At 46.1% G+C, this 139,610-nt stretch overlaps 11 protein-coding genes across 21 annotated transcripts; 7 read left to right on the forward strand and 4 right to left on the reverse strand.

Annotated features, from left to right (window-relative positions):
• Positions 1-2,337: 2,337 nt before the first annotated feature.
• On the forward strand, positions 2,338-3,099 carry ly6d (lymphocyte antigen 6 family member D). Its single transcript, XM_037472207.2, has 3 exons — positions 2,338-2,537; positions 2,662-2,766; positions 2,873-3,099. Exons 1-3 carry the CDS (start codon positions 2,492-2,494, stop codon positions 2,953-2,955), a joined length of 234 nt encoding a protein of 77 aa, XP_037328104.2. The 5' UTR covers positions 2,338-2,491; the 3' UTR covers positions 2,956-3,099.
• Positions 3,100-5,439: 2,340 nt separating this feature from the next.
• Positions 5,440-17,495, forward strand: samsn1a (SAM domain, SH3 domain and nuclear localisation signals 1a). The gene is made up of 16 exons (XM_062561631.1): positions 5,440-5,479; positions 6,760-6,927; positions 7,218-7,264; positions 7,914-7,948; positions 8,234-8,311; positions 8,561-8,655; positions 9,141-9,264; positions 9,775-10,212; positions 11,739-12,082; positions 12,973-13,053; positions 13,472-13,600; positions 14,073-14,199; positions 14,291-14,442; positions 14,525-14,737; positions 14,822-14,966; positions 16,268-17,495. Exons 1-16 carry the CDS (start codon positions 5,456-5,458, stop codon positions 16,420-16,422), a joined length of 2,355 nt encoding a protein of 784 aa, XP_062417615.1. The 5' UTR covers positions 5,440-5,455; the 3' UTR covers positions 16,423-17,495.
• Positions 17,496-17,772: 277 nt separating this feature from the next.
• On the forward strand, positions 17,773-21,152 carry hspa13 (heat shock protein 70 family, member 13). The gene is made up of 5 exons (XM_037457090.2): positions 17,773-17,962; positions 18,062-18,402; positions 18,689-18,902; positions 19,037-19,204; positions 19,335-21,152. Exons 1-5 carry the CDS (start codon positions 17,938-17,940, stop codon positions 19,901-19,903), a joined length of 1,317 nt encoding a protein of 438 aa, XP_037312987.1. The 5' UTR covers positions 17,773-17,937; the 3' UTR covers positions 19,904-21,152.
• A 652-nt stretch (positions 21,153-21,804) lies between these two features.
• On the reverse strand, positions 21,805-48,860 carry gdpd5b (glycerophosphodiester phosphodiesterase domain containing 5b). Of its 5 annotated transcripts, XR_005115901.2 has the most exons (18): positions 48,690-48,859; positions 37,993-38,167; positions 32,582-32,685; positions 31,853-31,946; positions 31,663-31,722; positions 31,122-31,220; positions 30,579-30,672; positions 29,601-29,746; positions 28,494-28,576; positions 27,115-27,265; positions 26,510-26,731; positions 26,135-26,292; positions 25,884-26,031; positions 25,195-25,277; positions 24,715-24,729; positions 23,432-23,544; positions 22,936-23,208; positions 21,805-22,764 (listed from the first exon to the last, which is right to left on the reverse strand). XR_005115901.2 is itself a non-coding variant. In XM_037457062.2 (17 exons), exons 2-17 carry the CDS (start codon positions 38,107-38,109, stop codon positions 22,679-22,681), a joined length of 1,773 nt encoding a protein of 590 aa, XP_037312959.2. In that variant the 5' UTR covers positions 38,110-38,164; positions 48,690-48,859; the 3' UTR covers positions 21,806-22,678. The 5 variants fall into 5 exon arrangements, 3 of the variants coding, with proteins under 3 accessions (XP_037312959.2, XP_037312958.2, XP_037312961.2); XR_005115940.2 differs by lacking the exon at positions 24,715-24,729 and having other exon boundaries at positions 48,690-48,860; XM_037457062.2 differs by lacking the exon at positions 22,936-23,208 and having other exon boundaries at positions 21,806-22,764; positions 37,993-38,164.
• A 4,863-nt stretch (positions 48,861-53,723) lies between these two features.
• On the forward strand, positions 53,724-56,969 carry serpinh1b (serpin peptidase inhibitor, clade H (heat shock protein 47), member 1b). 2 transcript variants are annotated; one of them, XM_037477867.2, is made up of 8 exons: positions 53,739-53,813; positions 54,210-54,241; positions 54,796-54,945; positions 55,069-55,261; positions 55,383-55,653; positions 55,735-55,833; positions 55,939-56,171; positions 56,285-56,969. In XM_037477867.2, exons 3-8 carry the CDS (start codon positions 54,827-54,829, stop codon positions 56,585-56,587), a joined length of 1,218 nt encoding a protein of 405 aa, XP_037333764.2. In that variant the 5' UTR covers positions 53,739-53,813; positions 54,210-54,241; positions 54,796-54,826; the 3' UTR covers positions 56,588-56,969. The 2 variants fall into 2 exon arrangements, with proteins under 2 accessions (XP_037333780.2, XP_037333764.2); XM_037477883.2 differs by lacking the exon at positions 54,210-54,241 and having other exon boundaries at positions 53,724-53,813.
• Positions 56,970-58,906: 1,937 nt separating this feature from the next.
• Positions 58,907-65,654, reverse strand: gucy2f (guanylate cyclase 2F, retinal). The gene is made up of 18 exons (XM_037464920.2): positions 64,907-65,654; positions 63,961-64,262; positions 63,343-63,697; positions 63,162-63,246; positions 62,975-63,071; positions 62,679-62,804; positions 62,272-62,352; positions 61,975-62,151; positions 61,722-61,878; positions 61,428-61,577; positions 61,143-61,291; positions 60,892-61,055; positions 60,616-60,808; positions 60,335-60,509; positions 60,095-60,193; positions 59,902-59,996; positions 59,730-59,815; positions 58,907-59,112 (listed from the first exon to the last, which is right to left on the reverse strand). Exons 1-18 carry the CDS (start codon positions 65,643-65,645, stop codon positions 59,031-59,033), a joined length of 3,312 nt encoding a protein of 1,103 aa, XP_037320817.2. The 5' UTR covers positions 65,646-65,654; the 3' UTR covers positions 58,907-59,030.
• Positions 65,655-69,429: 3,775 nt separating this feature from the next.
• tsku (tsukushi small leucine rich proteoglycan homolog (Xenopus laevis)) lies at positions 69,430-74,478 on the forward strand. Of its 2 annotated transcripts, none has more exons than XM_037470846.2 (3): positions 69,430-69,726; positions 73,269-73,580; positions 73,712-74,478. In XM_037470846.2, exons 2-3 carry the CDS (start codon positions 73,275-73,277, stop codon positions 74,450-74,452), a joined length of 1,047 nt encoding a protein of 348 aa, XP_037326743.2. In that variant the 5' UTR covers positions 69,430-69,726; positions 73,269-73,274; the 3' UTR covers positions 74,453-74,478. The 2 variants fall into 2 exon arrangements, with proteins under 2 accessions (XP_037326743.2, XP_037326734.2); XM_037470837.2 differs by lacking the exon at positions 69,430-69,726 and adding an exon at positions 72,553-72,689.
• Positions 74,479-79,950: 5,472 nt separating this feature from the next.
• mmp13b (matrix metallopeptidase 13b) lies at positions 79,951-82,439 on the reverse strand. Its single transcript, XM_037465976.2, has 11 exons — positions 82,327-82,439; positions 82,124-82,234; positions 81,862-81,989; positions 81,616-81,764; positions 81,415-81,540; positions 81,175-81,330; positions 80,972-81,089; positions 80,696-80,829; positions 80,442-80,601; positions 80,241-80,344; positions 79,951-80,161 (listed from the first exon to the last, which is right to left on the reverse strand). Exons 1-11 carry the CDS (start codon positions 82,414-82,416, stop codon positions 80,061-80,063), a joined length of 1,377 nt encoding a protein of 458 aa, XP_037321873.2. The 5' UTR covers positions 82,417-82,439; the 3' UTR covers positions 79,951-80,060.
• A 3,431-nt stretch (positions 82,440-85,870) lies between these two features.
• On the forward strand, positions 85,871-89,570 carry LOC119216218 (matrix metalloproteinase-20-like). The gene is made up of 10 exons (XM_037468807.2): positions 85,871-86,005; positions 86,642-86,880; positions 87,332-87,480; positions 87,614-87,739; positions 87,843-88,001; positions 88,092-88,263; positions 88,338-88,471; positions 88,550-88,706; positions 89,191-89,294; positions 89,409-89,570. The coding sequence occupies exons 1-10, from the start codon at positions 85,871-85,873 to the stop codon at positions 89,507-89,509; spliced, it is 1,476 nt and encodes a 491-aa protein (XP_037324704.2). The 3' UTR covers positions 89,510-89,570.
• Positions 89,571-92,848: 3,278 nt separating this feature from the next.
• tbrg1 (transforming growth factor beta regulator 1) lies at positions 92,849-97,830 on the forward strand. Its single transcript, XM_037478499.2, has 15 exons — positions 92,849-93,085; positions 93,325-93,456; positions 93,760-93,817; positions 93,917-93,999; positions 94,110-94,146; positions 94,509-94,571; positions 95,129-95,365; positions 95,472-95,542; positions 95,663-95,898; positions 95,997-96,133; positions 96,307-96,453; positions 96,556-96,653; positions 96,773-96,883; positions 97,147-97,292; positions 97,448-97,830. The coding sequence occupies exons 2-15, from the start codon at positions 93,338-93,340 to the stop codon at positions 97,534-97,536; spliced, it is 1,632 nt and encodes a 543-aa protein (XP_037334396.2). The 5' UTR covers positions 92,849-93,085; positions 93,325-93,337; the 3' UTR covers positions 97,537-97,830.
• Positions 97,831-97,848: 18 nt separating this feature from the next.
• On the reverse strand, positions 97,849-104,783 carry siae (sialic acid acetylesterase). 5 transcript variants are annotated; one of them, XM_062561066.1, is made up of 10 exons: positions 102,484-104,178; positions 102,171-102,332; positions 101,610-101,764; positions 101,346-101,484; positions 101,047-101,212; positions 100,829-100,911; positions 100,603-100,736; positions 99,949-100,103; positions 99,467-99,653; positions 97,849-99,364 (listed from the first exon to the last, which is right to left on the reverse strand). In XM_062561066.1, exons 1-10 carry the CDS (start codon positions 102,773-102,775, stop codon positions 99,104-99,106), a joined length of 1,734 nt encoding a protein of 577 aa, XP_062417050.1. In that variant the 5' UTR covers positions 102,776-104,178; the 3' UTR covers positions 97,849-99,103. The 5 variants fall into 5 exon arrangements, with proteins under 5 accessions (XP_062417050.1, XP_037324727.2, XP_037324737.2 ...); XM_037468830.2 differs by having other exon boundaries at positions 97,850-99,364; positions 102,550-104,176; XM_037468840.2 differs by lacking the exon at positions 102,484-104,178 and adding an exon at positions 104,687-104,783 and having other exon boundaries at positions 97,851-99,364; positions 100,829-100,920.
• Positions 104,784-139,610: the final 34,827 nt, after the last annotated feature.

Here is a 139,610-nt window from a genome sequence, read left to right on the forward strand (position 1 = left end):
GGGGGGGGGGGGTCCAGTGCGGCCCATCGGATGAGTGTTAAAATGAATATAATAAAAAAACTAGGGCCGGGACTTTAACGCGTTAATCACAATTAATTAATTACAATGTGAATTAAGATGAATTAATTACACAAAAAATAACACATTAAACATTTTTTACGCATTTTTTGCACCGCGGAACGTTTCTCACTGGATGAGTTTCGGAAGACTGATTATACTGGAGCACCAACTAGCGTTCATGACTTCAGACAACAACAAACCACAGTGAACATGAACGAAGAAGCTGACGAGACCGTGTCGGTTGGCCCCGTGAATGGGAAATCTTATTATAATAAACACACGGATGGAAGCGTCGATAAGAGCGTGGTTGTGTGCAAGCTGAGCAACAAGGAATTCACATCGAGCCTCAAGTATCACCTCAACGCAAAACAATTAGCAGCTAGCGTGGACGTTACAAGGACCCACACCCAACCCACACTGCACCAGATGACTGGTTTAAGGACCAGGGTAACTAAGACCACGTCTGAAAAAATAACCAATGTTATGAATGTACTTGAAAGTATTGTTCTACTTAAAGAAACCTAGTTTACAGAAGGTCTACTTACCTATAGGCTACCGGAATTTCTGAAAGTACTATATTTCTAAATATGCTATTGCTACACTTGTCTCCTGGAATTGGTTGAACAAAAATAAAAATCCATGTGAAAAAAATTACTTTTCACTGTTCTCAGGTCAAATATTTATGCAATTAAAATGCGATTAATTTTGATTAGTTAATTACAAAGCCTCTAATTAATTAGATTAATATTTTTCATTGAGTCCCGGCCCTAAAAAAAACACTTACCGGAGCACAGGAATACATTTTTTTCCTTTGCATGATATTTACCAGGGGGGGGGGGGGGTCTTTAGGGCTGTCAACCCCGGGTGTTAGTGGGGTGGACGGTCTCGTCAGGGGGGGGAATTGAAGCCGAAATGGAGCCAAGTCCAGTAGATTTTTTCGCATTTGGGGACCGCCTTCTCATTCATTGATAAATATCATGCTTTATTCCTTGAGCCAAGTGTTTTTTTTCAAGCTGGAAAGTAGCACAGCACAGCCTAAGGAATGTATCTCATCTGTGGGCCTAGGTCGGGGGGCGTGAAATTTTAGTATCGCCTAGGGCAGCCAATGGCTCTGGCTGTGGCCAAAGATGTATAGCAAAGGTTTGCACAAAAATGCATATGAAAGGGTTAACAGTTCTACGTTTTACTGCTGTACTGCTCGCACAACATTTTAAGTATGAGGAGGATTGCTAAAATTCTTCTCTCATTTGTTCATTGAAATAGTGGCGGTTGTTTGAGGACTACAACATTTACTACGTACAATTTTTTCATGAAGTATCATTTTAAAAGTTCCTTCAAAGCTATCCAATTTAGGCAAGTTAATCAAGGAAGTACTATAATGTTCTTAGGTTATTGTCACGGTGTGGGTCTGCTTCATGTCTTATTTTGTAGTTTTCATGTCTCTTGTGTCCCTGGGTAACTTCACTTCCTGTCTTCCCCTGTGATTGTCTGCCGTGCCTGATCGTTTCCACCTGTGTTCAATCACCTGCACCTCCCTTGTGTATTTAAGTCCTGTGAGTCTCTTGTCTTGTGTGGCGTCATTACATGTCAACCGTTCATGTGTCAAGTAAGTCCGTGTTTTCAAGTCCAGGTTCCTGTTTTCGTCTGTTTTGTTTTTGCCTCCTTCCTCCCCTTTTGCTCGTTGGAGTGATTATGAGTTTGAGGTTTTGATTATTAAAGTTCTTTTATTTTTCATCAACTCCGCGACTGAGTCCTCCCTCCTTGCCCTCGACCTCGCGTCCCTGACAGTTATGCCGAATAGTATTGACCCATGAGGGTTCAAGTCGGCTCCACATTAACCATCATGTGCAGAGTAACACACTATCTCAATAGCCCCGTCTATCACACTACTTTATTGTCGGGTCTCAAGTTGCTAATCTGGGTGTGAACAATGTGCAGAGTTAAGTGACCGTCCCGCTGTATCAAAGGCGCTGTATCTAGTTACCTGGAGGGAACCTGCTTAGCCAGGTACACAATTAGTGTAATTTGGTAACTGTGTGAATATAATAAAAATATGTTAATAATGTTTGGGACTTTGTTCACGTAGTTATTTATAAACTAACCCATGTCCATGACCGAGTGGTTTTGCGGCCCTCGAGGGAAGCAGGTGTTTCGGTGTGGAATCACAGTGCTAACCACGGGCTCACCACGACGCTCTGCTGCATCCAAGTGTGTAATAACGTGACGTCGGTGGGGTCTGACAAAGAGGCCAAATGAGAACTTGCAACACAACACCTCGGTCACCACAAAGCGAATGAAAGAAATACTCCTTTTTTCCCGGCACTATGGAGAAGAGGAATGCACATTTGCCAGAATATCACACCCGAGGAAGTGCACGACCACCATATAAAAGACCTGTAGCAGGAGGTTCGTTCACATACTAGCTGACATCATGAAGGTCCTGCTCCCCACGCTGCTGCTGCTGTGCAGCGCTCAAGGTGAGCAAACCTTGGATTACGATCACATCCTATCTCTTAAGAAAAACAGAATTTTCATGCGGCCGTCTGATATGATCATTGGTGATGATGCATTCCCTCTCACTAATCCTCTTCTTCTCATCAGTGCTCACACTGAGGTGCTTCACCTGCAGAGACGGGAGTGACGGCATCTGCAAGGAGGCGACGGACTGCCCGACATCGTCCCACTTTTGCAAGACGTTCGAGAACGGTACGTCATCCTTGTTTGTTCATAATTTAGGGAGAAGCCTGAAATATTATTCAGGCCGAGGGACGGTTTAGACATTTTACAAAATATTGTTGTTGTTTTTCCATAGATACTCAATTTTCTCGAACTTGTGAGGACTTCTGTGTCGAGGGACAACACACGACCTGCTGCAAGAGCGACCTTTGCTTTTGAGTCACCGCTCTTAGTTCACTTTACTTTTCTACAGAATGAAAATATAGGGGGAAAGAACTGACTTCCATCTGAAGGAAGCTCCTTTGTTAGTTCATCTGTTTTCAATGTGACTTTCCTATCATTGAGTTCATTACTTTCGATTAAATCTCATCTGTTATTAAATCAGTCATTAAAAAGAATTAAAAAAAGATTCTCTCTGTTGATTCTATCAATTTGATTTATCCATCTTTTGGAACATGTTACAGATGTTAAAACTGTGTGTATGCTGTACAAAAACAGTTAATTAACAGTATTGTTATAAATATTTCACATAGGCTCGAGGTCGATAGTTTGTAGAGAAATAACTACTAGGAAGCGTATAAGAATATGCTGAGTAAAGAAACTCTTTAAGTGTGAAAAGTGGGCTGAGGTCGGAGGGAATGGTGGAGATGACTGTATTGATCACAAGCCCTTCTGTAGGTTTTCTGTGTTGTTCACATAAAACCAAGACATTGAGACCTGATCACAAGCAACATTATAATAACACAAGAAAGTACCCAAGCTGAATGAACGGCTTGATTCAAACAGCACAGTTAATTCCACTTACAATAAAAATAAATCATACCCTCTTTAAAATGTAGGTCATAAGGGTTAATACGTCCGCCTGTGCCTTCCTTACATTAGAGCGGATCAGATGTCAGAGTGGGATGATTGGCGGATTAATAGAGCTGTTTTCCTGTGCTGCAGGTTAATGCACACACTCTGGACGCAGATGATAATAAAAACACTGCATGGAAAAACTTTTCTTTCGTTGCAACGACTTTCCATCATTTAGAGGAATAATTTTTGACTTCTTGAGAAGCCAGCGTGTTGTACAAAGCCACACATAGAGCATGTGGGGGAAATACCCCTCTCACTGCTGCCCACACAGGAAAGAGTTATGGCTGCTGCAGAAGGTGAGAATTAGCAGGCGCCTGTCTGTCTATGTGATGACGGCGTGCTGTAGATATCGAAGTGCTTGCTGTCACTTCAGCTTTCCACTGCTGGGAGGGATTATTGCCTGTGGATGTAAATGATGATCCGAGAAACATTGAAAAATTGTCTCACAACTGCTTCCTTGGAGAAGATGATGGCGACTGATTGGAGTGCATCACCAGTCAGGGTTTAATTGCAAGCGAGGCGTCTGATCACAAGTGGTGGGGAGTACAATTCCTCTCTCATACTCTCGAGGTGTTGCACTACTTTTTATTACATGGCAATTCCAACATCTGCATGTACCTACATAGGTGTTCTATATATTTGATGAACCACTTGACATCTTCACTGATCAATTTAGAACAAACAAATGTTCTATATAATAGTTGCAACTGGTCCCACCAGATACAACTGTAACATACTGTTAAAACAGTAATGCACAAAATAACATTCTAGCAATGTCTTAAAATATAGTCACAGCCATCTGAGCCTTTTTTTGAGTTTCCTTTTTAAAAGAGGCTGCAGACATATTTTGTAAACAAAATATTAAATGTAGAATTTTTTTTAGTATTGGATATTTTTTTGTTAATCTATGTGATTGATGTGGCCGAGATTAATTCGCCAAAATATTTGATCGTAGTTAACGAACCTTTTTTTAACTTCTTCCGGAATTTGACCGGAAGTTGACCGCGGAACCGAAACGGCCGCCAGCTGCAGTCAGTGACATCGGAGAAAGCAAGGCGGTGGCTCAAGATGGGGAGAGATTTTTCCATTGGAAGTAAAACAAACAGAGACGCAACACACAGCGGAGAACTGTGCAGAAGAATTCCTCCCCGTGTCAAACTGAAGGAGGGTGAGTGACAAACGGACCACTTTAAGCACCGCTAGTCTAAGCTAGTGCTAGGCTAAGCTAGCTGCCAGAGTCACTAATTCAACATGTTGCACCCGGTGTAATTCTGCCTCCAAGATGTGTGTAGTTTTGTGTTTAAAATAACGTGAACAATTAGACAACAGAGTCTAAAATACACACTTTCTAAAGTGCGTCACGTCTTACAAGTAAAACGTAAAACAAACATTAACAACAACATTCTTTAATCGCGATTATTGCATTTCAAAATGTGCGATTAATTAGCTAATTTTTTATATCTATTGACAGCCCTAGTAATTTTTTACATTTTCCTTCTGGTGCTTTTACTTAACGAACATAGGAATTAAAGCGTATCTTGCTTATTCAGACCCTAAGTTTAGGTAAAAAAAAAAAAGAGCATGGATGCTGAACTAAGCTACAATGCTGGAAAAAAAGGAAAAGATTGAAAACAAACACTCGCTCTGTTGATCCACCACTGGTGGTCAACAGTGACTCCTGCAGCTGGGAGAGTAATGGTGGGCCATCTATTGGATTAGTGGAGGAATTTCACTGTGGTATTAATCTGAGAAGACAGCTGGCGACCCGGGCTCACGCTGAGCTGTTGTGTCTCTCGGTGGCTGGCTGTCACTCAGCACGCTGCCGGCCAGCCATCGGACGCAGCAGCAGCCAGCAGCCACCATGAACCTTTTCTGCTTCTCGCTGGTAAGAGACACGCTTTTGATTCACCCATGTTCTACCCAACGAGCTTTATTGGGCGAAAAGAGGACTTTCGCCCTCCTGATGCAAATTTATAAAAATAAATAATAAGACAAGTAAACAACAAACACAGCATTCTGTGTTAGCAGATGAAAGTGGGGAGGATGCGTCAAAGGTTGTGTTCCATCCGTACTGTAACCGCTCAAATAGTCGTATCAAACTTGTGTCAATATCCTTGTAAATAAATGAGGTTTTCATCAGATATACCGTGTGGAATAATGCATTAGGGCGCACATTCAGGACTCTGGAGGAGAAAGCAGAAATGATGTATTAACGAGTGAAGCGACCCGGGGTGAAAACAAGTGCGTGTTGGAAGCATGTGCACGCATGCACCATGTGTGCATGCGTGCACATGCTTCCAACACGCACTTGTCTTGCACTTGTCTTGCTGTCACGCTAGAAACGAGCACTAGTTAGTTAATGGGCTGTTCAATTATGGAGTGACGTTATTAAAAATGAATCACGTGTGATGATTTCTAGTCATTCCTGAGTTTTTGCAGGATACTGCAGTTCAACATATTACAGCAACCGATTAAAGCGAGGTAGTGTTAAAGCAGCTGCGATGAAGAAGAAATATAAACAATGCAAATGTTTGTGTTTTTATGAACGTGGTCAAACCTCACCTAACTTCACAAAGAGATTAGCATTACAAAATAAAAGGCCTTTCGTTGCCACTACAGTAAATATAATTCAAGCTGCAGACACGACGAGACGGATGAATTTACGCATTCCTAGAAGGAATGCAAACAAGCGGAGCCGCTTTTTAATCCACACTGAAATCTGCGCAGAGGAAAATTTCAATCCTCCGCTACATCGGTGGCTGATAAGCAAATTTAAAAGGAGCTTTGGAGCGGCATTATCCTTTCAGTAATATCAAATCCTCATAGCTCGACTTGTGATGCTCGGCCCCAGGTCACAATGAAAACAGATTTATGATTGCTTTGATCTTATTATTTCTTCAAGTTCTCTCAGTTTGACGTTCTACAAACAGGCTTTATTTTAACCTCCAACCATGTGGTCTATTACATTTAATTTCCTTACAAGTGACAAAAAACCCCTCCGTGTTATGTGCAAATTATGTGTCCTTCATCAGACGTATCAATCAGACCTAATCCAAAGATATGGATGAAATCCATCCATAAACCAGGCATGTGTTCACAGAGTTAAACCGTCTCACAGCTGCGTGTGTGTGTGTGTGCGTGTGTTTGCATGTGCATGTGCACCAGGAGGGGTCCATGGACAGCCTGTACGAGGCGGTGCAGAGCTCCGGGGACGGTCCACCGCCACCCATCCCCAGCCGCTCCTCCAGCCGCTCCGCGAGCCGCTCCTGCAGTCCGGCGGTGATGCTGGACGACCAAACCAACTGGCCCGGCTCCGGGAGATCTATTTCAATGGTGAGTGGGGTGGTGGGGGGGGGGGACGCGATGGGAGTCGTGTGAACGACCAGGACCAGATTGTATCGGGTCACTTCGCAGGGGAATTGGGACTTTTGGAATTCCAACCAGCAGATTGTAGCTGTAAAATAAAGCTGATTATTAAATGACAAACTGCCAGGTGGCAGATGCAGTTTCTGATTCAGGCGTTAGCACGAAATCGATTTAAAAGGGATGGGATAGTGTATATTTTGTTTGAATGTTTAAAAACATCTGACTGAAAATGAGATGTCCTCTTGTTTTTCTTTCAGGAGATGCCACAGATGCAGGGCACCAACTCCAATAAGAAGAAAAGAAGGTGAGCTGAGGCATGGTGAACATGGCACCAAACCACATCAGTTTCCACTCTAAATCTATTTGTTATATGCATTCGGTTGTATTCGAACAATGAGAGTATTTAAAAACCTTTTAATCTTTCTGTTGCTTTTGTTCGGATGTCCGTGCAAACTGCAGAGCAAATCTGACACGCAAGAGCTTTACCATGAAGTAATAATATTGCCTGAAAGGATCCCGGTTTATTGCCACTGGGGGGTTAATACTGTAAATCCTTCCTGAAGCAGAGCAGACGAGCTCTTGAGCAGTGCTCCTCTCCTCTTTCCTATCATTAGTTCATGTGGTCTGATGACATGCAATGCTGTGTCTTAAGAAAACACAATTACAAAAAAAAGAAAGGTGTTACATATTGTGTGAAATGTTGAGTTGGTTTATTGGCAGTGAAGCTGGGACTGTTGGGAAAGCAACAGGCAGATTATAGCTTTTGTAGTAAGCAGATTTACACCTGTACATCGTCAATATTTTCCTCTTTTGTTGGGTGAATGAAACCATCTTATGACGTCCGTGGGATTGTTGTGGTTTGTTGCCAAACTAAAAGGGCAGAAACACATCTTGTCAAACACCAATTAAAGGAAGCTATGCAATAACCTTTATTTGATTTGTTTTACTTTCAGAACACACATATCCAAATCTGCATCGGAAACACTGGGTGAGTACAAACTATGAATGATTTTGAGGATTGTGTACTTGAACATAATAACTATGACATATATTCACCTGCATTATAACCCTGAAGAAAGAAAACTGTGAAATAATGTACCTTTTTTTTCCCCAAGCTGATAAGAAAATACAGTTTTGTATTATGTAGATGAAAACCAACAACACACAACGATGTTTGCGACTTAGAAAACAATTTCATTTAGTGTGTCTGTCACCCCCCCCCCCCCTTCATTTTAAATCCTTAGTGTTTGTGATTTGTCTCCCTTCATGTTAGATAACCTCGGCTGTAATACGGCGGTTTGGCAGCCCGCCAAGAGCCGGGAAGATTTAGTCCACAACAATCACAGCGAAGGTAAATAGCAAATAAATGGGTTAAGCTCATAAATGTGGAGACGTTCATTTGGACTCTCAGCGTGACCCGAGAGGACAGGCGCTGGGTTTCCAACCAATTTTAACATCAAAATGGTCCCCTCAAAGGCTGACAAAGACGGTCCGAGGAATCGATGGATAAAACAGCTCATTGGGGGGGATATGTTTTATTTCTCTTGGTTTTTCCGGTGCTTTTACTAACCTGATATAATAACGTCGTGTGTCCCTGTAGAGACGAGGAAGACAAAACACAGAACAGAAACCAAAGAAGTGAAAGGAGCCCATCATTCTGGCACAAAGAAAAAGGAGAAACCGAACTCCAGCCAGGTACGAATAAAAAGCTGATTCACTCTTCATGGCTTCACTAATTAAAGCTATGTTACATTTAAGCATAACGTCTCCACAAATATATTATATATAGAATACTGCGTGGGTTACAAAGAATAAGTACATATATGACCACAGAGACGTGGTGTGTGTGTATATATATATATATATATATATTAGGGCCGGGACTCGATTAAAAATATTAATTTTTAATTAATTAGAGGCTTTGTAATTAATTAATCGAAATTAATCGCATTTTAATTGCATAAATATTTGACCTGAGAACAGTGAGAAGTCATTTTTTTCACATGGATTTTTATTTTTGTGCAATTAAGTGTAGCAATAGCATATTTAGAAATATAGTAATAGGCTAAATGAAAATGGCTTTTTGACTTGAGAACCAGAGAGGCCACCGGCACGGCTAGAAACCGGGATGGATGAGATGAATTTACAAATCAAAGTATTAATGTGTCACATGTTTTCAGTGTTTCCAAGGCAATAGCTCGGTGTCAGAGTCCAAACCTGCTGTGAAAAAACCCCAAAAGACCGGAAAGAAGACCGGCGGAAAGAGCGGTAAAGAAGGCTCGAAGAAAAGTCACAGCTCAACAGGTAGGACGGCTTTCAGCGACAGCGAAATCAAGGTCCCCCTTCGTCCACGATGAAACTGCCCTCAAGTGACCTCATTTTCTTCCGTATGACTCATTGTGACAAAATCATTACAATAGAGGAACGGGACTCAAAATGTGGCAATTCTCTAAATGCAAAACCTTTCCTCTCTGAAGAGTTCTGGAATTTTACTTCTGCTTTTGTGCGTCGCAACTCCTTTAGCGCAGGTGTTTCTAGTGGTTACAAGAGGTTACAAAGACAAAGGCCATCTTCATGTTCCCTCTCTTGTGGTCTCCTTCTTCCAGCAAAGCCTTTTTTCCAGTCGCTTCTGGGTCTAAAGAGGCATATTTCCCCGCACAATTTTCCGTCGCGTGACTTAATAAGTGTGTCATAAGTGTGTCGTAACGCCGTCTCAAGGTGGCGTTACGACAGCGGTGCACCCGACGCCGCCGCATGACTCGCGATTCAACACGCCACCGGTCATTCCACGCTCTCTTCTTTCTCCTCTCTCAGTGTCGCCTCCCCCGGGCGCCACGAGCCCGCCCACGGGACCCCCCTGCGCGGACGCGGCGCGCGCGCCCGACAGGAGGCCCTACCCGGGCAAGTCCTCCACCCTCCCCGCCCAAGAGAACGCCGGGGCGGGGCGGCGCGCGGACGCCGTCGCCCTCCCCGGCGGGGCGACGCCCACCCACGCCCACCGCCAGCGGTGGAGCAACCCGGGGGACGGCAGCCCCGCCTGGGGGGGCGCCCGGCACACCTGCCGCAGGCCGCTGACGGAGTACCGCGTCTACTCCCAGGACTTCCCCGAGCCCCCCGAGGGGGAGTGGGAAGGAAGACGCCGGCAGGCGGCGGACGGGAGCGACGCCTCGCCGCGGGGCTGTAGACCCCCTCGGATTCCCCCGAAGGTGTCGCGGTCCGTCACGGACGCCGACCTGTCGGAACCGAACGTGAGTGTCGAGCTGGAAGCCGTTAAGATGTGAGAATGCTCTGAAGCGCCGGCGGAGGAGCCGAGGCTGAATGCTGCATGTGGGATGTAGAATATTTCCACAGCTGTTTTGTGGCGGGGAGCTAAAGCCGCCGCATCCGTACACGCTCTCTCGCCAAAGCCACAAGACTCCATTAGAAGGAAAAAAACGTTAATCCCACAGATAACAGGGGGGGGGGGGGGGGTGCTTGATCGGTTTATTTGTTCATGTTTCCGGGGGGACTTTTGGGCTCGTCTTCGATGCGGCGAGTTCCACCGTCACGCGGCGCCAGTGACGCATATTAAAAGCAGCTTGACCCTCAAAAGGTTGACCCTTGACATGTCTGACAGCGTAAGACCTCTGCAGAGGACCCCCGCTGGGACGCGAAGCAGTTAAAGCCATGACTCGGGGGAGGTGGGGGGGGGGGGGGGGGGGGAAATGGTATAAGATGAAAAGGATCATCCGGTGAGGAGATTACGATGACCTTATGGATCTGTAGCACCGTCGATTCTAGGGGGTAAAATGTCATGAAACGTCTTTAAGGGTTTCGTTGATTGTGTAGGCTTTGACCTCCATCTTTAATCACCTGGTTCTACAAGTCCAACCTGTCTGCTCACTTCTAGATGGAACCTTTGGCCTGTAACACATGATCAGTTAAATATCTGAAGACATTTTAAAATTCTAAATGAGCCATACTTTTACAATTTATACGATTATGTGAATTTACCGCAAATATGATGCCATCCTCCCCTTAAAAACCCATTCTAAACACATCAAACCAATAATTCCGACATATTTCAGGTGACTTCATTTTAAACTCCTCAGCTGAACTGCAGCTTCTCCGCAGAGTCAGGAGCCCCCTGAATGAGTAGATTAGAAGCCGTAATCTGGATTCAAAAAGGAGGTCGATTGCAAGCAGTGGGATTATGGTTTTGTCTTTTCCCCTTTCTACAACTTGTTGAAATACCCCGCAATGTAAACGCAGCGGTGAAACCCCGACATGGCCACATCGGCCGCTCACATTCACAGATGGCGCAATGGTTCTGTGGTCAAAATCAAAATCCCACCGTGAAAGCGTCAAGGGGAGAAAAAAAGTAAGGGAATGTGTTCTAACATAACGAGTGCAGAGGTGAACCGGAAGGCGTTTCGACACCAGCGAGTTGCCACTTTCAGCCGTCCCTCTGTCCCGCATCAGCACTTCCCCAAAAGTATTCACCCTCGTGAAGAAATGACTGCATTAGAAGAGAGACTGCAGCATCATTTACCAAAACCAAGTTCCCCATTGCTATTAAAAGAAAAGAGGAAATGTCCGCCATTTTCTCATTTTTCTATGTTATAATTTAATCTATTAAATGGACAAAAACTTTACAGCTTTTACTGGAAAAGTTGTTAGTTTCTCACACCGTGACGCACTCTTAACTCACGTAAATGCCACACACACGGTAGCAGATAACAAGACGTCTCACATCTTGTGAAAAACACAAACACTGCAAATATAAAACCAAAACACAGTCATTCCTGGAAGTGACTGTTCTTCTTCTTTTTTTCTTTTTTTTTTTTCAAAACGCAAACTCAGGCCCGTGTATTTCTCCCTTTCTAAGCAACGCTGCCTCCGAGAGGCTCGGCGTCGATTGCCTCACATCCTGTGCGCTGTGAGGAAGTGGTCCGTCCAGGCCGTCGCACGGGCAGCCGCGAACTCAGTCGAGCACAGAGCGCCGCAGACAGCAGACGAGAGATCCCACAGTAACCTGAAAGGAAGAAAAAAAGAAAACAGGGGTCGGGGGGGGGGGGGGAACGCGATGTTACACAGGGCGGCCTCCAACGTGTCCGACAAAGCAAAGGGCAGCAAGCCGAAGGTACGTGCACTCGCGTCGCTTTGGACATGGTACCTTCACAAGGGAGTTGTGTCTCGATTTTAATCAAAACAAACAACAACAAAAATGTAAAAGTTGGAATTTTAAAAGTGTTTTGCAAATTACTTTGACGTAAACATTCGATTTTTTTTGCAGCTACACACAGTGAACTACATTTTTTTTTTAAGGGAAATCCTCATCATTGAAGGCAAACAGTAATTCATACAAACGCTGAGATGACAATAACGATGCATGAACGTTGCTGCGCTCGAGGAGGGAAGCGACGGCCTGTCGGACAACGAGCTGCAATAAACCAATCCACAGGGGGCCGTCTAGGAGTACGGAGCTCCCATCTATCCAGGGATTACCCATTTATTTAATTTAGGAGATGACGGGGCGCCAGGACAGATTATAATGACTTTTAGTTTTATTAAAATTGGGGGGGGGGGAAATAGGAAAGATTTAAAAGCTGAGGCAAGCGGGGAGAACGTATGGGCGGCGTCGTGGGGACTTTAAAGTGTTTTATCCACTCATTCTCGACATTGACAGGTTCAACACACGACCACATATTGTAGCAGCTCTCATTTCGGGAACACTCGAAACCGACTGATCATCGACACACCGACACATATACTGCCTTTAGTGATCAAATCGGTGGCTTTCCTAAATACACACTATCACTATCTAAGTGAAAGACAGAGGAAAACAGTGCAAAGCTTCACACGTCGTCGTTAAAATCCACCGGACGCCGCGGCCCCTTTGAGCTCGGGCGAGGACTCGCGAGTGGGCGCCTCCCTGTTGCGCAACGCCGGTAAACCTCGCTGCACAAAACGGGGTCAGTCGTCTCTGTGACACGCTTTTGTGTTTTTTGTTTTTTTTAATCCTCCCCACAGCGCTCCACCAGCTTCGGCAGGTTCGAGGGACTCAGAAACCACCCGACACAAGCGAGACCCGAGGAAAATGGAACAGCCGCGGTGCGTAGATTACATCTTGTTTTTAACACGCTAGAAAACAAAGAGTGAGAATGAGAGCAGGTAATTGTCAGCAAGCGCCCCAGGTGGAGAACACCTTGGATGGACACATTGAAGTAAAAGGATTTTCTCCTATTTCACAATACGATACTACGGTGTTATCGCTATACCTCCAAATTATGCGACATGCCGGGTCTTGCTTCAGCAGTTGCCAACATCTGCTCTGCATAATTTCATTTCATTATTCACATTGAAATCATTTTTATTGCAGCCAAATGTTTGTTTTGTTTTTGAGCTGTCATCAACAGTTTTAGTTTATAATGGAACAGAGTTTAGTTCGGGAAAGAAAATGAGTAAGAGGGAGAAATATGAGGTTTAACACCACTCCAGTATGTGTACTGAACCGGCTCTCTTCACACAGCCGACAGATGAAAACGAGACTTTGGACCTGAACAAATCGTCCGGACTCGGGAAGAAGATGAAGGCGATTTCACTGACCATGCGCAGAAAAATGGGCAAAAAACACGCCAAGTCTTTTTCTGAGGAGACTGTGAGTAGACCTGCAAAAATACACACACACACACACACACACACACACACACACACCAGGTGGAGGAGGTTAAGCGCTTTGATCATTTAAACTAATTTTTAATCCAGGAAGGTACAAATTAAAAAGTCATGACACCCTTCAACAATATGTGATCCATAAATGTATGAAAGTAACAAACAACACCTGTCACATGAAGTTTATACTTATGGGGGTTTTTTTTCTAAAGATTCTTATCGCTCATAAAACCACATCCTCAAATACAAAGCTGTTTCTGACATCATATCAATGACGCACTTCAAGAAGGCAGTTCTCTGATGATTAAACTCAACAAGAATGACAAGAAGATTTTTACTAACTTTCGCAACCTACGTCTCCACCTGAAGTGCTCCAGCTTCCTTAAAGTCTTTCATTTTTATTTAGATTTAATGATGTAAGTGAACCTCGACATTGAAAACTGCCCCTGTCCTCGCAGGGTGACGACACGGACAAAGACCCAGAGGCGGAGACGGAGAGCGGCGCTGCTGCTGCTGCTGCTGAGAAAACCCCCGCGAAGACCAGCAACTCCTCGGAAAGCCTCTGCAGTGGCCAGAGCTCCTCTAGTAAGCACCCACACGCAACACGCATTCACCGCATGAACAAATTCGAGTAAATTGTCGTGGCACATCCGTGACGCTGCGCCCGTCGGTTCAGGTGGTGTCACCAGCGAGTCCGCCGGCTCCGGCCAGAGAGACAGTCTGAGGCTGGAGGAGGACGGCTCCTATCAGGGACAGTTCTGCTGCAGGGCTCGGGTCCACACGGACTTCGTTCCCAGCCCGTACGACACGGACTCCCTCAAGCTCAAGGTCAGACGCGGCGACGTTGTCGTAAAAACTGTGTCACGAGGCACCAAATACCTTCTATTCATCCGCCGGAGTCGTTTCCCAGGTCGGCGACGTCATCAGCGTCATCAGCAAGCCGCCGATGGGCATCTGGACGGGCATGCTGAACAACAAAGTGGGCAACTTCAAGTTCATCTATGTCGACGTCGTGGCGGATAAAGAGGAGGAAGAGGAAGCTCCCAAGATCAGGCAACAGAAGCTGTGCAAAAAACCTCGGCCTAAAACCCTGCTGGAGTTACTGGAGCGCCTGAATCTGGAGGTGAGGGCGGGATCCCACTCGCTTCGATTCCAATCCGCTCCCAAGGCAAGAGATGAGAGTTAACGCGTGATTACCATGTTGCAGGAGTACGCCTCTGCCTTGCTGCTGAACGGCTACCAGACGGTGGAGGACCTGCTGCACCTGCAGGAGAAGCACCTGATCGAGCTGAACGTCAAAGACCCCGAGCACAGGCGCAAGCTCCTCGCCGCCGCCGAGTGCCGCTACACAGGTTAGCCACGACTTACGCTAAGTATTAGCCACGGCATTTAACCACGCATGGCTAATTACTGTTAAACAAACAGCCCCATTGTTCTTAAGTGGCTTATTTCAGCACTAATGACCGGCCCACCTGTCATGTGCCACTTTGTTTTGTTTTTTACCTGTCGAAGCAGTTTCACAAACCGGTTCATTTGATGTATAATTAATAATGTTAACACAATGGAGTGGGTGGATGAGCAATTAAAAGAATGAAAGGCTGGATGTGTGGGAGGAGCATCTATCTCACCATGTTATTGTTAATAACCAAGTTATCACATTCCCACAAACATTGTTAAGCCGAGTGAAAATGACTCACATTCTGTCACATTGTTTCGATTATCAGGATATAAAATATTGTTTTCTTAATTAAATATTTGAACCCAAAGCTCATCACCAATTAAATAAGTGCTAATGAAAGTGGAAAAAATGAACGAGCAAAAATCCCTTTAAACCAAAGGCAACGACAACGAAGCATGAACTGGAGCGCCAATCAGAAATGAACATTCAACAAAGCACTCCAACTTTAAAAAGCTTTTCTTTTTAGTGGTAGTAAAAAAAACAGACACCGAGGTAAAGACAGTAATACAATAAAGATCATTAATCCCGTTTCTGAGAAGTTCGCTTTTGTGGCTCCGAAGAGCAATCGATGGCGCGCGCTGATGCCTATCTGTGACTTCCTGTTACTCAGAAAGAAAGTGTCGATGGGGCAGAAGGTGTTCCTGTCGCTCTGCCAATGAAAACAATACCAGTTTCTAAAGAGGGAACAGAATCCACCGGCTAGTTGTGTTCGCAGTGCGCGTGTTTTATTGCAGGTGAAGTGCAAATAAAAAGGTCACTGCCAGTTTAAACAGATGGCGGGCAGCTGCAGCAGCGTGACCCCCCCCTCGCCCCTCCGCCAGTAATTTAATCAAACTAAACTCCATTAGGTTAGTGGTTTGCCGACCAGAGCGGGAGGATTAGTAGCTTCCATCAGTGGAGTAATATGTTCACTCTGTGGAAGTGGAAAAACAGAAGTGAGAGGAGAGGATGTTAAATTACAGTTTTCCACTGCTGTACTATTTCGATCATTTGGCCTCTAGGGCAACAAAACATCGCCTCCGGTTTCTCTGTTGTAATGAATCTTCATTTAAATGTGAAGGTTTTTGGATGTTTTTTTTTTGTTCCACTGACTGAAGCACTCGGCACTTGTTTTTCTTCTCCAACGTGGTTGAAAACAGAAGCTTGTAATATTGTGACCTTTTGATCTAATTCCATTTGGTTTGTGGGCCACAGGTGACGACGTCAGGGACGCCGAGGAGCTCCGATCCGCCCACGGCCTTCGGGAAGAAGACAGCGACTGTCCCAGAGACTCGGGCTGCTTCATTCCATCTGAATGTCCGGACAGCAAAGAGGACGCGGAGCAGCTGGCGGACGCCGTGGACTCTTAGAGCGAAGGACGCTCTGACCGACGGCGTGCAGTGTGGAGGGTTTTCTCCTCACTGGTGGTTTTAACGATTATCCCCTCCAAACAGCTATGGATTTATTACGCTTTTTAAGTTTGAATAATATGGATTCATGTCGTTATTCAAAATCTTTTTACCTCAAAATAACTTGCAAAAGCCCCCAAAACACAAGTGAATATGCAACTCAATGAACTTTTACTTGCAGAAGAAACCATTGAATTACTCCATGCAACCTGACAAATAATTGTTACTGGTAACAATTCAGATTCACAATCAAGACAAAAGGCTGATTAACTACCAAGCGTAGTATTAGAATGAAAATATTCATATTAAGCACATAGTTGTACTTCAGTAAGGAGGTTTGAGTATTGCTACTTCCAACATCCCCAGTAAGAGAAAGGGTGGAAAGTAAAGCAAGCCGCGGTTTGCACGCATCGCTGAACATTAACGTTTGAATCAATACGGCTAAAATACTGCTTGTGTCAAAGTGAAGAAGGGCCTGGTTATAGCGTTATTGGTGTATCAATGTAGCGTTACTTAGCCATGGTCTGTGTTACGTTAGCTATCCGCTAACCACACACACACACGCGCTTACTTCACTCAGTAGTTAATGATACTGATCAGGGTGTACTTTTACATCATTTTTTGCTGTTGAACTGTTTACTATTTTAATCATTTTATTGATTAAACGTTGTATTTATTGCATTGTAAGTCATATGCTTTTGTTCTCTATATAAAGCCTTTATTTATAACATCCGCATCATCAGATCCATTATCAATTATTCAACACGCAGTACAGACTTATTTTCTTTACTTTGAATTGTTATTGATGAAGGGATGATTTTCAAATGTAGTGTCCGGGTCCAAAAGCATATTCAAATCCTGCCTATAAAATGTATACTGTAATCACATGTTATTTTCTAAACGCGAGTGTTTGAGTGAACGAGAGAAACAATGTACGGACGCATGTAAAAGTTAAATTGTTTTCACAACTTTTGTAAATAAAATCAAAGAAATACAATTAAAACCCTGATTATTGAAAGTCATTATTCATTTAATCTAGCTTGATGAATACGCATATAATAATTGATTTTTGACAATCTTTATATGAACTTACTTAAATCGTGTTTTATGTGACGCATTTAATTTCAACGTTAACCTCTAGTTTCTACTTCCTGGCTCCACCTGATTGGTTAAGAAAACACACGTCACAAAACTGTCACACGTCCTTAAATCGCGCCAGCGTTGACGGGAAATGTAGTTTTCCGTTAGCATCGGCCGCCCTACACGTACCGTCCTTTGGAAATGCCATAAACTACATTACCCAGAACCACTGTCGGCGCAATTAAACGTTGACGTGTATTTCGACTGGAAAACTCCTCTTCGCAGCATCCAGTTGTAAAAGCCGACAGTTGGCTAATATTTAAACGCGTCTTGAACCACTCAAAGGACATTTTGTGATTTTATTTGATCGGCGGAAGAGTACGCGAGTCACTTACGATGTCCGGAGAAATTTCTATGATTGGTAAGTTAAATGACACTTGTTTTTCCCCGCGATAATCAAAGTGGTGACTGTTATGCTAACACGTGAGCTAACGCGTCTGGTCCACATCACCTTCCACAGGTTCCGTCATCCTGGCCCTGTTCCTGGCCGGGTACCTGGGCCAGCAGTACCTGCCGCCCCCCAAACCCAAAGTAATCGGCCTGGATCTGGGCACCACGTTCTGCTCCGTCGGGGTCTTCCATCCGGGCAGCGGGGAGGTGGAGGTGATCGCGGACGAGGAGGGCAGGAGGAGCATCCCCTCCGCCGTCTCCTTCACCGCCACCGCGGTGCTGGCCGGACACGAAGCCCTGGAGCTGGCCGACGACAACCCGCAGAACACCGTCTACGACGCCAAGAGGTTCATTGGGAAAATATTTGAGCCGGGGGTCCTGGAGCAGGAGAGTGCTCGGTACCCGTTTAAGGTAAGGCCGTGGCGCGGGGCTCGGTCCACCTGCGTGAGCTATAGGGAATGAGTGACGTCAGTGGTGGATCACGTGTCCCGGGTCACTTTAACACTGGTTTGAGTGTTGACATGTCCAACATGGTCTGACAGACATTCATTTAAAACAAGGAGTAGCATAAAGGAATTTTGAATTGATTAACACAACTTTATTGAATAAAATAAAAAAACATGTTACCTATGATTTGCTTTCCAGTTTGTATGATTTTATGTCTCCATCCTCACTCGTTCCTTTGCGCCACTTCCAGGTGATTAACAATAATGGAAGCGCAGAGTTTCTGCTCTCCACCAACCACACCTTCACCGTGAGCCCAGAGTTCATCGGCTCCAGGCTGCTGCTGAAGATGAGGAAGATGGCCGAGCGGCACCTCGACGCGCGCATCCAGAAAGCCGTCATCTCGGTGCCCGCGGAGTTCGACGAGCGGCAGAGGAACTTCACCGTCCGGGCCGCCAACCTTGCCGGTCAGTCCTCCGATTGTTCGCATGTGGTCGTGGTTCATTTGACAAATCGGGCAGGAGTACATGAAATGTACCAGCTACACACACACACACACACACACACTGCACACAAGGAGCATAACGGGCACGTCTTGCAGGCCTGGAGATCCTGCGTGTGATCAATGAGCCCACGGCCGCGGCCATGGCCTACGGCCTGCACAAGGTGGACGTGTCCAACGTTCTGGTGATCGACCTCGGGGGAGGGACCCTGGATGTTTCTCTGCTCAACAAACAGGGCGGGATGTTCTTCACCAGAGCCATGGCAGGTAATGTGTGTCCTTTTTGATTGGAGGATCATGTCCCATTTTAATTAGGCTCTCGACAATTTTAAATGATCAGTCTGTGGGTGGGGGATCAGTGGACTCGTCTTAAATGGACTGGGTTTTCTTTCGTTAGGGAATAACAAGCTGGGAGGTCAAGACTTCAGTCAGAGGCTGCTCCAGTACACCATCGAGCGAGCGCAACAGGAGTTCGGCGTGCCGCCCGCTCTCAAAGAGGACATCCACCGTCTCCGGCAGGCTGTGGAAGCCGCCAAGCTCAACCTCACCCTGCAAGCCAGCGCCACCGTCAGCGTGCCGCTGCGCCTCGGCGCCCCCGCCGGCTCCGAGGCCGCCGCCGCTCCGGTTCTCTTCCGGGCCGCGATCACCCGCCAGCTGTTTGAGGAGCTCAACGAGGACCTCTTCCAGAAGATCCTGGCCCCCGTGGAGACGGTGCTGGCCGAGGGCCGCCTGGAGAAAGCCGACGTGGACGAGATCGTTCTGGTCGGAGGGTCCACCAGGATCCCGCGCATCAGGAGGCTGATCAGCGAGTACTTCGGGAAGGACCCAAACACGTCGGTGGACCCCGACCTGGCCGTGGTCACCGGCGTGGCCTTGCAGGCCGGCATCATGGGGGGCTCGTGGCCTCTGCAAGTGAGCGCTATAGAAATCCCCAACAGACACCTGCTCAAGAGAAACTTCAGCTGATCTTTAGAAAGATTATTCGCTTTCTATTATTCCCGTCTGTTTCCTGCTGCTCTTTGTGTGCGGATAAAACATTCGCTGAAGTGAGAAAAACTGCCAACAAAAGACTCTGTGACCTTTTTGAAAGAAGACTTTTGAACATCTCATGTTTCCCTTTCTCGTTCATGAGAGGCAGAACAACACTTGATCCCGTTTTTAAAACTCCAGCATTCCTCTCGGACCGGTAACGGCTGCTGAAGGGTCAGTTTTCGCTTTTAACGTCCAAGCTGCTTTAGTTAAAAAGCCTTTTTCTTAGACCCAGCGGCATATTAAAGTAATGTGAAATGACGCCTGTGAGCTGATCCATTCAGCTGCAGTGAGGATGCTCATTCGTGGTCATAACTTGAATGCTGCTCAATTCAGGGAACAGACTTTCAGAATAGCCATCTTCATCTGTTTTTATTTATTTATTTAATCCTATTGTCGCCGTGTGTTTTGCAGGAATTTGATGTATTTTTACATCCTTCCATCACAGGTCGGCGTAAAGCGTCGTACCCGTAAGCTGCTGCTGCTTGAATCAAAGCGTCCAACGAGTTTGTCAGGCAGAAGTGCCCATAAAGAAACTCCAAACATTCCCTGCATTGATCCCAGGTCATTAAAAAAAAAAAGTATTGTGTGGAATCTTCAACTAAGAGATGATGGTGCACGGTGTAGAAAGCCTTCATGGTGTCACAGTACTGTTCAGCCTTCCATCTTCCCAGAAATCAGACTGCATTAAGCTGCACTTTGAGGACTTCCACTTGGCCAACTTTGTGTGCAATAATGTGCTTTTATTTAGATGGCAGAGAGTTATACTTACTGTGTGCTTACTGGTGCCTTGTTATTCAATATAAAAAAAAGTGTGTTAGTCACATTTATAGATATAAGGGTTGATTATTTATAATTTCGGTAAACTAGTTCATCTAGTATAAAAATTGATCTCCACTTTCTTTGAAAAACCCAGAACAGTCCAATAAAATGTTTCAAAGAACTCAAGTCATCTACCTTCAACTTCCTGTTTTTTTTCTTCTACAAATAAATACTTTAAGGTTTTGTACATTTTTGACCTGCATAGTCCAGAAACAGGTGGCGAGTCCACAGTACCTTTAAACAAAGAGGCGGTTGTTCGCTCAGACTCATGAATCAAACCATTAATAGATTTTTAATGTTTATTTCCGAGGCACAAGTCCCAAATAAAAACAAAGCAATACACTTCCTGACCCTGTAGCTTCCATTAGATGACAGCTTCATTTTCACATTCAGCACCCACTTCATTCAGCTTACAGCAGTCTATTTAACACCAGCAACCAACACTGAAACACAACAGACTCAACTCCACTCCAGCAGTGAAATGACTCCATCAGGACCGGGATATTGCTGTTGTAGCTATTGATCTTCTCCGTCACATTGAAACGTGCTGCTTAGTTGGCTGGAGCGTCCCACGCGCGCGCGCGCGCACACACACACACACACACACACACACACACACACACACACACACACACACACACACACACACACACACACACACACACACACACACACACACACACACACACACACACACACACACACACACACACACACACACACACACACACACACACACACACACACACACACACACACACACACACACACACACACACACACACACACACACACACACACACACACACACACACACACACACACACACACACACACACACACACACACACACACACACACACACACACACACACACACACACACACACACACACACACACACACACACACACACACACACACACACACACACACACACACACACACACACACACACACACACACACACACACACACACACACACACACACACACACACACACACACACACACACACACACACACACACACACACACACACACACACACACACACACACACACACCTTTTATATGTACAATAATACACTCTACATAGCACTGCACACAGGGTACAAAAGAAAAGCAGCATAGCCAGCTGGAATACACTGTTCACATCTTAAAGAACAAACACATTCACGTTAACCACAAAAGAGGAGCTCTTTACCCCCTCAAACCATCTCCACTTGTACTGGGAGCACAGCTCACATGTGTCCATCGTTACAGTTACATGCACTGGGGGGGGGGGGGGGGGGGCGCGCTTTCAAGCTATATCAAAATGATTATCTTACATTTACCACGTGAATATTTCACTTGGAAGAGAAGGCAGGACTTCTGTAAACAGCTTGCTCTTATTTATTTATTTCTTTATTTAAATATAAATATTAATGTTAGTGCTTTTCTGTCCCATGCTGCAATCAGGCCTTAGAAGAAGACTCCTTGAAGAGAAGAAACTTGTGGACAGTAAAACACTTTGGAAAAGAATAGCTTAAAAACAACAAAGAATGTGGAAACGCATGTTTAAAAAGAAGCTTGCGTTGGTAACTCGTGGGGGGGGGGGCCTCTCGCACGTTTGGATGCAGGAGACGAGGCCGCAGACTGGAGGTTTCCGTCAATGAAAAGTGCGCTTGGTCCCGTGCGGTTCACGCCACGCAGAACTATTTACAGAATGTACAGAGAGGCGCCGGGTGGTGGCTGCTCTCCATCGGGGTGGAGCGCTCCGTCCCTCCGGCAGCAGGAGGAGGAGCAGGAGAAGGAGGAGGAGTTTCAGCCTTCACGATGACTTGGAACAGAAAGGATCCAGAGACCCGGGAGTCTCACATCAGCAGATCCACGCGGGCCGGGGCGCCGGCTCACGGGCCGATGCCGTGGTTGGCGTAGTAGTCGTAGCCGTTGTCCTCGTACAGCTCGTCTGCACCGCCAACTCCGTTGCCCACCTCTGGGGGGAGCCACAGGATTTAAAAAAAAAAAAAGGGGGAAAAAGTCAGAGTGCCGTGTGATGATGTGTGTCACGATGTCATTTCAGTTTGCAAAATAAAAGCACGGAAGAGACGAATGAATTGAAATGCATGGAAAGATGGAGACGAGAGGATCCACTGATGAGACTCACCTTTGACCCCCCCCCCAGCACTAGAGGCTGTCTAGACAGACCGGGGCGTCTATAAGCCCCCCCCCCCAGGCGTGCCGTTGTCTCCGGTGGGAGGGTAGTGGGGGAGGTTTTATGGTGCATGTGGTAATGGGTGGGTGGGTGGGTGAATGGAGGGGAGAAGGGCACAGGGGGCACAGAGGTGGAGGCAACGGGGGATGCAACAGGCGGGTGGAATAGAGGACAAAGTCCCTGCTGGAGGTGGTGCACATCACACAGGCCGCTACTGCGCTTGACCTTCAACGGGGGGGGGGGGAAGAGAGGAAGAGGAGGAGCGAGAACATTCACACTCAACGCAGATGCATGCTGGGATGCAGAGACATGCTGGGCAGGCATCTCAAAGTGCTCCATTGCTCATCTTTAGCTGAACAGAGGTTTTGGAGCCACAAACGGCAGACGACGACAACAACAACAACAACAACAGCACAGCAGGCGGGACGGACGCGTCCCGCTCGCTTACCAGAGAAGATGAGTTTCTCCTTCATGACGTTCAGGTCCCTGCTGGACCTGGTCACGGCGGCGCTCAGCATGATCTGCTCCGGGTTGTAGCTTCGCATGCCGCTCATCCGATACCTGCGGGGGGGGGGTCACATGCGCTCGGTCAGAGAGCTTCCGGAGGTTGTAATGACATCACTACGTGCTGCTCACCATACGCAGCTCAGGCTCACGTTGAGGACCAAAAGAGAGAGGACATCTACACTTAGGAAGGAGCTGGGCGCTTTGTGTACCAGGTGTTCAAAGGGAATTAAAGTCCTTTTTGGGGCTTATTTTAAAGATGTACTTAAGTTGGCACAATAGTAAAATGCTTCTTATTAAAACAAGGTGGATAATTGGACAGCTTTAAGTCGAGGAAACGCGTAATTTTGGCTAATACGTAAATAAATGTGAAATAATCCGTTCTCAAATGGATTCTGGTCCAGATCAAACCTGGCAACAACTGGTTTTTATCAACCAGTCTTTTCGGGGGGGGGGGGCTTATTAAAGTAGTACCGATTCGTCATGTTATCACAACGCGAGCTGAATTTATTTGAATAGAGCCTTTTTTTTTATTATTAAGTGATTTATAGCTATTTAAAAAGTTCTCTCAAATTGTTACCACATAATTAAACACCAAACATTTTGTGATCACTTAATCAACATTTGTTCCACTGGAAAACGGCGTCCTTGCTTTCATGAAAAGCCTTTTTTTTCTCCCCCCCCCAATCACTTAACCAACGAGCATTAGTCACGATGAACTGGTGCTCAGAGGAAATTAGGAGGAGAAACGCAAACAAGCGAGCTCTTAGTTCATCAGCATCAATACGAGTCAATGGAGGGGCACTCCCCCTGATGAACTCATATCCATACTTCATCTTGGACGTGAAGTCGTTTGGCCTGATGGGATAGAGGATGCACTTAGAAACTCCTTGGCGCCTTAGCGGGCGAGCTTTAGTTTGATCTGCCCCCCCGCAGGGAGGAGGACGCGAGCCGGCAGGAGTACAACGAGTCAAACAGAGAAAGTGGAAGAAAATAATCGTAGTATGACGGTGGAAGTAAAGTGGACAGAAAAACCGGATGGAGTTTGATTTCATAACAAAAAGGCAACAAGAACAAATAGAAAGAAGAGAAATAATGGACCAACGAGAGAGAGAGAGAGAGAGAGAGATAGAGAGAGGGAATGGATTAAAAAATGGAGGACAGAGATGGTGAAGGACAGAGAGCCGGTGAAAGGAGAGAAGGGGTCGGAGGAAGTGACCCAGTTACCTGATCATGTGATAGCTGAGAGAAGAGGCCAGAATGCAGCAGAGGAGGAGAAGAGCATGCACGTCAGGCAGAGGAGAGAGGAGGAGGAGGAGGAGGGGGAGGAGGGGGGGGGGGCAGAAGGACAGCAAAAAGGACAAAAGAAGGCGGGAGACAAGAGAGGTCAGTTGAGAAGCCGGCGGGAGCTACGGAAGAGCTCGGCTAAGCAGAGCGAACCATCCGAAAACAACAACTTTTTTTTTGGGGGGGAACATTATTAAAAACAATGTAGCGGAACACAAGAGAAGGTGTATGAATATGTATGGGCCGTTATTCTAATGCTGTGTGGTATGGACTGAGCGGGGCTGCTTGTAATGTAAATGTGTACTCGGCATGAAACAGAAGGACACGTGTGCCTCACACACCCGAAACCCCCCCCCCCCCCCCAAAAAGATCAGCCTTTGCTTTTCTCCCAATAAGGACTCATCGGTTTGCTGTACTTACTTCTGGAAAATGAATATTCCTATGACGACAGCAAAGGAGATGAGGTCCATGGACACCCACATCAGGCAGTATTCATCTGGTCTCTGGAAACACACACACACACACACATGAATCCAACACTGGGTGGTGCTATACGCCACATCTCCTGTGTGAGTGGTCTGGTGTAAAGTTTTTTAAAAAACAAGAATACCTAAAAAAGGTCCATTATTATGAAAATGTGTGAAAAAGGCACTTTAACTAAATCCTTAATTTAATTCATATAAATAAACGCTGTCCAGAGGCTACATGTTGAATCCTGTGAATCCTACGACTTCACAGCACGGGAGATGCCCCATCAGCTTAACACCCCCCCCCCCCCCCCACCCCCAGCAGGGGCCGGGGGTCACGTCCACATGTCGTCACAGGGTCCCCGTGTGGTGCTACAGACGAGGAGACCAGGCTGCCACGCTGCACGGGGGGGGTGAAACCACACCAGATGGGCACAGCGTGAGCGGCGGCCATGTTGGGAGGCTTCAGGAGGCGACTGAACTAGAAAAGCACGAGTCATGCTCTACACGGGACGCAGTAAGCGGGATGATGATCACGTGACACCGCGTCTCTCTTCTCCAGGCTGCTGGGAGGCCGCATAGAGGGACACCAGAGAGAGTTCGGCACAAAGAAGCAGCAGCTGGTCGACTGTGTGTCCTTACCATGAGCCAGATGGGGTAAGGCACCTTTCTGAGGATATGCGAGGCCTCCGAAGAGACGGACGACACCCCGCTGCACCACAGCACCGAGTACAGCCAGGGCTCGTTGATGGTGTACAGGGTGAGTTTCACGTTGCTCTGGGAGAAGTTTCTGGAAGCAGTCACACACATTCAGGGGTGTGTTTTAAAACAAACATCGGCCTGTTTATGGTGCCAACGTGATGAACAGTGTGCGTGTGTGTGTGCGTCCCTACCTGATTTCCTGTGTGCTGGCCTGGTTGTACCTGAGCAGCAGCCTGCTGACGCCGTGCTGTTGGAGGCCTTGGGGGCTGTCTTTCTTCGCGGAGGTCTGGATCAGACCCGGAGCCCGCTGTCTCACCTGAGCTCTGTATTCATCTGGAGTCCACATCACCTGCACGTCACACGGGGTTACACTCGTCTCCGTGAAACGAATCCTCCTGCAAAGGTTCTCATGATATCCGACCGAAACGTTCTCTTTACATCCATCTTTGTTAAAGTAATACTTCGCTCTTCACTAGACACAAAATGTCTCACTTATTTGATGAAAAGATCTACGTTTGGGTTCAAAATAACGATTGCCATACCGGGTGGTGCTGGGAGGCGCTTACCAGACCCTGAGGAACCCCGGACTGCAGCACGGCCTGCAGAGTATCGTTGATCCAGCTGTGGTGGCAGGGGTGCGTCGGGGGGGGCCTCCTCAGCCGGAAAACCACTGTGCTGTTGTGATAGGAAGCCAGCTTCAGAAGCTGCTCCAGGCTGCACACACTCTGGTTGGAGATCAGTTCCTTCTCACGCGGGGAAAGAGTGCGCACCATCCAGAAAGGGTCCTCCTGTGGGGGTGGGAGGGACACAAGGTCAAGGATCACGGGATCTTGTCCGTGTAAACATTTACAGTTAAGAGGAAACGGCGGCCATGTTGTCTTTTGAAATTGAAAACTACTGAAGGGTGAGCAAACAGCAATGGATCTGCATCACTGCATCTTCTCCAGCAACACGGTGCGACATCACGAGTAGAAGATAATCTGGCACCACAAAAGGCAGCGTCCCTAAAACAATTCTCAGAATTCAGTTGGGTGTCAGACACCATTATTTCTGAAGCGCTTGAGCGTCATCCACAGTGCACGAAGGAGGGCTTCTCTCAAGCATTGACATGAAACCACAGAACTGCACCGCATGGCGCTGTGGAGAGAGCCGAGAGGGGCTCCGTCGGTACCTTGAGGAACCACCGGCCCGCGCTGAGCTGCTGCAGATCGGTCCAGTTGAAGGACGAGGCGTCCTCCATTCGCCTGTCCGGGAAAACCTTCTCCACGTCGGTGGTCCTCCGCAGGGTGTCGTCGTGCATCAGGAAAGGCACTCCGTCCACGCTAGTGGGGAGGGAGGGGACACAATGTCGCTCACATTTTCATAATAATATTAACAATAGTTTCTCTCAGCAGAACAGACAGGAATTTGGTTGGGGGGTAAACTTGAAATCGCGTTTGGCCCAAATGCTCGATATTTTTAGGCCAATACGAAAGAAAGAGCCGTCCAAATTTCTTAATATTTGCCATTCAAATTCTTTGTTGAAAGTCAATGCTTCTCCTGTGTTGCCTGTGTTTGAACTATAAACCCAAATACCTGTATCTAGTGTAAAAAAGTAATATTTAAAGTGCATCAGATGAAATACTGAAGTGATGAATGATGAAAGCAGTGCATTAATATGTTTTATTTATGCTTTTTTGGACAAAACGCATGTTTCAGTTGAGTTTAGAATTATGCTGACGGTTTGGGTAGGTCTCCACAAAGTCAATGTAATGGTGTGTGTGTGTGTGTGTGTGTGTGTGTGTGTGTGTGTGTGTGTGTGTGAGATTGGCTACAGGAGTGCAGTCGCACTGTCCCTCTGGCAGTCATCAGGTCTAATTACTCAGACCAGTAAGGAGCTCACCTGTCAGCGGCCATTCGCCTGTTGGACTGTAACCATAAACACACCATGTTGCTGAATTAAGGTCGACACACACACACACACACACACACACACACACACACACAAAGCAACGCAACCATCCCCCACCTCCCTACGAGCCCTCATCCTCATCCTCACAGAACACTCACGAGACGTTGCGTTCACCGGCTCTCCATCATAGACCATGACACCACACACACACACACACACACACACACACACTTCCCAAGTCTCTCTGAGCTGTCACTTCCCATCATGTTGGTGATGCCGCGCCTCCATCTACTGCTACACGGAATCCCAAGTGTTTCTATTGTAATCCACTTGCTTTTGTTTACGTTCAATGAAGATCGCTTCTTTGTCAAAGAGCATTTGTTAAGAAAGTAAAGACTATATATGAAAGTATATTATATAAGTATATTAGATAATAAGAGAAATTTAAAAAGGGCAACATATGTTGTCCTGATTGGTATATAGTCCAGTGTGAGCTTTTTGTAATCCAGGTAATAAGAGCTTCTGGGAAAGAATCAATGAATGGAAACCAAACAGAATCTGGACAAAACATCCAGTCATTTGTTTGGCTCCGTCATTCTGCTGAATTGATTGTCTGTGTGTGTCCGTGTGTGTGTGTGTGTGTCTGTGTGTTTGTGTACCTGATAGAAACGTCAGCCTCAAACCCAGTGACGTTCATCTGCAGCGCTTTCTGAAAGGACCACAGTGTGTTCTCTGGGGCAAGCTGCAAACACACAAGTAAAGACAAACGGCATCATCACATAGTGTCTTCTAACGGTGATGTAATGGGGGGAGGGGGGGGGGGCTTATTGGAGCCCCTGGAGAAGAAAATGAAGGCAAAAGATAATTTGATAATAGTTTATGTTGTTAGTAGTCAAAATGAACATGAATGAGGTGCATTGTCCATGTATGTCGAATTGCTTTTAGAATCTTCACGTAATGGCCGATGCAACATCAATAGGTTCAATAGGTGAGCATCACTTACTACAGAAGCTCCTTCCTCAGAGGCCCTGTGAGTAAAGCTTCCCACTGGCAAACACAGGGTAGGGATGACGCTGTAATCAATGCAGAGTTCTTCTGGGAAACAAAGTCCAGTCACGTGACCGTGAGTTTCTCACAGCCTCGCAGAGCCCCACCTAATTTTAGATTCCACTGTGTGGATCGATCGCTTTACACACACATTACCACAGAAGGCGGGGTGTGTTTAGGAGCATGCGAGTATCTGTTATGAATTACCAGGAGATCAGCCTTCATTTTCCTTCCAAGGGTTGCATAACTGCACGAATCCTTCTATAGGTACCCTTGAAAAGCAATAACCATCAAATGTAAAAAGCCAAGCTGTGCTTTACCCCTACAAGAAGCGTTTGTCAAGCAACATCGCACAAAATCCCCCAGAAAATACATCCCTGCCGTACACCAGGCAGATGGAGCTCCGGGGCTCCCACAGCGTGCTGTTTGTGGAGTATTTTCAGTTGCATGACCACAGGGTCATTACCAGACCAGAATAGTCTGGGTAATGCGGGAGAAAAAAATAAAATAAAATTATGAGAAAGAAATGCAACAAATATCTACAAGGGCAGCACAGTTTCTCCTCTGCCTTCACAGATTTACAATCACGTGGTAGTCGACCCTCAGGGTTAAAAGCTTCCGTAGTGGTTGCGGATTCCAGGTGTTTTGCCATCAGTGAAGCGTTCGTCCGCTTCACATTCCCACATTCAGACGGGACGATGAGAGGTCAGCCGACTCACCATGGGGGCTCCCCGGTGGCCGATGACGTCGGGGCGCTGCTTGAGGGTGCTGGGGTCCATGATGCAGGGGGAGGTGATGCACAGGGGCGCCATGTAGAGTCCCAGCAACAGGCTGAGATAGAGCAGCACGACCACCACCTGGAACACTGGGAAGAGGCGGATGAAAACACAGCTGCAGAGGGTCAAGGGCGAGTATTCTCCTTCTTGGCGAGAGTTGGATCAGAGGATTGATACCACCTTGATGTCTGTACGGTGAAAATGAAGCTACACACTGGATGTGGGGGCAACAAGTTGACTTCTCTTTAACTAACCTAAGTCTATTGTTTGTCTGATCTATACGAAGGAAATACGAATAAAGAGTATTTTCTTGGTTTTGTACATGAAAAACATCTTTAGCAACTTCAGGCTACTATAGGCTACTTTCCATAATTCTCTTTTAATAAACTAGCCAACGCAAAATAACAAAATCAAAACCACAGCTCTGACATTCAGAACGGAACTGGTTTTAAATATTTACCGTTTTGTGTTGAAACTACAACAAAGACAAATTCAGCAGAGCCACACTTCTTAGTTTCTCCCAAAGAAAACTATGATGCAAGTCGTTGCTGCGACTGACATGAAGGTCTTCCATCTGAAGATATTTCATGCTGTCTTCATGCTACAGTCTCTCCAGCAGACAATTAACACGGCCCGCAAATAGCGCCGACTCTGTAGTTCTCTCCAGCCACGGCAGCGAGTGTTAAAAAGCACACAAAGATCTGCGTATCCTTAGAGAGACTCCGAGGTGTCTGGCTGGAAAACATCACATGAGCCCGTAGGAATGTCGGTTATCTCCGACACCCTGGGTGGAGGTCCCGGCCTGTGTCTACACCGCGTTAATCATCCACCACCCTTCCTTTGCACACGCTCGTGTGTGCGTGTGTGTGGGGGGGGGGGGGGGGGTCACTTGTATTCTGCGTTGCGGCGGGTTAGGCATACTTGTTTTTTCCGAGCGGGCGACTTGTCCGGCCACAATCCAAGACAGAGCTGTGACCGCCGCAAGAGCGCCTATGTGCAGGAAGGGACCTGTGGCCTGGGGCAGAGGGAAGAGGTCAAAAAGGTGAGAGGATACAGAGAAATGGAGACACGCGGGTGCGAAATGGCGGTGAAGAGAAACGAGGATAAAAGGCAGAGGGCGGGGGGGGGGGATTACAGACATTATCTGGGGTTCAGACAATGGCGACACTATTCAGAGGTAATAGCTATCATTTGTAGAAGCGTTCACTCGTAGCGGCGACTTCAAATCACACGTTCATCTCACGGGGCACACACTGATTATAAGCTTCTCACAACTGCTTGGATATCGCTGAGCTGTTAATTGATAGTTCAGTGTGCCGTCACCGTTTCTCATACTGCGCAGTTAAATATGAAAACATTCATTACACAGTAATTCACGGCGAGCTTGTAAAATTATCCACAAAAAAAAAAAAAAAAAAGAGGTCCTAGACTGTTGAAGCCATCCAGTCGTTTCAGTCTGCTGACCTGCAGCGAGATGGGGACGACGTCCCACTCTTGGCCCCATGTTTGATTGACAGATATCACCCCGACGGTGGTGGTGAGCAGAGCAGCAGTCACTCCTATCTGCGTAGTGGGAGAGATACGGGAATTTAAAAAAAGGAATTCAGAGAGGGCTGTCACTTTGGATACATGCATGAAAACACCCCCCCCCCCCCCCCCCCGCCTGCAATTTAACCCCAACAGCCCCCAGCACTTTCCCACCCAGAACAGCGTTTAGTCCAAGTATTTGTTCTGCAGAGAGCGTTTTAGTTCACGTTATTGACGGGTCTTTCACAAGCCTCCCGGGACTAAATCATCCAAACTGTAAGTTCAGGATGAGTTCAGCGGATCAGCAAAGAACACACACACGCACACACGCACACACGCACACACACACACGGGCCAGAGGGCCGACAGCTTTGTGTAAAAACAGCCTCATCACAAACACACAACACCACAGGGAGAGATATGTGGGTAAACCTCCCCCACCAACGCGGCTACTCAGCCTCACATTTGGCACACTCACCTTATGGAGCCAGTGCAAATTCAGCTGTTGCCCAAGTGCAACATGACAAAGTGCTAAAACCTGAAGAGAGAGAAAAAAAAACACACACACACACACGTCACCGGTAACACACACACACACAAAGTATTCAAGAGCTGCTACACCCCCACCGAGGCATTACTCCACAGATGGTACTTGCTGCAGGACTGACCATTAAAAACGCAACGTAGGTGAAGCCAGCGGCGGTGGTGGCCAGGATGGGAACGGTGCCATCGCTCCACTCCCCGGAGCGGTTGTAGAGGAACCTGCAGGGAGGAAAAAGATAATGAAAACCATCCCTGTATACAATACCGAGTTTCCTAATAACAATAACACCCTAAAAATGTCATTTGCGCTTCTCAAAACAGTGACACTGGATGCTTTAAGATTGAGTCCAAGCGTCACCAGAGAGCTCTAAGACAAGTGTGTGTGTGTGTGTCTGTGAAATGCGTGTTTTGACACAACAACGAGGGCACTGATTACTTTCACAGACTTATCAGTGATCGTAGTGGCACAGAGCCACAGCGGGGTGAATAAAATTATACTTCAAATGGACACTCCCTGCAGCTAAAATCACTACAACACATATGGACAGCAGTGTCATCCCCATCTGTGGAAACCAAACACGAAGCAGGAAATGTGTACACTTCCTATTAGAGAAGGAACGGTCCGCCCACCCATGCCCGACTATCCAGAGGCACATGATCACCGGTGAGATTGATGATTGAAAGTCAAGTGAGAGTAAGAGCCCTTGAAGGAAATGGCTGTTAGAAGGAGAATGGAAAAAGAGAACAGAGGGATAATAGAGAAAGGGGCAGTGGAATATAACACTACACAAGGGGAGGGATGTGAGAAGAGGCAATGGAAGCTAGCAGACGATAACAGGAGGGAAAGGACTCACCAGTTGAACTCGTTGTAGTCGTTATGGGCCTCCCACCAGAAGTAGAACCAGACCAGCAGCAGACAGAAGGTAAAGAGGAGGATGACCGACCACAGCAGCTCCCACTGCACAAACACAAACACACAAACACACGGTTTAACTTGAACTGACGACTTAATGCAGAGCGGCTCTGAATGCTGCAAAAACTAAAGAAAAGGAAGCGTCAGCGAGCTCATTAGAAGTTAGAAGAACTTTCTACGCAGTTCCCTGTGGAGCATGTGGTGTCGAGTCGGCTGCCGACCTTCGGAGAGAGTATTCCCTTCTGCACCGCGCTCACCGTCAAGGAATTACTTTTAATAAACTTCACAAGCAAGCAGAGTAATTACTGTCCTCATCTGTGAGGAACTTTTGTACTACGGCAGAAATGTAATATCTTCAGAAGCAAAGCCAGCTCATTCTCACTCGGGAGGATTGTCCAATCTCGCTCTACTAAAAACAGCTCAATTCGGGACTTAAAGTCTCGGTTTCTTTGGGAAGGAGAGGTAAAATTTTCTAAATCACTTCAAAGCGTCAGCTGTAATTGTAGATATATTGATGTCCCGAGAGGAGGAACAGCACACATTCTAATCGATACACACACAAGTTACCCCATCGCTGCGTGCCGAGCATCAGGTCATCATCATCGCCTCGGCTCAGATCTGCTCTCCTTCCCTTTGGTTCATGTTTGGTTTAATCGAATTCCACCGGCTGAAGTTGTTTTTGAAGGTCACGTTTTGACCACCAGCTTGTTTTAAGAGCTTTGAATAAATGAGTTTTAATTAATTTCTGGCCACGGTTTGATGGCATAACAGAGACCAGTTGTACATAAAAGGGAAACAAGCCTGAGGGATTGGATCCGCCGTCCTTCATATTTGGAAATGACCTCTGAATGAATTTCAGACCCATTATGCAAGAGATTTCACGGGGGCCAGAAAATACGGGCAGGAAATCACCCTGAAAAGTAAAAGCTAGAAAAGCACTTCCTGCCATTATTTTCTTCAGCAAATACTCAAATAATCTTTGGGTACAAATACCCTTTTTTTCTAAATCTAATTGCTGATGTTAAACCCTCAACACATTTACGTCTTAGAACAGAAGAGATAGAGTTTATTGATTAGAAAGCAAGTTCTCCTTTTGGGGGGGGGGGGGGGGGGGGTAAATAAATTAGCTTTAATTCAAATAGACTCACGAGGTGTCCTTAAAAACGTATTCAAAACAGATCGCAATGACTTTTCAAAGCATCAAAGAGTCTTAATGTCATCTTTCTACTGGAGTAATAATGTTCAATGAGAACAAACCACTGCTAAGAATAGAAGGAGACTTTCACTTTTTAGGAGTGGAGATATGTTTGAGGGCTTTTTATTACAGGATTGCCCAAAGGTTTTACTCTGGCAACATTTTATTTATTGACCCCAAACCCCCCCCACCCACTAAAAATAGCGTGAAACTGATCATTGCCGGCTCGCCACTGGGAAGAGGAAATGGCGACATGTGATTTAACATCTGGAAATAGCAGATGGGGAAGGGCAGGGAGTGAGATAGAGAGAGAGACAACTTTGACCTTTGGTCAAAAAACATTTAAAGACAAAGTGACGGCGGCAACGGATGTTGTAGCAAATTGAAAAGGGAGCAAATCCTCCGCTGTGCAATAACAGTCAACACGATGCGAGCTGTCTGAGGTCTGTATTCATCTGGACTTTATAGGGCTCACAGTCCAGTGGCTCACGATCCAAGCAGTCAATAGCTTATTCATTAAAAAATGAATGGCTTATTGGATTTGAAAAATATCCCCACATCCTTCGGGGATGTTTCTTCTTGAAATGATATCACCGAATGTTTCTGTCGAGCCGACAGCATCAAGCCATTTAACGTCCTCCCATTGTGAGATCGCACCTCAAAACAACTGCCCCTTGCTCCTTTGCTTCCACACGACGAGTCTCACACTGCGGGTCCATAAGAATTCTTTAAATATATTCCCTTTTCTTATTTTGTATATTCCTTTTTCTTGTAGGAACTGTGTGTTTATGCAGGGATGCATTTATCTTACATCTGTCTACTTTTCCCTGCAGACGATAATGCCAGGGTTGCCTGAACGATGGGCGTGCCCGCTCTTATCCGCCCCCCCCCGCCCTCTCCCCCGCCCAGGAACGCTTCAGTATGTCAAATGGGACCGACACAGGACGCACGTTATTCACGCTAAGCAGCTGCTCAGCTTACACGCCCACGGACACACACGCGCGCATGCTTACTCACCGCGAGAAAGCACACGGACACGTTAGATCATTATTTAAAACTAAGCAAACGACGCGCGTATCTGATTTGCAAGTCAACCTTGAACTAAATATAAAAGACGGGATGAAAAGAAAACACAAAATAAAAAAGACATTCCAACAAAATCGTCGAACCTGCATCAGCGCGTCAACGGGAGCCAACCATCAGGCTAAAGAGCCTATAAATCGCACAGGATTACTAGTTTATTGATAACTGAGCCGACTGGTTACTTCATGAGAGGAAAATCCTTGCGTGATGCACAGTAACGCGCCGTCACGCACAACAGACACCCATTCTGGGAGAAGCATGTAAATCAGACCATTTTATTACGATATACTAGTTTATTATGCGTTCCAGACACGTCGACGTAATAGGACTTTGAAAGCTAAAACGTGGATTCTCTTTTGTTGACTATAATTGAATGCATCATTCAATTGTGAGCAGACAGCTTGACTCAGTGTGCTGCCATCTAACGTGCCAACAGTGTGGAGGGTAAACCTGCCGTGGGATGGTCCCGAATACATTTGCTGACAAAGATAAAGCCTGACAGATACAAACAGACACAAACACGTGGGAGCGTGTGTGTGTGTGTGTGTGTGTGGGAATACACTCATGTGAATGCAGGAGGGATTATTTCCAGCAGAAAAAAAACGTTGCAGTTATGGTTTTGCTGACGGTGCTTCTTTCCCAGCGGAGGGCCTCCGTCTTCACCGGATTTAACACCTCGGTCCGCTGTCACATTCCTGAGCGTATCCAGATAAGTCCCCTGGCATTTCACAAAGGCTGTGCACTGCTGCATAATGCAGCCCAACCACACCTATAGAATACTGATCCTCCATCAACGCCATTCATATCGTAGCATTGGAAAGTGGATTTTATACCTTCCTGCAGCAGGATGAGATGCTGCTATCGAAGCCGGGAAGCATGGGTAGAACGTATATATTTTCACATTGAACGTGTTTTGCATTTTTTTTTTAATTCGCCAGGTAAAGTAAGAATGTTGTTCAGCAACCACATAACTCATCAGAAAAATAGGCCACTTTGGGATGTCATAATGGGGGAATCTGCTTGTTTGAGGTACATCTGTGGTCTTACTTGTCTCATAACTCACTGGCCAGGGACAATGGGACATCAGAGACAAAAAGAGGCACAGCAGCTGTGCTTCTATTTTAGAAGCCTTTGTGTGACTGAATGGTAAAGACGGGCTAAATGGAAATACTTTCAATTATTACTGAGAGGCCGGATCGGATTGCGGCGCGTGACGTCTCCCTGCGAAGCACCTCGAACACAGACGGCAGCACGAAGACGGGCGGTCGGCCCCAAACGGGCTCATGACAGCAAACAAAGATGAAAAAAAAAGCAGGAAGAGAAACGGCGTGATCCGCTCGTCGATTATGAATGAGTCGACGCGTCCGTGATTCGCTCAAGTCGTCGATGCCGGTCCTTGATTGGTCACAGTTTGTTTACTGGATTCGTTAACGTTCCCGTCTTAGATGACATCACCTTATCCTATTCTGAGAAGCAGCCTCAGCGCAAAGGACAGCTCTCTCTCTCTCTCCTATCAGACACTCAAATAAATACACGTTGGTAGCAGATTCTACGACTGCTATTCTAAAAATATTTGACTGAACTGCTACAAAGTTGCACTCTTTGTGGTTGTCGATATGTTAAAATATTCACTTTCTGAGAATTACGGTGATCTATGTTACCGTGTGTTTCTCACACCGGGGGGGGGGGGGGGGGGGGGGCGGGTCACGACCAGCGGCATCCAACACCACGCGGTCAACACAAAGGATGAGCTTCGGGACCAGAGAACGCCGACTCGTCACTATCCTATCAGTCGGACTGAAAGACAACCACTTGGATCAGGAAGCAGAGCTACGCGGTGTCCAGTTTCCTGCTAAAAAGGAGGAAAAAAAACAAACAATATTCCTTTATAATGTTTAGCGATGCTTCATCAACTATTAGAGTGAGATTAAAACGCCGGCTTTCCCTGCCTGTGTGATTTGGCCCGGTTTGCACGCCCTAACGTAGGTTTTATGCACACCGCATATTTTCTGAGCCATCCGTGTGCGGACTGACACGAGTCTATAGTCCGTGTCCTCGGGCTGTGCTCGTCTACGCTGTGGTATGCGGGCATAAATAAATGATCCGAGCTAGTGTCTGAGCGTGTGCACACATGGTACGGACGGTCCTGTGTGTTTGTTGCAGCAACATAACCCGTGTGTCCTTCCTAAAATACGGAACAGAGATAAAAAAAAATTTAAAAAAGGTCAGGACACATTCCTCATCTTGGGCAGGCTGGAAGCTATTCAGTGATTTTTGGATTAAAATGAGACTTTAAAAAAAAAGTTTAACTCAAATTGAAAAGTAGAAAATGATAAAAAAATTGACAATGAATATTAACATTAAAATGCTCAATACAAGTACAATCTGATAATAGTAATGCAAATTGTGCAGAAAGCTGGTGATGACAGACTATTGGACACAGTGCATGTACACTGCATGTGTAATGTACAATTCTGCAATATCAAATTATCTTCCATGGTGAAAGCTGAAGGTTATCGAGGGGGGGGGGGGACATATGCGAGGACATATTCGGTCAAAGATAATTGTTCATTGTTGATCAATGCTGAGAGACAAAAGCTATCTGGGGACCATTAGGAACAGATGCTTCTATGGGTTTGAGAAACGCTGCCATCTTGCTATTCAGGGCTACGAAAAGACTTGTTATACACTCGTTTTTTTTGGTGGTAGGTCGGTGGACGATGTTGAAAACAGAAAAACCTAAACGGCGAAAATTAAAATTTGCTTCTAAAAAGGAATGCCATTAAAAAGAGGTGACAAGTGATATTCTACATCGATCCCCCAGCTCAGTACAGCTATCAATGAAATTACCTTAGCGGGACAAATTACACAGATTGACAAAATCAGGTTTCATCCACTGCCACCGTGATGTGAACACATTGCACTCCATTTCCTTCAACTTTGCTCACCACTGTTTCATAAATCTCACGTAACGGAGCTTTATGACATTAAATCTTTAAAAAAAAAAAAGAAAGAAAGAAAAGAATAATTTGTAAATCTAAGAAAGGTGAAAGATTCCTTCCTGTCCCCCTCACCTTGGTGGTGTCATCGTGGGATCGTTGGTAGCGTTTCCAGCGGCAACCGTAGATCCCAGTGATACAGGACAAACACAGCTGGCGCTCATAGACCTGGAGGGGTTGGTGTTTCACCATGCTCCTTCAGTCAGTCCTGCATCCACAGCTCTAAACATCCCACTGACCGCGGCCACTGCTGTGACAAAATAAGAAAGAAAAAAAAGAAAAGAGAAGAAGAATGCGTTAGCATCAACAGTGATTGCATAATGTTGGGCCCAGGGCAGACGCGGATACTCCATGGATCAAACTGTTACTACAGTAGAGGAGCGAGTCGGCCACTTTGATAGGAAACACGCGCTGACCTGAAAAGCACCACGCGTTGATACGAAGCCAGGCCTAAAATTAAAAAGACCTTTTTCCCCAGCTCCCGTTACCAATGACAACCGAGACTGCCCTGATTTCATCAATATGATGAAGGCAAGGAAAAGAAAAAAAAAGGGAAGTTCTATTAAATAAGGATGAGCCCGCCATCTATTGAACATCACATTAAATCACAGTAACTGAATAAATCACACAGTCCCTACATATCTGGGTCAAAAGACAGCGTGCTGCCACCATCTTTCCCTTTCATGCCCAGAAAAAAGAAAAAAGAAAAAAAGCCAGACATAGAAAAAGGCCAACAGGTGTAACAAAAGGATGCAAGACAACGGTGACATTTTATCAAAGCACTTGTACAGCTGTAGTGGTAAAGCAACAACTAGACATGCACGCAGAACAACATATTACACACTTAACCCCCCAACACTCTTTTCATGCCGGTCTAATGCTCGCTTAGCGACCTTGGCAAGAAGTAGGGAGCTGTGAACAATCCGTTATAACTCAGTGCACCCATCGAGCGCCTGCTGATTCAGCACCGAGGTTCTGCAATCAGCTTTAATAACAATAATTGTATTATGTCCTCCCTCTCCAGGGACATGATGCTTGCTGCGCTGCCTCAGATCAATCTGGGGCTAAAAGTGCATTCCTTTTGGTATGGAGAAAACATAAATTAACCAAGCATAATTAATTCCATCTTTCCACTGACGAGAATCTAACAAACATGATTAAAAGTGTGCACACACGTTTTCCCGGGATCATTTTTAACCCACAATATCACGCGCAAACTGCGAAGCACGGCTAATTCTACATCAGAGTATTTATGGATTTTAACTAGACTCTTCCCGCTGCAATCAGGCCTTTTGAGGCTCTGGGCAGCTGCTCATTAGCAGCTGCTGCAGTGGCCGCGCTTCCTGTTATTAGTAAAACTGCTGTGGCAGGGCGGGCCTGACCCGAGGGCATCGAGAGCATCGCCCGCCCCGGCAGGAAAAGCAAAAAGGTCTTGACGGGGCAACGCTAAGCTATGCCTCCAAATAAAAAGCCTCACACTTCAAACAAACCAGATACCGCGGCTGCCATTACAAATAATGTGCAATGTAACGGAGAAAAACAACAAAGGCACAAAGCCGGGTGGTGGCAATGAGAACCACGTGGCCATTGTTGTGTGTTATCCACGGACCGATAGAGGGGGGGGGGGCAAACGGTGTCTGCACGGACCCGATGGAAGCACAGAACCACTTTCTGTCAGACCGCCCGTCAAACACAATATACGACTGTGGGTTATCATCAATCGCCCCCTTGCTTGGAGGCCGTACTATCGTTAAATGTCCTCATTAAAATGCCACGAGGGGGGATTTGGACCTTGATCAGATCAGGAGCTACTGGTGTCGCTAGGAAGCCCGTCCCATGCCCCCCCCCGAGTAAATCATGTCGATCAGATGGATGGAGATCACGGCTGTGCAGGCACAGACTTCGCGGTCTTGGGTCCCGTATTTGAGGCCGTGTGTTTTCCAGCACGCCGAACGCCAAACCGCTCAGCCGTGATTGGCCAATACCACCGGACCCCAGAATGCGTCTGATGGAACATTGAAGTTTAAATACCAAATGACTGTAAATTGGATTAGAATTATTCCATATAAATACCAATATCTGTCAAAGATATGTACGATCAACAGCTCATAACATCATGAAAAACGTTTATGGATGCGTCTGGGCATGCACACCAACGCATCCGGAGAGATAAGCTCATCCAGGCAAAGTAACAACCGCTCTGTGCACGTCGTGTTGTCACTTGTAGACAAATTAGCATGTTCAAACCGGTATCCATAGCAATGCCTCCCGGTCTTTATGGCTAAATGCCTCATTGCGGTTTGTGTCGCAACATGTTTTCTCCCCGTAAAGCTTTTATTCACCACAGGCAACGTCAAAGTCAAAAACACACCGCTGCCGTGCTTTCATTGAGCTGAACAACAAACATCTCTTTAGCTTCAAACTATGTGGAATATTAAACTTTATGAGGAAGAGCACCGAGGTCACCGATGTGTCGCCTCGAGATTAAATGCTCATTAATTTTTGACGACGTAGTTAATTTGATCCGGCCCTCATCCGAGCAGCATTAATCCCTTTATCGGCGCCATGTCTTCGCACAAAAACCATCAGCGAAATGACCTGAGAGCCGCTGGAGACAATTCAATCTTTTTACTAAACTGCAATGAATTAGCGGAGACAAAGTTCAATTCAGCACGAGCGAGCGGTATAGTTCTGCTCGTATTCATCAGAGAGTCGGCACTCATATTTTGCCAACGAAGTAGGAAAAAGGTCCATCTTTGTGCGTATTCACGCCATCTCAGCTGGGTCGCCACGTCGCGACAGGGGGGAGTCAACAAGTAACGTAGCTTTTGTGCATCTGTCACATGTCGTCTGAACCAAAGGAGAAGATATGGGGGTTGTGCGAAGCCCCCCCCCCCACCACCACCACCACCAAACGACCATTACCCCCTTTTCTGCTGTCGCGTTTCCTCCAATCGAAAAGAGGAAAACCGTCTACGAGGGAGGAAATGCTTCAGCAGTTTCCCAGCAGGCAGCAGTGTCTTCTCCTGAGCAGGAAGCCGAGGTGGAGGCCGTGCAGCGCGCGACTATCGCCTCCAGCCAAGGAACAGGAAGGCCTTTTAAAAATATAAATGCTTTCCGAACCAGCGCTAAATCCCAATGGAATGTAAAGAGAGTGGAGAGATAAAGCTTGAAATGGTAATTTACTAATCCATTCCACTTTAGTTAAATGGTGTATAGAAAAATGTATATATTCATCTTTCCTCATCCCCGTGTTCACATCGTTGCTCGTTGAGGATGCGCAACGGAGACTTGGCCGAACCACGCAGCATCAGAAGATGCTTGTGAGGGAGATGATTAGTGACACATGGATGATGAAGCCCATTTGCTGTAGATAAATACAAGCTTCGTAAACAGAGATGAGCAAGTAGATAATAAAAGAAAGACAAACACAAACGCAGAAGCTTCTCACTGTCACATGGAAACATAAACTAAAGAAAGCAAAGCCAGCTCAGTTTCCAGGGAAACAAAACATCTCCAGTGGAGTCCAGTGGGTTCTAACCGGTTCAGAAGTGTGTGTAAAACAGTGCACACTGAGCGACAAAATAACCCCCTTAACTGCTCAAGTAAAGAAAAGGATTTGGTTAAACTACATTTATTCATGAAGGAGATGGAGCAAGAAAAAAAAAGGAGGTGTAAGCTCTAAAAAGTCAGTCTGCAGAATGTAAATTAAATTATAGCAGGGGAGTCAGACCAATCCCTTTGGGTTCACCACACCAATTAGCTAATTCCCATTAAATTACTTCTGAGAAGCTTTTACTTAAGTCGACTTTCTTTTACAGTGAAGACAATAATAAGTGTTGATGGTCCTAAATAACACAAAATAACCATGAAGTGGATGAGCATAGGATTTAATCACAAAACAGCCATGATCAGATACAGATGAGCTCCCTGGAAGAGGATTTATCCAAGGAGAAAAAACATCACGTCAGAAGAGTGTGCGAACATAAAAACTCATGAGGTAACTCCGAACAAGAATGACTTCTTGCATGTTTTGGTTCAAGCACCAGAAGACCCAAAGCCATCCGCCCATTTGTAATACTCAGATTTTCTATAAAAACACATCAGACAGATGTTTATTCCTTCCAGATCTCGACTACGACACATTTCTAGAAACACTTGAAAAAGTAAGACACACTCATAAAAATATTTAGACCTTTGGTCCAACTTCTGTCTGAGCAGTGAAAGATAAACAGAGCTTTGTTGATGCCAAATCAAAGTAGAATCATCTCAATCATCCGAGAAAAACAAGGTTTGGCATGTTTCCATCAAACCTCAAACGCATAAATATGAGCAGCTTTACACTTGTTAACATAATCAAAGCACTCCCACGAGTCACTGTGGCGGAAAGCAAAGCATCGTTGGCCACAGCTCCTGTTCTTTAAGTCCCACCACAAACCAGGCTCAAACCGACCCGATCAGTTGCATCAGGGGGAAGGAGATTAGCGACTGTGGCTTTCATGTATGCCCATTGCTCACTTTTATGCACCAGCACAAAAAACGTTTAATAAATAAATAGGCGACAGTGGTTGTAGTACTCGTACTCATCATTTGGCAGATGCATGAGACCTGACAACAGAATGGAGCGCATTTGGTTTTATTTTATTTTTTTATGGCAGGCGGATGTTTTACTGCCGTGCGTCCTTTGATGATCCGGTGGTTGGCAAAGAGCCACCGCTTAGCTCTCTCTCTTTTCTGTTGTTACTTCCTCTTGTGTGGGTGCAGCAGGTGAGCCGGGAGGAGCGGGTGGCCGTACGCGGGGGTGCAAAGTGCATCTGTTGACAGAATACTTCTTTGAAGTCAGCGTGGTGGCCGTAGGAGTCTTCCTCTCATTATTCCTGAAGAACATTCCTCAGTGAACGTAGTTGAATTTCTAAGCATACGAGCGCTGCGGCACGAGTGCTCAGTAACATCAAAGTAGAAGGGTCTCTCTCTCTCTCTCCCTCATGACATCAGGATGAAGAAAAAAGAAATAGAATCGAACATTCAACACATACTTGTTGAGAGGCGCTGGTCCCAGAACATTCTGGCCTGACAAATGAGGATTGGGAGGCACCGCAAACCACTCGTAGGTGCTAATGTCCTCCCTGCGTTTGGGGCACTGCACAGGTTATGATTATTCAAAAACTGAAACTGCATCCGTGCCAAAGTTTCTTGAGTAAATGACACAAATTAGGCTTTAGAAAAACGGCACCATTTCAATGGAATCACGACGCAGACGACAGAAGGGACGAGACAGCTCGATGGAGCACAAACAACAGCTCATTGATGGAGAATAATTTGGGGGGGGGGGGGGGGGGGGGGGGGGGGGGTGAGTCGAGCAGTCTTCACGACAGCTTACGGTCTCAAAGTGGTTTAAACCTGGGGGTTTAAAGCCTCCGGGGACACACGCATACGAGGTGGCGAGCACGGCACGACTTGAAACAGTCCGCTGGGAAACTGACCGAGCCTCGTTATCAGCAAAGGGCGGGGGGGGGGGGGGGGCTACAGAGCTCGTAAAGACGGTGGGGGGGGGGGGGGGGGGAGTGCGCTGGAAGAATGAAGAACGGCCGCACAATGGGACACTTTGCGCCATGAAGCCCGACAGCCCATCAATCTGAGGAAATGTGGGTCAGAGATAATCCGAGGGGAAACGTGTGTAATCTCGCTCCGTCGTCGGCCTCAAATTAGAACATTGACAGCAGGAAGAGGAGGCGCCATTATTGTCACATGTCATTAGAGCAAAACAAAAATGACAGTATCTACTGGGGCGGAAAACTGGTTTTTTTTTTTTTTCCTCCACCAACTTTATTGGGGACAAATCAAGGGAGTGAAGTTTGAGATCTAATTTCTGGCTTCGTTGACGCAGCAAACCGTAACCCGTTTCTCTGGAAATGTAGTTACGGTTACGGTTCAACGCTCCAGGCGTTGGATCCAAACAGAAATCACTTCAGAAATACGTAAACACGTTAACAGGGGATGAAGTGCAGCTGCACCCGGTGGAATGCGAGTCTGCAGGCACAGGCAGCCCCTCAGCAGAATGCATGCGGGCCACACTGCATCATCTTCGGGTTTTTGGGGCAATTTATTTGTATAACTGTGTGAGTTCCGTTTCCTCTGATCCCCCCCTTAATAAATGAAAAACAGGTGAGCAATACACATCAATGAGACAGCAGCAGATAGTTGAAGTACATTGCTGTGCAGGTAACGTAAAGTCCGTTCTAAAGAGCAAGTTGCAGTGAAATAAGGTCACATGATAAGTGGAGATATTGCTTTTGATCCAGAGGGAAAAATCATCCCGGCAGAGTGGGCTTAGTAAGTCTCCTTCAAGGACTAAAGGAAGGTTCAGGGTTGGGGGAAAGGTGATTTGATGGAGGGATCTGGCTTGTGAGTCTTGTGAACACCTGAAATAATGTTGGTTATTTTTTCAGATACTGGAAAGGCTGTACTTCTCCCCTGAGGCCACACCCAATGAACCATGGACACCTTTTTATGTTTCAGTTACTGGATGTCAAGGCCAAAAAGCACCCGAAATGATTGAGTATGACGTGTGGGCATCAGCCAGACAGATGTTTTAGTAAAAAAAAGGCAGAGAGGTAAGCACACAGAGATGTGCCAAAGTCTACTTTGTGGGGTTCGAACAGAGCCCCTTCCTGCTGTGAGGAGCTAACCTCGGACACACCATGCTACTGTTTAGGCAGTTGATGCCGTGTGGGTTTGAATAATTGCCCCTTTAAAGACTGGATGACACCAAGGTCATGGTTTGGTTTAATGCAAACTTGAAACACATTTTCTTACTAAAGCCTGCTACGACATGTGATTTAGATTTAGAGGCAAAACCCGACACAGATGAACCCCAGGCTATGAATAACTAGCAGAACCGCTTTCTCGCTTGCCAAAGTTACGCTGGTCTCACACACTTTATTCAACGCCTTATATGAAGAAGTGTATTTTCTACCAGCTTTGTGTGGCTTTGCCGATCCTCACCTCTGAGCTCAGGGCTTCTTCGCCCGCCTTATAATGCATTTTGTGTTTGTTAGGTGGAGGGGGGGGGGGGGGGGGGGTTTAGCAGGGCCCTTGACGACTCCCATTCACTGCAGCAACATTAGTGAATGCTTTACTAAATTCATCTTGCTATGACCAAAAATAATTTTCCTGCCCTCTGCTGGGAGGCAGAGACGGAAAATCTACACCCCTCCCAGCCTGTCTCCCCCCCCCGTTGGGGTCAATAGAAAGTATTCTGGGGTTGGTTCCTAATCGCAGGTGATACTGCAGCGCTGATACCGTCGTCCTGGAGAGCAAACAGCTGACAGAGATATCCGTGGCATGCAGGGAACCGGTGGGAACCATTGTTGTGCTCCGCGTGGCAAACGGGCGACTCCACGAGCTCTCGCTTCACCGGGGGGGGGCCCTCGGGGCAGACTATTTTTTTTTTTTTTTTTTTATCAAGGTGCCATCTGTGTGTCTGCATGAGGGCTCGACACCCTCATCTGTGTGTTGCCAACACGGCGAGCTCCGTCCTCCACCATGGAGCACTGTCGGCGCCCCGGGAAGCGGGGCCAGACGGGCAAATGCCTCCGTGGTGTTTACAAACCAAATTCTGATTGGGTAAACATTTGGCTTCCTTCATTCTACCGCAGGGACGCAAAAGCAAGAAAACTATAATAATCAAGTACAGAAATAATCTGAAAGGGGATTTTTTTTTCTCCGGTTGAGAGGATTACACAATAACGTTGGAAATATCTCACGTAGAGGAAGGGGTGAAATAAAGCGTTGACTATATGGTGAACTATAAAAAAGGGCTTATTCTCATTCTCTCAGATGGTCAATGTTTGAACTCTTGTGCCGGTGGGTCTCAAATCGTGGGAATATTCCCCGAGATGAAAGAAAAAACAAGCAGACTTGTTATGCAGTCAAGTAGCTATTTTTTTTTTTTTTTTTTTTTGCTTCCTTTCAAAGCAGAGCCTCGGCTTTGACAAAATAATGTGCACCTCCCAGTTCGTCTGAGCCTCGGACTTTGAAGAGAGCTCAAGTTGCAAACTAGCAACGACAGCGAGCCAAAGCCTCCTGTGTTCCTATGGGGGGGGGGGGGGTTAAATGATAGCAATTAGCCCGGGGAATGTTACCCGCACAAAACAAGCCGAGGCGGAGAAGGTGACATTTTTGAAAAGTGACATCCCTCCTATGGCGTCCCTCTGGAAGGGTCCTCACACAGATTCGCGTACTGTCGAGCGCTGAACTCGTCCGTGGCCCCAGGATTTGCTATCCATCGCAAATCTAAAACATGTTTGACACGAAGGGGACTTGCTTGGTAACAGGGGAGCCCCGACCTTTGCTCGGGGAGCGTGACGGAAATATTCTTCTCCTGTTTTACTTTTTGCTGCGTGCCCGGAACTGAACTTCAAACCAGTTGGCCCTGTAGAGCAAACCCTTATTTGTTTGACTCAATAACTCCTTGGTACGGTGGAAAAGATATTCCCAAGAACTGCAGCAACAAGCTGACAGCAACTTGGCATCACAGTGTCAGCTACGGGTCTGAGTTATGAGCAGCAATAAAAATGGTGTACACCTAGCCCTTTGTAGGCCGCCATGTGCTCACTGGTCCGTCTCCCGTAGCTGCCATTCGATCCCCAATTGGCTTATCAAGTATTCTTGATCCTATGTTACATAATTGTTGAAATTTTCTTAAATCTTTGAATTCAATATAGTTACCCACTACTTCTGCATTGCACATTTTGCTGTTGGTCCAGTGAAATCAGTATAAGACGCCTAAGGTAGAGGTTCACTATCATTGCTGGTGATGCGTGCATGTTTGTGTATATGAGAAAGAGGCCGAGAGAGGTTGACTTGACCTCACTGCTGCAGGGCAGCCAATAATAACAAGTCATTTCTTCACAAGTCAGACTTGCACTCCCTCGGGATGATTGCGCACAGCTTTGACGGATCATGTAGGTGTGCCGCTTTTGCAGTACGGGCCTAGCAAATATCCTACAGGATATTGAGTCCCCTCTAGGATGGGTATGCATCTCTTCTCAAGGGAGGCGGCTATTTAAAGGACACAGCACATGAACATACAAGTGCACAGTGGCGGTTACATAAGCAGGCCAGAGCACAACTTTGGGGACACAGAATCAATACGCTCTCAAAATGGAAACTCGGGCCGGCTGCTGTCCATACTATGCAATTCCAAATGTCTGATCAGCAGCACGGCCACTTCAGGATCATTAGTAACGTGCACGAGACGAAAGATAAAGAAGGAATGAAGTTCCTACGAAAAACTGTGTGTAAAAAGAGTCGGTTACCAGTAAGTGGGATTACCGCTGTGAACACAGCGCACCGCATTCCTTCCTGTTCTAACCTATCACATAACCTTGTATTCTCCATTTATTCCCCTAAAACAACGTTTCTAGTGTAGTGTTTAAAGCGCTTGCAGCACCGCTGTACTTTTTTTAACCCCTAACCATATCCCTGCCATAATCCAAACCAATTTGAACAACTGTAGAAATGTTCTTCCAGCCAACCTCAAAAATTGTCAACCGTTGCATCCTTTTGTCAAAAGTCACACGGCCGGAGCGATCTGAAAGTCAGTTGTTTATTTTCTGACATAACATCTTTGTGGCGCTGGCTGCCCTCGGGACAGGAGCCCCCCGCTTGAAGGAACATGTTCAGTTCTGCACTATACAAGTCAATAAGAAGTTACCAACCACAGCATTCGCCACACTCCACTCCGAAGCTCTTCAAATCCATCAAGGGGCATCGTAGAAAAGCGCTAAAGACTCGCATCGACACCTTTAAAGCCATCACACGTCCAGAGTAATCAGTCGCAGGACACAAACCCGTTTCAAAACCCTTACAAAAGATCCATCTGACATGGCTACAGGAATGCAAATTAATGTCGTCCGCAAACCGGAGGCCTTTACAGAAGCAAACAAATGTGAGGCTGGCTGTTTTTATTGGAGGTGTCAGATGGGGAAGTGTTAAAAACAGCGCACCAAATGATGAACCAAATGGATACTCACAGACATATTTAAGAGATTACGCTGCCTCTTGGGAAGGCACTATGCAATCTTTTATAGTAGTGAATACCGGGAAAGAAGGAAACACCCAAAAGGACAAGCCTTCAACTCCAAAGTTAAAATTGAATGGTGCAATGAATTATGCAATTATGTGGAGGGGAAAAAAAGACACAAAATGACTCGTGTGCATATGGGTGAAATAAATGCACATCGCGTCCAACCTCTGGGGCTTTATTTGGTGCGTTTTGCATCATTTGCGACGGACAGTGGGAATCGAACCGTATATTTTCTTAGTGGGACATCATGGGCGTGTCTCGTGTCTTAAGGTGCACATGAGATCACCAGTTAGCTCCCGGAGAAATACTGAGATTAAAGCCTATAAAAAAAACACACACACACACACACACACACACACACACATGGCCGTAATTATTACACTAAAACCGGCCTTTTGTTTAAGTGTGGGAGATCCGACCCTTAAGTATGAACCTGAACCCCCCCCCAACGTGTGATCACTTTATCAGCTAGCTCGCAACACAAGCACGTTACGGTACGCTTAGCATGTGCTAACATGGTGAAACAGACACATGTTAACCTAACACGTTGATAAAGAAACAAACAAACAAAAAAAAGTGATGCTAGAAAAGGTCCAGCGACAGGTTAAGCGTGTTAGAAAGCTGTGAGAAAAAGAAAAAAAAACACACACACACACACACACACACACACACACTCGCTCACCTGTCCGTGGGCTGCTACAACCTTCTCCTCGCGGTCCTTTGATTTCAACCAGCGGCGAAGAAGTTTCTTCCTCCCCCGGTGATGCGTCCTGCTCCCGGGAGTCAAACGGGGACAACTGCGGTGTCAAAAGTAACGCGTGTATGTGTGAGAGAGAGGCGGGGGGGGGGGAGAGAGAGGGAAGCAGATAGAGGGGGGGGGGGGGGGGGGTGTTCGATAAATGCTGACAGAGCCGAAGTTTCGCAGCGAAAAACAAAAGAGGAAAAAATACAAACATTAAAAAAATAAATTGAAAAAAAAAGCCGGGTGCGCTCGAGCTAAAAGGAGTCCCGCTTCATATCTGCGGTTACTCCGTCCCGTGTGTTGTTCGGCTCCTCTTTGTGGTTCCAGCGTACCTCATCGCACAGACAGACACACAAACACACACACACACACACACTCCTCCCACCATTCACCACGGTGAACGACTTACTCTGCCGGTGTGTGCGGGTCGTTTTACCCGCTCCGGTACGGTAGGTGCGCGTCACCGACACTAACCGTTACTGTCCCGTTGCCTTAAGGTCCTCCACGCCCTTTTTTTTAACTTAAGTGGAATCACCGAAAATGTGTTGATGTTCACGGGCTCTCACACGTATTTGTATTATCGTTATTTGTTCGGTAATATGTGAAAAATAATCCGTGTGTCGGGATGGTTCCCCGACAGGTCATTCGCGAGGAGAAATTCCGATGCGACCTGAACGTTACGTCGCGTAAATACAGTTGCAAGCTGGACATGAGCGTAACGGGAATGGTGTCAAAATGTTTATTCCCATAAAAGCGTACACAACAGGCTTAGCTTTGGTTATGATGAAGTACGGGCTGTTCTGCTCGTTGACACACGATAAAGATTAAAGGTCATGAGTATAATGTGTGTAAGGTAAGTAAACAATGAAATCAGCAAATGGGTCACAGTTTATTGTGTGCGTTTCCAGGTTCAGACTTTGTCACCTTCGACCGTTTTGACACGTACCAGATGACTCAACAAACAAAAGAGATGTATTGATTTGGGTTCAAAGGAACACCATATGAAGTCATAATCAGAGACAGTATGCAATGTCCAATGGGGCCTCGTCAATCAATCGAGACACGTAGTATTCATCTATATCGGACACCAGTGGTGTCACAGTGCTGGTGAATTATGTCACATTTTCACCTCTTGTATGGGCGGAATGGCTTTCAGGAAATTATTTAATAAAATATATTTGGTTCTAGAAATACTCCTGTTTTGGTATCAACACTATAATATATATATTTCAAAATATCAAGAAACACGTTACTCCGACTGCATAGATACAAAGTAATCCCTAAATATCCGGACAGTGTTGTCCAGATGTACAGAACATAAAACAATCACTAAATCACAATGACTGATGATTAGATTTCCTTTAGATCATTATTCAAAAGGTGAGAACCAAAGCAGCATGGTCAAAGACACCGTGTTTCCCATTAAACATTAGACACATTTAATATAAGCCTATGGTGTTATATTGAATTAACAGTTTATTCAATACATTCCAGTTTGGCGTGTCATTGGGTCTCAGGTTTGTGACTCATCGGCAGATACAGATGCAGGTGTTTAAAGCTCAGCTTTTTTTTCGGATCAGCTGCATTCAAGTCGACCATTATGAAGATTTCTATTCAAGTTGAAGAGGAGTTGTGGTTAAAAGGAGCCACATAATCATCACCAAGGAAACATGCTGATGTTGCCAGGTTCTTTAGCATCAAATGATGGAAATGAATAGTGTGTGTGTGTGTGTGTGTGTGGGTGTGTTTGTGTGCATGCATGTGCATCTATCCTGAGAGCTGCTGCATGAGACTACACTCACATTGAACAGCACTTTGAACACCTCTTAATATATTCTTTAAATTCAACATAACTTCAAAGAAAATAACCAGTTGTTTGGATTATATCACCCCAAAAAATGGCACACACACACACACACACACACACACACCTTGACATTGTCTCTCCGAGATCATCTCTACAGGCGAGGAAGCAAGTGAAATGTCCCTCTCAGGAGGATTTCCTGTGTGGCATATCGCCGTTTTGATGTGGCGGGCCGGGGGCCTCCCCGCTGCTCTCTCCGCTGGGGGGGTAGGGGGGGGGGGGGGCGCTCCAGCTGCTGGGCTAATGTTACCCTCTGCGCCCGCTTTTTAGAAGGTCACCCGGAATCCACGTGGCAGGAAGGCTTTCGGAGCAGCCGGGGCGAAGGCCTCTTCGGCAGGTGGTGGGTGCTGCAGCAGGGCGGAGAGAGAGAGAGAGAGCTTGTGACCTGGGGGCCCCGAGTGGAAAGGGCAGCGCGGAGACGGAATAATGAGAGCCCCCGACGCACGGACTGACGGATGGCAGGTCCGCGGCTTGTTATGATGCCGAGGGTCCGCTGGCATTTCACGGCGAGGTTCGGATTATTGAGAGGGGCCTCGTTGCCGATTTAATGAGGTCTCGGATCTCTGTGGGGAGTCAGTATGAAATGAATCACTTTGATGTGAAACACTTCCCACAATCCCACAGGTAGAGGTCAGGAACAAATGCTGATTTTCTGGAGCCGCCGCATGTTCAGCAAACCTTTTAAAGTATTTTAATTTAAAAAGTGTTGGATTTTGCCACCCTAGACATATGAAAACAGAAACTTTGGTCAGTGGGCGCTAAACAGAAAGTGGCACTAAATATAGAAAGATGCTTTATTTGGTCTCTTTGCACCCCATCTAGTGGTAGTTTGCCCACAATGCAATGCAGTAGTGTTTGAGATTTGTGTCTGGGAAACAGTTTGAGCCTCCTTCCACTGTTTCTTGTCATTCTTTTGACATTTAGGGTGTGTACCAACTACTTGGTGTATGTCCTTACTCTCTGTCCAAAGTAAATCTTTTTTTTTTTACATGTCTCTCCTTCATGTAGTGAAAAAAACAACAATAATCCATCCAACAAAGTAACAATTTACAGATCTGGCCTATGGAAAATAATACAAACCTGAATATCACCTCAATTAAAGCCTTAATTAGAAAACTTTGCAAACTACAAAGCGAACTTTGATGGTTTGGGAGGAAGTTTTAAAACTTTTCCCACCAGGGGGCATGTTCGGTCAGTATTAAAACCATCACAGAGATTGACCTCAGTGCGTCTGCCTCAAAATTAATAAGTTCTTTAACTTAAAACGATATAAATGAATTTTGCTTATCCATATCCGAGTATGATGATAATACTGCCGTTCCTTCATGAAATCAACTTAAAAGCAACATTGCTTTTGGAACAACTACTTGGAGGCCACCTCATCAAGGCAAATGTGAGGCTATGAGTACAGGGTGTGATCCTGTAGACTCCAGGAGGTTACATCATGCTGCAAAGCTGAACCCCCCCCCCCCCCCCCCCCCCTTGGTTACGTGTCACGGCCCCCTCTGCAGCTCCTCCCCAGTGCCAAGTCGTCGAGGTTGTAGTTACGGTGATTACGGTGACCGACAAACAGACAGCGTGCATAATATAGAAAACCTTTTGTAAGAAAGAAGAAGGTATATCAGAGCCCCATGCTCAGGATGCAGCTGGTAAAACAACTGGTTGTCATAACGATGTCCAGATGTTGAGCGGGCTACTGTCCTCAAAATAGTAATTAATTCCCTCCCCCCCTCTGAGGTCTGTTAATCCTGCTCGTGGTTCATTACTTTGCTCGCTCTCATTAAAACAAATCTTCTGATTGTCTCGATTGTCGGGGGGGGGGGGGACATATTGCGTCATCCGGTGTTTTGTCATTAGTCCGCCTCGAGATTGTGTGCTTTTAAGAAATGAGTTTGATCCCTATCGTACAATCATACCATTTCTTTTTTCTTAAATCCAGCCCCCCGTGAGGGTCCTTCGGTGTGGCCATTTCAAGATGGAATGTGTTCATTATGAGATTTGACCAGACTTGTTTGACACAGAAGTTACCTGCAGGCTGCTGAGGAATGTCTGTGCAAACTGTTGAGGCTTCTTCTGACTGACAACCCCCCCCCACCCCCCCCCCTGGAAAAAGCAAATTGTTGGGTGGGTTCACCGTCGGCAAACGGTGAAAAAGGTCATTTGAAATCAGGGGAGGATGCTGGAGGAATCTTTCAAACCCTCATAGAACTTTCTGGTGACACGATCCAACAAGTCACAAAAAAAGAAAAAAACAGACACTCAACAGTCTGCATTTGGGGATTAAAATAATGGGTGAAATACCTTTGGTTGGAAAATAGTCAATGTTTATTCTGCATGTGCTGCACAGTCACTCATCTTTTCACCCAATCTTTTCCTCTGTCCTCCAGTAATGGATAGGAACGGGACAAAGGTTATAAAAGTGTCATCTTTTATATGACAACGCGGATTGGTATCAATCAGTTTTCCACCAGTTCTTTGGGAGATGTCTCTCCTTTAAAGCCCTGTCCTCCTGCTGCTCTGCAGCCGGACAGACGTGGCACTGTGGAGGTGGGGGAAGGGCTGGAGATCTACTGGGAAGCGGCAACACCACCAAGTGAAGCTTTTGGGGTTCTGGACTTTTCCATTTGAAGTTCCACGTCAACTAAACCCAAAACCCCCGCCCCTCTTTTGTGGATATTTGGAGGCAATGCACTCGTTCGCTGACGTGTGGCCGGCGGCTCATGTGTTGAATTCACTGCAAAAACTGTGTTAACAATAAAACCGATTTCTATGTAAAAGATTCATTCACTTTAAAGTGAAACGTATTTTGTATCTGATGAAATAAGCGTTAGAGATTGAGTCAGCAAGCAGCACCAGAACCCGGAGGCGGAGGAATGCGCAGTCTGGACTGACCCGCAATCAGATTGTCTCTCCAAGTTTATTTCTGCAGCAGCAGGAAGGGAAGTTTCATAGCTGAGCCCAGAGCAGTGCTGCAGAGTTAACCTCAGCCAACCCCCCCCCCCCCCCCCCTCATTCCAGCCTGTGGTTTGTAGGGGGACGTCCCAGCTTCCAGAGGACACATGCACACCCTCATTTGAATACCCCATTCCCACTTCTAGAAAGTTCTCTCTTTCAGGGTATAAAGAGCAGGGGCGAGTTCCTGCAGCCACACTTTCCACAGCACCCCTACTCAGAAGAGAAACCCTGCGAATCTGTGCCAGGTAAGGGTCAGAAGATAACCATCTTGCTTTTCAGGGAGGAATGCAGAACCCGGACGGGAGTCTTTGTTTTTCGCAGCTTCCTTTTATTTCCATTTTAACCCTTTCTCTTAAAATCGCTGATATCTCTGCACATTGGGTTTGGTTGTTTTGTGATTTGTTGATATTTTGCTGGTTTGTTGAACAGCTGACTCGATGAATGTTTTCTTCATTGGGTCACAAAGACATCCAAAGTGTCTGATTGTGATGGAGGGATGACTAACCTGTACAATAACCCTCAAATAAATGTCTTTAGAATGAAGATTGTAAACTAGGATATCAAATTATGCAGCACAGAGCCTGTCTAATGTTTCACTGCCTGCTCTGTGGAGATTATTACGTACACTTCTTGTCTTTCAGAATGAAAATTGCAGAGATCAAAACTTCTCAAGGTATCCGAACATGATGAAAAGTCATTTCTGCTGTATCACAAACAAATACAAATACAGAGATGCAGACAAAACCACTAACACAGAATGGTGGATGAGGATCAAAAAGGCTTTAAGAGATGCAGGGGGGTTCATTTCAGCCCCTCGCATTTGCTCCTTCGTTTCATAGCTACGGTACGAGTCAGATCTAACTTGCAGGCACAGAATTGAACCGTTGTGGCTCGTCACATAGTCGTTAAAGTGCGGGGAGAACAGAGGCTTCGCATTTCAAAAGGCAGCTGCAGCTGTACAGCTGAGCCTGAGCCGCTGCCGACGTGGCAGGAAACATGTCTGCCGGGAAAAAAAACTGGAAGGCGTTCCCGAGCTTCTGTGTGGGCCGAGCCAATCCCCCTCTAAACAGCTGCCCTCAATCAGAGTCTGCGTCCTGCTATTTTGTTTCTGATATATAAAGCTGTTCTCCACAATCCGACGTGTGCCTTCAATCTCGTACCCAACGCACATGAATTAGACTCTGAAATATTAAACCCGTCTCTTTCTTTTTGCTCCTTTTTGCACAGGCTTCCGCAGCTGCTTTTGGAGACAGACAGGATGTGGATGACTAACCTTGTGGCCTTTTGTCTGCTGGCCCTCGTGGCCTCTGCAGAGGAAAAGAAGCTAAGCAGCTACGCCACCGCGCTGGCTGACCACAGCGCCAATCTGGCCTTCAGGTCGGGCATCTATACATTACTATGGTTACAATTAAGCGTCTTTTAAAGCATTGTTTTTGTTGTTTCCCGTAGGAAACGCAAGCAAATAACCTTTCTTGTGATTTTTAAAAAAAATTTATTCAGCCTCTACCACAACATGGCAAAGGACAAAAACACGGAGAACATCCTCCTGGCCCCTGTGGTGGTGGCCTCCTCTTTGGGCATGGTGGCTCTCGGCGGCAAGGCCTCGACCGCCTCCCAGGTCAAAACCGTCCTCAGTGCCGACAAACTCAAGGACGAACATCTGCACGCGGGCCTGTCCGAGCTGCTCTCTGAGGTACTTTGAACAACGTTTTAAACACCGCATGTGTGGGACCTCACTGTAATGAGAGGACCCAGCCCTGAGCTTGACATCAGCAGTGCCCCATTCACACCTGTCATTCGCCGCTCCCCGCCAGGTGAGCGACGCCAAGTCGCGCAACACCACCTGGAAGATCAATAACCGCCTGTACGGCCCCAGCTCCGTCTCCTTTGCCGACGAGTTTGTGAAAAGCAGCAAGAAGCACTACAACTACGACCACTCGAAAATCAACTTCCGGGACAAGAGGAGCGCGGTGACCTCCATCAACGAGTGGGCAGCCAAGTCCACAGACGGCAAGCTGACCGAGGTCACCAAGGATGTGCAGAACACCGATGGGGCCATGATCGTCAACGCCATGTTCTTCAAGCGTGAGTATTGATGGTGTCTTTTTGTTTTTTTATGATTGAAACCCATTGAGATTTGTAACCCGCAGTGTTTTTGTCCCGCAGCTCACTGGTTTGAGACGTTCAATGACCAAATGGTGGACAACCGGGGTTTCCTGGTCACCCGCTCTTTCACCGTGGGAGTTCCCATGATGCATCGCACAGGTGAGTTTCTCAAAATGTCTTCCTGTCCATCTCTCGTCACGTCTCCACGGCGGCTTTCCGCCGACAAAGAATGCAAAATCGAGCTAAGGTCTCCGATCTGCGCAGGTCTGTACAACTTCCACGAGGACAAGGAGAACCGCCTCTTTGTGCTGGACATGCCTCTGGGCAAGAAGGAGGCCTCTATGATCCTCATCATGCCCTACCACCTGGAGCCCCTGGAACGCCTGGAGAAACTCCTGACCAGGAAGCAGGTGGACACCTGGATCAGCAAGATGGAAAACATCGCCGTGGCCATTTCACTTCCTAAAATCGCACTGGAGGTCAGCCACAACCTGCAGGTAAATGGTGGCGATCTTTCATGGTTGATACAGAATTCAAAGTAGACAATAAACGTAAGGGTCAACCAACAACCCCTTTTTTGAATTGTGGCCGTCTTTTTTTTTTTCCCCAGAAACATCTGGCTGAGCTTGGCCTGACCGAGGCCGTGGACAAATCCAAGGCGGACTTGTCCAACATCTCCGGCAAGAAGGACCTGTACCTGTCCAACGTCTTCCACGCTTCGGCCCTGGAGCTGGACGTGAAGGGGAACCCCTTCGACACCAGCGTCTACGGCAGCGGCAAGCTGAGAAACCCCAGGCTTTTCTACGCCGATCACCCCTTTGTGTTCCTGGTGAAAGACAACAAGACCAACTCCATCCTGTACATCGGCCGAGTGGTCAAACCAAAAGGGGACAAGATGCGCGATGAGCTATAATGTCGGCGTTGTCACGGATAGCTTTTTGTTAAATTCTGGAACAATGGCGGGAAACTGTGTGTATATTTGGTGTTTGACCGTTACCTCCTGAGCACATTCCAACGGGCGTTCTGTGAACTGAGCACCTGAGCTCGCTGCGTCAGGACGCACTAAACCTTCCCAGGGAACAGTTCCGTATGAACATGAGGTCGCAGCCGCGTGACCCCTCCATTCCACATATTTGCCTCATTTAAGACCTCCATAAACATAAGGTGGACGACAGCTTATATTAAGTTTTCTTGACATCGTGTTTTTTTTGTCATTATTGCAAACCTTGACCGCTTTCTTCTATCATCTTTAATGTTTAAAGGGGGGGGAAAAAAAAGATCTTTGCACTTCATGAACTCAGTTTTTTTTTTGTTTTTTTTTACCTTCAGTCTGCACTGAATTCTCCACCTGCAGGACTTGAGTTTGAGTCTGGTGCCTCACACATGTTCACCTGCCTTTTTTCTTCTCACTGTTTTCCACAAAGAAGCTGTTGGAATTGTGTGTTATGTAATTATGTGTTTATTTTTCAATAAATGATAACAGAGAAGACTTTTGTGCGTGTGTTCTCTTGTCACATCATGACTGGCGTTGATACAATCTTCCGGACCGTTGAACAGAGGAATGTGTAATCTCTTAAGTTCCCTGCAAAAGAAAAAGGACAACAATCTTTCCAGTCGGCTGCAATCCTGCCTGGTCTGGAATGTTGTTTCTAATCTGCCAACAGACAGCTATCCCGAGTTTTTTTAAGGTTCATTTGGGACGGGCCAACCGGAGAGAAGGCCGTCTCTGGAGCGCAGGGTTCTGGTGGCGAGTGGGAATCAGTTCAAGCGGAGAAAAGAAAAAGCCTCAGCTGCACAACAACAGTGGGTTAAAAATAATGATCTAAAGATCTTTCATGTATTGATGATTTCATTGCAACTTCAAAAAAAAAAGAGTCTTCCTTCTTGCAAAATGATGTGATCCCTTTAAGAGAGAAATGCCTTCTGAGTAAGAGCTTTAGCGCCACCCTGTGGGGGCTGGGAGGAGAATGCAATGGCTACACTGTAAGGAAGGCCAACCAATGCAGTTGTTAGAAATTCATTGTTTAATTACTTAATGACGTCGTATTTACATACACCTTATACCTTGCAGTGCAGTGATAAAATACAAGTTGAAGGAAAAGATAAATTAGACAATACACAATTTACTGACTGAGTCTGCTGCTTTTTTGCTGCTTATATAATCATCACCATTAAGATGATGAGATGCAGGGGATTGTTTTAAAATTTAATTTTAAAAAACGGAAAGCTGTACTGACTATAAAGGTAAATGTCTATTTAGTGTATTGTGTGTTCTAAGTTGTTCCCTTTAGCCTACATGCATTTAATGCTCTTTTCTCTGAAGCACTGATTATTAAACAATTTACAACTCAGATGACTCAAATATTAATATTTATCAAATTTACTCTTCTGAAATCACAAAAAAACCTTAATAGATTTATGTTGATGTCGATTTGAGCGTCAACACAGAGAGAGGTTTCATGCTGTCACGCTAAAGGGATGTTAGAAAATGATGATGATGGAAAAGAGACAAGATTTTTAGTTGTTTAAATGTTGAAGAGCTTGCTCAACAAGATCAGCTCCCTGAGGTACAGTTACGGAAAACAGCAGCATGTTTCGTGGAAGGACCGTGAAACAGCTTTGACTATGAGAGGAAACAAAAAGAATCATAATGCAAAATTCTCATGTATCTCCGAGTGATGCCATGCTTTCATAAGTGTAAATAAAAAGATGACAGTTCCAAAAAATAAATATTCAAAAAGAAAAAGTGCTTGACCGACCCGTCATTCTGCTCTAAAAGAGTAACGGTTTGTTATATACAATAGCAGCCTTTGCGCCATACTTCAGAGGGATAACACATACAGCCGTGGTTACATCCCCGGTCCCCATCACGCTATCAAAAGCTCTCATGCTACGCAACAACAACAAAAAAAACACACACAAACACACGCACCAGAAAATATAACATTTCATTTTGAAATAGCCGCCTGGGGCGTTCAATCTTCCGGTGGGTGAACCTCTGGTTGCCCTGAAATAGGTGACCACTCGGTGGCCGGTGAGTGCAGCGAGGAGTGTGTGTGTGTGTGTGTGCGTGTGACAGCATCCTTCACCGAGGAGCGGTGCACCCTCGCTGCGCCTCTACGTCGGCAGGTACGCAGGCAGGTAATGTGACGGCTCTCATTACATTAGCACCGTCGGGTTCTGCTGCGCTGGCTGCAGGCAGATTAGCCAGTCGATGGTCAATCCTCTTAAACAAGTCGGCATTAAGCCACGGCGAGAAGATGGGTGGTGCTCCCTGTCTCTCGTCTTTCTCTCCCCTTCCTCCCCTCTCCTCTGGTTTTTGCTTCTTTTTTTTCCCCCACATCGCGTCCTCTTGTTCAGATCTTTTTGTCCACCTGTCTGTTGGCCTTGCGAAAAAGGGTCTTGATCTCCTCCGTTACCATCGCCTGCCAGTTGTCCCTATAGATAACGCAGGGAGTAGAGTTCAATCCAATATTGTGTTTCAGAATGACATTTGTTTTTCAGCAGAGCGCTGAGATTCAGAAGCGTAAAAAACACAACGAAAGCATGCCATGAAGCAGAAAAAGCGAGGAGAAATAAGCGTCAATCAGCCACAATAGAAGCAAATGAATCAAACAAAGAGGGCTTTCCCCAATCTGCTTAAGAAGATGTGGAAGGTGATAAGATCAAGATAATAATGAGACTAGCAGATCACAGGCTCGGTAATCAACGAGAGAGGCCACAGTAACATTTCCAAAACACGACACCAGCTGGCATGCAGGCCTCTACCTCCCATGTCTGGACCGAGAAGGTCAAGCCTTCTTCTCAGCTTTCTTTCTCCTGTACTCAGCTACGTCCTCAGGCTTCAGCCCGTGATTGTCTTCCCTGAGGTAACATTCACACAGTGGTGATTTGGATAAAGAGGCGGTTACATGGCGAAATGTAACAGTTTTCCCATTAAACTATGAGATAATGTGATACGTTCTGGTCCAACTCATACCAATGAACCCCTGCATATCAAAGGCTTTGTACACAATGGTTATTGTCATAGGAATCATCCAAACAAATGTTCTTACCCTGGTTTGATCTCCGGCGGTTTTGGCAAAGGCTTCGTAAAGTTTGTTTTCCCTACGAGCCAGTATGTCTCCTCAATACCTTTACCCTGAAACCCCCAAAAACAAAGCATCTTTAGCGGAACCTGAAACAGCCTCCTGCTAGATCTCGGGTCTCCATGATTGTGGACGTTACCTTCAGCTCGGTCTGGCCTCTGACATCGATTTTGTAACCCTCATTTAAAGAACGCAGGATCTTCACGGTGGTCATGTTCACATGGATTCTATAAGCTGACGGACGACGAGAGAGCAACCAAGGCATTAGACCGAAAAAATAAAAGGTACACGAAGCAACGGCACAGAGTGAGGTGGTGTACAGGGAAACTCACGCAGCCCAGTGGACTCCATACGGGATGCAGTGTTGACGGTGTCGCCGAAAAGGCAGTACCGAGGCATAGTGAGACCCACCACCCCAGCGACGCAGGGCCCTGGAAATAATTAAAAAAAACAACGAATTGATGCGATGCATGGGAACTGGAACAATGGACTTTTTTTAGGGACAGACATTCAGTTTAAAAAAAAAACACCCAGGGTTGCCCTCATATTCACTGTGCCGTAGAAACACTGACCTGAGTGGATTCCTATGCGTATCCTGACCGGAACGTCTGGCATGTGGCGCATGTGGAAGGTTCCCACTGAGCTGAGGATGTTCAGAGACATGTTGGCAATCTCAGCAGCATGCTTATTGCCATTTCTCTTTGGTAAACCCGATGCCACCATGTACGCATCACCGATGGTCTCCACCTAGATAGCGCCAACATATCTGGTCGGTTACGGGTCTACGCGGTGGCGATTGCACGCTGTCGTCTACGTTCAGCGAGATCTCAAGATGTTCCGTGTGTTCTCTCACCTTGTAGACGTCGTGGTTGCTGAGCACTGCGTCAAACAGAGAGTAGAGGTCATTCAGCAGGTCGACCACCTCGATGGGATCACTGAGCGAAGAGATGGTCGTGAATCCTACAATGTCGCTGAAGTAGATGGTCACCTGGTCAAAGTACTCTGGCTGCACAGTGGCACCTGTCTTCAGCGCCTCGGCCACAGAACTGAAGACAGCAAGAAATTACCATTTTGCTCGAGATAAAAGCAACTAAATCTTTGGGGTCTCATATTGTCTGTACAAACTCACGGTGGTAGCATCTCAGACAGCAGTTTTTCGGTTCTCTGCTTCTCCACTTCCAGCTCCTCCGTTCTCTCTCTGATGAGGTCCTCCAGGTTGGAGCTGTACTGTTCCAGCATCCTCAGCATGGAGTCGATGATGTTAGTCTTCTTACCCTTGTTGATTATCTTGAACTGCGCCAACACATAAATAGAGAATCTTATTTTTAGCCTTTGAGTGTTTCTTTTGTGTGGAATTACAATTGTAATAGTAAAGGGTACCCTGTCGAAGATCTCATCAAATGTTGGTCTGCGTTCAGGCATTTCGCTCCAGCACTGCTTCATCAGCTGGATACACTCCAGGGGGGCCTGGTCCGGAGCAACAGTAGGGCGACACATGGGAGGAGGCTTCTTCACCTTACGGATGATTTCTGGTGAGCAGATGGAGGAGATTGGACAATCAACCTTTAACATCAAACTCTAGTTAGTACCGGGGATACGTTTGGAGATCTGTAGATTTGACGGCTTCTCTTTATCTAGAACTCTTCTCTCTTGGGGGATACGCACCTGCGGGAAGGAGACCCAGCATGCAGTATGGCGAACCTCTGACCACCACCTCTTGAAGGATGATAGCAAAGCTGTACACGTCTCCCTTGTAGGTGCCTTTGCGTGAGTTTGCAAGATCCCTCAAGAACTCTGGAGCTGTCCAAAATAAATCTGAGTGAGAGAAAAGGCAACATGAGATAATCTGTGAGAGATGTCAATACACCTTCAACCTCATCTCAGCACCACACTCGCCAAGCTAAATGTTTAATTTGAATAGTTGTGAATAGTAATGAGTCTTCCAAGCGCAGAAGGTACCTTCAGGTAGAGGTTCTTCTATTTCAGCTTTCTGAGACTCGAGCAGCTCATTGAAGCCATAGTCCGTGATCTTGAGAACAAAACGCCCGTCTACCACACAGTTACGAGATTTTAATCTGCCGTGAGGGAAGTCTCTGTGGTGAAGGTATTTTATTCCCTGCAAGTACAATATGTTCATCAGTGGATTTAATCCCAAGAGGCACATCAGCCACAGCCAGAAGATCGTTATAACGTCGAGCGTGCCAGCGTTTACCTTGATGAGGTCGAGCAGAAGCGAAGACTTGAACATCCAGTCCAATTTGACGTCATCGTTCCTCAGCAGGTCCTGCAGACTTCCCCGGGAGCAGTGCTCCGTCACCACCGCAAACATGGAGCAGTCCAAAAAGAAGCCAATGAACGGATTCACGTTCTCGTTTCTCAGGTCTTTCATCTGAGAGAGCCGATTAACACGTCGATGGAATGAAGGAGAAATATATGTTACGTTTATGTGATTGTCACACCATATTTGTTACTTCAGGTGGATTTTATAGGTCGAGAGGTGTTGCTCTACCTTTGTGAAAATCTTGGTGGTGCTCTGCTTCACTACTTTGAACTGTCCCTCTTGGAATTTCTTCAACCACACCCAGTCGCCCTGAAAGAGAAGCCATGTTGTTACATTGTGACGAAGCCTTTTGTTTCGAATACCCAAACAACCACCAGGGAGGTATTGTTATGATTTCTGATTTAAACCTGACAGAAACCTTTTGTGTATACAAGGTTTTTTTTAATGGTGACAAAGACCTTTGGACAATACAGACTCAACAGATTTGAGTGAGTATAAACACATAAATACTATTTGGAAATTAACCTAAACCCATCAAAGAAAAGTTCAACCTGAGCATGGAGGTAAAAATCAGAATGAAACACAACCTCCCTCACTACATACTTAATTACATCAGCTCTCTCTCTGTTACGTACCTCATGCACAGCTACATTGGTGGTTTCATGAGTTACAGTATGCATACTGTTAATAGAGTGCGAAAGGTCGGTAGATTTGTCTTCAAGAGCGCTCTTGGACTCGCTCAGGTCATCTAAAGTGATTCTCTGTAAGGCGTTGGATCGAAATGAGTTCCATTAGGGGAAAATGCGACTTTGTACATGTGCATAATTTCTCACATTCTGAACAAAAATGAAATGTGTTGTGTCCAAGGAAGGTGAGAGCTAATGCAAAAGGTTTTTGATGGGAAAGGCATTTTGACGCAGATGCTGCATACCTTTCTGCTGAGCTGAGGATTGATAAAAGTGAGATCCTCTAAGGTCAGGAGGATTCGATTGGGACCTTTGACCAGCTGGATCTGTTGGAGTCTCCTCCTGCAAAGGAGATTCAGACAAAGATAAGGAAATCTGTTAAACCAACGGCAAGGGTAAAGTCAATTTTTTTGACCTAGAAGAGAACTGTACCTGATATAAAGACTTATGATGAGTCCTGCCACCGCCAGCGTGAAGATGACAGCAAACACCACAATGATGTAGATGACCTCCACACCTGAGGATGACAACCGGTAACTTGACGTTGTAAGAAAATGTTTGCAGAACATGCCATGTAACTGTGAAGAAATGCGATTTTGGCGAAGCCTCTTACCTCCCGTGCATATGACGTTCTTGTCAAACCAGCAGCTGGAGTCGGAAGGCGGGGGATATCCTCCCGGGAACTGAATGGACCTCCCAGCGAAACGAAGCGATCCGGTCGTTAGGTCCACCAGGTAGGTCTGGTACAGTTTGCCCCCCCTGTTGTCAGAGTCCAGGATGACATAGTTGGTCTTCGCCTCCCCGCCGGTGTTCACCTTGACCTTCTGGTTGAAGCCTGTGAACGTTGTGTTCTTTATGAAGTACGCCAGGTTGGTGCCTGACAGCGGCATGCCTCCTCTCCTGGTATTGTGGATGGACTTGGCCAACAGATAGATGCTGTTGTAGATGGTCCCAAAGAATGGGGTTACCTAAAAAGGCCACAGGAGTTCACTCATTATTTCATACTCATATTTTTCCCTACTTCAATAATTCTCTACGGATCAAGGCTGATCAACAAATTGTCACCAAAGAAACATTTTTTCATCTACAGGTTATATAATATTGAGAGGCATTATACAAGGGTGAGAAATGCTGAGAAAATGTAGCTATTTGGAAATTACAATTGCTCATAAACTGTAAACTACTCACAAGTAGCAACCATTTACTCTTTAAAATCCCTTTGTTGTTCTACCTGCTCCGGCTGCACGGCTAGCGTTACTTCCCCACTCGACTTGGCGGAGGCAAGCGCCTCGTTGAAGGACCAAGGCTCGGAGGCCACGGTGATGGTGAGCACAGCGTCGTAGGCCTCCCTCAGCCGGCTGTTGTTTTGCAACGGTAAGTAGGAGACGTTGGGGTAGGGCACGCTGTAGTGGAGGGTGTCGTAGGGAACAAACACATACTTCCCAGAAGTCAGGCCCATTTTCTGTGCTGTGAGAAGAAAGGTGGCCTGCTGCTCCCCTCCCAACAGGACGGAGTGCATGCACATGATGACGACTGAGGCAGACGAGGGAGGAGACAATGTTTGTTTTGTCGACAACGTGATTGGAGTCATTATCATAATGATTCATGTGTAAATTGGACAAATGCAGCGATGTACTCAAATTTTGGACTGAAGTGTTTTTGAAAAGTTACAAACAAACCTAATTAACTGAGTAACGGGAGTAACTGTATTTGTTTCAGTTATTTAATTAACGGAGAGATACATCTGAGGTAACAAAGCATACCACGTTGTGACAAATACTTTTTACAGGTGTCAAATTGCTTCCTTAATTAAACCTCTTGTCAGTTCTCTATAGCAAAGCCACAAATAGGCCAATAATTATAACTGATTATTGATTAGAACAAATTAAGTCGCTGTGCCCAGTTCAACTCAACCAGGTGAAATCTCAAGTGTCAAAATGGCTTACTGGTGGGATGGTGGAGGGATAAGCCTGAAAAAAACGTGTCCAGGATATTTGAGCTGATGCTTTGATATTTTGCAGTTCGGCAATTTGTGTAATGCTACACCATATACTATATATTTCTACAAAATTACCAATCATGATTATTTATTAAATATAGCTCCTTTTGCTATCACAATCGTCTTACATTTCCTTGCTGTCAATTGGCTCTTTTTTTTCGTGTCAGCACACACTCACCCCTGATCTCTCCTGCGGCCTGGATCTTCCTCAATGTGCCCTCAACTTCCGTCTCATTCAGACCGATGGATGTTACCAGGCCAACGGGAAGCCCCTTCTGCCTCAGAGCAATAGCCACTCTCGCAGCGGTATCCCTCCAAATGTCCTCATTGGACGAGACCACCACAACGTTGGCCCACCTGAAGTGTTTCAAGACGGCGAACAACACGTCGGCAGGAAGCGGCACGGTCCTTGCGAAGGTCGGGTATCCTATGAGCCGGTCCAGCTCGGTGTTAACGCAGGCGTGGGAGAAGAGGGCCTTATCCCAGTTCTTGCTCAGCAGAGAGGCAGCAACACAGTACCCCGGGTTGGTGGGGCCCACAATCGCGTCCGCCATCCTCTCATTGTTAATGAACGCAGTGAGGGCTTTGGAGGTTTCGCAGGGCTCCTGCAGGACGACGAAGTGTATTTTGAGGCCCAGGTCCAGATTTAAGTCTTCGTTTATCCGGTTTACAGCCAGGCTGGCGGCCGCAGCGGGCTGGGCCCTGTGGTATATGGGGTCGCAGTCCCAAGGCCCCAGGACCCCCACTTTGAATATCAAACAGCGTACACAGCATGGGAACGTCAACACCCCAATGAGGACCCATAACAGGGTGTTATGAAAGGGTGTTGTTGTTAAAGTTGGTCTGCTTTTAATGGGCAAACATGAATAGCTGGACTCCCATAGTGCCCCTCTGAAATGCAGATGAATATTTTGCATTGTCCTCACTGGGTGAATGTTTTTGTTCACCTTTGAACAATTACTGGAATGAGGTTACACCTGCAAAACGGGCACAACAAAACTGTTGTATTTATTAAATGAATGGCTTTGATGAGGCATAATGAAGTCGTTCAAATTAATTACTTTTTTGTTGCCGTTTTTTGTTGCCATCGGGACAGCTTTGAGGTCCGAGGAGACAATCTCACAGGTGTCCTCTTGCATCTACTGCTGTGAAGCCACACACACAACGTCACCTGACCATCTCCCGAAAATTCTCATTCACCCCCGACGACGCCCGGTGTCGATCCGGCGGAGGGTCATCGTGTCCGGACCACGGGCGGAAAGTGGCGGGCGGGGAGCCGGTGCGCGGCGGCCGGTGCGTTTCTGGAGACAACTTCAGCACCGCGGAGAGCTACTTACGTCCCGCAGTCCGCGCCTCCGAAGGCTCCATAAACACTTTGGTTGGAGAAAGGAAAGGAAATCGCATCCGTCCCGGATATAGTCAAAACTTAAAATATGCAAAAGGAACAAACATTCCTAAAAAAAATAAAATAAAAAAAAATCCGTGATGTTTGAAATTGGAAGAGTGTTTGATGTATTGCAGTTTAGGATGTCGGTGTCAGCTACAGGCCTAATCAATCAAATCCTTCCAAAGTGACCCGTGGCCAAAACGTAGGTGTTACCGTCTAATCCATTTCAGTGAGGCACAATGTAAGAGGATTGACAGAAGGCCTTAGTCTACTCTAAACGCCTCCACTGGAGGGGCTGTAAGACCATTCACCCGTCATTACACTCCACAAAACATGTAGTATCAATCATGACGACAGCTCAACTGAACGTCATAAAGATATGCTCCTAGCCATGACCTCCATGTGCTTATATGAAAGTAAATGTTTAGAAAACACACCTTCCCTGATGTCATTTGCATTGCCCAGGAGACCCACATTGCACGAAGACTCCTGTACCGCGCTTTAATTGGTCTAATACGCCTGCAGTGCTGTAGGTTCCACAGATGAAGTGAATTTGGACCCTGGTAATTAAAAGATAACGAAGGGCTCTCCCTGGGGGTCCCTAGAGATCTTTTGCCTGTTCTGCCTGCGTCAGTCTTTTCAGCTCTTTTTTTTCTTGCAGGTGAAGCAGCCCGGCAAATGAGTCCAGGAAGAGCTGGTTGCCACAACACCAACCGTGGATGACAGCGCTGAAGGCAGAACATTGTTTTAACAGAACCACACGGGACCATGCAGTGATGTGATCAGACCTCTGATCAGTATCAAGCAAACAGCCCCAGAAAGGAAATAATATTCTACGGATGAAGTGACTTCATCTGACTTGGGTGGCGCACAAATATTAAATGTCTTTAATGCAGGGAAGAGTCTTAACATTTGGACCAAAGCAGAAATTATCATTGGCTGTTGGAATGAATTGCAGGAAAAAGACATGCAAAAAAAGAGCTACTCCTGAAGTTTCAATATCAGAAAAAAATAATTATAATAATAAATTAAAATAAACAAATACAACAATTTACATTTAATATACCGTTTTTTCTTATATGCTATGTCATTTTCTGCAATGTTTACTGTTAACGTTTAAAAAATCAATAATCTGCTAAACAACCAGCTATAGAAGTTATAGAACCATTTAAGCAGAGGCCTGTTGATTCTCTGTGTGTGCGTTTTGAGGATATTCCATGTCAAAAACTCCCTTCAAAATGGATTGTGACAAGAAGCCAGTAAATACACATTATGATGCAGGAATATAACATGATGTTGTAGACAAGGGCCTGGTAAGTGATTCCACCTTTGTCGACCTATATCCCGCGTAAGCTGATGAGCCTCTTAAAGCTAACACCTTGACGCCGCTGTATAAGGAATAAAGGACAGAAGTGACGACTCAGCGCTATACGTCCACCCAGTGAGCGGTGAACACAACACACCTGATGTCCCTCCAGAGACCACTTCTGTTCTCTCTGTCAGACACTGTGGAAAGAAACACTAGTCTCCAAAAGCAGGAACATATAATAAAGAAAAAAAAAATCATGTTAAATACACCCTCCCAAAACATGTCAGAGTGAGAAGAACCGCACGATTCACACATTTATATATGCATGATTTGATTTTTAAAAAAAAAGGTAAACAAGGATATTGGTGGAGAAAATAACACAACTGATGATATACCTTCCAGTGAAAGCTCTCCTAGCTTTAAGAGTGGGTTGGTTTCTCTCTGTTGCTTGCAGACGGGGACTTTATTAGAGGATGGCTTTAGCTCTGGGGCCATCTAGTGGGAAGAAAGTCTTACTGTAAAAGGAGTGAATGTCTAAATATATAATACTAAGATTAATTCACTTCTTGTCTTTTCTTGATGATATTTCATAGAAAATGATCACACAAATATTTTAAGAAGAAGAAGTTCTATGTTATAGGTATATTTTTCTAACTTTCTATTTCCACAATTGAATTCATTTAAGCTTTGATTGCCAAGTGATGAGTTCAGTGTGCTGTGACAATCTGTGGCAAACTATACTTGTGACAATCTGTGGCAAACTATACTTGAAGAACAAAAAAATCTTTATTAATGTGTCCGTAATGTCAACTTTGACCTCGTCTGCCTCAGGATACTCAGCATTGGTGTTTTTCTTGAAGTGTTTCTTTTCTGTCTTTCCGTGTCTTCATCTGATCTTTACAACCAACATATGTAAATGTGGTGCGTGTGCGGGTGCATACAAGTAGCTTCATGTGTAAAAACAATTGCAACACGTTAAACCTGCTTCCCCTTTCGATTACAGCTTGCTGTTAGACACATTGCATGCATTTTTACTTCAGAGAACATACACGTGATCCACGCATGAACACGTGAGAGTGCAGGTATGCATGTAGACATGCACTGGTTGTATGCTCTCATGCTCTCAATAGGACAGCAATGTCTAAAGGGTGCAGATGGAGAGTGTTGCGTGAGCTGCAACAGATGTTCTCCGTCGGACTCTTGACCTCCGTGTGTTCCGGTTTTTCTAAAGAACTTGTTATAATAACACATGTAACCTTATATAGGTTGTGTTTGACTCTCCTGCAGCCTAACATTAGTCTGGAATAGTGCTGCATTTACACATATTAATGACACGAAAAAGTGCCCACAGTTTAAAATGATCTACTTATTATAAACCTGCAGATTCGGTCTTTGCAAAAGTTTCCTTTGACACCAAATGGCCTTTGTAGAAAAAAACGGCCAGACAGGCTGCGTGCGCAGCAACAGGAAAGATCACAGTTTCCGTTCACATTATGTTGTTAATCAGTTTCATCTAAAGGTCTGATCCAGTCCAAACCAAACAACCCGCGTGGTTGTGCAAGCTTTTTTGTGTGGGTTTATTTACGGTGTCTCCACTAGAGTGCGCACCGACAGACACCGTCAAAACGACCTAAAAGTTGTTGACCGGAAAACACCCCTTTGGGCCTTACAAATTAAAAGCGTTACGTTGAAACTAAACCTATTATTGATTAACGTTATATTCCCATGACGTTATGGCGCTACGTGACAATATATGTTGTGAGAACATCACTGTGTATTCTTTCAATGTCAATACATCTGTCACAATGCATTTTTTAACTTAACGTTACATGTGACGTGCAATTGTGGGGTTTTCTTTCCAAATGAATGTAACCGCTACGAGAGGTTAACAACGTTAGCTAAGCTAAGTGCTACTTTGGGTTAGCAACAGTTGCCAGGGGAAAGCGATGAAAACAATCACGGCGTTTTATTTTGAAAAAAACTATCCCCAGGAAGTGCTGTCTTTTTGAGCGCAGACCGACTTGATGGTGGCAAAAAAAAAAAGCAACGAGCCGAAGCCAGGCAGGACTTTGTGGGATGGGAACAGACGAGCGTGTCCCAGTGTTCCCAGCCTCCTGACAGTTCATCATTGCGCCGAAAGGGATCCAGCGGAGCTCATGTAGCCCGGCCGCTTCGACTAAACCGAAGCCGGGACACGGCGGCGCCCCGGGGGTCTGGAAAATGGGAGCGGTGAAGTGAAGAAGAAGAAGAAGAAGAAGAAACGGCAGAAAAAGCTGCCCCCCCCTGGATAAAAGGCAGCAAAGTAAGTTACTCTTAACTGGCGACAAACCGTCACCAATAGTGAACGTTTCGACTCAGAGTGTTTAACGGAACCGTCGCGTGTCTACACCAACTTACTTTTTTTTCCTCATTTTTTTTTTCTTTTTTTTGGGAGCACGTAAACTCTGGCGAACGACGCGCGCGCGGTACACATGTGGAGCGGTGATTGACAGCGGGGGAAAGGGGGCGGGGTTTGGCATTGTTGGTGGTTAGTGACGATACTCGCGGGTTTTACATTACACATACTGTTGTTTTTTTTTGGGGGGGGGGGGGTCCTTCGTCTTAATCCGTTGCCTCCGCGCTTTGCCACGAACGGCTGCGAGAAATTTGATCCATGTGCCGGCCCGGAGGGAGGGGGGAAAGAGACTCTTCCCCAGCGGTGGTTCGCTGCGGTAATGCAGACTGACTCCTGTGTCACAGCTGGTGCGACTTTCATGATGCAGGAGGAGAAGGCTTCCGAAAACACACACACACACACACACACGTTACCATTTTCGCAACCAATCACAGAAGAATTTTGATCCACAAAAATAAAAAATACTGTTATCAAAGATGTTTGGTAAATGCAGTTGGGTTAAAATAACAATATACTGTAGAAATGCAGTATAAAGTAGCATGAAATGGAAATACACCTTTTTAAAACTTGACTACAGTACTAGAATGGGACTAAGAGGGTTTGGCCCTTTTTCTCCAACAGTACTTTTGTCACCTTGTCAACAAACATACCAGAATGTTAACATGATCGGTATTGACTTAGAAAAACATCAAAAAGTCACCGACCTGTATTAAACACACAACTAAAGTTCATGTTCATGTACTTTGTTGCCAAAGGCCGCCCTGCAGTTAAAAAGTACTTGTCTCATTGTGTAACGTGGTCCCCCATGCTCAGAAACACTAATTCTTCCCTCACTGTCTGTAATACCGTCTCTTCTAGCGTTGATTAGTGTGTCCCAGTGTTGCTTTTCAATGTTTTAAAACACTTAAGTAAGCGGAATATCATTTAAACTCACTGCCTCCTCCTCAGTGTTGTGCATTCATTTTTTTCTTGAAAAGGATTAGTTTTAGCATCCACCTTCTAATTACACAGTTTTCAGCCTTCAATTTGAGGATTAAATTGGGATGGAGCGGACACAAAGAATACGTCAGATCACTGCGTGATATGCGACTAATGTAGGACTGAAAGGGCTGTTTGACAAGGATCAGAAAATATGTGTTGAATGGGGGGGAATTAAGTCGATAACAGCTTTGCTATGTCGACTTCGTCTTTGGCTTTAAACGTGCGGTTTTGCATCAATTTAGATAAAGAAAAGCCCGCATGGGGGGGGGAAAAAAGAAATACCCTAACCTATCCGTGAAAAACAAATTTAGATAAGTGCATCGCTCGTGGGCCACGAAAGCGGGGCTTTTATTATGCATTTTGACACATGAAATGATTGCGTTTACACCGATAACACACTACGATAACTGGATTATCACAGCAAGACAGTTTGGAAAATTAGAGTCCGCACGTGGTTGCGGGCAAATTTTAGTTAAGAACAAAATGGTGCCGCGAAAAGGGAGCTCTGCAGACGCAGTAGGTGGAGGGGGGGGGGAGGTGCCGTGCCAATTGTCCACTTGGAGGGGCGGCGGTCGAGGTTTATTGCAGAGAGGAACACCTGGCAGATGGAGCGAGGGATGCAGGGAAAGGAAAAGGAGAAGGTGAGGGTGGGGCACAAATGGGGCTATAAAAACAGCACATAGGTGACACATAGGGGAGGGGAGAGCGACCAAAGAAACAACCACATGTTTTGTTTTTTTTTTACTGTCGGTTTCCCACGTTTAGTCTGTTAAACGGCTGCTCTGTGGGGCGGGTCTCTTTGAACCCGGCCGTCTGCCTGAGGTGAAACACATGACAAAATTGAATGGCGTGGGAGGGCAGAGCGGGGCCTTAACTATATTGTGGACAGCCAAAGGGTGTGACATGTACACATAAAATAGGAGTTTATAACTGGCAACTGTAAGTGTGTGTTAATTTCCCATACTTAGCATGACACGTGATCTGTAAAAATCAAAAAATATAAGCTTCAAATATAACGTTTCCCCTCGGTCCTCTGGTTTGTGCGGCCTGATCTTTTTGCTTCGGAGGCGCTCAACCAGTTAACGGCACAATTTGAACTGGTCCTGAAACTTGAACGTGCAGCGAGATCTCAGGCCTTCACTGAGATCACAGTTAAAAAAATGAACCTTGAATAAATAATCCCATGTTCTTAAAGAATAGAAAAGTGCATGTCTTTAAGGTTCATGTGCTCAGGAATGCAGCTGATTGAGTCGCTGAGAATGAAATCATTCCGTTGATGACATTCTAAACGTAAACGTTCGGGGGAGGTCAGGGGTCACAGGCAAGAGAAACACTGCACAGAGGTGACCAGCTCTTGTCTAAGTGGACTTTGAGCCGCGCTAATCAGGCAGCGTGTGTTCAAGTACCACGCAGCGATGCAGCCTCATCCCCTTACATAAGCGCAACCTCCGTTTGATATTTCATTATCAGAATGACATTTCAAATTTTCAGTGCACATTCGCAAAAAAAGAGTTTAAAACAAATGTCAGCGAAGATGACTGTGTAACTGTTTCTTTGTCAGAACATAAGTACTACTTGCACCCCCTTTTCCTTTTGTAATTCTGAACATCTTCGACAGCCGTTTCATTTCATTAGAGACGTAAGCTGTAAAACTCGGGGCTGTATCTTTAACGCACACTTTGCCGCGTCACGCCCGCGGGGCCAGTAGACCGTGACTGTTCCTTTCTACCTGTTACACAACTCTCAACCTCTGTCCAATTGTCTCGCTCATGTCCATGTTCTGCGTGCGTGCGTGCGCGCGGGCAGTGGGCACGCTGCTAAAGGCGTTCCGGCGAGGTCCGTTCAGCTCTCATTTGCTCATGGAGAGACGACAAGACCTGAAAAAGAAGGTACGGCAGGTTCTCCTCTGGCTTGAAATAGGACACGTGCAATGTGTGCACATGCTGCAGCTTGAATCAATTTACATTTTAAAGTACACTTTGAGGCAAATTACTGCATCTTAATCTTTGTGCTTTGCGGGTTGGCTCAGGAAGTGGGCAGATCTAATATTGTCTTCATTTTGAGACGGGACAGGGACACTTTTAGGGGCGTTGATTGTAAGTAATTCTAGTCAGTAAACCAAGAAACTGCAAACTAACTCTTTGATCAAAGAAACGAGGTCACAGCCGCGGGGAAGCGGAGGGGGAGGGAGGCTGGGGCTGCCCGAGCAGCCCAAATAAAAGCTTAATACCTTTTAGGATGCCATTTGATTAGGAACTGTTCCTGCAGAAACCTGGTGTTTGTTGGACGAGGTGTACTTTTCTGATCCGGAGATAGAGCCAGTGTGCTTTTTTTTTTTGTATCCCGAAAGTGCATTTGAGCACGATAAAGATAAACCTTTTCTACCTCCTATGGGCGTTTCAGGGCAGGTTACCAATCTAAATATCATGTTCTCCCCCCCGCCCCCACCCCCGTCTCTCTCTCTCCAGAGCACAATGGCGCTCCTCCTCTGGTTCGGCGTGTCGCTGCTGGCCTCCGTCCAGTCCAGCGGCGTCAAGAACTGCCACCGCGACTGCCGCTGCGAGGTGGAAAGCTTCGGCCTGTTCGACAGCTTCAGCCTGACCCGGGTGGACTGCCGGGGGCTGGGAGCCGACACCCCCATGCCCATCACCATCCCGCTGGACACCGCCCACCTCGACCTGTCGTCCAACGCGCTGGGCCCGCTCGGCGACACCATGCTGGCCGGGCCGGGCTACACCACCCTGGTTAGCTTGGACCTGAGCAGCAACCTCATTACAAAGGTCCGTGTGCAGAGGAGCGCCAGGGAATCAGAAATATAAAAGTTGTCTTTTGAGGACGAACATGTTTTTGCATGTGAAAACTTTTTGTATGGTTTTATTCACTGAATCCTCGACTCCGCCCCCCCCCCCAGGTGACACCCAGCGCTTTGTCCAAGCTGCGGTACCTGGAGACGCTGGACCTGAGCCACAACCGCCTGGAGAGCCTCTCCACCAGCTGCTTCGCCGGCATCCCCCTGGTCGAAGTGGACCTCAGCCACAACAGCTTCCAGGAGTTCGACATGGACGTGTTCGCCACGAAGGTCAGCGGGGAGCCCGTCAGCGTGGACCTGTCCTGCAACGAGCTCGCGTCCGTCTCGGCGACCTCGCGCGGCCGGGTGCTGCGCGTCCAGAACCTGAACCTGTCGTCCAACCGGCTGCTGAGCGTGCCGAGGCTGGCGGGGCTGTCGCTGAGGTACCTCAACCTGGACGGTAACCCCATCGCGCGCGTGGAGGAGGGGGCGTTCGCCGAGCTGACGGATATGGTCTACTTGTCCATCAGCGGCCTCCGCGAGCTCGCAGAGGTCCGGGCGCGTGCCTTCAAGAGCCTGCGCAGCCTGCAGGTTCTTGATCTCTCCAACAACCCGCAGCTTAAGACCCTGAGCCCGGCCGTCTTCAGCGGGCTGGACTCCCTGCAGGAGCTGAATTTGTCCGGCTCCGGCGTGGCGTCCTTGCCCAACAACATGCTGAGCAATCTGCCCAGCATCAAGAGTATCACGCTGGGACGAAGCGTCCACTGCTGGAGGAGCCAGAAGCAGGGACAGTTTCACCGGCAACTGGGCCAGGTCCAACACGACGAGGTGCTGACCTGTGACGTGGAGGGCATCGTGTTGTGAAGCGGACCAGACGCCCCCCCCCCCCCCCCCCAAAGAAAAACGTTCTGCCGCGAGATACCAGCAACAAACGCTCTTGATTTCCGGACTACCGCGTTCTGAACGTGTGCCTGCCAGATGTGCCTTATCCCGTCTTAGGGCTTCGTTTTGCTCATCCCACTGTGCCGAGGTTTGCCTTTGGAGCGCCTAAGGGGGGGCCTTTTTATTGGAAGAGGGGAAAAAAAGATGGCAAAAGATACAGCATTCCACACAGACGGATCGCTTTCTTCCACAATTCAACATCTGAGCTATTCTGTCACGGATCCAAAACTTTAAGTGTTGTTGTTGCTGCATCGTATACATTGTTTAAAATGGGACCATATTAAGAGCTGCACTTTTTCCAGTGGCAATGTTTTTAATAACCCGCGACACGCGTTCCATAACGTCATCCAGCGTAGCACAAAACCTTCTGTTGACTGTTGACCACTAAGATTTATTATTCGACTTTGAATGTGATGCTTTATGGAAATGATTAAAAAGGGAGAGTGAGAGATTTTGGGACATTCTATTTTCCATCCGAGAGTGAGATGAGAGGATCCTCGTATCTGTCTGTTCCATTTGAAGCGGTTTCTCTTAATGCTGAACTTATCTGCAGGTTGTATCTCATACTTCCACCCAGACGTGGTATCATTCTTCTCATTTGACTCTCGCCGAGCAAGCGAATGTGGGTGTTATTGGTCGTTCTATTACATATAGGCGCACGTATATGTATCCCATATAAGGTCTGTAACTTGAGCACAAAGATCTTTTCTTTCCACACTCGCATAATGAGCATTTCAGTACTTGAATCATTCCCTCACGCTCACTAGTGTCCAAGCGTCGCAAATAAGGACACGGCGCCCGCTGATCGGCGCTTCTGTTTTGCTTTTTGACCTTTTGCTCAACTCGTGTAAACAAGCTGTGACCGCGTGTACCCGGAGTTTATCCAGACCATATCCAGTCAAAACCTTGCGACTTTACCGTGATTCCCGGCGAAGGGGCACAGCGTAGCTTGGCCTCTGCGGTCCCGAGGGGTCCCGAGGGGTCCTGAGGGGTCCCGACGGGGACGACCCGCCTCACGGCTGCATGTTCCGATGTTTTGAATGTCAACCATCCGTGAAAGACTTCAGTGATGCTGGTTGTGCGGTTTTAAAGGAAATCCACTTTTTTCTCAGTTGGTTAATTGAAAGAGGAGCGCAGTCTGGGTGCAGACGTTTATAATTGTATGTAACTATATTGTATATACCTTTTTAATATAAGAACGACGGCGCTACTCCACCGCCGAGGAAAGAACCGTTTTGTGTAATAAAACGACTGGTGACTCTCGTTGGTTTGACCTGACTTCTTGTTTGTCCCGGTTTCCGCGACAACAGGGGCGGGTGGGGGGGGGAGGCACGCAGAAACAACACAAAACAAAGTATAGCGTCTGCGTGGACGCCGCGTGTGACATGTTAGCTGGCGGTTCCTGTTTTGCAGAGCGGTGCGCGGGCGGGCCTGATCTGCCCTCTATGAAACGCTTCTCTCGCTTTTTATTCAACAGCAGAAAGTGTCTGTGCAAACAGACAAGTAAACACACGCACACACCCGTGTGGTCTCGAATGGTGCATTAAAAAAAAAAAAACACTGGAGCGGACAGACATTCCACCGCGCTGGAGGAGCACGGCGCTGGTAACCTGCCAAGTGGGCGAGCACAGATCTCCTGTCTGCGTCAGGCAGTGAGTGTCTCCCGCCCCCCCCCCCCCCCCCTCCCCATCAGACAAAGGAGACATTATTCCATCCGTTCCGTCTGTGACACATCTTTTGAACTCCATGACGAAACAGCCAGACCAAGTCTGACCAATGGGTTTCCTCACAGATTTTTGCGCCTGGCTCATCAGTCCAGAGTGACCGTGGGAAACAAAGCCCAAATCTCCCCTGTTCATTTAAATCTGAGTTCATCCACCCACCCGTGTGTGTGTGTGTGTGAGGGGAACCACGTGCGCCTCAGGTTGGCAGGAGGCCCTGAGAGGATTGACCCGGTTGCACCGAAGCACTTCCAGATGTTTTTTTGCTCTCCCGGAACGCTGGCGCGCCGACACCCACTGCGACCCACGCCGACCATGACGCACTCTGGGACTGCGTCGGCAAAACAATTCGGGTTTAATTTACGGTTGTGTTCATGCAGGCTGTGGGGGGGGGGGGAGGTGAAACACGGCTTCTAAGAGCAGCGTCTTGGTAACCGGATCCTGCCGGAGCTGGAATGGATGCATCTCTGTTTGACGCTGACAAACAAACCCCCCCCCCCCCCCCCCCCGCGGCGACATTTAATTGGAATACGTTCGTCTTCTCTCTTGACAGGAAGTTCATTTCCACGCGGCACTCGAGGGGCGTTTTCGCGGTACGAAGCGACGGGGTCACGAGGCCGGTCCGGTCGGTCGGCACAGTCCTGGAGAGCGGGAGCTCCAGGCGACCTTTTCGAAAAAAAGAGAAACCCCAGCGTTGGCACGAAAAAAAAACACCCGTCTTTGGCTTCGCTGCAGGCCGCAACACGTTTTGACGGGAGGATCTTGCCTCGGCGTCTCCCCCGAATAGAGGAACGCCAGGACAGATTATCAATATATTTGAACTTCCCCCCCCAAAAAAACAACTCAATGCATTATGGACGTGTGGGAGGGAAGAAATCAAAATGCAATCATGTTGCCTCGCCGCAGTGGTCCGACTCTGCAGAGGGGAGCGTCGAACTTGCATAATTCATTCTGCCAAGCGGAACCAGGCCCCCTTTATCAAGCGTTCTCGCACCAAACGAATGTGATTCCACCCCCCCCCCCCCCCCCCCCCCTCCGCTGCTCACATCCTCCGGAGGCCCAAGCTACCCGAGCTTCAAAAACTCCGCCAATTGATATCTTTTCGAGCATTGCGCTCTGTAAAAAACGCAGTTCGGCTTTTCTTGAATACTCCTATATTACTTTTACACGATATAAATCTCAAAGTATTCATGCAATCTGTAGATCAACATCTTTTCCCAACGTTTGCATTTTAGGTTTGAAGAAAAGTGTCAAACCAGAGAGTCAAGAGTCAAAGGCCTTTTCTGCACTTAATAAATGCCCGATCATTAATAACATTGCATTAGTATTAAGTAGCAGCTTTAAAAGAAACAGCCCTACATTGCCTAACCCTAAAAGCGGGCCGGTCCCTTTTGCGACACAGCTGTATCTGCTTCTGGGTCGTATCTGGTCAGGACGACATGGGGCAACACTTTCTCCACATTCCAGCAGATACGTAGGAGGAAAAAACAAAACAGGCTCAGGGAGGCACTGGCTGCTCTACAAATACTTATTTCTACCTGATTCTACTCAGGATCAAAAGGAAGAAGAAGAAGAACAACAGGCAGCCCGAGACAAGAAGGCAACAGGAAATAAACAGATGCCCCCCCCCCCCCCCCCCCAGAAGGAGGGAATCATCTGCTGCCAATAAACCTCCCTGAAAAACCCCGACCCCGACCCAGTAGTGACAGGAGTGTTGCATCACCCGGGTCATGTTGGTGTACCGAGGGGGGAGTTTCCCAAAGGGAAAAGGGTCACATCCTGAGATTGCTGCCCTTCCTCCGCCCCTCTCCTCCTCCATCTGGTTTCCGTCAGGGGCCTGCTGGGCCCGACGGGCTTTTTCTCAAAGCATCTCGCGTCTGCATTTAAACGGGGGGGAAAATTAAAAAAAAGTAAAATGAGGAAGGGGAAACACGCGGAGGAGAGATCAGCTGAGCTGGTTACAGTGGAGGAGAAGCGGGGGTCCGAACCTGTCTCATCCTGCAGGATCTAAATCTTCCACTCGGGGGGGAGGGGTGGGGGGCTCAGGCGCTCTGTGACGCATTGACCTGGCTGAACTTGTAACGGATGGATGGATATTATAATTCGGGGTTTAAAATTGTTAATACCTGGCTCCGGTTTGCTGTATGAGTCAGATAGGATAATGACTTTTGACTGGGGAGGGGCCCCCCGACTGGGACTGGAATGAGAGGTGGAGAAAAAAAGAAATTACATGACCTCTAAATCCACACGGGGGGGGGGGGGGGCAAAATAAAGATACTGAGTGTTGCTCAATTTGTGAAAACCACAGAAGAGACGTTCTTGGCCTCTTTGTTCCCTTTTTAAGAGCAGTGAAAAGTCATCCTCGTATTAGAGAGAAAAAAACCATCCTCCCCCACACACACACACACACACACACACACACACACGTTTCCACACACAGCTCTAAATGTTCCATCAGCTGTATTTCAATGTGAGTGCTACATCCGTCCGGCCCACAAACCTCTGAACGTTGAACATGCAGCCGGGTAAAGTTACAGTGAAAGGGCCGAACGTCCCTCGGCCCGAAGACAGCTGCCTCCCCGCCGAGGGCCGAGCACAAGAGCCCTGTTGTCCGAGGTCGTGTCCTTTGTCACGTCCTCTCGTGTTGGATTTCACACGGAGAGGAGTTTCTACATGGAAACGCCTGAGCTCTCAAGTGTGGGGGGGGGGGGGGGTATCACATGCAAATAGCGTGTTAATCTTCATTTGATTGATGAAAAAGACGCTTCAGATCGACCTGTCTCAGACTCAAAACACCTTCGGAGAGGAGGGCGAGACTGCGTCGCCGCGCTGTAATTACGCCCCACGTGACGGACCACGCCCGTCTCCTCGACTTCGGGGCCCCAGGCGGTGACCTTTTTTTCGGGAGGCGGTGACCATTTTTTCTGGCGCGAGTTGTTCGCTTGCATGTTCCCTGGAAATGTTCCGTTCAGATAATTGGATGATTGTTATAATAAGCAGGAGGGTGAGGATACCGTGTGCAGTGGCGCTTTGCTAATTAAGGTTGATATTAACTTGGGTTTTTGGGCTGTCGGGGAGCCAACGAGGCCCGGAGCAAAAAAAAGATTTTCCCCGTCATTTGTCGAGCTAATGAGGCGCACACAAAAGGGGGGATTTTTCTGTCCTCGGCGGTGGAATAGTGCCGTGATGACATCTGGTGTATTGCTTGGTGAGTAGTGGGCAATTGTGTGAGGTGAATAAAAAAAATAAAAAAAAAACGCTTGGGAAATCAAGAGGGACGAACGCACGTAATTAAGAGAGAATCCGGTAATTTTTCAAAACAAAACATTTTTCAGAAGTATTTTAAAAAAGGGATCGAAAAAACGGCCCGGTACTGGTCCGCGCGGCCCCAGTGGTTGGAGACCCCCTGATTAGACGCGCTTTGAGTGGTTTGACAGGAGCGCCCTCTAGTGGAGAAGGTGGGCGACTACATCTTCACGACACTCGTGTCTTTGCAGTTTTATGAAACCACCATAAAAAGTTCTACCAATGTATCCGGCCGAGATGAGGCAGGTTCCAGTTGATTTAAGGCGATTTTTCCGATCCAACCTCAAACAAGTTACTCACAAATGAGGTTTGTGTTAGAACATTTGACTTTATTTAACATTTCAAACAATTGTAGAAAGATTTTTTTATAATACAGCATTCTGTGTCTGACAAATTACACACCTACTGGTGTACAGCACCAGTATAAATTAAACTCTTTCACTAAACCTCATCTTCCTTGGTCTCATGTTTTAACACGCCTGTTTGTAATTCTCTTTGAGTCATCAACAGTTGAGAATGGAGTTGGTCCTCTTGATGCCGATGACCTTCCTCGAGGTGTAACTGTACTCGAACTGCAGTTGTTCGTGGAAGAATTTCAGGATTCCTGCAGAAGAGAGCGAGATCAGCGACGAATCCACGCGTGCTTCAACTTTCGCAGAAATGCGATCAACTTGAGGCCTCACCATTCTGGTACACGGCTGCGTCGACCTCGTCCCCCATGCCGGGAAAATCCTCCTCGAAGGAGCGCGGGAAGCCGGCGTCCATGGTGCCGGTCGCTTCATCGTAGCTGCGGGTCACAAGTGAGAAGAGACACGCGATTGACGTGGAACGCAAAGCCGTCACGCGGGAAAAGGACGTCGCCCGTCACCCGCTTCGCCGCTTACCTCCAATACTCCTCCTCGGCGAAGAGCAGAGTTTTCCCGGTGTCTCCGATGTGCACAGCCGCATCTATTTCCTTTACTGTCTTGGGGAGGCCAAGTTTGTGGATGTACTTTGGGTAGCCCTCCACCACTTTGTATCCGTCCAAAGCCCACATTCGGATACCTGTTGAGACACGGCGTTTATTCGGATTCCGATATCTGACGTCTAACGGCGCGCAATGCATTGCTGGAAAAAAAAAGGAGAATGCCCGAATCACCTCTGAATACGATGACTCGATCCTCCTCTGGGTACTCGTAGGCTGCGTCCACCTTGTTGGGAAGGAAGGGCCAGGTGGCCATGATCTGCGTCTGGTGGGGCTCCGGCATCTGAGGATGGAGACGCCAGAAGAACCTGCAACACAAGGCCACGCGTCTGAGACTCCTCCAGATCCACACTCACTGTTTAAGCCCCTGCAGTTCTCAAGCCTCCCCCCCCAAAAAAACTATTATTCATTGTGTTATGTAATGGGTTTTTACTCCAGATGTTACTGCACCTGTCCTTGAAGATGAGGGTTTCCCCTCTGAGCTCTGTGACGGCATCAAAACTCAACTCGGGGTCACAATTGGTTGGTGCTTTGGGCTTTGGCTTCACTTTCTGATGTGGGTTTGGGCCTGTTATTGAAAAATCCAGAATCAATCGCACAGTTCACAAACTATTTCCCATGAACAAACGACTCGGGGTCTGGTGTTTCCCCACCGTAGAGAGCCTGAATGACTGCGACGTCGTCCTCGGACAGCGGGAAGCCCGTTGAGTACGAGTACGTGGAGAACATCAGGGCGCCCGTGTCCCTGGAATGGTCCAAGCCGAGGGCGTGGCCGAACTCGTGGGACGCCACCAGAAACAGGTTGTAATCTGCGGAGAGAGAAAACACGCGTTCCCGCGCTGATCAGTTCGGGGACTCGCGCCCGAGACTTTTCTTGCCGGAGCCACTCTTACCCGATGAGTCTTCGGTCCACCGTTCATCCTCATCAAAGTGAGTGTCTCCTCCGATGCCCTGGCCCGGCGCGAAGGCGTGAGCGAGCTGTCCGTTGGGCCCGTCGAAGGGGTTGTTGTCTCCGTGGGCTGCACAACAGGCGTCCTTTCAAAGAAATGGCGAGCAAAATGTGCGGCATTTGACCAAAGGTTCGGTTCAATTACCTTTACTTTCAAAACTGATCATGATGTCGGCGTCGCCCTTGCGCAGCTTCTTAAAGGTCAGAGGGGTGACAGCGGACCAAACGTTCAGCGCTCGGCGGATGGCTCTGTCCACGGCGGACTTCTGCAGATCCGGCGTGTAGTTTAATATCCTGCAACATCAGGGGGATTTGAGGACTGAATGAACAACGCCGTCCCGAGCAGTTTGAATACCTCACGTTCGTCAAACTTGATCATCGTGTCGCGCACCTGAAAGTGAGGTTGTTCTTTGGCCATTTGAATTGTGTCGGGATGTGGTTGTACTCCCTAACGTCCGGCCTGCCACATCTGGGCTTTTTCATCATCTCCAAAGTGTTGTCGTCCAGGTTCCCCGTCACCTTCGAGAGGGGGGAAAGAAAATGGGTTTTGCCACCGCCCACATGGGGTTAAAATCACCGTCATCTCTCATTCAACCAGCAATACAGCCTTCTCACACTCCAATATGTTAATAGGGTTTAGAACCAGCGCTCACCTTGAGTTTAAAGAATGACTGCATCTCCCTGATCTTGGCCTTAAAGGCGCCAGAGGACATCTCTCCACCCTGGAGACCAGGGGCGAGGCCGTAGAACCTGCGGAGGTAGCTCTGTTTTGTGGGAGGAGAACAGAAGACGCACTCAGGCTTACGGTTACCTGGCGGTCACGGACGGCGTGCCAGTCAGAGAGGTCGGGTCTTACCTCGGCCGAAAGCCAGCCGTCTGTGCCCAGGGAGGGCAGGGGCAGAGCGGAGGCCCGGGCCAGCAGGGCCAGCAGCAGAAAAGCTTTCATGGTCGTCTTCTCTGGGATGTGCGAAAAACCCGGTTGTCGTTGGGACGGAGAGGCTCTGAGTGGCATTTATAGCGTGCGGGTCCGCGGTTTCAAAGGGTCCCGGTGATTCATGTAAAAGCACCTAGCCACTTCCTCCTTTCTGCAGAATTTGTAGAATATGTTTTGCTTTTAATTCTCCCACACCAGGATGACACGATTTAGAAATGGTCCCTTTTAGCTGATAAACACATTGGGACACTTTTCCTTTAACAAGCATTTCACATCCTTAGTTAATGTCTACAGTAAACACAAACAAATGAAGACATGTACGTCTATAAAAGAAATTGGGAATTTGGGGTAGTTCTTTTTCATGCTCGGGTCCCATGATAGTCATTCTGCGTCTTCTTATTTTAGGTGAGGACGTTTTAAGATATACGGAATGACTAACAAACACACACCAGAACACATAGAGACGATGAAAGCAAGATGCATAAATGTCCCTTTGGAAGACGTGAGATCTCACATTACACAACAACGAATGCGTTTGTGTCTGGTATCGATTAAAAACAGCACTTCTGGGTTTTTTCGCTGTTGCGCTGTACAGTAGACAATGAGTCATTTATATGGGATAACACAACGCATATGTGACTAATTCAAAATGTGAATGACCATATTTCTCTTGCTGGAGGCGGCTCTATGTTTTGCTCTCCCCTTTTGGTCACGAATCAAATATCTTATTAACTTTCGTACACAACATTCATGGTGCCAGCTTATGTCGGTTTAGGATGATTGGGTTCAAAATAAGTACATAAACTCAGTACGACACGTTGCCCCGCATGGGATGCTACTCCGGGGAGACATGCGGTCATTTTTGGACCGCTGCCGTTGCTCGGACGCTGGTTGGCAGAGCGGCTCTGACTCAGAGGAAGTCAGCAGCTCGGGGTTTTTTTTTTTTGCTGTTGTTTTTTTTTTTTTTTTTAATTGAGAAAAAAACGCAGACACACACAGTGTGGAAACATACGGACCTCTCATCTCATCACTCAATAGGAAATACGAGCCCAGGTGCTGTGAAGGAAGCGGCGTCGCATAAAAACGTTTTTGTTTCTTTATGTCATTACCTTTTTTTAAATATTCAATCCGACATTTACATGGTGCGCAGATGCATACGTTTTCGTAGGATTAGCTTTGCTGCTATAATAAATCATGTAAATGAAAGCCTCATCTCTTTTTTGTTCTCCTCTAAGCAAAATAATAGCGATACTGTAAAAGGCCGATTGAGCGGCACCTCGCCTTAGAACATTCCCAAGTAGCAAGTGGAAAAGTGACAATTTTACATGTTTTTATCCTGGATTACAGCCATGTTATGCATTTCTTGAGGCGTGAACTAATACCTGTGTATGATTGATTATGCAATGGACGAACTCGCTTCCTGCATCCCTTGTAGCCCAGCCTGTACATTATTATCTCGTGCCGTACATTTTCCCTAATCTCATTGCCAGGACCCCGTTGCCACGAAGGCCTCAGGCCTTCGCATGTTCTAATTCAAATATATTAGACATTTTTCTGAAGAGCGTTGAGAAGGTCTCAAATTGAGTTATTTTCCTTCTCTTTTCTTTTCAGTCCAGAAATCCCTGTAAATTAAATTCTCAAATGATCTTAATACGCCATCTTCATATCATTGATAGCATGCTCATTTAATGTATTCAAATTCGGAACTTGAATCTAGCAGAAAAAGACCACTTTGCACATCAAGCTTTTTGTGGTGCCAGATGTTTATTATTAAATCATATTTGGTGAAACATTCAGAACAAATACAAACCCAATGTGACCACACAGCTGTAAACGGTTAGTTTTATAGCTGATTCATGTCAGATGGGTTTTGTAGGCTTTGTACACATTAAAAGTTGTTTGGGACGGGAGAAGCTGACCAGTGTGATCTTAGAGCACGTAGCACAGTCCCAAAATTAAACAGGAAATAACTAACACACACCACAATGTAACTGTGGATCAGCAGATCGACACTTTTTTTTTTTTTTTACCCTGGGAACTGAACCCTGCAGAAAGTGAGTCATGACGCCGTGTTTAGCTGATTCAAAATGTCTGTTAGTATTTATTTAGTGACTAATCGAGATTCAAAATGGCATCAGAATGAAAAGCACCACTTAGAAAACCTGTGAATTTTTTTTCACGGATACAAAAATGACATGAAGATACTGTAAAAAAAACGCTTCCATAACAAGCGGATCCATTTGAACCTCATCCTTCAGCTGCGGATTGTGGAAACTCTTTGAGAAGATAAACTTGAACGATCACAGAGTGTGAACTGCTTCACCCAAAATGCCTTCAATCAGAATAAAATAATAATAACATATAGAATAATCAATTTTTTTTTTATTGCAGAGAAATAGTCCCAGTTGAAACCAGTGCAGTTTAGATATTGCTTTCATCCATTCATTCCGATTTAGACATTGTTTTAAAACTAGTCCACCACGAGGGGGAGACAAACGCTGACGCTGGTCCTTCCTCGACTACAAAGAACAAGGTAAACAAATGAAGGTGCAAACGTCGCCTCTAGTTGACCCGTTTCTGAGACGCTTCTTTGTTGCCGCGCTGATTCAAACAGGTCCAACCGGAACCTGGGGATGAAATCTGGGGCTGAGTCAGTACCGCCACAAACAAAACTCCATTGACATCTTTACTCGCTCTCCGGAGTGTCAGTGCACAATGTGGCTCCAACAGTGTGCGTGCGTGTGTGTGTGTAAATGTGTGTTGTGTGTCGGTTGCAAAACACGGATGTTTTTGCTGCGGTGGTTTCTTTCGGGCTTGTCTGCATGCAGCTCAAAAACGCGCTCTTAGTCATCCCTCCTGAAGTGACCTCACTAAACCGTCTGCACTTACACAGTCTGTACTCACATAGTCCGTGCTCACACAGTACATACTTACACACAGTCCGTACTCACACAGTCTACACATTTCGCAAAGTCTTACGTCTACGAAGGGGAGCCGTGGAATACGTAGCCTGCGTCGCGCCCGCAAATTTACCAGCGGAAACACCCTTTGCCCCGTCTGGGTCGGCTTGGCCGGCGGCCATCTTTCTTACTGGGAGGCCCCTGACTCGCCACCTGCAATTTTGGCTCCCGTCTCAGGCCAACTCTCCAAGAGCCTCACACACGGGTATGAAACTCACACGGGTTTGCCGCTCGAACGGGACGCAAACGGGCTTTTCTCGGGGGGGGGGGGGGGAGGCTATTTTGGGAAGGCCTTGTAGAATCTCTGTACCAGACAGCCCGCCGGACCGTCCTTGGCTCTCTGCAGAGCCCCTCCCTAAATCCATTGCACTTGTCTGAGGCTTCCCTGGGATTTTGCAAGTGCTGTGAGTCACAATGACCTTTTAAAAAGGCCTTCACATTAACCCAGAACCTCCGACCCCATGTGTCTGAACCGGGCCGCTGCAGTTCGTGCCGCGGTCTGTGAAATGCACGTCATGCCGCTGTCTTGCTGCGTCTTTGTCTGGCTCGCGGCCGCTCCGTGCTTTACGGCGCCCACACTCATGCCGGCGGGAGACAGCCCTCCTTCCGCTGAACCACAGGTTGACGTGAAGCGGGCCACAGTAAGTGATTTTTAAAAGCTAGAGATTGGACTGCACGGGAGCCGACGTGTCGCACGACTCCAAAATAATTCCACTTTAAGGTATTTCTACCGGAGGAAGGACATTGCAGGGACCTGTTCTTGTATGTGTGTTGTGGCTGTGGGGACAGCATTTTTAAACTGGCGGAGGTAAGTCACTGCTCTGCCCTCGGAGTCCTTGCAGTTTGTTAAATTGCTTTCTTAAAAAAGATCTCTCTTTTTCGGGCTTGATTCCACGCAAAGTCTTTGAGTTGTAGTTAGAGGTTGGGGTAATTGACACTTGATGCTGTAAATCTCATCACCCGAGGGCACAGATTCACAGTGGTGATGAATTTACTTTATTTTCAAACTAACCCATAGCCTTAGAATACAAACCCAAAGCATTATCTTTTATTTTATACCTGTCATGTCGTCTTGTTGTCCATTGTCGTCTGCTGTCACCAACCGCCAAGTCAAATTCCTTGTATGTCTGACATATTATGGTAATAAATGTTTCCTGATTCCTGACGCAATGTGATGGATGTTAGAAAGTATGGAAGTAATGATCAGTTCACTTTAATGTATGTACCTCGATTAGAGTTTGGGCTGGACAAGTTGATGTAGTCCAATGTGCTCGTAGGAATACCTCCAGCGGTACTACAACCTGCAAGAGGAGCCTGAGGGGCGCACGAAGCGCAGCGGCCCCACCTTCGCCTCCAAGGTGAAAGACATGCAGACGTTCTTCGGTCTCAACGCGACAGGCGTCCTGGACTCGGGGACACGGGAGACGATGGGGAGCCCTCGGTGCGGCGTCCCAGACGTGGAGGAGTACAGCCACATCCAGGGGGCACGGTGGCACAAGAATGTCATCAGCTACAGGTATCTGGGCTTTGATGATGTTTAGTGGTCAAGATGCTGTCACTCTTCTTTTTTTTTTTTTTTTTTTGCTGTGAAAGTGAAGTCGAATGGCAGTGAATGAACAGTGTCGGCATGTCTGACCCAGGCTTAGGTTGCCAAAAATATAACGACCTGCTTGTCCATAAAGTACAAACCCAGGCCAATAAGTGGGAAACATTTTAAGAAAGCCAGCAAAAATAGGGAATAGCAGACGTCTCAATTCATTGTGGTTGACAAGAGTTTTAGAGTTCGGGATCCGAGGGTTATTATGAGCTTGAACTTACGTAACACCGCCTGGAACGTCCCCCGTCCAACTCAGCAGAGGTCGTAAAGAGAAACCACGTCAAAGGCCTCCAAAACCCTGGAACCCTGCGGTTCTCCTTTCAGTCTAGACTCGACGTGACTCTGGTGTCTTGACGTGTGCCCGTTGCAGCATTGGCAGGTACACCAGAGACCTGCCTCGCTCCGCCGTGGACTCTCTGGTGGAGTCGGCTCTGGGCGTGTGGGCCCGAGCCAGCGGCCTGACCTTCGTCAGGACGCACAGCCGCAAGGCCGACGTCGCGGTGGAGTTCGCAACTTACGGTGGGTTTCGTCCTCTCCACAATCAAAAAGACGAAAAAAAAGAGACCCCTCGTTCTCTTCTGGCTGGAGAGAAAACTGTGTCCTTGTGTGGGTTCCCGTTTCATGTTCGGTGTTGTTTTGTTGCGGCGCGAAGCGCACGGCGACTTGCATCCGTTCGACGGACCCGGAGGCACGCTGGCTCACGCTTTCGGTCCGGGCCCGGGCGCCGGAGGGGACGTGCACTTTGACGACGACGAGCGGTGGACAGCGGGAGAAACAGGTGCTGAACCCGGGTGCCCCCCCCCTTCCCCCTCTCCCACCACCACCACCACCATCACCATGCTGAAGCCCATCACTTTCTCACGCTCTTTGTGCTGTCGCAGGTTTTAATCTGTTTGTTGTAGCCGCACATGAATTCGGGCACGCTCTGGGCCTTAAGCACTCCAGGAACCCGCAGTCGCTGATGTACCCGACCTACAGAACCTTCCGTTCAACCAACCTGTTGTCCGGAGAAGACGTGGCAAATATCAACGCACTTTACAGTGAGCAAGCTCTATCTATTCACTATAAACTATACATATGTGTGTGTGTGTGTGTGACTTCTTTCGGTAAAACACCGGTGTGTGTTACAGGTCCAGCGAGAGTTCATCCGAATTACTTCTCGAGGTTCGGCAGGAGCTCTCAGCAGAACCCCGTGCCGTCAGGACCTCCGTTCCCTCAACTCACGCAGAACCGATGCGCTGTGGACCTGACCTTCGACGCCGTGTCCCTTCTGGGTGATGCCACCTTCTTTTTCAGAGACAGGTATGTCGTACCATTATTCTTCCCTAAAAACGTTGAGGTACGGATTCACCCACAACAATGTTTTTACCCACAAGGTACCTCTGGATTAAACATAATGAGCAATATGACATCAAAGAAGGTCCCATCACCAACTTCATGCCCATGATTGAAAGCAGCATCGACGCGGCCTTCCTTGTGCCCCGGAGGTCCACAGCTTACCTCATCCACGGTAACCGTGTCAATCATCATGTCGCCTCTCACGCACAAAGAAAACTCCCCTGAATCGCGTTTTCCTCCGCGTGGACAGAATCTACGTTCTGGACGGTGAAGGGCTCTCTGGTGAAGGGAAAGCCTCGAGCACTCAGCCACTTCGGGTTTCCAGCCTGGGTCCAAGACGTCGACGCAGCGGTCCACCTCGTGAAAACGGGGCGCACGCTTTTCTTCATGCACGACATTTACTGGAGGTGAGGAAACGGCTTTGATGGACCATTATAAAAGTCTCATGAACACTGCACCACTCCAATGAAGGACCACTTTTCTTTGCATGCACTTGCAGAGCATTTTAAACAAGTGATTTTGATCATTTCAGCATATTTTAGAGAACTGTACGAGCTGGTATGTGAATATCTGTTTCACATTTTGAGGTCTTTGGATTTTTTGAAATCGTTTCATTCAACAATGTGCATTAGTGAAAGTCACGTAACAAAAAAAAATATTGTTATATTAAACAGAGACAAGTGAAAGGCACCCGTAGGCAGGGACTTGCACATTAAAAAAAACGTAAATCTGACTGAAATATTGTGTTCATCATTTGGACCTCACACAGCGAGCAAAGCCCTCAAATTGGATTTTTGTTGTTGTTGTGGCCGCAGCAGCAGCAACGAACACATGTTTGGTCTCGCCTCGCCAGTCATGACTCTGATTGTTTATGTCTTGTGTCTTTTCCAGTTACAATGAAAACAGAAGGGTCATGGATTTTGGTTACCCAAAGTACATCAGCCAGGACTTTCCTGGAATCAACACTACAATAAACGCCGCTGTTCCTAAAGAAGGTGAGCCAGCAAATATCGTCACCCCGGCTGGTGATCTTATTCGAAAAGGTGGTTGGGAGGTAATGGGACACCTCTGCATGTGGCCTTCATCTTGGGGTTTTTTTTTTCCCTCAGGTTTCATCTACTTCTTCGTCGGACCACGAGTCTTAAAGTTCGACTACACCCAGAAACTCGTTGTCGGCGTCGAGAGAGCGAATTCCTGGCTTGGATGTTGAAATGTTATGAATCCACGAAGATCCTGAAAACCTTGAATAAATTAAATAATGAGAAGGGAAATGAGTGCTTTTTCACTTTCAGTGTGTTTCGAAATAAAAGTGATAATATTTAAACCCGATCACTCATCCGTGTGGTTTTTATCCCAAACCTCTGCCAGCATAAGCTCTCTTTCAAAGCCTTTTCTTTTAATCAACTCTGCACATCCTTGTGGTGAAGACACGAATTGTGTACAATTTTACAGAAATCCCAAATATAACATTTGGTTTCATGGTTGTGCTGTCTGTCTCCATGACAGACAGCACGCAGCCAGCAGGAGGCACGGTGGAATGTGCATTTTCAAACATGGAGTCGCTCTGGCTGTGGATACCCGTTTTGGATTCTCTGGGTTTGGGCACTAATGTATATTTGGTCCTCATGAAAGTCCATTTTGTTGTGCAAAGTCTGTAAAACTTTGGCGGACTTCAACCAAGCAATCGTTTGTTTCTGTGTGTTTATTGTAAAAAGTAAACACTTTGGATTTGTAGCTGCAGGAGTTTCTTTTTAAAAACACTTTAGAACATTTTTGATGGACAAACTATTTTTGGAAAGTCAGAAAGGTACGAGCGGAACTGACAGTGAATACTGCTGCACGTTGTGGTTGTGATGACCACAACACACTAACATACCGTTTACACATATTATTTAAAAATGTGGATTTATCTTCATTTAACCAAATAGACAAAGAAAGATTTTTTTTTTTTAACTGCAGCAGCTTCTGCAAATCCACCCGATTCCACTCTCAATTATGTGAATGTTGCTGAAAAACAAACAGGTGCACTTGACCCTGCACACCTGGATCTGATGAGGGAGCCCAGGTGTGGTGTTCCAGATGTGGAAAACTTAAAATGAAAGAACCACAGCATCACGTACACCTGAGATGTGTTGTTTCTTACTGATTACTCTAATCTTATCAAGTGAGCGTTTTCACACTAAAACACCAAACTATATAGAGAGGAAGTGAAGGATCCGATAGATGATGGGTGTGTGGTGAGGAGCTAATTAAAAGTGTGCAGTCATTTGTTTCCCCGAAATGGAAATAAAAGGATCCGAGAGGAGTGCACCATTAGGCACGAAGACACCTCTAATGAATTCTGTTCCATCATTCCTCAGGATTAGAAACATGAAAATTGGAAACAAGAGCAGTGCCCAAAAAGTGTGATCCCAACTTTTCTTTTGATGCTGCAGCTTTGATTGCAAATGAGCTAATTGACATGTATGACATGCCAAACATGTGTCACACAACTATAGCAAAAGACCTGCAGAGATGCAACTGAGGCTTTCAGCCCATGTACACGTGCTGACCACGTCCCTGGCAAAGGCGCGGCGTGCGTACTCACTGCTGGGGCAATGGGGAGTCTGCAAAGCATCACTTAGGTGCTTGTCAGCACGGCAACGCTGGATTTCCAGTGAGGAAGGACAAGGACACATAATGCGGCCAAATTACAGCCTTGTGTAACGTCAGTGTTTTTGGTCCATGCGGGAGGCTAATGGGCTTTGGCAGCGCTTGCGGTATGTTGCTGTTGTTCGTAGTGTCCCAGAAGGCAGTGACACGGCTGTGTTTTTTTCAAGGTCATGAGCACTGGGCTGAGAGGAAAAGTAACGGCGGCTGCGTCCATCAGTCAGGTTTCTCCTCCCGAGTCAGGCGGGTTGACGCGGTTGCACATCAGTGAATCTGGGAAGACGGTGGTCTTCATATGAGATGTTTACTGCAGGTATCTTCACATGTAGTCCATCAAAATCAATTGAAAAATCCATCATAAATCATGCGCCTCATTGAACGGGAGCATAAAATGCAGCTTTTGCCCATAAATACCAGATGTTTTTGTACAGCGCAAATGTTTCATCTTTGATCTTTAATGAAGAGGTGGAACTGTGTACAGGTTCTTTAGCCCCAATGTAAGAAGAGTTAATGTCTTGCATTCAAAAAGTGCATGTACTGTTATTATTAGCTGAATGTACAATAACGTGCTCAATAGGCGGAATGCAAATTGCAGTTTTTAATATGATACTATTATTTTCATACATTAGTATGTGAGCAGCATTTCTATCCTGATTGCTGGTGGCAATAGTGTTAATGTTCATTTATGGATTTAACCTTCAAAGTGAACAGCTGCCAAACACATAGTTGTGTAAAACATGCAATATTTCCATCTGAAGTAATAAAGTATTTCAGTGAGTACAATACTTTTAACCTGGACCATCAAATGTTCTCAATGTTATCCCCAGGAGGACAGCGCCTGCTCTTATTCAGCCTGTTAAGGATGTCTTTAGGAAGAGGAGGAGACTGGCCCGGGAGGAGATCTTTATTTTTAGTAGGTCTCTAGTTGATTTGTGGATTGTGCTGCTGGGCTTTTTAGTCCTTAGTCAAGACTTGGCAGAGGTAACGCAAACGGGTCATCAATAAGGACCTCCCCTGCAATTCCACTGTACTAATTGCAATAATAGGGACCAGCTGTCTGATTATATATATTTAGGTTACAAAACAGGCAAACAATTTAAGCCATCAGCTGTTCTTGATCATGTCCTGACTTTTATGTTGTGAAATAGGTCAGTCACTCGTATGCTGCAATTTTAGAATTAGAACCACAAGGCTTGTTCTGTGCAATTTTGGCGGCGTGTGAGGAGAGTCCAATTCAGAAAGAGAGCTGAGTCACTTCTGTTTTCATGAACACGGCTACAGAAAGGATTTTAAAGGCCAGCGTTGCGATGCTGGTTGAGGCACAAATCAAATCAAAGAGGGGATCACGTTGTCGCTGTTGAAAAATGTTCAAATTATGTTTACCCCACATTGTAAATTATATTCATCACCATTGTCCTGGGGAAGAGGCATCTCTCACAAGACTGTATTTAAAAAAACTAAGCTGTGAGCACAAAATAGACCAAATTGGCTTAATTTTCATTTGAGATGTTGATTTGTCAAAAGCTAATAAGCTGTTTGTTTTTCTTCTTCTTGTGCTCTGAAAGAGTTCCATGTTTTCTGTGTTATTTTCTTTGCACATAAAACAACCACACAAACATTAGAAATGGAATTTAAAATAGTAATCAAACAGTTATCAATAATAATGATAAAAAGTGAGATGGTCAAAATGACCATCCTAAAAGTTCCATTACCATTATTTGTATTATTAGGATCGTAATCATTTTTTTTATTTCACAATTTTTTAAAAGCCAGAACTGCGTAAATACGTAACCCGTCAAAGCAGCCCAAACCGGAAAATCCGTAAACAGTGTTACCGGAAACACTGTCCGGTGTGAGACGCGGACATTTGTTCCGCAATCTAAAAACTCCGTGGACGTTCTCGCGTTTTCTTTTACATTTAAACTAAACACTTCTCCTGTAAACAGATATATTTTACAGGCGTATTAATAAGACGGAAGCCGCTGCTAAGGGGCTAACGTTAGCTTTTATCCTCTGTGAACGAATGAAAACCAGAGGCGATGAGCGGTGAAGGTTCCGGGTGACACGCGGGGGGACAAACACACCGGAGCACGAAAACACAGGAGTGGGTTTGCCGGTTTGCTACACTTTCACCGAGGTTTGTCCTTGCGTCAAGCTACTCTTTTATTTTAACGTTACGGTCGTTTTATAATGCATTAGCAGCTGTTACCTATTAGCAAACCGTAACTAACGTTACACAGAATATATAGGCCAGCGTTAGGTCTCTCTCCGTTCCCTTGGTAACAGTTGCAGTGTCGCTAACGTTTACGTTGTCCTAGCTTAGCTGTAAATATGACGCGTTGTTGTTGTTGTTGTTTCTTCTGTGCGACGTGACAGGTGCCCCTCTCCTATGGATTCACTCAACACTTTTGAATCTGAGATGGAGGCTGACGGTCAGGGCAACTACTCTCTGTTTCCCGCGCTGGACAGCATCGCGAGTCTATCCGGGACCGCCGAGACTCTGGAGAGGTGGTTTGAAAATAACCTTTTTTTTAAAAACTGATAATCCCACTTGATCGCAGAGTGGGATTGTTGCAGAAAGAAGAGTCATGGGGAGTACTGACAGGGAAACGAGCCGTAATACAGATGGATCTCCTACCAAACTGACTACTTCAAAAAGTCCAGTGCGATTATGAACTTTATTTATGATATTTAATGTGTCACGTGATTATGCTCTAAAATGTCTATTTCGCAAGGATTGCTTTTCAATGCGCCGTTCGGTCAAATAAGAACGAGTCAGTGGATGATAGCAGCGTTTCTTCCTTTTTGCAGCGAACCCCCGAGTGAAATCGCTGAGAAGCCGAACCTCACGTGGCTCGACGCTGCACAGGTATATTTCATTCTGGCCTAGTGACATTTGCCACAATCAAGACTGTTGGGGAGATGTTGATGAGGTGTTTCTCCCTCCCCCCCCCGCCCCCCCATGTAGATTGTATTGGAAGAAGCTGGACGTCCCATGCACATAAAGGAGATTAAACAGAGGATCATCGACAGGGGACTCGTTCAATCCAAGTACGGCGCTCCTTTCCACTTCCTCACACGCGAACCCAGATCGTGGGCCATTGTTATTGCAAACGTTCTCCATTTAGACCATTGATTTTTGTTTTGTCTTTCTCCGGCAGCGCCAAATCCAGCCTGGAGGCGGTCATGTACCGCGAGGTGAGAGGAACGTTTAAGACGCGGTCTGACAGCAGCCTCTGCTGTCGCGTATCACAACTTGCACCTCCATTTAACGTCTGTGTTATTTCAGTTGATACAGTACACCCGTCGTCTGCACTTCTGTTACTATTTCTTTCTTTCTCCATGTTTTACCCATCTGGCTTCTTTGGCCTTATTTCACAATATTAAAATAAAAACAGACTTTTCTGCGCTGTCATCAGAAAAAAAATGATGCTCTGTGCAGAAGCCTCTGAACTGCTGCGTCCACTGGGGGCATTAATCTACAGCCATTCAGGATTTGGGAATCAAATTTGGCTTTTCCAGGCCTGTGCATTGGCCCTCAGTCTCACATTATGTTTCAGACACAAAAAGGCAGCAGGAGATTCAAGAGGATTGAGAACAGAAACGGAGTCTTTGCACTGCTGGTGAGTTAAATGGGACACACACACACACCCCAAAATGAGTAATGGGATATCAAACATGCAGTTGAGCTTTAACGCTAGACCATTAGTCATGGATAAATTCTGAGGTGTTGCTGTTCACACAAGATACGGGTCCAGAACTGCACTCTGTAGATGTAGATGATCACATGAATTAATAAATGGGAGCCGCATGGTCTTTGTAATTAAGATTCACGTGTATCTGATGATTCTCAGATCAAAGGTGTCCACGCTCATCCGCTAATTATTTCCTTTACATATTATCCGATTAAAGGTCACGAGGGGTAATGCGTCTGCGTAATCCGGGAGGACATAATGTTAAAGCAGAGGCAGCTAGAAGTTAATTATCTGATGTATTTATAGTTGCATTACTAATGCGTCCTTGATAGTCCGAAAGAGATTCCTCCTGGAGAACACATTGTTGTAGTAAAAATAATATCTGTATTATTACCCCCATCCACCACACGAGGGCGTTGGGTTCTCGTGGTTCACGTGAAGATCACACCTCTCTGTCTCGCTCTGCGGCCCCTTCTCCCTCGCAGACGGGTGAGGAGAGGCAGCAGGCCCTGCAGGCCTTCACCGCCCAGTCCTTCCTCGGCTCGCCGCAGCACAACACCTCCTCCAGCTCTGGCTCGGGGGCCTCGGGGAACGCCTTCCCCTCCCCCACCAGTCCTACGGAGCGCAGGGCCAAGACGAAGAGAGGCCCGCGGCAAAAGCAAAACGAAAAGTACCAACTCAAGTACCTCAGACTGCGCAAAGCGGCCCGCGCCATGATATTTGTGAGTGAACTTGTGATCCCCCCCCCCACCCCTCCCCCCTCTTCATAGTCACTCTAGATTCACGGCTCTTTAACTGCCGGCGTTGCTTTCCTGTTTTTACCCGCAGGAGAATGCAGCCCTCCGCGATGAAGTCGCCCACTTGGAAGAGAAGTTTCTGAGAGCTAAGGAGGAGCGGAGGCGAGTGAACACCTCTCAGATGAAGCGAATGCTTTCCACAGTGTTCTAAAAAAATGGCCGTGTGTAGCAAGGAGCCTCCGGGTTCATCTCACTTGACCCCGTACTGCTTCGCATCCGCAGGTTCTTGCTGAAGTCCTTGCTGCAGTACCAGTCGTTTTCGGAGGGGGAGCTACTGCCCACACCGAGCTCCAGCTCTCACCCGCCGCCGGGCGCGTCGACCTCAGGCGCCGCGGGGGCTTCAGGCCCGTCCGGGGGCCACAACCCGGCGTCGGTGGTGTCAACAGGGGAAGACGGACCTCTTAAAAAACCCAAGAAGGAAAGGAAAGAGCGAGGCCGGGAAAATGGGAAGGAGGAATGTGAGTGCCTCGGTCAGGTGTCGATGCAGATTTGATTGGTTCGCATTCGTCCTTTTGAGACGCTGGGTCCACTTGTGTCGTTGTGTGTGTGCGCTCAGTTCCAAAGAGGATGTCCAAGAAGAGGAAGCTGGCCGACGGGACTCGCAAACTGGTGCAGCCCATCGCTCTGGACTCGTCTGGTCGACCCGTCTTTCCCATTGTTCTGGGCGGCTTAACAGTCTACAGCCTGGGAGAGGTCAGTGTCTGGCTTTAATCACCGGCCGTTGTTTCATAATCACCATGGCGACGCCCCGGTACGCCCAGCAGAGTCAACACATGCATGCTCCATTCTTGCTAAAAAAAGGCTTACAGCGGCCTCGCTTAGAATCAGGAAAAAGTATCACCAGATCCCATCCGGTTGCTCTGCAGATCGTCACGGACAGGATGCTGTTCCACGACGAGTGCGCCATTTACCCGGCGGGCTTCTGCAGCACTCGAGTCTTCGCCGGCATGAAGAGCCCCGACCAGCAGTGCCTGTACACCTGCCAAATCAAGGATGTGGGAGCCGGTCCGCAGGTACACACACACACACGCCGTAGTGATCGAAGTCCGGATGCCGTTCTCGGGGCCTTGGTTTTGTTGAGACAATGTAGAAAATGTTTGACACTGTGCCACCAGTTTGAGATCGTCCCCGAAGAAGATCCTCAGAATGCCATCGTGGCGTCGTCGGCCCTGACGTGCCACTCCAATCTACTGAAGGCCATCGCCTCCGTCAGGTACCCAGGTTCCCTTCAAAAGGCCCCGTGGTTGATTTGTGTCGGTGTACGATGAGCACCAAGCAACTGAGGACAGTGTCATTTCAGGTTTCTGACTTTCCCCCGTGTCCTTTTCTTAGTCCCAAGTGCGTATCTCCTATCACGCCATCGGGGGCAGACTTCTTCGGCTTCTCGCACCCCACCATCCAGAACCTCATCCAGAGTTGCCCTGGAGCGCGTAAATGTAGCAAGTAAATGAGCAGCATGCACCCTCAATACGGGTCACCAACCCCGACACACAGCACACACTTCACATCTTAAGGAGAGCTGGAGATTTGTTTCTGTTTCTTTGAGTATTTATTTTAATGAGTCATTCAATCATTATTGATATTATATACTTTCATGCTATTTCAAACCTCTTTTGGAAGAAAACATGCTGATTTAGTTACTCATGAGTTTTCCTGTTTTGTTGTGACATTGAGCACGTACTGTCGTGTTGTGAAACCTGTTGTAGCTACCGGTGGATCCGCTTTGAGGTGTGTCGCTCAGGCGAGGGCCAGTTTCCCAGCAGCCTGTCGGAGGACGACGCCTCGGTCAACTTCGAGGCCTATCAGAGACATCGGGGCTTTGATGAGAACATCAAGACGGAGCACATGACAGGTGGCTTAAATACCAGATTCCCATATCATATATTTGTTTTGGGCTTGAGGGGGGGTGTCCTTAGGCCTGTTACGTCACTGGACTAGTTGTTATTTCTTGTATTCTGTAATACTGACATGTCTGCGTTCGCTCTTCCTTTTTGTTTCACCCATCAGGGCCGGCACCGCAGTCCCCGAGGACTTCTCATCAGCACCACCTGACCTCCCCCGCCATGAAGCCCTCCACCTCGTATTTCAGCTCGTGATCCTCAGAGGGAATCCACCGGTGGCTCCAGACAGCTTTACTGGGGATGTGTGAAGGAATAGCTGATGCTAATGAACCATGTGCTGGATATTTGAAATCGAGTCTCAGTTAACGTCAAACATGGAGATGAAATAAGTATGAGTTTTGGTAAATTAAATGTGGTTGTGTTGGTAACATTCTTTAAGTTGCATACGTTTTTTTTTTAGAGAAATGCTTTTTATTAATAACTTCTATTTAATAAACTTAGCTTCGACTTGCCAGTTGACGCTTTGGCCATGAATGTAACACACACACACATATACCATGTATTTATACATACCATTTATTTATGCAGATTAATGTTGTAAACTTTCAAATTAAGGTCCTGGTTTTCCCCACCAAGTTCAGCAAGTATTGGCAGGAGTTGTAACTGCATAGATCGTCCACAAGGTCAACACTGTGACCGACTGTTTACAGCAGGTGAAATGAGTATTTAACACGTCACCATTTTTCTCAGTAAATATATTTCCAAAGGAGCTATTGACATGACATTTTCACCAGATGTTGGTAACAACCCAAGTAATACATACAAAGAAACTCAGAAATAAAGTATTGAACACGCTTACTGATATTTATCCAATACTTTGTTGGTAATGACAGCTATTTGGAGAAACTAGTCGCATTGCTCTGTGATTTTGGCCCAATCTTCAAATCTTGAAGGTTCTGTGGGCCTCTTCTATGAATCTTGATCTTCAGTTCTTTCCAAATGGGATTTAAGTCAGGTGATTGTCTGGGCCATTCTAGCGGCTTTATTTTCTTTCTTTGAAACCAGTTGAGAGTTTCTTTGACTGTATGTTTAGGATCATTGTTTTGCTGAAAATCTTTATCATCCTGGTAGATGGCAGCATATTTATGTCAATAATGTCTCTGTAAATTTGCACATTCAGCCTTCCTTCAATTATGTGAAGTTTGCCAGTATAATTTGCTGAAAAGCAGCCCCACACCATGATGCTCCCACCTCCACTATCAAACAGACTGATGATCTCTTTAAATGCATGCACAGAGTAAGAAGTACAAAATATTCCAGCAGAATACTTAAGTACCATAAGTTATAAGCTTTTGTACCCAGCCGACATGAATAGCGGACCGATGACCTGCTGGGAGCCGGCACTGCACCACTGAGACCGAACCCAATCAACTGTGTGGCTGCAAGTGCTACGAGCTAGAAAATAGGCTTCCTGACAAAAGTGCATTGACAGTAATAGAGAAAGTAACAGAAGTGTTGTAATAGTGATTGCAGTTTTTGTAGTAAAGGCAGTTTTAGTGGTTGTAGTAAGGAGCAGTTGAAGAGGAATTGGGAATTTTTGGAAAAGAATTGAGGTACAAACAGCAATTGGATGTCAAAGAAACATCAAAAGTTGAAAATGAATTAACGAGGAAGAAATAAAAAAAAAAAAAATGAAAATGAAAATGCAAAGCCATTCTTCCCCTTTAAAGAGCAAGTTCCTTGAACAATCCAGTGAATCTGACTACACACCTGTCCGATCAGCTCATTTGATCTAAGCCCCCCCCCCCGCTTGGTTTCCCCCTCACACCTCCTGCCTCCCTACGGTGGGAGAGCGCTCGGTGATGAAAGGGGGCGCAGGTAGGTCCCCGCTGGCGCTGTACACGGGACAGGCTTTGAAGTCACATGGCCAGTCCTTCCATGCGTATCGCAGGGCCGACGCTTCCTCGGCGGGGGGGCACACGTCGGAGGATAACTGCACGGTGGTCGGACCCCACTGCATGATGGGAGCTGGGACCCAGGCGAAACCCGGCCCGCATCGAGCCTGACCCTTTGTGCAGCAGACCTTGATGAAAGAAATAGGTTTAAAAAAAAATTTAAAAAAAAAATCACCGATTTAATTTAGTTTAGTTTAATACATTAGATCTAGATCTGTGCCGGCCTTTACCTCAAAGACGTCCCCAGACGACGTGACGCGGACTTTCTGGTCGTAGGTGACGTTGATGGTCTTGGAAGTGGAAGCGATGAGCTTGGGGAAAGGGCCCTGGAAGGCCAGGCCCTTCTCGTCGTAAGCCACTGCCCTGGCTCCCAGTGAGAGTCGGTGGGCGACATCCTGCTTGTCTCGGGGATGGATCCTGAAAGAGAAGCCACTAAATCATTTCTCACACGGATCATGGGGGGTGAGCATAGTGGGCGAGACCAAAGGTCACACCGTCACTACCCAAGAAACTAAATACAAGTCCGTTGTTTGTAGCGGTTTAGAAGGATCAGAACGACGCAAACTGGAAGCGGCAGTAGAGTTGGGATTTGAGCTCTTTTTTCCTCCGATTTTGTTACGTCAAACTGTGTGACGTTAAGCTCCAGGTGTGCTGCCCTTAAACAAAACGGCTCCTCTGTGCGGTACAGACCGCGTGCAAACACACTCCTTACGGGTCGTAGGGGGATTTTTTATCGGGTAAGTCCAAAGCCACGGCCATGAAGGTGTTCTGCATCCGGGGATTGGGGGCGAAGCCGTGGTCAGCGGTCTGGTGCCAGCGGATGTTTGGGAAGCCGTCGCTCTTGGAGCCTTTTCGGTAGGTGGACAGCTGCGAGGACAAAAGACGCCGTGGATTTACATTCACGACACCGCAGAGGTTTTACAAAAGGATTTCTGTGGGTATTTGTTTTACCGCCTGTGACGTTGCAGTCTGCCACGCTTCTCTTTGATAGAACCACAAGTCTACGTTTCTTATTAAAACGTTTTATTAATCCCTTTTTTTACTTTCTTAAATGTCTTGTCATGTCCTCATTTCTAATGTGACAGTCATTTTGAAGCCTTGAGTGTGTAGATTTCATCGTCGCTATATATTAGTTATTTGTAACGAATGAGAGATGTTACAATATTTGGAATGCGGGGAGTATTGATTCAGACTAAATCAGACCATAATCTGCATTAAATTAAGACCATGCTTCAGAATAACACTTTGAGAATGTTTACCGAAGGAATAAATCCTTTCAACAGACTTCTTTCTGCAACCGGAGGGCGGCGGCCCCTGCTGGTCAGCACATAAGAAAGCAAGTTCCCTCTGCCTGATTTTAAAGTACCTGGACAAATCCAAAGGGGAAGTTGGGAGACGTCTGCCCACCCGAGCCGCGGTGAAACGCCAACCTCCAGTCGTCAATCATAGCGGGGAAGGAACAGTTGTACTTTTCCTGGTTGTACTCTGCATTCGCCTCACCTGAGAACAACACGAGGCTTACAGAAGCACGACACACACGCACACACACACACACACACACACACGTGGCTACACCTGTGCGGGCGCCTTACCTTGGTACCAGATGGCTCCTTTGACGGTCATGTTGAGCAGCGGGTGAATCATTGCGTTCCATAAGACCGAATTCTCGTTCGGGCTGAGAAATCTGAAAGGTGCAAAAAGAAAATCGGAAACGGTGCAGTTAGTGAAAGCTACATTTTCTTGGGTTTCTTATTAGAGTAGCTTGAGAACAGTGTGAAACACACAAGCTTTAAAGACGTTCAGACTGTACCCGCTTGCCGTCTGCTGCAGGCCGCACTGCTGCAGTGCTCGAGGAGACGACCAGACTTCGACAGGCGTGCCCCCCCAACAGGACTCCACCAGTCCGATGGGGTACCGCAGCGTCTCATGCAAGTAGCGGCCAAAGAGCCAGCACACGGCGGAGAAATCTGCCACGTCTGCAAATACAATTTTACGCACAATGACCGACGAGGTTGCTAAATGCGACGACAGCGTAAAGTACGCGTGTTTGTAGTTCAGTGACCCGCGAGCCCGTCTGTAAACCCGTAAATAAACCCATCATGGACTTGCTTTCTGGCGGCACCGACCAGGGATGCTCCACTTGGATCAAATCAGTCTCCTCTGTTTCACTTTGTCTCAAGGCCGCCATGAAGATCCTCACGTGAGGAAACTTCTCTGCCTGGCGCAGCTCGTCTGACGCGTTGAAAATCTATTGGGGGGGAGAACACATATAAAAAGTTCAGTAAACAGTAAACATGAATGAATGCATGCATGCATGAATGTATAATAAATAAAAATTTAGACAGCATCTCAGCAAATCAGAGAGAGAGAGACCTTCGAAGTCTGAAGCCACATGTTGCTCTGCCCGCCGCACAGCCACACGTCTCCGAACAGCACATCTGTCAGAACGGCTGCGGCGTCTTCAACGGCCGCGGTCACCTCGTAGGGACCCCCGGCTTCAACCGGGTCCAGGGTGACGCGCCAGATGCCTGCAACAACAACAACAGAAACACACAACGTCCTCATTGAACATGCGCTGTAAACGGGACGAGGGCACCGCGGTGCCCCTTGATCGGCGCCGCGTGTGCACGGTGTGGGAAAAGCACAGGTGCGATTAGTTCCCTTTGTTTGCTTTGATTTTAGGCCCCTGGTTCTGTGATGAGTCACAAAGTCCGCTGTGAAAAAGGCCCCGACGTCTGACGCACGTGACGAGGCTCACGTGACCTGTAAGGAACCGGCCCTTCTGCATTCCCGCCTCTCCCTCGTTGTGGCACCGACGGCTTGCTTCTTGCACCATCAACAACCCAAAACGGCTCACGTGATTTGAGAGACCGTCACGCGTGCATTGCCTGTCCCTGCCCCCCCCCGCCAACATGGATGTCGACGTGGACTCACCGTTTGTCACAACAGCCAATGCGTGTTTCTGTTGCGTGGGTCCCGCCAAGGTGAGGGTCACGTTAGCACCCTCGGGGCCGTAGCCCCACAGCACGGCGCTCTCCGGAGCCCTCTGGAGCACCATGTGGTCTCCGTAGTAGGACGCAAAGCGCAGCCCCCCCTCTACGCAAAATAAACACAAACAATTCGATGCAACCAAATCATTAAAAAAATGTATATGTATATTTCATTAATAAAAACAGTGTGGCATAGACACGGTATGCTGGGTAAGGTGGAGCAGAGGTATTCCTAAGTTAACGTTAGCGAACTTAACTTGAAAGTTGGGGAAAGTTGGCACTTCCGGTACCCTGCGAAAGAGGAAGACGCTGACGGTACTCACCACATTCGTAAAGAGAAGCAAAAAACATGAAGGCAGCACACAGTGAGATCGCCATGACTAAAAGAACCTCAAAGCGAACGAAAAGCTGAAAACGTCTTTCGGACAAAGTTGTCGGAGACGGTGACATGTCGCCATGCCACTCATAAAAACTTAATCGTTCCGGTGACGTCAGCGTCTGAATAATGATCTTCAAAATAAAATCCCGAAAGTTCAAAAGAAACATCATAATTCACATTGTTTAAACATATTGTAAAACTCAAGCATATGTTAGTAGTTTTGTAAGTTTGTCTCACGACAAGCTAACTGTTCGTCTTGTCTAAATTAGCAACAAAGAAAACATTTTAAGAACTTCAACTGGAATGACTTCGAGACAAATCCTCAGTTCTCCCTATGTGCAACAAATAGTTAATATTATAATATAATAATATAATACCCAAATCATTTTGGATCAAAAGAATTGAGATTTAAATTGCTGAAGTAACATTTATACTGATGAAATATATTTTTTTTAATATATTTGATGGCCCTAGCAGTTCCTCTCTGAAATAGGCTCAACATGGTGTATAAACCCTGAACCTTGTGCTACTTCAAATGTTATCACTGGCCTTTGAAGGGGGAATCCTTTCACATGTGTGGTTACTCTACATCTCACTATATATACACTATATGAAAACACTGTTCCTCTTCTATGTGAAGTTTTGTGTAAAATAGCATGCCAGCAAAGCCCAGTCTGTGCATTTGTCTTTACTAAAGGCAGACTCGTAAAACGCTTCCGTAAACATATACCTGGCTGGTAAACTGTTGGATAATGAATGCTTCACCTTTTTTCTCATTTCTCATGCTGTCGTTTTAGTCTATAGATGTTAATTACTTTGGCTTTCGTAAGAATTCACCTCACATAGTGTCGTTGTTCCCGAAGTTTGACCCAGTATGCAACCGACCGCATGGCGAGGGATGAGAAGAGATCGTTTTTTTTATAAATGAAATTAATTTTATTAATCAATAATTTCAATTTAATGGACTTTTTTTACTTGCCAGTTGAACCTTTGACTGTGAATGTAACACACACACACATGGGGACAGTACAAATAAACAGTCGGAAAAATAGACGAAGCACCCGTAATATTATTAATAATAATAATAACAATAATAGTAGTTATAATAATTATCAGGCCCACGCACACACACACCCTCACGCATACAAACAAATAGTCACGTGCGGTCCCGCAGGACCGGGTAGCTCGGGTGCGGTGCATCACCAGTCCAACTGTCCGATCCAGGGGGGAAAAAAACAAAAAAGTAACATCTCCCGATCACGTCCCTTCCGGATGACACGCCAGCAGTCCCGTGGATGCCAGTGACGTCCTCGGCGTGGACGACTCAGCCGTAGCCCGGAACCCAGTCACGCAAGCACACCTGCCTGTCAAGATCTACCGACAGGATAAAGGTCTTGTCTCCAGCTCGCTGGGCTGCATGCGTGTGGCCTCCAGCCTCCAGCAGCCTTCGCGGTAGAACCTGGGCTGGACCTCCAACAACCGCAAAGGTCCCGGACAGACTGCCTGGCCTACGGCGGGGGGACTTCCTGCCTGCTTCGACAGCGTTACCTGCGCTGCTCCCGTTGCCTAGCAACCTGCTGAGCTTAACAATAAGAGCCTTTAAACCCGAAAAACGTACATATTTCATTTAATTCAAGAAAGATATGCTTCGCCTCCGGAGCATGATATATTTTAGGCTGAGAAAAAAAGTGTTCTTTTTTATTGTACTTTATACGTTTTTCGGGTTTAAAGGCTTTTATTGTCAAGCTCCCCCGGTTGCTAGGCAACGTGAGCAGTGGAGGTAAAGCTGATGACGCGGGCAGGAAGAGCGTTCGGTTCAGCCTATGCGGTTGTTTACGCAGGTCTACCGCAAAGGCTGATGGGGGCTACAAGGATGCAGTCTAGAGACACGGCTAGTGTATAAAAAGGAGGTTGGTATCGACATGGGATTATTTGCATGGGACGCTGCCTTCGGAAAATATGAGACAAATCCTATTTTTTTCTCAAATACGTGGCGATGTCTTATTTTAAGGGATGGGTGGCAACCCTGCCTAAATCACTTCCGGTACCCTGAAACTGAAGAAAACGCTGACGGTACTCACCACCTTCGTAAATAGAAGCAATAACAAATATGAAGACAGTCCACAGTGAGATCGCCATGGCTAAAACGGAAAACAAAGTGGACAAATATCCGTTAGACAAAGCCATTCGGGACAGTTCAGTGTCAAGTGACATGGTTTGGTGCTATGCCAGTTATAAAACGTGATTGTTGCTGTGACGTCAGCGTCTGGATAATGATCTTCAAAATAAAAGCCCGACAGCTCAAAAGTAACAACATGAAAACATTGTAAAACTCAAGCATATGTTACCAGCTGTGGACATTTCTTCTAATGAATTATACTTTTTCGAATATATTTGAAGGCTCTAGTAGTTCCTCTATGCATACACTTGGCTGGTGTATTTTTCTCATTTCTTATGCTGTCGTTATAGTCTATAGTGTTAATTATTTTGGCTTTCATAAGAATTTACCCCAAATTAGTCGTTGTTCTTCCCTAAGTTTGACTCATTATGTCGAGAAGAGATCTGTTTTCTATAATGAGTGTAATGTGACTTTAATTTACTCACAGAATGTTTGGGAAAGTATGTAAACATCTCAAGATGTCCATGTTTGAGAAGATGGCTAGAAAATGAAAAGATGGACACACAAATTAAAAGATACAGCCTACATGCTGTTTAACAACAGATTATGCAAACACTTGAATAGCTGTTGGCATGGCAACCAGTCTGGTACAGGACAGATCCGAAACCTCACACAGCTTTGCAAGCATCATTATTTACTCAATTGGTTTGTGGGTAACTGAGCTCAGTGGGTATTTTTTCACTGATTCCAGCCCAGCAAAATTAACTTGAAGGGCAATTTTCCAATTCTGCAGTTAGCATTTCCAAATTTTGTTTTTAATTTTTTTTTTCAAGAGTTGTCCTGCGCAATGACCAATATAGTCAAAGCGCAAGACCTATTGCTTTTTTCCATGACAATTTTTGACCCAATATTTTTTTAAATCTTTTTTTCTGATATTTTTCAACGTGATATATTAAGACTTTCTTTCACCCATGACATTTTCTATCTGAATATTATTTTACTTTTACTTTTATTCTATTGTATTTTTCAATGTAATATATTTTTAACTTTTTCATCAGTTCCATTTTTTGACCTACTTTTTTAACTTTCTTTTGAAAACTATTTTTTAAACAAATATTTTTGGATTTTCTTTTATTTGTAGACCTACAATATTTGGACTTTTCTTTCAAGACATTTTTACACATATATTTTAAACCTGCTTCTTCTGTTTGTGTTGGACTGTGCTTCCTCTGTTGATGTGAATGTAAAATGTTATATTTTCTGCTCTGTAATTGTTGGTCCAGCTATAAATTCACAGAGGTCCGAGAGGTATGAGGAGAACCGGATTCTGCGTATGAGGCAACGCCTGTTTTGCACCCTGTTTTCACCAAACACACATGCACCTTGTATGCTATAATAATAATAATAATGATAATAATTGTTATTATTATGCTGTTATAATTAGTAAAAATTGATTTTAAAAATAATAATATTGTGCTTTTTGCTTTTGTTCCACATTGTGGACGTAACACAACCTTGAATGATCTATTTCCTTTCTATTAATGAAAGCTTAAGTTCAAACAGCTTTTTCTAGCTGTAAAACTCAGATTTTATGCTTTAAAATATAAGAAGTAAAGACGGATTTTGGGGGGAGGGGTTTGAATGAAATAAAACGCAAAAATCTGCAACAATCACCTAAATGTCATCCCCATAATAAATAACCTTCACATCAACAGGCAACAACTCCAATACCAACACAATTTGGTTGGACGTCAAGAAGACAGATTAGGGATACAGCGTCTCTTCCATAGAGCCCGAATACCTGCATTTATTGACAATACCTTCACCAATTACTGCCGCCTGCACACCTTCCCCAGGCAACCAATGAACTGCTTTTTACACTACACACACACACACACACATTTCTCACATTTTTAGTCTCTGAGATGAATAAAAATCACGTGTCTGGTTGTGTGATTTGCTACGTCTAAGTTCGTGCAGATTGAGGTGACATCACACCGATGTGACAGTGCACGCCCATGTTAATAATGCCTTATTATATTATATCATGACTCCACTTCAGCGTCCAAGGCAGTGCTCAAATTGGATTTTCTAGAAATTGGGTTGAAAACGGCCAACCCTCCTCCAGTGATCCGTGGAATGGGCTCCGGGTTTGCTCCATCACATTTTACAGTTAATTTCACGTGCACGAGAGATGCGAATATGTTTGTTGTTTCATGCATGAACCAAGATTTATGGCTGCTGTCTTGGGCCCTCAGAGGTCTCCTGAACGTATCGGCTCCTGGCCACCTCGTGATGTCACCCTGGAATTAGCGGCAGTCACTCGGCAGCTATTAGTTGCATGAGAGGAGCCTGAGCATCGTCTCCTGCAGCCTTTAAACCTTTTACACTGACGACAGACAATAGTTTTATAGGGGACTGTAAATTATCCCGTGCCAACACATTCAAGATGTCAAGTTATCGTCAAATAAAGGCAATGTATTTATTGACATTTTTTGGAAATGAGCTAAATTTGCTTTTTCCACAGAGGGTTGAATTGGAAGATTGATTGATGTCGTGGTAATGAATCCAACACCAGAAGTCGGTTAGCTGAGCTCAGTGCGGTGTCTAAAAACAGTGGGAAACAACAAGCCCGACTATTTCCAAATGTAACAAAATCCACTTGCCAGCACCCCTGAAGCTAAAAAATGAACAGGTGATGTACATTATGAGTGTCAAAGTGTCTTTCTTTGTGCATTCTCTCCTGCATCTCCCATGATTACTCTTTCAGGGGAAAACCTGTCCATTAAATCATGGCGAAGGATAAGTATGGATGCTGCACTGGTGACAAACACAGAGCCGACTTGCCCCCCCCCCCCCCCCCCCCCCCCCTCCTCCCTCCCTCCGAAAGGACTGACCTTTGATGCAACGAAGGGCTCAACAGCACACAGCAGCTGTGAACCATTTTTAATACGGTTCATCTCCAGAGTGTCAGATGTTGCAGCCCCGCGCCGTAATGTGTTGTGGAAACCGAGTGGCTCGTACAGAGGTCACAGACGTTCTTTTGCCCATTATTGCCATCAATTGTGTTCTTGCAATGTGCGATAAGGAAAAAAGTAAGAAAACAGAATGTTTCCCGTAGTCCCGTCCTGCCTCACATCCTGCTCCAGCTCTCAGCCTCCTACTCAGATCTAAATTTGTTCCCCCCCTGGCTTCATGATGGGTTTCTGCGTTGCATCATTACTCAACAGAGCTGTTGTTGTAGGAGGAAATGTTGCTGCTCACCGATCAGGAGATAAGTGCACCAGCGTGCACTCGCACTCCTGATATTTAACACAGAGTGTTGTGTTAGTTACCTAAAGCTGCTGTCGGGTACAAGACGGCTGGAGGTGGACGGGGGAGAAAAAAAATCCCTCAGTGAAGACACACGAGGTAACGCGGCACCAGTGGAGCGGCCCTCCGCCAATGGGTGATGATTTTAAATCAAATTGCTCCTTAGAATCAGAGTGAATAACCAGGGGGGGGGCAACGTGAAAAGGACAGCAAAGCAAAAAATGCAAATAGCGCCACATTATTAATGACCTTTTTCATTTCAGTGACAAGCCGTTAGATCATATACCAAAGCCCACATTGAGACCCGCCTGGGAGGAACAATCCTGGCTCAGTGTCACTGTAACAAATGGATTCATCAGCTGCTGTGATCTTTGCTTTGAAGCAAATAACACGAGTCAAAAACACCGGACCCATTTTTCAAGCCGCGGTGAAAGGTTAAAATCTGACAGCGTTGTTTTATTCACGTTACTCTCACGCCTCTCAATGCTGATGTCAAATAATGTGTTAATTAAATGAATAAATGACAAGCAACCTCACGATGTGACCATTCCTGTGCATTGTTGCACACGATTCATGATGCAGAAGAAGAATCACCCGATTTTATTGTCAATTTGTGTTGTTATTATTACATTTATGTGCATGCTGTGTTGCCTGGCAACCAGCCCCCACCCCCCCACCCCCCCCACCCTCCCCAGGAAAACAAAAGACTATAGCTCTTTTATATTACCAGCAGGGAAACAGGGCTGTGCACACACAAACAGTTATTTAATCACACCCCGTGCAATTAGCGGCACGAAGACACTTCCTGTAAATCATTATTTAATCTTACTTACCTGCTGGTTCAATGCTCTACGGTGGAAAATGTCGCCGTGGGTATTGAGCAATGCATTAAAAGAGGTACATCATAAAGAATGCACATAAAAGTGTGAGTGTGAGTGCGTTTCTCGAGGAGGACACGGACGATCAACGCATCAGTAATGGGGGTCAAGATGGAACGGAGATAACCAAAGCGGCCCGTGGTTTGTTTCTTTTAAAGGTGTGAAATGTGTGTAAAACATCCAAAAGAACCAAATGGAAAGAAACGGGGCAGTTAATTCACGGCTATTTCTTGTAAAAACAGAGCACCACAAGCGTCTTAATCATTAATGCAAAAGGATGCAAACGTCCTTAATAGGCTGCTTAAAATAAGTGAATTTGCCCTTTTCACATTCTGAATAAACAGCGAGTATTTGCCTAATAAACAAGTGTAAAACTGGCTTCTGCTTCCCTCTGAAAGGCCGTTTCTACCCAAGAGGTCAGACGGATGCTGCTTCGGCGTTGGATCAGCAGGTGGCGCTCTCGGGCCGGTAACATACGCTGAGACCGGATGGACGTGAGGGAGCTGGTAGGGTTTACCTTTTAGTTTTATCTTAAGCCTTTCAAAGAGAACAACTTCTCTCATGGGGGGGGGGGGGGGTTATAATAACTGGCTTTCAAAGATAACCCACACCACACCAACACAGACCCATTAACTTTCATGGATACATTCTGCGTGAATGTTGTTTCGTGCTCAAACAATACAAAAACATACTATCGCTGCGAGAACTGTGAAATCACTTTAATATAAGCGTTAGATATCGCAGGAGGGGGGGGAGGGGGGGTGAGGCATTGAACAACAAACACCTTTTTTTATTTTCTTTCATTTGTCCAATGATTTGGTATAAATGGTGAATACGATCCAAATATTTATTTAAAAAAATATAATCCTAATTGTAATCTGTAGACTGTTCATTGATTACCGAGATTAAAAACCTGCATTCTTAATCAATTGAATCAATCAAAGTAAACACACTGACTGTTTATTCATCAATCAAAGGAGTCCTTTCACTTGGTTACTTTTTATCCAAAAAAATAATAAATTAAAGCTGCAGTCATGACAGTGACTCTGCGGCGCCATAAATATATTAACAAAGATGGAATCACCTCCGGCACGCGGCAGAATGACTCATTGTGTGAATCTACGGCCCATTGACCCGTCACCAGGGGGCCGAGTCGGCGCCTCACCGTTCTCACGGAATCCTGCTGCCCAACGCCAAACAGGGGACCGCCATCAGCGGGAATAACGGCCTCCAAGTCCGACCCTTGGCGGGTTAAAGGCGCTAAAGTCGCGGGGCGGCAGAGGTCACGACCTTGAGGAAATCCGCTGAGTGTTTATTCAAATTCTACCCGGAGGCTATGGTTCCTTCTTTTAAAGATTCGGGAGGGGGGGGGGCATATACCCTCCTGCCACCCCCCCCCCCCCCCCTCTTGCAGTTTCCTCTCTTGGTTGAATGCTCAAGGGGCTCGTGCAGCAATCTCCTTCATATTTAATCGAACGTGACTGAGGTGTTAACAGCGCGGCAGAAAACGAAAACACACTCCGACTGTCTCGAGGAGACAACCCCTCAGGATTAATAGTGCGTGAAGGCGAAGTTCTTTTATGAGCGCAAATGCACTTCTTAAAAAAAAAAATCTGGTCAACCTTGCACGCCAGCGCCAAATGCATACGCCCAAAGTCGTTTTTAAATTTTAACGCCACGCAGGCTTGGAGGGAGGCGCGGGTTTTTTTTTCAAGGCGCCGCAGTGAGAGCCTGTCTCCTTTAATTTACAAAGTGGGAGATTCGCTCCCTGCACGCAGACGTTTCCTCGCCGCCGCAAAGACCCGTTTCTGCTTAAGATGAGACGGGAGTGCCGCGCAGGAGCGAGAGAGCGGGCAGGGATCCTAAATGGCTCCATTTACCACCGTGAAAAGGCATCTTACCCGCTCACATGCTGTCAGATTTTAATCAGCTCCCAGCGAGCGATTTTAAAACGCTATTGTCAGAGAAGAGAGGAGCCTCCCACTTATGAATAGAACTCGACATTCAGTGACGGATGGCCGTCACGGCGAGGTTTACACGTTGCCTCATTATCCATTTGGTTGATGGAACGTGCCGCCTAGGATAATGAGTTGGCGCATTTAGCCGTACTGAAGAGCGGCCTAAATACCCCAGAGGAAAACATTTGATCCTTCATGGTGATGTTTAGCAAATATATAAAAAAAGAGTTTTGTTTTTACAGATTGAATTTATCGTTTAGCGGCCATTTTTGGCGAATTCGATGGGCCACGCGTTATGACGGGGACGATGTTGTTTTATTCGCAGGAGTCATTGAAGAGTTCAGGCACCTCAGCATTAGCATCTCTTTTGTGATTACTGTGATAAAATGTAATAAATACAATGCTCTGGCTATTTAGAGATGTTGTTATAAAAAGAAAATGGCTTCATGGGGATTTAAAGACGGCAATATGAAAGCAATGTTCAACTTTTCTCATCTATATGTATCATTGCGTCCTCATCTATTGCACATTCTGTTGAGATACAGGGGGGGGGGGGGGGGGATACAGACCCGGTTCCCAGTGAATCCCCGTAGATATTTCCCCCCACACGGCAGCAGCACTTTATCTTGGTTACATCTGACAGCGCTATCATGTAGGAATATTCCGCAAACAGAAATAGGCCATTGTAAATCAAATGAAGGGGGAATAAGCTGCTTGATCCACATCTAATGAGTCCCTTTCCAACTCAGGAGCCAGACGCTGACGCCATTTTTGAATATTTATAGTATTTACTCCACTCCCCCCCCCCCGAAAGAGAAGAAGAAGAAAACCAGCTCTGCATTAGTTTCAGCTTTTTTTCATGCATCCATTACATCGCCTGTATTTATGGGTTGTGGCGACCTATTGCGCTGGATGCCTTCTACAAACTGAACAACTTTTCTCTGTTAAATGTCTTGCACAACTCTAACTCTAACTTAACAGGAAGCCCGGCTCAAAAGGAAGCAGATAGATGATTGCAGGGGGGGGGGGGGGGGGGGGGGGTTTCTGGCCAGCGGCGAAGCCAAAAGTTTTACATCGTGACTCATGAATATACATGTTAGTCACATTATCCTTGGAATTATCTTGAGAGCTATGAACTATTTGTTTGATCTCTTCTCCGTATCATTAATCTTTAATGATTTGCTACAGTGGCCTCGCTTATCATAATGTAATCACGCATTGTTGTGTTTCAAGCTTAAAAAAAAACAATGGAGCTTTATTGCCACAGAGGGGAAATATCGGACTACTGCACTGCTTTGGCCTTTACTGAAGCTCCATAGACGACATCGTCCCTTTTGACAATTAAAATTCAGGACACGCATTAAACCATCGATTAGACAAGACTGTCTGTCTCCGTGGTTAAAAGACTTACAACACTTACTTACTGCCGGCGTACGTGGCTGCTTGGCTGTCATGGTGGCCATATGGTGTGCTATATTTAGATGGACGCGGCGGCTTTTTTTTTTTATCCCTTTGCTGAATTATTAGGGAGGAAATTGACTACCGGCCACCAAGAAGAGAGTTCGGAAAAACTAGAAAGCATTTCATCCCAGGTGCGAAAGCATCAAATGCACTCACATTTACCTATTGTTGATATTTAGAAGTGATATCTTCCGTAACTAGTCTTTAATTTGACCCGACGAGGATCATCAAATGATCACACCGAACAGAGAGCGACGTCCTCGCCCGGCTGCGTGTCTAATCTGATTATTCTTTATGACAGAGGCCTATTTTGGGCTGCGATGTGCGAGTGATATTACTGGCTGCTGGTTCGCCGTCAGGTAGCAGCACGCCGATACACAAGAAAGCAACAACCCACATATTGATACTTGCCTCCCGCTGATCAAATAAAAATCCACCAGCAACCACATGAAAAGGGGAAAGCTTATTGCAACGGCCCAACGTCGACAGCACAGAGCTTTTCCTTTTTATATCGCATTCAAACATTAGGCCCTGCGAAATAAATGGCTTCGACTTAAATGAACGCAATTGGAAATGTGAATCCTTAAGGCGGACGCGGTGAACAGCGCGCGCTTAATACAGCGCAACGTATTCCTTAATGTCACTGTGCGGGGGGAAAAAGGCCATTATTTGAGAAGCCGCCATTAGTGGAGTCCATTCAAGCTCGCGCTATCGGTCCCCTGATAAGCTGATTAGCTCAGTGTTGGGGGGGGGGGGGGGGTGGGAGATGAGGCGGGGGTGGGGGGAGGGGGGGGGCGGAGAGAGTGGGCCCTTGCTTAGATAATGTGCCAGCGTCTCTCGGGCAGTGTGAGCCGCCGAGGCCGATAATGACAAGTCGCCACTAACCGAAAGGTTCCAAATCAATTCACAGAAATGAACATTTAGGGGGGGGGGGGGGTGAAAAGAGCCAATTTCAAAAAAGACTGCGGCTGTTTGAGCAGAACAGCCCCACAAAGAAACCTCTCCACTTAGCTGACCTTTTAGTCCGAGGAGCATGAAGCACCGGCCTTTTTGATGTCTAACAGGTTCTGCGTTCGATCGCATCGCGGTTTGGACTCTGACTGCATCAGTCAGGTTTTTTACGTGCAGCGTGACAGGGCGGAAGGGGGGGGGGGGGGGGGGGGAGGGGGTTCTTCTGCCGTCGGTTGATTTTGTTTTCATAGCTGACTTTGCAGATATGCACGACTTCCACTGAAACAACGGCCCAAACACTGGGAAATATTACACAACGCAGAGGGACACCACAATGATGGACAGCTACCTTTCAGCTCTCGCAATTTCTTGAATATTGGAGCAAAAAATGACGCTTTATTGGATATCGCAGCAGAACACACACAGAGGAGACTTTTTTTAGCCATCTGGATTTGCCTCGAAAGGGGTCGACGACAACAGCAACACACACACACACACACACACACAGAAAGAGATACGAACCAGGGACGGCTCTAGCCAATTGGCTGCCCTAGGCGATACTACATTTTTTAAAATATTGATACCAACACTACTTGTGTCAGGATGTTATTATATGATCCTAGGAAGTTATTGCTAACTTGTTTTTAACTTTTTTGTTCAATTTATTAACTTGAATTGATTTAGACTCAAACACTGTCTTTCTATTTTGATACGCTCACATCCAATTTTAACATAGTGTGCAAGGTAAAAAGAAAAGACTCTGGATTTTTATCATGGACAAAAGTTGATTTTCAATATATGCTCCGATCTTTAAAGTCATTTTAGAATTCACTCATATGAAACATGTACATACATGTATACACACATGTATATATATTTCCCCCCCCCCACTAACACCCGGGGTTGACAGCACTAAAGACCCCCCCACAGCCAGGTCCAGGCAGGGACCCGCCTCCTCATTCATTGATAAATATCATGCAAAGGGAGAACCCTGTAGGTGTTTTTTTCCAACTTTATTAACTGTAAAGTATACGGAAAGTAAAATCCCCTCTTCTTCATCTGCGGCCTCGCATTTGGCCAAAGAAGGAAATGGATGAGATGGGATACATTCCTTAGGCGGTGCTGTGCTACTTTCCAGCTGGAATAAAACACTTGGCACAGGGAATAAAGCATGATATTAATCAATGAATGAGAAGGCGGGTCCTCAAATGCGAAAAGTTACTGGACCTGGCTCCTTTTCGGCTCCACTGTGGGTTTTTCCCTCCTTTCTGGGTTTCCCACATAAAAAAAAAAGAATTCTCCTCCGTGAATCGGCACCTTAACGCGGTGGAGGAGTTTGCGTGGCTCAGTGATCCCGTGATCTGGTGTCTCTGTGGCCCGAGGACAACAACAGGTCTCAGGGGAGAGTCCGGACTAAGAGCCATTCAAAAACCATTCAAAATATCTGTATTTCCCCCCAAAAATACAATCATCGCACAGAAAAGAAAGCTTCTTAAATGGTTCTTTAGGAGGCAGTGGGTTCTACGAAGAACTTCTTAAGAACCATTTCATCTATTGGATGGTTTCATCAACATATGGCGGGGGGGGGGGGCATGTTTATTTGTTTTAATGATGGTTTTATTTCATTTATATTTTGTTAATCAATGTTGCCTATGGGAAGGGGGCCGTCCCTGCTCCCATCTGCTTATTGTAAATTCATGATCTCTTTGCAAATCTCGCCACGCCTATACAGAAAGGTCATCAACATATCACTCTGTATCACTCTGTATGCTCCTTAAAAAGTACACTTTTCTGACACACACGCAACTATTTTAAAGCACTTTCAACCGTCAGACGGAACGATCACAATTATTTTTGTCACGGCTGAGTCTTTACATCAAAGTGGGAACCACGTGTACGATGGTGAAGACGAGTGCCAGTTGTTATAAATACTTTTGTACTGGTGTCTTTGCTCAGGAGAGTTGTGCGATGGTTCTCTCAGGGAGACCCGAGTGTGTGAGGCCTGCACTCTTTGAGACTGGTTCCGTCTCGGAGCTTCTGTCGGTGGGACGATGATGAATTGCCCCTCTAATGACTTGGCGGAGCGGAGGAACCGCTGACACGAGTCTGAGTCGCACACAGAGGATCCGGAGCAGGCCTTTGAGTCGCCTTGGATTCATTGTGCTCGACGGGGGGGGGTTCTACGTGAGTCTCGCCGCCCCCCCCCCCCCCCCCCTGCGGACATTCTTAGTTATAGCCATTTTATGGTAAATCTCATCACTTATCAGTAGGGGGACGAGCCCGGAATCATGGGAATAACTTCAGTGATTCCCTCCTTTGTCTTTTGACTTTGACTCACACCCTTGATATTATAACACAGGGGTAGAACCACATGAGCTGTGCAACTGAGCATGTGGGCAATAAACCAGGGGGGGGGGGGGGGGGCGGCATCATAAGGACAACAAAATATTTGTGTCAATAGTAGGTGACAATCTGGAAACAAAGAAAAATACAATCAATTTCTTTAGACTATATGGAAATGCAACAATTACTGTATAAGGAATAGTTCTCTTAATTAATTCTTAATTGTTTTAAATGTTTTTTTTTTTACCTCAGCGCTTTTGCCAAAGTCCAAGATTTATATATTATGACACGCAAATAAGAAGTATGGTCATACAACTATCCATTAATCTGACTGGGACAAATCTTCCACATTTGCATTTCCCGATGCGCCATCTGAAGAAACGTCTCCAAAAGCTTAAAACAGCATCACAGACAGCCACGAGATTATTCCGTGAGGCGCAGTTCGTCTTGTAGCTTTGTGAAAAACTCGCAGAGGCGAAGAACAAAGATATCTCCGCTCAGAAGGCGAGTGACAGCCTCAAATCTAGCTGCACACCTGTTCCATCCAGGCCATTCTTATTCAAATCAATTTAGCCAATGCGAGGGACTTATTGCTCTGGACCACACTCTGCCACTCACCGGCATGACTCGAATATTTAAAGCACAAACCATCACTGCAATAAAACACGAGCCCCTCCCTCGTTACCAGCACGCATCTGTGCCGATCTTCTGCTTCTGCTGCTGCAGAACGAGGGTCGTCAGCCGCGTTATCTCTCGTGAGCAGCAGCGATCGCGAGCTCCGACAGCGACATTTTTAAAGTTCACCAACCTCAACTTGTAGCTTTCATGTGCAGCCCCGTGGCAGAAACATGACTTCCGCTCACGTTAAATCCCATCCCATTGTTTACCGGCAGGATGTTTTGGTCCATCACGAGTGGAACCATCTCGCATAGATGAGCTTCAAACTGATAGCCAACGAGGACGCGTGCTGGGCTCTTTTGTAATATCCTGCGGACGATCCAATTTTGAAAATAAAGATTGTATTTCACAACATGACAGTTTGACGTAATTACATTGTGCAGAGGCAATGGTGCGATGTTATTTTTGCGAATTAATAATAAATAATAGATGTCAGAGGAACAATTTGCTCGTCCATCAGGTGGTCGCAAGGACTGCTGTTTGAATGACTGTCACTTTAAAAAAAAACAGAATCAAAACAGGCTACGAGAAGACATTTCTGATAAGCTTTAATAGTTGTGGAGGTACATTTGTACATTTGTTCCTGGAAGCTGGTCCTTCTTTACTATAGATGGAAGGCACGTGTTCTATGGTCATTTATGCATTAAAGCGGGTGTTTTTGTTGTGTCGTTAAACATTGGCGGGAAAAGCAAATTGCGGGAAATCTTCTTTGAGATTCGCGCGAAACTTGATGAAACTAGCGCCTGCGTTCCATTAACAGAATGAAACATCAAAAAGCATCCTCACAATCCTCACAATTCTGCATTTGCAAAAAGGAAGAATATCAACCGGAGAAAATAATAAATTAAGCAAAAAAGCTTCAGCTGGAGCGTGTCGAGGCCTGAAGAGGCGCGCTAGCTCTGCTCCTTTTTTTCGCTGTAATAACCAGCTGTTGTTGATTAAACCGCGGCGCCCGCAGGAGTGAGCGGGCAGATGTTCCGGTGGCACCGAGAGAGTGGTGAACCGGCATCTGTATCCACGCAAATGTGTGCGCTGACACGCGTCCTCGGAGCTGGGGCAGCGATCGTCCACCGGATCAAATGAAGAGAGAGGGGGGGGGGGGGCAATCACCGCGGGGGGGCTGATCAAGAGGACCTTTGTAGTCTGAGTGACCTCGAGAGGTTTGTTTTTAAAGGGAAGAGCTTTGTGTCTTTGGGGGTGGCGAGAGAGGAAACGTTTGTGGAGGGCGACGGAGCCTGAAGTTTGAGTCGGGGGGGGGGGGGAGAAGCATTTGGCTCCATCTCAAGGTTGCACCTCGTCCGTCTGAGGGGAACGAGACATGGGGACAATCAGTGGGATGTGAGGACCATAATTATTTAGCAGAGGACAGGAAATCAAGTCAAGGCCAGATTAGCATTTCGTTGGGTCGGATTTGAATGTTTCTTTTTGCAATGTATCGCTTTCTATTGATTCATGTATATTTGCATTTTGAAGGAAGGACATTAATTCCCATCATTCATGTTGGCTTGCATGCCTCATGCTATCGTCCTGCATGTCATTTAAAATTGGCCTGCTGGGGGTTCTGGATTTGACCAAATTGTCCACAAAGGCCGAGCCCGCCTTTGTGCCCTTGGCCTGAACCCATTATCCTTTTACTCCAGCAGGGGCAGAGTATCAGTTGCTGCCATCTAACCCTCTTTAATGCCCTCCCAGGGAACATCCCAAAATTACTTTTGACCTTTGATTTTTTTTCATTCAGTCACACTTACCCTCCTGGCAGTATTTTGACACTTGCTGGATGAGAATCTGTCTCCTCTGCTGTAACTATGGAAACTTGTATCCTATAGCTAGTCTTTATTTGCAAAGTATGCATTGCTATAGTGTAATTTTTTACTTTTTATTCCTGGCAATATGCTTGTTATACCTCCCAAAGCTTTGATGAAGCTAAATCAAATGAAGACCATCCAACAACAAATGGGAGATGTTATTGCTTTCACCTTCGTCTTCCCACCCCATTTGGTGAGAGACTCCAGAATTGTGCATTTTCTTTCCGAGGGGGGGGGCTTGAGACAGCACATTCCGTCCCTCCACACATCTCGAGCATGCTTTATTTAAAAATACCTCTGCCAAAATTCGTGGACAGTTTCACCTGGACGAGCAGCCGAGGCAGAAAGTCAATCCTCGGGGTGCTCCTGTGGACATGATGCAGCAGATTCTATCCGCGGCCTTGGCAGAGGAGCCGCGGTCGTGGGGGGGGGGGGGGGGGGAGGAGGAACAGCCTGGTTTCACACTTGGCCGTCGTCCACTCTCTCCGTTTACCTTAATCAGCGCGCCGGCTAATGAGCACAGACGACCTTGCGGTCCCTCAACACAACATTCATCCGAATCATCTCTTTTTTTTTTTTCTGCTCGACTTGAAACGGCGGAAAAACCGTAACGGGCAGCCGCTGGGAGGTCGTCTCCCCCGCAAAAAAAACGAGGGATTGGGGAAAATGGGGAGCGGCGGCGAGGGCCGAGCAGTGACGACTCATTTGCGATGCGCCTCCAGTAAAACATGGAATGTCACGGTGGACCCCGGGAGGGGGGGTGGGTTGGGAAACGCACACACAGACTTCTTGTCTGCGGATTAAGCTTCGGATCGTCACCCTCGCCGGACCCCAGAACCAGATCCACTCGGGCGAGGAGGTGCTCGTGTTTCTCTTCTTCACATCTTAGTTACTGTCGTTAGCCCTGGACGGGTTATGTAAAAAAAAAAATTCTTTGAAGAATGGTTTATTGATTTTGAAGGGAAAGCCTCGTTTCTTGCAGGTTGTGTTATCTGTAGCTAGCTGTAACTAGCTATAGCTAGCTGTAGCTAGCCGTGCAAGTCAGCTAATGGCGGCTCCATGAGTACGTTTTTATGACACTTGTTTTAATGCATTCTGGCTTTTTTTTAATAGGAAACTTTTACTTAGATTTTTACTTGACGAACACTTTACTTTTGTATAGATAAAGGACTAACACACAGGGGCTAAATATGCCACTACACTTTATCCACACTTTTGCTTTATCACAAACCCACACGAAAACTCTCGTGTAGGTTTCTCCTCTGACATTCTCCTTGTTCTTTTTAAATCTCATTTCGATTTCACCTCAATTTCCTTTTTCTATTTCGTGGGGATTCTATTTTTTTGATCGTGACTTTCATCTGTAACTTTAAAGGCTTAATTTTGAAACACATGGGTCTGCTATAGGAGATAATATTTCCAATATGTTTGCAAGCTCAGTTGAACCATCACCACTCTCCTAATGAGCTGCTAATGAATGTGAGTGTGGACTGCCAGCTGTTGAGCCCCTTTAGCCTAATAACTCATAATTATAGCTCATACTGTAAATTACCGCATCATATAAACTGATGATAAGTATCAATAGGAGGCCTTAAGGACTTTTGTACCTAACTTTGTCAATTTAAATGCCGGATTCTCCTGTTTTCCTTTTTTAAATGCCTTGGATTCTAGAGAACAATGTCGAATGAGGGATAAGACAACTTTCATGACCTGAAACACAGCCTCCATCCTTTGTCCGCAAGATACTAAGTAAGACGAGTCGGCTATTTTAATACACATGACCTCTTCAAATAGAAGTTTCTGTTAATCACATTTCAAGAATCTATTAGGCCGTATTCAGGATGGCTGTAATTGCCTCCAGAAATCACAGAGGAACGGGGGGGGGGGGAGGCACATCAGCGCGACCCCATGCATTAGACACTGTTGCTATAGACACCAACGCAGTGGTTTCACTCGAAGAAATGAGAAACATCACAACTGGGGGAGCTGCGTGTGTCTTTTTGGTGTCGCATGTTGCCCGTAAGGAGCTGTTGATATGATGTTAGTATTTAGTGTTATTTTATTAAAAAGCAACAATTATTGTAGCTGTTTGCTTCTTTACATTACATGTCATTTAGCTGATGCTTTTATCCAAAGCAACTTACATCGCACTTTAACCCATGGCCTACATTTTGTCTGTGAAGCAATTATGGTGCGTTTCCACCGAGCGATACGGTACGGATCGGGTCGGTACGGGTTGGGTCTGTTAACCATGATTTGGCGAGCGTTTCCACCACCAACAGTACCCTTACTTGATAGGCGTGGTGTATTCCAGAAAGTAGTGGTAACGTCACTTGATAGGCGCGGTATTGGACGGAAAGTAGATTGACGTCATTCGATTGCACGAAAACTGAAAGCTAACCGCAAACAACAATGGAGACATACAGGCGATCCTGTTCTTGCTTCTTGATATGTGGCTGTTTGTCACAAGGAGACGACAATCTTTGTTTGAGCAAAGGCTACACGCTGCAAGGAAAAACACAGCGAAAAAATGTGTGTTGTCTTTCCCCTTGCGGCACGCGCAAATGACGACACTCTTTCAACCAATCAACGTTCTGCAGTGAGTCTAGCTCCACCCTTTAGTACCAAACAACTGTGCCAGGTACCCCAACAAAAGGGTACCCAAAAAGTGGTACGGTACGGTTCGGATTTTTGGTACCTTTCTCAACTTTTGGCAGTGGAGACACAAATAAAAGGGCACAGACCCGACCCGTACCGTACCGCTCGGGGGAAACGCGCCATTAGGGTTTGGGTGTCTTGCTCAGTAACACTTCAACATGGCACTAGAAGGGATTCGAACTGCCAAACTTGCGGTTCCTGGCGCATCACATCACATCACATCGAATGTTGAGCACAACAGACTTGAGAATCCGGAGCAGAGAGGGCAGTGAAACACCTTTTCTCGGCCCGGTGTTTATCCCGCGCATATCCCTCCCCCCCCCCCCCCCCCCCCTGCAAACAGATGAGACGAGCGCGAGGGAATCGCTCGCGCTTCCGGTGCGGCGGGTGTCGATGGTCATTACAGCTGTCCGACGTGTCTGGTGGCTGTCGACCTTTTCAGAAATAACACCCCATTAAACCCTTCTGTTGGGAGCCATTTCGGGGACATTTAGAGGGGTTTAACTCTGCCGGTGCTGTCATTTGCAAACTGAGCCCTCTCAGAGCGTTAAGCCGCTGGGTGGTGGGTGGGGGGGGGGCTCGTGTGGAGTCTGTGGTGGTGCCAGATCACCGAGGGGGGGGGGGGGAGGCTGCCCCTTTAGGGTTTTTCATTCAGTGTTGGTATGTCTTTGCGGCAGGGCAGAGCACATTTTGTCTTCATCCCGGGGGAAATGCGGGGCTCGTTTAAGCGGACGCCGTCAGTGGCACAGAAGCGTGTATATATACGTGTGTGTATTCATCTGCTCCGGCCGAGCCCCTGCAAACCCCTGATAAACCTTTAATGGCCCCTGCGTTGCCATGTCTGCAATCACCGGGGAGCTGGCATTCAGATTAAGGGTCATTTCGCGTGTTCACTTTGGCCGATAACCCCCCCCCCTCGCGCCGCCTGAATGGTGGACGCCTTTCAGACACAAAAAAAAAAACTCCCCGGCCGCTTTTTCTCTCCCACTGTCAGCTCGCCGCCCCCCTTCACCTCCTATTTCACCTCTGACTACGATTAACACTTCAAGGCTATAAATGACACATCGCAATAGCAAAGGGGAGGGGATTGAGATTAAAGGTCAGGAGACAAATGGGGTTGCAAACAAAGACAACAGGAAAAACAGAAAGACCACGCCTGGGCTTTTAGAGTCAAGCATCGTCATTGCTTCCATAAGGGTATAATAATAATAATGTTAATAATAATAATGCAGGTTGTGCTACGATTGAATATTACACATTAAATCACACATTAAAGAAATAGTATTAATTAACAATAGCATACAGCGTACAAGACACGTTATGCTTCTTTGTGGAAGCCATTGAAGTAGGATTCAGGAACCCTTTGCCTTCGGGTGGCCTGATGGTTGAAAATATTCAAAGCACGGAAAAACAAAGAAGTCTATCTCCGATGTAAACAGCTGCTGGAAAAAAAAAATCAATCCGTAAATATGTCATAATAACAAAAGCGATCATTTCTATGATCTGGTTATTATTGCAATGAGCCCCAACCGGGTGAGCGAGAACGCAAAGTGAAGCATCCCAAAAAAATAAAATAAATAAAAGCAATGAATCGTCATAGTGATTTGGACGTTGTTCACCGTGGCAACGGCTGTGGCTCTGGAGCTTTTGGGTCAGCCATAATTAACCCTTCTAAAAAAAATCGCTTCTCTGCTTTTCTGGCTGAACTGTGACAACGACCGAAACTCCACCCTGATGAACCCTCCACCCTGAAGCCTCCGGCCTGAACCCTCCGCCTTGATGAACCCTCCACCCTGATGAACCCTCCACCCTCAACCCTCCACCCCGATGAACCCTCCGCACTGAACCCTCCACCCCGATGAACCCTCCATCCTGATGAACCCTCCGCCCTCAACCCTCCACCCTTAACCCTCCACCCTGATAAACCCTCCACCCTCAGCCCTCCACCCTGATGAACTCTCCACCCTCCACCCTGATGAACCCTCCACCCTGAACCCTCTGGAACTTGGGGGAGAGTAAATGGTGAAAATGTGAATGGGACGGCACTTTGCTGCCACATGTCACGTTACCATGACAACATGACGAAATTATGAGGGTATGTATTTCATACGTTTTACTCGGCAGTGGATGTGTATCGGGATCAGGATTGGGAACGGGATCAGGATTGGGGCAATGTCATCCTGAGAGCCACCATCTTGCCACAATGTTTGTTTTTCCTGGTGTTCTTCAAAATAAAAGCTTTCCACAGAAAGTACACCAACTGTAATTTTGTGAGTCACGGCATAGTCAAGTCTTATGTAATGGTTGTTTTGGGAATTGCATCCTCATATCACACACGACTTGATGGTGGTGCGTACCGATCAGCCGCACGATCAATGCACTTTGGTAAGTCGGTCAAAAGACAAGGCAATAATTCCTGTGAAATCGGATTTCTTGTTGGTCCGTCACTGGTGAGTGCATCAAAGGGCTCAAAGGAGAGATTGTAACGCTCACCGTTGTATTTTAGAATTATTACCCGGTTTTACCAATGGGATCATTTAGCAAACATTTAATGTAGGTTCATTAACATTGATTTGATTGTAAGTATAATTGCATCAAACTGTAAAACAGCAGGTGTGCCAGGCCTTCCGCTCCTATAATATAAACCAACAGTCTCTCCTTTATCGCCTGTGTTTGTCTTCAACGACACCAAAGCTAAATCCCCCCCCACACAAACTCTCCATTTGTGCTTCTGACAAACACACCCTTCATCCATCCTCCTCTAAAAGCCAAATGAAAGATAAAGCAAAAACAGCTCGTCGGCAGGACACAATCTAAATTGCCACATGTCTTTTTTTTTTTTATTCCCCCCCCCCCCCCTACGATCCAATCTCCTTCGAGTTATTTTTTGCGGCCATTTCCCGGCGATGCCTCCCACGCGGAGCAAACGCAATCCGTGCTGTCAGTCAGGCCACGTGACGCCGGAGGGAGCGCCGCAGCACAGGTGATTGACTCTGAACAAAAAAGCGTGCTTTCAGGTGGCGTCTGGAGACGCAGACGTAATCTCGTCATCAAGCGGTCCCCTCGGCTTGTCCCCGATAAAATTAGTGCAGAGGCGTCATCGGGCGTAATGTGTTGACGGGCTGATTTGTCACTTTTAACGAGGTCGGACGCGGGAAAATTGCGAACAGCTTTTTTGTTGCAACTCTTTTGGCCCATTTTTCTGATTATATAAAATGTGCATGAGACTGACAGGGGTTGATGTTTAAATTACGGATGCACTTTTTTTTTGGTTGTTTTAATTTGAAAGTGTAGGATTTAGTGTTATCATTTATTTTTTGTACAATAAATAACAATTCCCCCTATAAGGCTTTCAGTGTGCCGTGTTGGCTGATACCTAAAGCCCAGCTACTGTGACTCAGAATCAACCTTAAGAGTCTTAAGCCGTCTCACATGTCAGCAATAATTGAATAAATAATGTACTAATTTGATATCTGTGACTGATGGGGACAGGACCAACAAACCCCTCCATCTCACAACAACACCATCCCATAACAGACTTTTAATGGAAGTAGGTTTTACAGAGTAATTAATTTACTTAATTTAGTTTGTTTCCTACACAGAAAAACTGTTAGCTGAATATCGAGTAAAGTAGATCTGCAGAAACACCAGCAAGTAAACAATTACTACACTATATTAATACAATTACAGATTTTCAACTGAGATCCAAGTTAGAAACTAGAAAATGTAATGAAGTAAATATCTTCCTTTTTTGTGAATAGTTAGAAATTGGAAATGAGCTCATCATTTTCATCCCATCATTTCGATCAGGCACACTCAAGATACTGCAATGAAACTAAATTAGTTTTCTCTTTCAATGTGCACAGGGAACACAATATTAGGGACGACACACACACACACACACACACACACACATTTTTAGATTAATAAGCAGAAGATCAAGCTTTGTAACTTGTGATCATTTTTCTAATTATTTTGGAGCAATTTACAGCCATCACAGCTGTTACACAAACTAATCGTAGCTCGTCACCCTCGGTTAAATTTAACATTTCACCACACAACTAATGTCATAATATTGATAGATACATCTTGAGATTTCTACTCGAGCTGAATGCACTTCCCAGTCTCTGCAGAGCTGCGATGCTGGTGTCCGCTCGGATGCTGTGAGAGATGATTACGCTCCCAGGTGGTAATATAACTCAGGGAGTTGGGCCTTAATGGTTTGAAGTGGTCACCTGCCTTTGCTTCTGTAGCCACATTTGGCCTCCATATAATTCCAACAGAACCCGTGTAATGCACACAACTGATGCATCCATCAAGATGCAGATGTGTTGCATCACTTGAAAAAAGTTGTTAATTGATTGATTTCTAGGGCAACATTTTTTTATTTGTGAAAATGAAGCAAAAAGTAGAGACGAAAGGAATGTATTTCAGATCATTATTTCAGAACATTATGCAGCATGTACAGTCAAGAGAACTAAAGTGAAGAGGCTGCACTGCTGTATGATAAATGTGGGGTAAAAAATAGAAATTCCTGTGAAGGTAAGGAGCGGGGGGGGGGGGGGGGGGCAGTGTGCTCAGAAACCCAGCTGAAGATTCTAGGGGTTTAATTCAGCGCTGTGCACCCATCTGGTTAATAGGGAAAAGGGTTTGATTTTCTAGGCGGCTGCTTCGTTTTCACCAAACACACAAATGGGAACAAGACGCCTCATTGGAGGCTCTGTTTTATGGAGGCGATCTACACCGCATGTATATGGGTACATATATACAAAATCTCCCTGTGTATTAAGGTTAGCATAACACCTGTGGGACCCGACCTTCAGAGGTATCCACCAACCGTTACATATGCAAACGCATCCACACCTCTTTATTGAATGAATAATCAATGGTTGTTGCAGAGTCCCTCAGGCTGAATATGTTCTAAAAACAATATTCCGATGGCAAAATTGCATACGGCATAATGTGTAGCTGCACTGCACGGCACTAATTTACCTGGTCAACATTCTGTAATCATGAAACACAGCAGCAGGGGCAAACGATGGGGGAAGGGGAGGGACTTTAGGAAAAGTGAGTGATGATGAAATCTCACCTTTGAACTGAAATGATATTAAACCAAAAAGTAATTAACACATTTGTGGATTAAATAACAAATTCCACTCCCAGTGACACTTTCCTGCATGAGGATTTTAAATATTCAAACCCAAAAGGAATTCATGGAGTCATTAATACAGCAGATCATATTTTACATTTGTTTCTCATGAAACCGCACCCGCCCACATGACCCAAAAAGCTCATTATTCCATTGACACTTTTCATTTGCAGCTGGAGGTTCAAACCAATTTTTCATCAATTTATTTCCTGTCAGCTCTAACACCGAACCTCACAAATGTCTCAGAGTGAAGTGTAAGCTAATAATAGATCCTTTAATGAAGAGCAGAACCCTAAATTATTTTATTTGCTAAGAGACAGATTCATATTTTACAACAAGGGTTGGCCCTAACAGGAAAAAGCATGTTTTGAAGTTATAGAGTGCAGGTGATCTAAATGAATACTTTAGGTAGGAATAAATACTCCCAGAAGCAGAGCTTTCTTATTATAATAATGAGTAATGTGGGAGTAAACGCTAAGAATGAATGACGCACGTTGCATTCTAACTTTAGTTAGCTGCGAGGACCTTGCTCTGCGGTCGCCATGTTGAGAGCCATTAAGAGGCAACAACTACAATTTCAATTCATTAAATCATAAATAATAAGAGGTTGTAGAACTTTGATGTTTCCTAGAGATGCAGTGAGGTCGTTTAATACACTGATAATGCCTCTTATAAGAAATAAAAAATTCTATTTTCAACACTACACCTACAACATACGTTATTACTTGAATACATTTTTACATGAGATCACTTAACCAGGCAAAATGCTTTCTCTATATGAGCCAATTCTAATTTAAACAAATCTATTTTTCGCTCTGCGCCTTCGTACGAGCAGGACATTTCAAACAACAGCGCGGCGGCACGCCGACACTCTCTAATTTGAAACTCATTCGCCTGCCTTCGCTGAAGCGTCAACAAAAGGTGAGTGTTGCATAAGGACCGGAGAGGATTCCTCCGCCAACATCATTGAGACAAGTTTCCGCAAGCAGGCAGCTTATTTTATTTTTAAAGAAATTGCTGCTTTGACGTAAGAGCTCGTTGATATTGATTTGATTGGATATTGACTGGCTCTCAAAATTTCCCGCGGCCCTTGGTATGAAAAACCCGATTACCACACGGGCCCTCGTCATGTGCCCTGATTAGATGGGCTCCTTCCTCCCTCTCTCTCTCTCTTTCTCTCTCTCTCTCTCTCTCTCTCTCTCTCTCTGTCAGGGCAATTGATTCCTTTGTCTCCACATCCTGCGGACCCCTCCGTGTCCCGCGCGGCAGAAAGCAATGTATTAAGTGCTCGTTTGGATCAATCTAATGTGCAGTGATAGCAGATTTACAAACTGCTGACCGGGCAGCAAAACTCATTAATTGTAAATACGTCCCGGGGCTTCGTTGTGTTCACGTCACATGTGAAGGTGTATTTGTGTCTTTATTACAAAATAAAACAGTTTGGTGAGGAAATGTATTGCATTGCAAACAAAATCAAGTTTGTTAGTGAAAATATATAAAGTGAGAATAAATGATATGTTGACTCCAACCTAATGAATACATTGTCTGGACACTATGTGGAAAAACAAGGCAATTGCTATAATCACAATGAGTGTGTTTGGTCTGAGGTTCTGAAGGCAGAACACAATCCAGATCCTGGGTCACTGTAGCAGAGGGGTGAAGTCAGCTGAAGGTCCTGCAGCAGTGTCGATTCCTCCCTCTGGACGGGACATCTACCTGCACGTCCTTAAACTGGCTTCATTTCCCATCGACACACCGGATCCGCATTTAATGTGTTGATTATTGAACAAGTATGCACTTTTAAATAATCACAAATAAAGCACCGCCGAATAGATACTCGTGTCTTTTTTTTTTAAAGCAAACGTTTTTGTTCCACTCCAGTAATCGGCCAAACAGCAACATCATCCCTTCAGTAACACCACACGCCACGAGTCTGAAGGAAATGATGAACATGACTTTGGATTGATAGATGCATTGTTACCTCCTCACTGACAGCATGTTTACTGCTGATCTGCTCTTTTAATTGACTGAAGGATTACGGTGGTCTTCATAAAGGTCAGTGAGCAACTTGTATTTTATTTTTTTGTCATTTTTTTGTACACAGAAAATCATTTTCCTCTTAAAGTGACCTTTCCGCAGAGATTTGCTCCAGACGACATCAGGGCAGCTCCAACATTAATCATTTTAGATTGTGCTTTACAGCTTCAGCATGCTGTGCGGAGCATATCATATATTTAAATAATGCAATAAAAGACAAATCTATTTTTTTTTTTTAAACAACACGTGCAGAAACTCTGCAATGCTTGACATTGCAGTTCTATTTTTTTACTATGGGTTTCAAAACGCACCTTGAGTTTCCATTTTGAACCGACGTGCCACTCCACCCGCTGTATTATAAACTCAGACTAACCGACGGTGCCCTCCAAAGCTCCCCTCCCTGTTTAATACGTTTTCCGTCACCAACTATGGCTCAAGCTCAATTAAACGCTTAGCTCAGACATGCGAGGAAATGACACGTTTCCTCCGCCAAGGCAACCCGAGCTGCTCTTTCCCGGGAGAGCTTCCGTCGTGTAGCTTGTCCTGTATGAATAAGATATAGGAATGATAAACAGCACCATATGGGACATGTGGGCCTATACGCGGTTGTCATCTTCTCTTTGGCATCGTCCCTCCTGAAACGGACACCGTGTCCAGTTATCGCTTCTTAAAAAGAAACGACCGAGAAATGTTGAGCTGACGCTTTTCGGGAAAAGCTTGATTGTTCAAATGTTATTTATTGCTGCCTTTTGAAGCTCTCCCACATGTCGTTTTATGCCATAATGGGGAAAGATTCACCACTCACATTTTCTTTTGTGATTTCTTAAACAATGCGGATTATTTAAGACAAAGGCTCCTCTTTGCTTGGCCGCGGCCATCAGTTTTTTGTCAGATTTCGTTAGCTGCCGCTGCCGCTTTAAGATGACTGTCCATTGTGCCCCAAATGGATCCGTGCTGAGTGGACATCACGCTCTATTGAAGAACCTTGAACTCATGTCAACAGTGTAGACGTCCATGCAAACTAAAAAATGGGAATTAGTAACGCGATTTGCGGTCTCTTCCTTTCAGCGTGTTGGTTAGTTACTGTTCATTTTTAAAAACTAAATGAGGTTAATGTTTTTGTATGGGTCGCGGTGGCTTCTTATGCCCTTGAGGCAGTTTTAATGTTGGCCGTCAGTTTTTCCAAAGGAAAACACAGATGACGTGTCGGTTCGAGGTGGAAAACAAAATCAGTCGATTGTGTTGTCTTTTAACAGTTTGCAGGAGGAGGGTCAAACGGTCGTTATATTTGAATTACTTAATTATGGTTTCTTTTTAAGTCTTGATGGCGAGCTTTACAATGCGGGAAGCTTCTGTTGTTTGCTCCATTGTGTATTTGTCTTAAGATATCCGACCTCGGTTGCATTATCGTTGCCCTGGATGCCGCAAAGAGCTCACACTGCCATCATTTAAAGTGTCCGGATGCAGCTAGACGGACTCATCTGAGACGCACACAGGATTGGTTGCAAAATACCAAATCTGCTTCCCCCGGTACTAAAACTATAGATTCTTCCGGCAGCCGTAAGAGCCGGACAATGATCCACAGAGGAGGTGTAATGTGTCACGTCGGGCCTTTGCATAGCGACTCGTAGCCATCGAGATGACATTTGCAGCCGTGCTCATCTCGTCCAAGCACGCAACGACCTTAAGAGGTCGCTGGAGCGGCGTGGCGCCCCGCTTATGACCACGGCTCTGTGAGGCTCCCTCTCTCTCCGCTCCGGCGAGGGAAAGAATTACAGGCGAAGCAGGCCGGGCGGGAGTATAAATTGAATGGAAGTGCGCTTTGATTGAATGTGCCCGTCCCAATTACGCCGTACCTCTCAGGCATTCGTGTTCTCATTATATCACCTTCCTATCACAGCGTGTTTTTGTTTTTTTTCATCAAGGCAAACCAGTCGAGTGCTGCGGTGAACCCTTGAATTTCATTATGGGGGCTCACCGAGTTTCAAAGCCTGTTGTGTAATTTGCAAATGGAAATAGGGGGAGTCAGGTACAGGAGGGCTTAGTTTCTGCTCTTTAACAAGTGTTGGACATGTTTTGGCGTTACACACTCGTAGTGCACAGCGGGGGCCACTGCTTTCTCCTTAACTCTCCGAGACAACAGAAATACTACAAGTCCTAGCATTGTTTTTATTTCAGTGATGTCATTCTGTAACAACGCCGTTTATTTAATGCTGAACAATTTGCAGTCGTCCCGTTGCCATGGCGACCGGTTGTAGCCGCCCTGACCAGTCTCAAGCTCTCAGCATTGCTCTTGTTATTTGTGGGTTTCATTTTACAGTTGCGGTATTTCTAAAGTTATAGTTGAATGCCTTGAACAACAATTAGTATGCAACATAAGTTTAGGTTGTATCATGGATTGCATATGTAGCATTTTGAGTTTTCGAAAACTTTGTTCTTTTCCCCCCCCCAACACAATTCTCCTAATTTCTTTCTTCCAGTAAGAACATTATCAGCATTTATTTAGAGTCGGGTTTCTCTCAGACATCCTCTCTCCTTCTGTTCATCTTTGAATTTTGAGGGAAAAAAATCTGTCTTTTTAGCTGATAAATCCTCTTCTCCCACCAGCTAGTGGACAGACTTTGTCACGATGATGGCTTCACTGTTCAAGATGCAGATGCATCCTTTAGTTTCACTGCGTGAGTGTTTGTCAGCTCCTTGAAATGTGCTTATAAAGTATCCGGCTTCTGGCTAAAGGATCACGAGGACTTTTATGAGTAAAAACTAGACGTGTAGCCGTGGTTTTTAGAGTAAAAAGGCCACAGAAGAGCCGGCTGGCTTCACACGTAAAGCTGATCCCAACGATTCTTCTAATTGTGTCTCACATTACGAGCACACAAGTGCGTGAAAGGACAACAGCAGCGGTTGGATTCGACTTGGCGGGTCGGGGGTTCGAGGACGGGTTCGGTGTTCCAATGGGAACGGAACCAGCTTATGCTCACTGGCCAAATTGGTCCGGCAGGGTTTCACATTCGTACAGAACTGACTGCAAGGGGAGTGTGTGTGTGTGTGTGTCCTCGAGTGACGGGCTGATGGATGCCGGTCTGTCGGTGAAACGAGCTTCCTCGTCCCAGCGGGCCTTGTTCTTTTTTTTTTTTTTTAAAGCAGTGTTTACCCTCCAAAAAACCTGGCTTTGAATCTGACTGGAGGCCGGGAATTGTCGGGTGAAGCTGAAAGACGAAACAAATCACATATAAAAAAAAGACGACATTCTGGTGATATTCACTGAGTGCGTAATGATTGTTTGTTAACTTTGGTTTCTCTCGACTACATCCCTGAATCCCGGAATTACTGCAACCACGAAGGAGCTAAATAAAAGGCTTTTATCTTAACTGTTTAGGAAAGCTTGAACTGTCCGTGGAAGTGCTGCCTGAATCCACCTGTTCTGGTTCATTCTGATGGGAAAAGCCATTTATTATTTTGTTGATCAATTTTAAAGACCCGCTCCATGACGGCTACCTTTTAAAAAGCTCGGGCTTCGGGTGCCCACATTTAAATTCACAGAAGCCTTTCTAATAAAATGACTCAACCGTGCAGGCCAATGTCCGGGGGAATCCACATTGGAAATAGGATTGTTGTCAATAAAACTACTGCATGGATTTTGGGGATGTTTTTTTTACAGCGACACATTTTTAAGGGTAGAAATCAAAATATCTTTAATAAATCACTTTCTATTTTTTTTTTCATTTACCAGCAATTTGAAGAATGTCACCTCGCAAAACCTCTCAGACGGAAATTGCTTCTGTTTTTTTCACAATGACAAGAAGAAAAAGAGCAACAATGTGAAACGGTACGAACGTTTGTTTGGGTTTCAATTTGCTTCCAATTTCTTTGTTCCGTGTTTATAGTCAAATCCAAGGCCATTCCACCAAATCAACATTCTTTTTGTTATCTGGGCTTAAACACCCCGCTGACTGACATTGTCATTTCCTATTTACACTTGATCGGATTGGTTTAGCCCTTGTTAATATAGTCACAGTTATATATTAATTCAATTAAATTGCAAGTATAACCCGCAGACGTTATGGGATAATCAGGTAGGCCCTTTTTGTTTCGGTTTTTTATATCTTGCTCCATTAAAAACAAACGCAAAGCGATAAAGTGAGCTGCTGCATCGATTCGCTTGCTGCAATTGTCGAAAAAAACAAAGCCTGCAGGGCTGCAAGTGAGCTTCCGTCGCCTCGCATGCGGCTCTGCTGCATCTTCTGCCGAGCGAGGACGCCAACGGAGCCTTATCTCAAATTGCTTATTGACTCACGTAGCATCAATTCAAACCGTTTCAGCAGAAGCTCACCGATCTGCAGGCGACGAAGCCTCATCCAACTCCAAAAAGACACGTGGCCTCCTCCCACAAGAGGACATCGGTGTGGATGTTAAGTCTCTCATAGCCCAAAACATGTGTGGAGGGGGCCTGTTAATTAATGGAGGGAGTAAAAGCCACCTCGGTCTCCCGGTAATTCCAATAAGACGAAAGCAGTCAAGGGAGGAGAGTAACACAGCTGGCGCCGTGAAGGCGCTGAGCGAGGAGTTCCGGGCCTCGCCGCCCCCCCCCCCGCGGGGACGCCGCTGTTTACCCAACACGGCGAGCGCTTACGCGCACGGCAACCGCCTCGCGGCGGCGCGTTCATCCGTGAAGCTGCACTCCACCAATCCTTATTGTTTTCATACCTGTAAGGGTAATTTTAAACTCGCTGATTTCGTAGATGTCAGTCTGGGGTTGGTACCAGGTGACATTGCATACGCCAATGGAGCTTAATTGGTAGTTCTGGAAGGTCTCCCAGAATGATCCAATCAGCAGAGATTTGGCTGGCGTCCTGGGTGGATACGACCAGCCGAGGCGTCGCTGTCGAACCTTTTTAACGGGTTGTCTCTGTCATGTTGCTGTCAGGTGTCACTTCAGCAAGAGACGCCACCCTCCTCCACCTCCTCTAGCAGCCTATCAGGCGTTCTTCACTCATCCTTGGCTTCTTCTTCACCACCACCACCACCACCACCACCACCAGTGTCTGGACTACAGGGGGGGTCTGTCCTCCAGAACTCGGCATCACGGCCCCTTGATTAGCTCGCTTAAGGATGGAATCCAATCGCCAGAGATTGCGCACAATTGCACAATAATAGATGTTTGGACCGAGTCTCTCCTGATGGAAGCTGCTGTACGAGCACAACTACCCGTACGGACCACCAGAATCCATAAATCAATAAAAGTGAGGTTCACTACATCAGCTATACCTTCATTTTGGATCCCAATAAAGGTTCAAGAGGCCGAAACAAACGTGCAGAGTACGACTTTCTAGACTTAAATCCCTGGTTATCTTTGTGCTCAGTTGATAGGAGCTAAAAGGACAACTCATTCTTTTTTGATTCATTCACTTTCTTATCGTTCCACCACCCGCTTTCGGGTCCCGGGCCACTCAATCACAGCCACAAGGCTCGAACCGAGCGGCTGAGGTCCTTGGGAAGGGCAACAATATATTTTCTTTAACTTTAAAAGTCACTGCCGTAGGGGTGGAATTGATTAGAACACCCGTCGGTCCGTCCGTCTGCGTCCGTGAACCCATTCCTCAGTCTGAGGTCGCCGCTCAGTCCTCGCGGCTCCGTTTTTGCCGCTCATTAACCGCCGAAGATCCGGATCTACTTTCATCAACGGGCCTCGTGCGAATACGACACTCCAGGAAACACGCGGTCTTCAATATGCAGCAAATCGCAAGCTGGTGCATTATAAATCACTTCCACCCAACCGGTGAGGAATGCAGGGTAACGACATGATAACACAGGGCGGCACGGCAACTGACGCTGAGGTGAGGAGTCAAGGCTTCGTTGTTTTTTATTACGGCGGAATCAAAAGACCCGGAAAGCCTTAAGCTATCAACAAAATACTGTTTCAGAGCCGAACTCATTATTTGCACTCTGCACAACTGTTATTGTCTCCCACAGATGTAATGTGTTTTTTGGATCCTCTTGTGCCACCAGTAGCCCATTGATGGTTTAATTAGGGGGATGGAAAGCAGTGAAGGTGACTTGTGACTAACTTGTGACTTATGAGTATTGTTTCCTGTTTTTTCACTACACGTTTAAGGGCCTTTGCATGAACGGTTAAGAAATACAGCATCAGCCAATGATGAAAGAGAAACAATGGCAGCACACACTGCCTTCTCCGTGTTGCAAGTGAACCCGAAAACGTTCCTTTCAGCGATGTTCAGCGGCGCACAGCGGAAAACCCGACCGAGGATCTCAGTGGACGGAACGTACAGCTTGTAACGCCAGCAGCGTATGAAATATGAATCAAGAAAGGACTACATCTACGTGTGTATTTGTCATTCACGAAACCAAATAAAAAACCTTCCATACGTTGATGGATTCGAGACCTCATGAATAAATGCGGAGCCTCCTCTGCACTTTGCTTCCGTCACGCAAATTGTGCCTTAATAAATGAAAGTAATCTTATAGTGGAAAGCTTCAGAGATTCCAGCACAGCGCTGAATATTTCATTCAGGTCTCCAGTGTTAGCATGCAGCAACTAATGATGAACCGAGCACTCCTCCGGGCCTCTCACAAGGCCGACCCCTCCCATCACACCCCCCCCCCCCCCCCCCCCCCGCCAAAATAAGAGAGCCCAATTCGCTTGCTGTGGGCCTGCGGGGACTAACGGGAGAGCAACACTATACTGGGGCCGATGGGCTGCAGCACACCCAGCCTCTGCTGCTGCTGGCTTAATGCAAAACATCTTTAGATGTTGGTGCATCTATTGGTGTTCTGTTCCACGTTAAAAAGGAAAGAAAAGAGAAAAGTAAATACCTGCGGACGGATGAATTAAAGATCAGAGTTTCTTATTCCGTGTCTTTTCTCAAGGTTGTATGTACATATACAGTGTATAAAGAGAACAATCTACAATCTACAACCAGCCGTCGTCATGTTTACCGGCCTCGGGCCTTCGTTTCAACCAGAAGTGATGCGACCATTCTCGGCCCTGAGAAGCGTCTTGTGTGACTGTTTTGCCCCCCCCCTCCCCCTCCCCCCCCGAGGCCCCTGAGCGTCTTCTTGCTTGTGAGTTTCTGCATCCCTCAGGACTACAATGATAATCGGGGGGGGGGGGCCTCGCGGTCCTTGTCGGGAACGATTCTCCTCCTTTTGAATTTAGCCGAGTTCTTCCTCAGAATTCCAACGCGCGATAAAGAGACCCCCGGCGCCACCGGACCCGAAACCCTTCCGCCTGCGTGCCGCTGGGTCGGGATGTGAGCGGCGGGGACGGGTCAAGCCGCAATTCAACCGCATTTCCATTTTGCATGGGACTAGATTGCGATCACGGCAGAGGACGATGGCGCAAACCAGACTTAGCATTTAAATGGAAAAAAGATTTAATCAGCGACAACTAAAGAGTTGGTTGTAACGGCCCGATGGGCCGCGCTGCACAGCATGCACAAGAGGAAAAGTGACTTTTGTTAAAAAAAACACAAGTCGTGCGGTGACAATTAAAAAGGGGATCCTTGTGAAGTGCATCGAGGCTGAAACAGAAGTCTGGGAGAAGGTCTGCAAATTGTTGCAAGTTGCCAATTTGCAGACTTCAAAACCAAAGTCTAAAAAGCCCAGCGCCTTAAAAGTGAAGTGGGATATTTGAGGTGGGTGAGAACCGACGAAGAGCCAACAGAGCAAATTCTTTTGACAGTAGAAAACAGAATCAAGTTTACTCAGTGACAGATACAAAAAGTCAAATTCCTCGATTCATTTCAGCTTCGTAGGGACACAACCATCCAACATCCTGCATGACTCTAGTCAGCCTCTAGAGGTGCAACATTTAAGACTCGTGAACACGAGTCACACGCATCCCAGTTGGGAGGATAACTAGTAGCATCCCTACGCCCCTTTTTTAGTTGGATTTACTCTGCATTGTAGAGCTGTGTGTCAGTCACAATTGGGAAACAAATACACATAATAATAACTTTACCAATACCAGCTTAAACCAGATCATCTAGAATCGTTTGGCTCAGTATCTGAGGGGAAATTCATTGTAAAACTATTTCAGGAAAGTCAGATTTGTCGATTTCCCGGTTTTAAATTGGTTGTATTGAAAGACAATTTCTACTTGATCTGAAAAATTGACTTGTGGTTCATATGATTTGGGGGATCTTTTTAACGTGGTATGAATGCCGAGCGAGTCGTCTCGGGGAGCTGCTTGCCTCTCGCGTTCCTCTTTTTCAGGAACGCCATTCCAACAAGCTGCTGTGCGTTCCTGTTTGCCTGAAAGTGGAAACGCAGGAAGCCTCAAGTAATTTCACCTTTTGTTGCTTCGGGGAGGCGTTTGAAGTTGCTCCACGTTTCCGCCGCCGTAGACAGGGATCAGTGGGAAAATCCACTGGTGCTTTAATACAGCAGCAGGCAGGTCAGTGTCGCTCCCTTTGATGTGCAGATATTTCACCTGCTCCATCTCTCTCTCTCTTTGTGTGTGTGTGTGTGTGTGTGTGTGTGTGTGCGCGTGCTTACAGGCACCGGCTAGTGGCTGTCACCAGAGGCTCGGTCGGAGACACTGTTGCCGTGGTAACAACTTTTCCGATTTGATGACTGGCATGAAAGGCATGTTAAGAGATTGAATGTTTCTGCAAGGGCACATGCACACACACACACACACACACACACACACACACACACACTTTCCCCCTGGAGACGGCGAGCACGAGAGATTGTTGTTGTGTGTGTGTGTTTGCCTCTTTTTATTTTTGTATGGTTCTAGAATAATATTATTTGGTAGACGTTGTTCTAGAGTCCACTTGAGATTACGAGCGGAATGAGACTCACCCGTAATCCGTATTATAAAGCTGTACTATGATGAACGTACGCCATGATTTCACAGTATGCACTGTATGTGTCATCAATCTCTGTGATAATGTGCAAACATTTGTCATCTAGGCTGAAATCAGATCGATGAATTTCGACAAGCCGTTGATAATTATTCACTCTGAGAGCTGAGCGTTTGCATTTCAGGGTGCTTTTGTTTGGCTCACCATACTGAACTGATTGCATTTTCATAACAATGGAAGGATGAAAATGAAAACTGAAAATAGAAAAATGAGACGATAAGTGATGTCTTTGCAGGCATGGATTTGTGTAATAAATCTGCAGCTTGCAGGAATCTTTCACTCTGTGTTGTGTCACGCCGGCGTTTTTACACCCGTCTTCGATGAGACTAGAATGCAAGACGGAGAAAAAGACCACACGACTGTCTACTGGCATGAAAGTAAACAGCTCAGTTGCTCTGCCGTGTTCGGCTCGTGTTTGTGCTCTTGGATCTTCACATTTCAAGAGTCAGACCCTCTGATGTTGAAAAACCCTTCTTCATTTCTAGTGACGTTGGAGTCGAACACTTCAGCGAAGGAGCAGAAAAGAATTAAGAAGCTCTTAACTCATTCACACAAGGAGGCAAAAAGGTTGTTTTTTTTTCAAAAAGTAATGAAATATAAAAAGTTCGTAGAAGCTTATAGGTGACCTGCATGACTGGCATGGGAATTAAAATCACTCAGCATATAATTATATACAAGCAGATGTGTACATTTTGGGATGCAAATTTCAGAAATCCGCCATCTGTAGAGCGCCCGTGTTCAACTTTGTTTCAAACCCTCAGCTTAGGCGCCAGCGTGATTATCTCCCAGTTATTCATGGGATGAAGCTGCGTCGCACCACTGCAGCTTCATCACAGGCCACGACACGTGTTCTCCCGTGCACGCACACACACACACACACACGAGAACTGAACTCATGGTGCCAAACACTGATGCGATTTTATAAAGGAATTTAATTCAATTGTCGATAACATTTACGAATCAATCAATCATTTACTGGCAAAGAAAGAATTGAAATGGACTAATCACGAAAGCCCCGTAAAAACCTCCTGTGATTCTTTTTTTCCTTCTGATTGCATCCATGGATTGAGCTTTGTTGATCAGACGGTATCTGCACCCATCGCCATAGTTACGACACTTTGGTTATTTGGGCCACTATTTCTACTTCTCTTGGGAGAATTTTCCAATAATTGCTCTCAAGGGGTATCAATGCCTGCCAATAAAAAGAGCCAACTGTCATGTTACATTTACATTACCAAAGTGAGTAAGTGGGATGAATCAGCGCAGCCCTCCATCCATCACACACTAGAGTAGAGTCTCCTCTTGGGCTTCATTCCTCCGTATCACAGCAACCAATGGGACAAAGGGATCTTGAGAATACAATGGCACATAAAAGAAAGACCTTATCTAAACATAGAATACAGGGTTTGTTATAGAGCGGTGATATTTTACACGCTACATTTTGGCGCGTGCACTAATGCACCGACCTAAAGTTGTAGGTTTGGGAACAGAGAGCCATTTATCAGCGTGTGACCTCAGAGAGTCTGGACACAAAGATAAATGGAGCCCATCTGATGTTGGATTTAAACGTTTAGAACGTTTGGTTGTGTCGTATCTCACTCGGTCTATTTAGAGCACGCCTGTTGTGTGTTGTTGTTATAAGTCACGATTGCTTGCTTTTTTTTTTTTTTTGGCGTATTATTCCTAATATAGTTTCAGCAAATGTGGCATCTAATTAACTGTCAGGCCCCCGCCAAGGAGAAAAGATGGATAACGCGGAGTGGTTGCATTAATAAACCCAGCAGAGCGGAGTAAAGCGCAGACTTGGGAATAGGAGCGCCCGGGCTCTGGGGGGCCATCGCTTTGCAGATGGCGGCGAACGTGTGTTTTTGAGTTTAAATCGAGTCGGCCGCTGCTGGTGGGGGGGGGGGCTGGGGGGGCGCTGATTGGGGAAGAGTTTAACAGCGGCGTGCAGTCACTGTCATGCTGCAGAGTCATCTGTGATTTACAGTGTAATTGGTGTATAATTTGCCAGCTGGTAAATGTTTTGTTTGATGAATTGTGTTTCCGACAAAAGAAATGAGGGCAGGGTGAAACCTTGCTTCGTCATCAATACATTTGCATCTCTCTCGGTCTCCATGACATGCTGAAATAAAAGAGCTGAAGTAGGTATAAAAGCGGGAAATGGATGAGCAGGTATTTGAGTTTAATATTACACCTTTTACAAGATTTCTGCTCCTCTTGTTTAAGAAGAAACTCTCTGCTGCTAAGGAGTCCCCGCGGGCCCCTGATAACAGCGACGTAATAAATCAACTTTAAATGTGGTCATCCATCTGTTTGTGGCCCGAAAAACAATGACAAGACAACAAGATGAGTGTGACGCTGCAGAGGTGTTGAATCACAAGACAGTCGCAAAAATGTGTATATATTTATGTAAGTAGAAATTAACTAATTAATTGCACATTTTGAAATTCATTAATCTCGATTAATGACGATTAATGAATGTTGTTGTTGTTACAATGTGGTTTTAAATGAATGTTTTTCTTCTGAAGACCAAATCTATCTAAGTAATGAGTAATCACTTTAGAAGACATTTATACACTGTTGTTTAATTGTTAATGTTATTTTAAACACAAAAATTGTATCATCTTGGAGGCAGAATTCCACCGGGTGGAACATGTTGAACTAGCAACTCTTCCAGCTAGCTTAGCCTAGCAGCTAGCTTAACTTAGCGGTGATTTGGTCTGTTTGCCACTGACCTTCCTTCTGTTTGAGACGTGGAGTAA

The sequence above is a fragment of the Pungitius pungitius genome, chromosome 3, assembly GCF_949316345.1.
Source record: "Pungitius pungitius chromosome 3, fPunPun2.1, whole genome shotgun sequence".
Lineage (NCBI taxonomy): Eukaryota > Metazoa > Chordata > Actinopteri > Perciformes > Gasterosteidae > Pungitius > Pungitius pungitius.

Coding starts and splice junctions, on each gene's coding strand:
- ly6d (XM_037472207.2), top strand. CDS start 2,492: ATGAAGGTCCTGCTCCCCACGCTGCTGCTGCTGTGCAGCGCTCAAG. Junction 2,538..2,661: donor GCTGCTGTGCAGCGCTCAAG/GTGAGCAAACCT, acceptor TCTTCTCATCAG/TGCTCACACTGAGGTGCTTC. Junction 2,767..2,872: donor TTGCAAGACGTTCGAGAACG/GTACGTCATCCT, acceptor GTTTTTCCATAG/ATACTCAATTTTCTCGAACT.
- samsn1a (XM_062561631.1), top strand. CDS start 5,456: ATGAACCTTTTCTGCTTCTCGCTG. Junction 7,949..8,233: donor ATCTGCATCGGAAACACTGG/GTGAGTACAAAC, acceptor CCTTCATGTTAG/ATAACCTCGGCTGTAATACG. Junction 10,213..11,738: donor CCTGTCGGAACCGAACGTGA/GTGTCGAGCTGG, acceptor ACCAAAACACAG/TCATTCCTGGAAGTGACTGT.
- hspa13 (XM_037457090.2), top strand. CDS start 17,938: ATGTCCGGAGAAATTTCTATGATTG. Junction 18,403..18,688: donor GTGCTCGGTACCCGTTTAAG/GTAAGGCCGTGG, acceptor CGCCACTTCCAG/GTGATTAACAATAATGGAAG. Junction 18,903..19,036: donor CCGGGCCGCCAACCTTGCCG/GTCAGTCCTCCG, acceptor CACGTCTTGCAG/GCCTGGAGATCCTGCGTGTG.
- gdpd5b (XM_037457062.2), bottom strand. CDS start 38,109: ATGGTGAAACACCAACCCCTCCAGGTCTATGAGCGCCAGCTGTGTTTG. Junction 31,723..31,852: donor CCTACGTTGCGTTTTTAATG/GTCAGTCCTGCA, acceptor CTCTCTCTTCAG/GTTTTAGCACTTTGTCATGT. Junction 26,732..27,114: donor CGGGCCGGTGGTTCCTCAAG/GTACCGACGGAG, acceptor CCACCCCCACAG/GAGGACCCTTTCTGGATGGT.
- serpinh1b (XM_037477883.2), top strand. CDS start 54,827: ATGTGGATGACTAACCTTGTGGCCTTTTGTCTGCTGGCCCTCGTGGCC. Junction 54,946..55,068: donor AGCGCCAATCTGGCCTTCAG/GTCGGGCATCTA, acceptor AAATTTATTCAG/CCTCTACCACAACATGGCAA. Junction 55,654..55,734: donor CAACGCCATGTTCTTCAAGC/GTGAGTATTGAT, acceptor TTTGTCCCGCAG/CTCACTGGTTTGAGACGTTC.
- gucy2f (XM_037464920.2), bottom strand. CDS start 65,645: ATGCAAAATATTCATCTGCATTTCAGAGGGGCACTATGGGAGTCCAGC. Junction 62,353..62,678: donor CCAATGTAGCTGTGCATGAG/GTACGTAACAGA, acceptor CTTCTCTTTCAG/GGCGACTGGGTGTGGTTGAA. Junction 61,056..61,142: donor TTGATGAGATCTTCGACAGG/GTACCCTTTACT, acceptor GTGTTGGCGCAG/TTCAAGATAATCAACAAGGG.
- tsku (XM_037470837.2), top strand. CDS start 72,570: ATGTCCATGTTCTGCGTGCGTGCGTGCGCGCGGGCAGTGGGCACGCTG. Junction 72,690..73,268: donor GACAAGACCTGAAAAAGAAG/GTACGGCAGGTT, acceptor CTCTCTCTCCAG/AGCACAATGGCGCTCCTCCT. Junction 73,581..73,711: donor GCAGCAACCTCATTACAAAG/GTCCGTGTGCAG, acceptor CCCCCCCCCCAG/GTGACACCCAGCGCTTTGTC.
- mmp13b (XM_037465976.2), bottom strand. CDS start 82,416: ATGAAAGCTTTTCTGCTGCTGGCCCTGCTGGCCCGGGCCTCCGCTCTG. Junction 82,235..82,326: donor ACGGCTGGCTTTCGGCCGAG/GTAAGACCCGAC, acceptor CCCACAAAACAG/AGCTACCTCCGCAGGTTCTA. Junction 81,765..81,861: donor AAGAACAACCTCACTTTCAG/GTGCGCGACACG, acceptor CTGATGTTGCAG/GATATTAAACTACACGCCGG.
- LOC119216218 (XM_037468807.2), top strand. CDS start 85,871: ATGCACGTCATGCCGCTGTCTTGCTGCGTCTTTGTCTGGCTCGCGGCC. Junction 86,881..87,331: donor AAGAATGTCATCAGCTACAG/GTATCTGGGCTT, acceptor TGCCCGTTGCAG/CATTGGCAGGTACACCAGAG. Junction 88,264..88,337: donor ACCTTCTTTTTCAGAGACAG/GTATGTCGTACC, acceptor TTTACCCACAAG/GTACCTCTGGATTAAACATA.
- tbrg1 (XM_037478499.2), top strand. CDS start 93,338: ATGGATTCACTCAACACTTTTGAATCTGAGATGGAGGCTGACGGTCAG. Junction 96,134..96,306: donor CAGTCTACAGCCTGGGAGAG/GTCAGTGTCTGG, acceptor GTTGCTCTGCAG/ATCGTCACGGACAGGATGCT. Junction 96,654..96,772: donor AAGGCCATCGCCTCCGTCAG/GTACCCAGGTTC, acceptor TCCTTTTCTTAG/TCCCAAGTGCGTATCTCCTA.
- siae (XM_062561065.1), bottom strand. CDS start 102,775: ATGATGTTTCTTTTGAACTTTCGGGATTTTATTTTGAAGATCATTATT. Junction 101,765..102,170: donor ATTGGCTGTTGTGACAAACG/GTGAGTCCACGT, acceptor TTGTTGTTGCAG/GCATCTGGCGCGTCACCCTG. Junction 101,485..101,609: donor TGTGGCTTCAGACTTCGAAG/GTCTCTCTCTCT, acceptor CCCCCCCAATAG/ATTTTCAACGCGTCAGACGA.